Source organism: Lepisma saccharinum, chromosome 6 (assembly GCF_977018435.1).
Source record: "Lepisma saccharinum chromosome 6, izLepSacc3.1, whole genome shotgun sequence".
Classification (NCBI taxonomy): Eukaryota; Metazoa; Arthropoda; class Insecta; order Zygentoma; family Lepismatidae; genus Lepisma; species Lepisma saccharinum.
Genome location: NC_139234.1, coordinates 13,331,944 through 13,476,122, shown reverse-complemented (window position 1 = coordinate 13,476,122; position 144,179 = coordinate 13,331,944). Strand labels below are relative to the sequence as shown.

Below are 144,179 nucleotides of genomic sequence, written 5' to 3'. Positions count from 1 at the left end.
AGTAAAAAAAGGTTGCGGAACACTGAACTAGGGCATTCCTACTGAAAATCCAGATCCTTGTGATTCAGACTTTAGACTTGGTCAGGGGACACAATCATTGTCTAGAGTAGAAGAGTCTGCATTCGAGTAGGCATGTTTCGGTAGCAGGAAACACGAGGGAATGAATTGAATTCATTTTCAATAGAAAACCTTAACCGAAAGTACCATATAAGCGAAGTTACTCTTGGAAGATCACTCTACTGAAGTCTGTGGCCCTGATTAAGAATCAATTAAAGACTTAAATTAATAAATGCTGTAAGTGCCACAATAATTCAAACACCGTTTTCCACGTTAAACTGTGTAATGTGCAATGCTTTATAATGTGGTAAACGTGAAATGTGACTGGTAGCCCTCTAAGTAGTTCATGGGTGTGTAAAGAGGTCACTAGTGTGAACGTTCTTACGGGCTGATGTGCGGAACAATGCCATTTCCCAACACTTTTGCTTCTGGCACTTACAACGTTTACCACTTTTAGTCCTCAATTCATTGGTAAATTTTACTTATTTATCTCCTTTTTATTTACGATTTTATCTGTGTTAAATGGACATATTCAAATTTTCTTTATTAAAGGGCGAGGTTCAGCCTGTGGCTGTTCTCCCATCTAAACCCGTTTGACATTTACCTAGTGTACATAACAAAATCATAAAACAGAGGGAGAAAATACAGTAGAAACTTTAAAAAATTGGTTACGATGAAGGAACAAAGACAAGATTTTAAAAAATCAAGACAACACATAAAAAAAGAAAGAGAAAAACACATTCACACACACATACTAAACATTTCTGAGTAGGACATTCATGCATGGATGTTGAAATTGATGTACATAATTATGCTAGTATTGTGAGGTACGATACAACAATGCATACGTAAATATTACAATATAGTTGATGATTTGTCAAGGATTGGATTGGATTGGCGAGGCTCGTATGTAGTCTATACTGTATTGTGTAGTGTTACTCGTGGGAGCTTCGTGTTTTGAGGCTAGTGGCTTAGTAATGAATTCTCGAGGGAAGAGAGGGTCTATTTAGTTCCTTAATTTTTGATTGAAGATGTCAAGAGGGAGGTGTCGGCATCTATTCTTATGTCCATAGAGATTTATTGTTAGTTGGGAAAGATCGTTGAAAAATATGTAAAGTTGGGAGGTGTTGCAGCTTCTGGGGCAACATAGTTTTTTTCCCGCATCAAACTTTGTGTTTCAGTTTCATGAACCAAAATATCGTTAGTGTTACCATGGGTAAAAATTGTGTAAATTCTTGCTCAATAACAAGGAGAGATAAATGTGTTCGGGAATGTGAATAAGCGTAGCAAGTGCCTACCACGAAAAAATAAACATAATAACAAACAAATATACCAGTCCTCCATGGCGGAGATGTTAGCACAGAGTGCTACGACTCCAGGAACACCGAGTTATAATGGGTCTTGTTTGTAAGCATTCCTTCATCAGTTTCATTATATCATCACTCATCCTCATTGTAGCGATTAGTAAAAAGTGGCAGAAAAGTGACGTAAAAAATAATTCAATCAATCATGTTTTGTCTTCTTAAAAGGGAAAAGGCACATGTGGTTCACAACAAATATTGTGGGACCCCGAATCATTGTTGAATCCAGCAACTTTCCCTTCGGGAGAGGGGAATATCAAACTTCCCGGGGTGGATGTTATAGGCACCAAATTATAACACTATTTAAAAAATACTAACATTATTAAATTTCCGTGTATCTGCTATATGTAATTAAATGTTTTTGTCCCTTCATTCATCTTATCTTACAACCTTTCATCCCCATCTTCACAATTATACAAAGGGGAAGAAAGGTGAAGTAAAATAAAATAAATCAAGAAGTGATTGTGATAGCAATAAATTACGGTAAGACTGCACAAGCATGTCATCACTATTCCACACCAGGAGAAGATTACATAATTTAGAACTACATAATTTGTATTCATGTCCAGATATTATTAGAATGATTAAATCAAGAAGACTTAGGTTGGCAGGCCATATGGCACGAATGGGAGAGGAAAGAAGCGTTTACAGGATTCTTGTTGGGAAGAGACCGGTAGGAAGGCCAAGACAAAGATGGAGGGATAACGTTGAGATGGACCTAAAGGAAATCGGTAGGGATGGAAAGGAGGATATAGATCTTTCTCAGGATAGGGACAGATGGAAGGTTTGTGTTGCTGCAGCCATGAACCTTTGGGTTTAAGAAGGCTAGAGAGTTCGTTAGTTAGTTAGCTGTTGACTGACTAACACGTGTCCATTGTCGAGTTTCAATGACAGACGACAATAATTCCTTCATTATTTTGACTTTTAATTACAAAGACAACTGAATGAGTGCTTAATATTAGTGAAAGGAGTTTAAGGTGCAAAATTATGGTCGGGAAAGGGAAAAAATGTTCCGAAATATTTTCAAAAAGGTGCTGATAAAATGCTTTTATTCAATGCTCTATTTTTCTGCACCTTCTGTATATAATGTGCGCAGACCGCATAGAGAACTGTAGTTCTGTCTAATAGGTTTTGTTGAAGTTTATCTTTTCTCTCGCGGGTTTTGCTACATTATCTTTGGAATTATTGTGACTGCAAAAACATTTCATAGTTCTCGTTCTGCTCTACAAAATGAGACTATATAATTTTATATAGCTGCTCATGAAGAGTGAAAGTCGTTTATTTTTCTATCCAATTTTTTTAACGAAACATGAAAAAAAATCAAGGGAAAATGTGCTGAAGCATCAAAACGAGGGGGCTTAAAAAAAAGGATAAATGAACTAATCTCACGAAGAGGGGCAAACATATGTAACAAAGTGTGTTCATTTTACTTGATTTCATGTCCTAAAATAAATATCTCAAATGATCGGTATGAAAATAGCTGTATGTGTGGAAAACGGCTGCACCTTAAAATCCATTCCCTACTTTTTATTACAAAAAAGGCAGAATAGTACGTTCTATGTTAAATTAAAGTAAATGAAAGAAATGCAAAGTCAAAATGGTTGTCAAATTTCTTAGCCATTGTTCGAATGCTGTACCACGTTATTGAAATTTTCGGGAAGGGTTCTATTTCCAGAGGGGATTACTCTCCTCCCCCTGCCACCTCCTGAATTTATCACTGCCCCGAATTCCCTAGAGCCTCCCGTCCGTTCAGTACTTGAAATATAAATCTCTCCACAGCGCCAAATGTATTTCCCAAAGTCTTGTCCTCCAGTCAAGAAAGTCAGGAAAAAGTAAAGAAATCAACTAGTAGGTCAAGAAGTCATTAAAAAGTAATGATACTTGTGGTCAAGAGTCACAATGACTCCTTGATTTCGTTTATTATTACTTCCCTTTTCCTCACCATTGGATAATCGCGAAGATAGATGAAAGGAGAATCACAAATATATTGGCTCTACCAACACAAGCCTCACGTAAGATTATACTGGCTGTGAGTCAAGATGCCAGAGAGAGCTTCACTAGTCTGCCAAATTCAGTCCAGGATGCTTTAATAGATAAACAAGTCTAATTATCGTGTTAAGACTACGTATCATGGAAAGGCCTTTTCCGAATTCATCTTCCTTCTGCCGGTAGAGCGTGCACAGAGTTGACACCACCAGAAGTTTTGTCCAGTCCAGCTTTGCGAGGTTCCTCAAGAACACTCCTCCTCCGGTACCCAGGCAGTTAGTGATCGACAGGTCGTAAAACCCTTTGTGAATTTCTTTCCTGATACATGTCCTAGGTTTTGCTGTTCGGGTCGATTGGCATCTTCATTGTCAAAAGCTGATCTTACCATTTCGTGTCAAAATTCCAGATGAACGATAATATAGAATCCTGCAGCAACAATATGTGGCTTGTAACATACATAATTGTGAAAGCTTCTCTTCAACGAATAAGGAGTCCCAGTAGTCTAGTATTTGACCTCCAGGTCAAGGCAGTTAGCACAGTGTGCTACAACAGCAGGGGTCCCAGGTTCGAATCCCAAGTAAGACATGGATGTTTATGTTCTGAATGTGAAAAAATATGGAACTGAGTATAAACTGATATATGAGAAAAACAGAGAAAATATGACATCGGATTGCCATGTAGTAAACCTAGGTATGATTCTCAGTGTGAATGATTTCAAGCTGAAATTTTTCCAACATTATCCTTGCATAAAACCAACTCTGGGGTTAATTCAACCTCTGTGAATATATTTGATCTATTTTTATAAAACTTTCACTGATATGCAATATATGCACTAATTTAATTAAACTTGCATATTTTAATTAATATTAGGTCTAAAGCAAAATATGGTTATTTAATACCATGTGGTCCAAAAAGATAATAATTGACAAAATTGTCAACTTTCTTCTATTTATATATATTTTTCTTGTTGTAACCCCTATGCAAGGGTAGTATTTTCCTACACTTGACTTATTTTAAAAATTGAGGCCATGTTTGACTTATGATTTACAGCATTTTTAGCCTTTGGAGACAGTTGCGGTAATTATGATAACTCATCTAAGAAAAATGATAGCTTGGGTAAAAAATATTGTTTTCAGTACATTTCAAGCTACATTGTATGTTTCATGTATTTTTTCAACATATTGATTTTGACCAAAATTCAAAGTTTAGGATATTTTTGTTAGAGAAGTTATGTAATATCAGAGTATTTTGGCTGAATTACTGTTATAGCTCTTTGATAGCTTCTTGATTCTCTTTTTCAAAATTTTGAACCCAGATGTCTCCAAGTGTTTCCTACCAAAATGTGAGGGGCTTAAGAACTAAACTCAAAACATTCTACCTGAGTGTATTAAATAACGATTTTGATGTAATCATGGCTACGGAAACATGGTTAAATCCATCGTTCAGTGACAGCGAAGTAATTGACGATAGATATATTCTGTTTCGGTCGGATCGCGATGCACAATCTTCTAACAAAGGCTTGGGGGAGGGGTACTTCTGGCTGTAAACAGGGCATTTCGAGCTATCGAAATTGAAACTCCGGTAATTGACCCTCTGATAAATTACTTGTTAGTAAAAATTAGCGAAATAAATATGCATATTTGTGTAGCCCATTTCCCCCCAAATACGAATCGATCTGTATACAGTTCCTTCTATCAAACTTTAGAATCACTTTATGAGCAGGGGTCTTCCCTTATTATTGCAGGGGATTTTAATTTCCCTGAGATAAAGGGGGCGGATCACAATCTCTTATTTTCAAATGAAACTTGCGTAGAATTGAGTCATTTCATGTCACTCCACCTACTAAACAGCTTCAATGACATAAAAAATGATAACCAACGAACGTTAGATTTGATTTTAAGTAACGTTAATAGCATAACAGTCACAAGGGAATCCGATCCCCTCGTACCAGAAAACATTCATCACCCAGCTTTAAATATTGACATTTCCCTGACTAAATTAAATCTATCACGAAAAATTCAATTCAAGCAGAATATAACTATAACTTTACGAATGCAGATTTTTTAAAAATGTATAATCTTATGAGAGCTGTAAATTGGAATGATCTGAAGAAATACACTAATATTAATGCCGCTATTGATAAGTTCTATGAAATGGTGTATGACATATTTAAAAAATGCGTACCTTCAACGAAAACTCAACCGAAGAAATTTCCGAGCTGGTTCTCACGGGAAATTATAAAGAATATCAGGAAAAAAGCATATCATAGGCAAAAATGGAAAAATAACGCTCCTCACGCTGAACATCATCATGAGAAATTTAAAGAACTGTTAAATGAGGGATTCAAAAAGCATATACGCATTATATTTCAAGCACAGAGTATAACATACTTCATACCCCTAATCTCATCTTCAGCTTTGCCAAAAATATGAAAAAACAAAAAAGAGCAGAACCTTTTCAATATCAAGGTAAAGTACTTTCTGACACTCTAGAAGTAACAACAGCGTTTGCTAAATATTTTCAATCATGTACCGGCAGAATGATGGAAAAAATAAGACTTTGAATATTCAATCTTACAGTGAAATCGATAAACTAAACCTATCAGATATTAGTCTTAAAGAAATCGAAGATGCCATTAAAAATCTTAAACTGAAAAAATCTATTGGTTCCGATAAAATTCCGCCTTACATACTTAAAGGATGCGGTGAGATACTCAAATACCCCCTGCACACGCTGTTCAATCTTGTACTTTCCACCTCAACATTTCCAGATATTTGGAAATTAGCACAAATTACCCCGATACCAAAAACAAATAAGCAAAATGATGTAGAGAATTACAGGCCGATAGCAGTCCTGGCAGCACCTGCCAAGCTCTTAGAGCAAAGTCTTTACAAGCACATTTCTTATCACATACGATCAGTGTCTCTCCTTATCAACATGGTTTCTTATATAAAAAGTCTGTCTGTACCAACCTATCAGAAATACCTCATTTTATCGCAACCGCGATGGATAGCGGAGCTCAAGTAGATGTGATATATATACAGATTTTTCGAAAGCGTTTGATATCGTAAACCATAGAATCTTAATAGAAAAACTGAAATCTATCGAATCCGATGTTACAATTGTGTCAATCCTACTTAACAAACCGCAAACAGTACGTAACGTTCCAGGAAAATACTTCCGATGAATTTGAAGCTACATCCGGAGTTCCCCAAGGCTCTAACCTTGGTCCCTTATTCTTTCTCATGTACATAAATGATCTTCACGAACATCTGAATCAATCGGGTAAACTACATTTTGTGGACGATTTAAGAATTTGCAGTTACAGTGACTGTACCGAGTTACAAGCGGACATAAACAGTCTTGTGGAATGGTGCGAAAGCAACAAACTAATCTTAAATAGCGAAAAATGCTACCAAATGTCATATACTCGAAACACTACATCAATAAAATACCACTATTGCATAAATAAACAAAAATTAAAATGGGTAGAAACAATCAAAGATCTAGGAGTTCTGTTTGATTCTAAACTTACATTTCACGCACACGTTAACTTTGTAACAAACGAGGCTTACAGACTTCTGGGATTTATAATGCGTACATGCAAAGAGTTCAAAAATGTCGGAAGCTTAATGATGCTTTATAATGCTTACGTTAGAGTGAAAATTGAATACGCAAGCATAGTGTGGCACCCTCAAACCCAGCAAGATGTAAACAAAATAGAACAAATTCAAAGTAAATTCTTAAGACACTTAAAGTACAAACTAGATGGTATATACCCTCAAATGGAATCCCGTGAGAACCTTCTCAGATATTTTAACCTAACAACTCTCAACAACAGACGCATCATGCATCAGCTCATTTTCCTCCACAAAATTTTAAATGATCTCATTGAAGCTCCTTTCGCCCTGTCACAGCTCGACTTCTACGTCCCCTCAAGCAAATTACGACCAAGAAGGCAACTCTTCAGCCTCCCTCGTAATAGAAGCAACGCTCTGACAATATCCCCAATTTGGAATATGTGTAAAACTTTTAATGATACCATCAAAAGTGAAAACAGTGTGGACTTATTTTGCCAGACCGCAATTTTGAAAAGGAATATACTAAAATTACATAAATTACGATAGAACCTAAGATTTATATGTTTGTTAAATGTTTTCTGTCTATATACTACATTCATCTGTGCAATATTTCAATAATGTTATCACAAAATTATTGTATAATGAACGCCATTAATGGGTAATATACCTGTTGCGTTCAATTTCTGAAATAAATAAATAAATAAATAAATGGGGGAACTAAAAATAAATGATATTTACAGCGTAAAGATTACTCTATGAAAGGTACCTGTGAAACAAAATTTCCAGATTGATATTTCATGGATAACAAATCTATATATATATTTACTTTTACATTTTATTTTTACACTAAAAAATTTTCTTCGCTTATTATTGTATCGCAACTGCGATATTTGTCCGAACTGGAAGTTTACCGATTCTGGCCTATGTTAACTTATTCTTTATAGATTTACAACAAAATCGGTTGCTTTGTTATTTTATTGTAATTTTGAAAAATCCCATTCTGTATAAAAAGATGTTTTCTTACTATAATTAGCAGTGATGTGCATTGACGTCAACACTTGGGCTAGTAATCAGTGGCGTGCTCAAGGGAGGGTTGGTGTGGGTCATACCCCTCCCCCCTTCATTGCCCAGTATTCCCTTAAAAAAATGTCAAACACAGGAGAAGATTGCAAAATGATGAATGAGTACTAAAAAAAAGTACACGTAACCCCCACCTCCCTTCGAAAATAAAAGACGATTTGATTTGAGCACTATGCCAGAGATCCTGGGTTCGAATCTCGGCTTGGCAATGGGTATTCTGTGTGTGTCTCTCTTCATCAATTTTATTGTATCATCTTCGCGATTAGCCAAAAGTGGTGGAAAAGCGAAGTAAAATAAGCCAAATCAAGCAATGATTTCATTTCATTTTTGTTACTTTTTTGTGTCTTTTGTCACATTTGGTTAATTGCGAAGATGTTGCAATAAAATTAATGAAGGGACAAACACAAAGAACACCCATGCCCAGGTCGAGGTTCGAACCCGGAACTCTTGTTGTTGTAGCGCTCTGTGATAACCACTCCCCCAAGGTTGGTTGATTTGGTGTTTTAAGTACACTTTATGCACAGAAACAAAACAGGTAACAAAACACATGTTTTTTGTAGTTTCTTCAATAATATTAATTTGGCTTTTTGAGTTCTGAGGTACATTTTTCATTCCAAATTATTTCATTATTCACTGCAGAGTACAACACATAGGAACAAGAATGTACACTCATCACGGGTTTGAATCCTGGCCTGGATTGTTCATACGTCCCTTCATCAATTTCATCATATCATAACTCATCCTCATTTTCACGATAACCAAATGTGGCAGAAAATCGAAGAAAAATAAACCAAACCAACAACAATATCAAGGTGAATTCTCTTGCCCAAATAAATATGTCCGTATTTATGACTGTTAGGGGCTAAGAGATTAGTATGTTTAAATAAAACACTACTAAAACGAGAGTGAGAGAGAGAGCACATATTTACAATTTAATCATTATATATTCCATGTTTAAAAAAAAAGAAAAGAAAGAGAGCATAACATTATTGTCTGCACATAACACGTTCAATTTCATAAATAATAAAACTACATCCCATATTATACATACATATTGTACATACAACATGTAAAAGGTTAGCTAAATACAGACTACATAAGTACTACATAACTTTTTCATCTGAGTTCCTTAGAGGATTTACAAAGGAATCAAAGGGAAACCAATCCCTTATCTGTCCTATAGGAGATAGACTAGGGGACCTGATAGGACGTGCTTTCAACCATTGCAGCAGGGGGCAAGGGAGGTAGAGGCAGAAATCTACCCTTCTCCTTCAGGTGGCCGTTTCTATACCTGGAACTGGTGATGCAGAGGATGAGCGAGCTAGGCCAGCTTTGCACGTGGATCGCACCGAGGGACGAGAAGCGCGTGAAAAAAAAAGTGTTGCATATGAATTGTGGCTTTAACAAGACAATAAATATTGTGATTTTAAAATAATTAGAGATGCGAGATTGATTGACCCATCTCTGATAGACTAGCTACTCCTCAGTGTACTACTTGTATTTGAAAGAAATTGGTAAAGCCACCCACCTGCAATGTGTTTTGAAGGCATTTTGGTGGGTGGGTGGGTGGTGGCTCTTTACATATTCATAGTCTCGGTTATTTATAGAGGCGATGCAAATCGTCTCCATGTTCCCACGTAGTTATATAGTAGAGTCCCTTGTACGTAGATGCACCCCATGCAGTGGGAGAGCCCACTTTCCTCTCCCTCTTCTCCTGGAATCGAACGGCAGTCAAGCTCTCCTATAGACTGTCTTTATCCTCCCAAAAATAATTTTCGAATTAAATTATGACCGATTTTGAATCAGGTGCAACACAAACAACATTGGAGATAATGAATTTGTTGAATCGGTATACAAAACCCGATTTGCAGGTTGTAAACTTCTATTGGCTCCCAAGCGTTAGTGTGTATAAATACAAATCCTCCACCAATTTTTTATAATTCTCTAGTCATTGAATTAATAATGGAGGTTAGCATATTGAGTCTTTCACCGAAAATTCATTATAAAATTAATTCTTAATGATTTATGGATTTGATGTTTTAAGTCCATTTTATGCACAGTAAGGTTAATCTGGACCAGGGACTGCAGTTGAAACCTACTTTCAGTTTCAGTTTGGTCCGGAATGAATCATTGTGGTTCACTTTCAGTTCTCGGACTGAAACTGGAATGAAACCGGAGCATATCTATCCGAACCGAAACTAGAATGATCTGAAGTTGTACTTCTAGTTTGGCCCACAATGAAACTCTTCTGTTCATTTTGAGTTCTCAAACTAAAATTGGAACGAAACTGGAGTATATCTATCCGAACTGTAATTGGATGGTCTGAACTTGTACTTCCAGTTTGGCCCAGAATGAAAGTTTTCAGTTCAATTTCCAGACCCAAATGTTATGGATCTGGGAGAGTTTTACAATGTTTGAGATCGAGAATAATACTGAGTAACTTTTACATTTTCTTCATTTAAGAAATGTATCTCACATTGTACTGACAATTGTAATTTTTTTTGTAATCACCTGTGAAATGAAAATGAAAAGTTTATATGAATCCGCCTCGTCACTTTTACCCCAGTTGATTCAGTTCAAAATGGCATCAAACAATGGGATGAAAATTAACTGTGAAAAAAGTCACGTATCTCCATTACAGTAACCAAATTGTAGTTAATGAAACAGATACATTTATGATAGTAGCGTATGACAGTACAGCAACCAATTTGTAGTTAATAAAACAGATACAATTCTATGTGGGCTGTGGCTAGCTTCATTAGTTTGTCCATTTTCCCGCAAAACTACAACATCCATGAGATTAATACACATTAGATTTTCCTATGGCAGCAAATTTTCCAATTCATGGAAAATGGCATTTACTCTTTTGTATGTAATTAGCTAATTTTGTTTGGTTTTCTGAATTTCTGAAAATAGAAAATTAAAATAAAAGAGTGTATGAACTGTTAATTTATGAAAAACTCAGTAAGCATCTATCCTCGATGAATATTTTCACACCTACAAATAACCATGGATTAAAGAAAAAGCACTTAAAAATATGCTTCAGAAACTTTGGTTGATTGTAAATGATATATGTACATCATAATTATGTAGTACGGTTTCCTCCTCCTCGTATGTAACATAGTACTTGCACTTTTTAACACTTTAATTATTTAAATTTTTAATAAGAAAAGGAAATTAGGTCATACATAAATCTTACAATGTTAATCTTTTAAAAGTCTTTCCAATCAAACATTGTGAAAAAACAACAGCAAACATGTGAGCATGAAAGACAACAACTATTCACCTTCCTCCTCGATGAACTCGTAAACACTACTTGAGCTAATAAGAGGAACTGAAAGAATTTTCATCTTGGTTTAAGGCTGGCAGGTGCTAATCAGAACGCTTTTGGAATAAAGCATTCATCCACAAGACCACGAGATCATCAAGTGTTGGAGAGGAATGGTTGTACCTCAAATCTGACATTACAAACTTCATACTTGAGAACAACCGCAACACGCTTACCTGGTGGCTTGTGCAGCCAAAACCACCATGGCAACAGAATAAAGTTCTAGCATGGAATGCTTTCTCCTATCCCGGAATTCTAATACGTTGTTGTTTCTTGGCAATCGTGGCATTGTAGCTCGAGAAACCTTCAACAAGGGAAGAATATTCTTCCTCAACTGATCTCCGTCTGAAGTAATTCGACTCGAATCTTTTTTCTTTAAAATTAACTCCAGTTCATCCTCTTCGTCTAGATCTGCCATCACATCTTCAGTGTCTCTAGTATCAGCTTCTAGAGTATTGCATTTACTATTGTAATTATCTAATTGCAGCCACAATTTCATTATTTGTTTTTCTGCAGTAAGACAGGCCGATGCAGAAAGAAAACAGAAGTATCTTGGGTCCATATAAACAGACGCCACAAAATCAGGATTCTGGAACAGATTAACTTCCCTTTCTTCCATGCGCGGCACAAGCTGTTTGGCGATTTGGGAACCAACCCGCTTTGTACAGAGTTTGCATTGAACCCAAGTTCTCAAAAGGTCTCCCATGAGGAGCTGTTCACGTTGTAAGGAAGCCATAGCCACCTTGACTGGTTGTAAAGAGTCAACAAGTGTTTTGGTGGCACAGAAATCATCCTTGGATATGTCTATCTAATGTGGATTCCAGTGGTCCAGACAAAAATTCTGCAGTGGCAGCAAAGACTCTAGCATTGAGATGCATGAGTTCCATCTTGTGGGGCAGTCTAGTGCAGGAATATTGAGTTTGTATGCATGAATCAATTTGAAATATTTTGATGTGTGCAGTCGTTTGCAGAGGGCCATCATTTTTGTACTAGTCCTGACACGTCGGTTGATTTCAAGGTGTCAGCCACAGCAAGATGTAACGTATGTGCAGCACAACGAATGCAACTCAAGACGAAGCCACTTGTAACACATTCCTCCAATCCCGAAATAATGATTTCCTCCTGAGTTTCATTTTCGTCGAGGACTGACCCATTGTTGCCGTTTTCCTCATCTAGGTCTTTGAGTTATTTTATTCTTCCAATTCCATTACTATTTCCCCTCCTTGCAACTGATCATCATGCAGAAGGGTGGCTGCTTTCACCATATTACTGCCATTATCACAGGTGAGGTAGTATATCTGTGACACATCAATGTGATAATCATGTAACACATCATTTATGAGTGTTCTAATATTCTCACCTGTGTGAGATACAAGTATTGCATTATCGGTGAGCATCCTTAGCTGTACTGTCATATCTGTAATAAATTGCACGTTAATTCCAAGAAATCCTCTTCCGAGCCGTGATACTGCATCGACTTTTAAAGAGAGTATCTTCCCCATGAACTCTGATGACAAGTTATTTCTTGTTATTTGTGCTCGCTTCACAACTTCATTCTTCACAATACGAGATGTAATGTGTCATCATTAGTCTCATATCATTGCATTAACAATGGGTTGAATTATTTCCTGCATCCCAGCATAATCAATTATGGAAATGGACGACCATTTTCAGCGACCAGTTTGACCAGTGACGTCAGTAGAGAGTTTACCGTCAATTGTACACCCTTGAGAACACTTGCCTTCCCCAGTTCCCCACTGAAAGATAATGTATTGTGGTTTAAGCCGACAGTGTGTCAATCAAACTTCTTTTCGTGACCACACAACCAATGACCACCACTCGTGGACAATGTCGATATGAGAATTGTTTCTTGAATTGCACTGCAGCTGTGGTGAAAAACACGATTCCAATGTGGATATGATTAATATCTTGTATGAACAGGGGTATTTATAGTACCTGGATTTACATAGTTTGATGGCATGGTAGTCGGATAGGAGGCCAGGTGATTGGTTCGGAACGGGAATGCAATGCGATGTAAGGCACTGTTGAAAATCCAACATCCTTCCTGGAAGTGGTGACGCAACATAAACTGGACGGGACAGGCATAGTGACTAGTGAGTCACCTACTGACTATTTGAATCAACAATGTTACTTTTTTTTGTTGTAACAATATTACATTCATTTTGTTATGATTGAAATCTGGGCTATAAAATATGAAAAATGATACCAAACATGACCAAAATATACAAATTACAAACCTATTGCCACTCAGAAGTAATAACTACGTATTCATATTATTATGTAGCGTATTGGAAGCAATGAGTTTGTGTTTGGTTTCATTTTTCACACTTATTTCATACAATTTTTAGGTATATAAAATATTGAGAATTCATGGGGTACACAGAAGTATTCAGTTATATCAAGGGCGACTCTCAGACAAAAAGTTTATGAAAAACTGTCTTAATGGCATTTCGGATCTTATCTATTTCCAAATTTTTGGATCTGGCACCCCCCCCCCCCCCGAAATACCAAAAGTGTTCAAAATGAGGTTTCATTCCGGAACTGAACTGAAACTGGAAGTACAAGGAGGGTTATGGTGCACCGGATTATAGCGAAACATTATAGTTAATGTTCGGCTGCGAACCAAAAGTGTTCAAAATGAGGTTTCATTCCGGAACTGAAATGAAACTGAAACAACATGGAGGATTATGGTGAACTGGAATGTAGCGAAACATTTCAGTTCAGGTTCGGGTGCGAACCAAAAGTGTTCACAATGAGGTTTCATTCCGGAACTGAACTGAAACTGGAAGTACACGGAGGGTTATGGTTCACCAGAATATAGCGAAGCATTTCAGTTCAGGTTTGGGTGCGAACCAAAAATGTTCACAATGAGGTTTCATTCCAGAACTGAACTGAAAGTACACTGAGCATTCTGGTGCACCAGAATGTAGCGAAACATTTCAGTTCAGGTTCGGGTGCGAACCAAAAGTGTTCACAATGAGGTTTCTTTCCAGAACTGAACTGAAACTGAAAGTACCCGGACGGTTATGGTGCACCGGAATGTAGCGAAACATTTATGTTCAGGTTCGGGTGCGAACTATAAGTGAAACTGGAGCATGTTTCAGTTCAAGTTCAAATTCGGTTCGCAGTCCCTGATCGGGACTGGGACAGATATGGAACATGGGATTTCTTGATTACAAGGCGACGAAGCTACCACTACATCGAGGATGCTCAATTTTTAATGGGGATGTAATTCAAATTATTAATATTACAAAACCCTCCCCGCTATTTACTCCATCCTGTTTAATGATTATGAAAGATTGTTGTTTCAATTTAGGATGTAGAAGGGTGCAAACAGGTGTACCAGCCAGATTAAATCGACGTTAGCTTCCAACGTTTCGAGCTGGTAACCCGAGAACCCCTATTAGATTGACCTCACCAGGAAAGCTACAATTCCTACGTAGAAGGGTGGAAATGCAAACGAGTTGGATGAGATAATTGAGGAAATTAATGAATGACAAGTCTGATGAGATGGAGGCCAAAAAAAATATGTGCATAAGAAGAATAGAGTGCCTACTGGTGAGAGCTAAATAGAGTAAGATATTAGATGGAAAATACAAAAATTGATTTAGTAATAATTAGAGGTAATTAGAGGTAATTGTAAGCGTAAAAAATTGATGAATGAAAAGATGTGTTTAATAAGTTATGATTAGGGTGCAGATTTATAGGCAATTTTTTCTATATATATTTACTTTTACATTTTATTTTTACACTAAAAAAAATTTCTTCCCTTATTATTGTGCTCGCCTTAAATATTCTATGTAATTTCACTCCCATAGTGTATTCTTCCTTTATTTGGATTTCCTTCATGTAGAAGTTCTTCAAATCATTGCTGTAATTCTTGTCTATAATTCTATTAATATTTTATTAGTGTATTTGGATTTCCTTCATGTAGTAGTTCTCAAAATCATTACTGTAATCCTTGTCTAAAATTGTATTAATATTTTATAACTGTATGTATTGTTATATGACGATTTCCATACCTATGGACAGTGCTCGAAAATTTTTCTTCAAAGCTAGGTGCCAGCTCTGAAAATCAGGTGCCAGGAAACTACCTACTAGCAATTGTGCATACTACAGTGTGTTTCAAAAGTCACACAACCCAAACTTTGAGAATGTATATCATGAAAACCATAAGAGGTATTTACACCAGGTTTTTGAAATACAGTAGAGTTCGACGTTGCCTGATTCCTCCCAACTTAGAGATGTTAATTTGAACACACACACACAGGAAATGTACTACGTTGAAATTTTCAGCGAAAAATGCATTAATATATCTACGCTGGGAGGAACCAGGCAATGTTGAAGTCTACTGTGTTTCAAAGGCAACAGATCCCGTTGCAGTAGCACTGGCAGAGATGATTCCACACAGGTAAAACAGCGACAGTGAGAAGTCAGGCAGGCTCAGCAGCTCAGTGGTTAGAGCAATAGCACGGTATGCCAGAGACCCAGGTTCTAGTCCTGGTCAAGCCTGCATTTTTCACTGAAAATTTCTACGTAGTACATATCCTGTGTGTGCCTAATATTCAATAATAATACCAACTCTTAACAATTTGTTGTTGTTTTTTTTTTTAAGTCCACTTTATGCACAGTAAGGCTAATCGGGACTGGACCTACAGTTTAAAGTGGGATCCGAACCACTATGTACCTCCACTGGGAATCAAACCTGGGACCCCTTGATTACAATGCGACAACACTACCACTACGCCATCAGGGAGGCCAGTTAACAATTTGTGAGATCATTTGTTGGTGTTTGACTAGTAGTACCGGGTGTCCGAGAAGTCTTTGTATGAAAACAAAAATTAACTGTATCCGCTACATGCAATATAGACATGAAAAAATGGTACCAAAATGTTCGGAAAGTATTCAAGTTTTATTGGCAATAGAAAATAAATCAATAAATCTCCACGTGAGCACCCTTGATAGCATGGAGTACATCTAGTCGAAATTCAACTTCTCTCCATGCATTAGCCAACATCACAGGAGGGATTGATGTGATGACTTGTGTTATCCGTTATTGCAGGGTTGCAAGATCGGATACAGGAGTTCTGTAGACATTGTCTTTCACATAATCCCATAGAAAAAATCTAAAGGGGTTATGTCTGGAGATCGTGCAGGCCACGCTGTCGGTCCATCTTGACTAATCCATTTTCCAGGAAATGTCTGAGCACGGTAGGAACAAACCTCCAGACTCCAATGTGGCGGTGCACCGTCTTGTTGAAAGATAGCATCTGGGTGGTATTCTAGCAATTGAGGAACATCAAACAATTGCAACATGTCGAGATACACTCCAGATGTTATGGTGTCCTCACAGAAAAAGAATAGTCCGATTATTCTGTCATGCAGCAGTGCGCACCAAGCATTCACCTTCGGGCTGTCCATGGTCGACTCCCTCACCTCATGAGGGGGCTCTTTACCCCAGATACGCACATTGTGTCTATTCACTAAACCACTGACATGAAAGACCGCCACGTTTGAAAAACCAACACGTTCCAGATAGCCATTATCAGCATCGAACATTTTCACCGCAAAGTTATACCGACGTTTGCGGTCATTGGGCAACAAAGCCTGCAATGATTTGCACTTTGTATGCACGAAACAGTAAACGTTTCTGTAACACACAATGAACAGAACTTTTTGGCATCTGTAATTCACGTGAGGCCGTACGCACGGATTTCTTCGGACTACGCACAAAAGCCACTCTGGCATCTTCCACCCTTTCGTTTGAGGTTGATGGTCGGCCACTTTTCGGTGCGTCAGCAACAAACAGATCCTGTGGTCTTGAATTTGTCATACCACGACTTAATGCTCCTACCATAGGGCGGCACCTTTCCGTACGATGTTTGAAACTGTCTCTGCACTGTTTTTTGTGACCTGCTCTCGTGAAAACACAGGACACACTCAGCTTTTTCCTGATTTGTGTACTTTTCTGGTTTGCTGGACACTGGCAATGCTACACTACTGAAACGTTACAGAAACCTGAAACAAAAAAACTTGAATAGTTTCTGAACATTTTGGTACCATTTTTTCATGTCTATGTTGCATATAGCGGATACAGTTAATTTTTGTTTTCATACAAAGACTTCTCGGACACCCAGTAAAACAGTTGTTTTGTAAGCTACAGCAGAAGCAGGGGATTTTTCTTGGAAAACCTCTTGCACATGATTGTAAGAATGAGTAGTAAAATATTCATCAGCAATGCACACATGCTGCTCCAAAGAATACACCATGCTGAATCAATTAAATGAACAGGCATACTATCATCGAAAGTGAGCGAAGAGAATTTAGTGTAACCAGAGACAGACTAGGATTCTCTCAAGAGTTCATTTTCGGCACAAAATCTTGGTTTATGATTTTTCACGTAAATGTATAGCCAATACTTAGGCACATGTGGCGTGCATCTGTTGACAATATTTCGACCTGCTAGCATTGCCATACATGTCCCAAAAATGGCACTTTTTCACTCAACCCATAAAATCGCCAATAAAAATCCATCAAATGTTGCACATGACCAATATTGGTCGCAAATGACAGATTGACATGGCATCAGTCATCAGACATCTAATTATGATCCTTAGGGCCGGTTGCACCATCTCCGCTTAACGTCTTATCCCCCACTTAACACCATTTTGCAGTTGTTCAATGTCTGCCTAACGTTACCTAGCACTTAAAGTTCCGTGTAACGTAAGTGGCGGTTGGGGCTCCGCCTAACGCATTAAGTGCCGGATAAACATGGAAAAGCAGTACACTGTGCAGCCAACAGATACGTGCAGTACCTAGTATAATCTGTGTTTGCACTTTTATAGTTGATAAAATGGCAAAGTCTCGATCAGCTGTTGTAAATTGCGAAAGTTTGCTGCATGTTTTGCATTACCAAATAACAGCAAAAAAAAGGCGGATTTGTTAATTATCCCAGGAACGGCAATAAATAAAGCAACGTTTATAAATATATGTGTAGAAATGAATATTAGGTGGTCATTTTCGTGTGTGTTCCGAAAATGTATATTGATATTAGCATTAGCAGTTTAACTGATTTTCGTAAGTAGGATTTGTGTGCATGCGGGTACAGATATATAAATAAAACCAGGTTAAAGTAATGCGTTTGATGCTTGCAAAATTGTATTAAAATGCCGTTCCAAATAAATGAATGTGTGTTTGCTGTAACAAATTTCTTCAACCAAACACAATACATGAAATATACACCATGCATTAGTTGCTTTTTCGCAATCCTAGTAATTTGTAATCTTTAAGATTAAAACACGTGTAATATTATTCGAGTCACTTACGTTGCCATTGGTGTGAATGTAACATTGCAAATAAACAAATAATGTGTTGTTTCCGAATTACAACTGGCAAAGAATGCACGTATAATATTTAGCAGTAGCTACTCTTATCTCTTACCGTCCAGTTCATACGTACTATGTACAAGGAACAATTTCCGAATGGTGGTGTGTTTTTTAGAAACACACACATTTACAATAATAACCTTGCAAGAAACTACATACCTAGTAGTACATAAGACATAATACCAATCTTTAAAGAAACTTATATTTATATATGTGTGATTTTGTATGTTAACTTCCAAAACTGGCAAAAAAAAGTTTACTGTTAACAAGCATCCTTATGATGTTGACACGCATGTACAAGGAACGATTTCCTACGGATTTTGTACCTGACCTAACCAACCTTACCCTAATATTCATGGGAGAGCATAAGACGTAAATGCCAAAGGTTTTTTTTCCGATATTTACTACTTAGAGGAAACGTTTTATGCAAAGTAACATATTTTTAATTACATTGTGCGAGATTTTGTACTTTAACTTTAAAACTGTCAAATAATAATAATAATAATAATAATAATAATAATAGAGACAGGTACAGCAGTATCTTTACGGCGTTGATATGTATATACAAGGAACAATTTCCGAATGGTGTTACGTTTCGTAGATACAAAGAAAATGCACCATTGTAATAAACCTTGCACGAATCTACATGCCTGACGATGCATAAAACGTGCACTCAAGTTCTTCTGTTGTTTTTTTTAACATTCATATGCAATACACATGGTCTTGTATTTGATTTTTCAAAATAACTGGCCTAAAAAGACGAGCAGCTAGGGGCAGCATTAGCACCTTGGTAAATACATTCTAACAACACCAAATCTGGTCTGCCTAACCTATCCACGTAATCTAATAATAGCATAAATAAGCATGTAAATAGGTTTGGCAAGTTATAATTTGTTTATTTCAGCTATTATATGCATACGTGGATAGGTTAGGCACACCATGTTTGGTGTTGTTCGCATGTATTACCCAAGGTGTTTATACTGTCCCTATCCGCTCGTCTAAAAAGGACCACAGCTTGTACATATGTACAAGGTATATTTTCCGGGTGAATATTACTGTTTTTTGTAAACAAATATATACGTTCTTGCATTGCACTAGCATATAACGTTGCACGAAACTACCTATCTGAAAGTATATACAGCCTGGAGTTTCTTAATCTTCCTTAATAAGAATAAAACATGCGTACATAGAGTACTTTACATTACCATTTGATTATTCCTTTTGTGCTAAGATGATAGTAATTCCCAAAATGTACCTTGTACATGGAACCCTTGATTAATGATTTTTTTTGTGCTATCCGACTTCGTGGAGAAAACTGATAATTTTAAGAATTGAAAAATATCTCAATGGATGAGACTTTATAATGTAGAAAACCCAGTGTAAATATCTCTTACGGTTTTCATGATATACCTTTTCAAAGTTTGGGTTGTGCAACTTTTGAAACACACTGTGCAATAGGCTGAGCATCAAGGTATTCAAAACATCACTAAATCATTTGAGAAAAAAAGAAATGGAGTGTTGGGGCACAAAGAGTAAGAAATTATTACTGACTCTCTGGAATGTTCACAACATTGATTTAAAAAAAAAATAATTTGCTAACTTACGCTGTACTGCAATTTGAACTTAGAATCATCAAACTTCGTACATATTACAGCAAAAGAACACAGTCGCCAGGCTGAAATTTTTAGTCGCCATGGCAACCGGAATTTTTCAAGCCCTGCCTATGGACAGGGGTCAAAAGAAATAATGAATATGAACATGAATGAATTAAATATATATATATAGGGTGACTGGTAATTAGATGTATTCTCTGAAAGAGGTTAAAGTAGAGACAATTTGCAATAAATTTGACCATATGATACCCTGTCCAAAAAATAGTAGTTTTCGAGATAATCAAATTTCAATTGTTTTTTTTTTTAAAAATGGCAAGTTTCCATATAAAAAGATGAATTGAGAAAAAACATCTCATTGTATGGAACTTATTTCAGCGTTTTCTGATAGCTAACAAATAAGTGGTTCGTTGAAAAAAAAAAGTTTTTCCCAAATAACAATCACATGTAAGTAACGGGTGGGTCTAAACTTACAAGTGATGATAAAAAAATGCACTCTTAGTTTACTTGCCAACATATTAATAACAAAAATGGTATGACATGAAGCATACAATTTACTTCAATTACTTCCTTGTGCCATCTGCTATCCAACAAGGTATAAATGTTGCTAACATTCACATTTGTGTACAAGAAATAATACTTCATTCATCTTCATGGGAATGGAATCAATGAACAATATAATTAAAGAACATTACACGTCTTGCTCAAAGTGGGCACCTCCATTACGAATGCACCACGCAGGTTTTTACGGACATTTGGTCTTGTAACTCGTGATGTGATGGTGTCCTTGATGTGTTGACCAGCTGTTAAGATCCTCTCCCTGAGCTCTTCTTGCGAGTTTACCGGTATCTTGTGATGTGGCTCCAAATGTAAAAGTCGTAAGGCGTCAAATCAAAAACTACTAATTTTCGGACAGGGTATCATATGGTGAAATTTATTGCTAATTGTCTCTACTTTAACCCCTTTCATGGAATACATCTAATTACCAGTCACCCTGTGTGTGTGTCTATATATATGTCCCTCAGACTGAGTTCTCTTTCATACCGTGCATCTAGTATTGCCCACGGAACGAGACGAGACAAGAATTTGGCTTGTCTCGTCTCAAAAATATTTGTCTGTCTCATCCCGTGTCTCATCTCGAAGAGCTTTGTCCCATCTCGTCTCGTCTCATAAAATTAATGTAGGATATCATGCCAACAAAAGTTAAGTGGGTAGTAAAACTGTAGTAAAACATGGTCAGAGTCATCTATCGGCACATGGCTGAACTTCTAGGACTTGAACATAACCCTGCCAGAGCCCGCTATCGCTTGAATAAAGCCATTCTTAAAGGACATAATATGGTGTTTGAAAATGAATATCAATGTTTGCAATGACGTATTGTCAGAATGGGCCTCTCAATTTGAAAAAAAAAATCAGTGCACTGAAGGATACAAGAAAGCCTTGCAAGGTTAACTTTTTACAGTAACTTAGAATCGGGCTCTATACGCCGATCCAAAAACTGAGATATTTGACAGCTAATATCTTTTAAAATATATCAGGTGTGCCGGTTAATAATTCTTAAAATTTCGTCTCTGGAAGCAAGGGTTGGTGCACAGTCTCAACTGTTACGTCAGTGTGTTGCAAGGACAGTACCTGTCAAAATGCCATGGATGTGCAACCGAGTGCGAGTGATCATGATATTTGGTTTGTGTGGGAAACATGTTGACCATCAAACCAAATTAGGAGCACATGCGACATGTCCTGCTTTTCTTGTTCAATCAAAAGAAAAATGCGAGTGAAAGCCATCGTATCCTTGTGAAAACGTACCGTGACAATGTCCTAATCCGAGATTCGTGTGTGCGTTGGATTCGACGATTCAAAACTGGTGATTTCAACTTGAAAGACAAAGATCGCATGGCCCAGCCGAAAAAATTCCAAGATGCCGAATTGCAAGCACTGTTGGATGAAAATGATACGCAAACGCAACAACAACTGGTAGAGAAGTTAGCCATGGGAAAGATCCAGAAGGCAGGAAAATGGGTCCCACATCATCTGAACGACAGACAAATGGAAAAGCAAAAAACAGTGTGTGAAGTGTTGCTTTCTCGGCATGAAAGTCTTTCTTGCATCGGATAGTGACTGGGGACGAAAAATGGATCTACCTCGAGAACCCAAAATGCAAAAAGTCAAGGGTTGATCCAGGACAACCTTCAACATCGACTGTTAAACAGAATCGCTTCGGAAGGAAGACAATGCTGTGAATTTGGTGGGATCAGAAGGGTGTGGTGTACCATGAGCTTCTGAAACGAGGTGAAACAGTGAATGCTGTTCGCTACCGTCAACAACTCATCAATTTGAACCATGCACTGATCGTGAAGCACCCAGATTGAGCAACAAGACACGTAAAAGTGATTTTCCAGCATGACAACGCCTCATCACACACAGCGAAAGGTGTCAGACACACCATTTCTGCACTTGGCTGGGAATTCTTGCCCCACCTGCCAGACGCACCAGACTTAGCCCCTTCGGACTACCACTTGTTCTCATCGATGTCTCATTTACTTTCCCAGCAACACTTCAACAATTACGAAGATGTCGAACAATGGCTTGCTGACTGAATCACCTCAAAATGTGAACGATTTTTCTGGAAGGGCATCCACAATTTGACTGACAAATGGGCACAATGTATAGCTAGCGATGGCGCATACTTTGAGTAAAACATTTGTTACTTTTCTCCCCAGATACACTTGTTTTCTTTTGGATCAATTAAGAATTATTAACCGGCACACATAGTAGAAGTGATAAAAATTTTCAATATTCGCTGTTATGATTCATCCTTTCTAATCAATTCACCACAAAGCTCATTCAAATGTCTCAAAGAGTTTTCGAGTAAAAGTGTACTGAATGAAGGTCTGTTTTTCCGCTGCCCATGATATGGCCTCTTCAATACAGCTTCTGTGTTCATCTTAACTGACCTTTTGGTAGGGTTTTTCCATCAAATAAATATTTATTTTCCTAATTGCTAATTTTCAACTTTACCTAAGTAGGGGTCGAAAAAATAAAGGTTAAGAAAAACAAAAAAGTCATGAAAATGTCAAGAATTTTGATAGACACCCTAAAGTGCCTTGGCTGATTTCGTTCAAGTGCAATGCCAGGGACTTGAATGCTGTGAAAATTACAAATAAAAAATAATATAACTTTAAGACAGTTGGAGTAACCAAATCAGATGACTTGTCCCATGTTTGTCCACCTACCAAGCCAGTTGGAGTAACCAAATCAGTTGACTTGTCAGATATTTGTCCACCTGAACCTAGCCAACTACGCACTACATTTCCAAGTCTTAATGTACGAACTGTAGACTACGCGATAGCCTGAAATTTAGTGCGAGTTCGTTTCTTAATCTCAATCTGTGAATTGTCAGAAGAAATTGGAGTTTTCGCTCAGAACATAGACCATTTACAATTATTATTTACACAGAGAGAGCTATAGTTAAGGCAGAAAACCGATACCACGGTAAAAAAAAGCCACCAAAGAAGAAAAAAATGTAAAGGATGAACATCCTGAGATCTGTGAAATAAAAAAAAAGTGCCCTGTTTAATTAATAATATGTATTTTCAGTTCGCAAAGAAATAATTCTAAAAATATACTTGCCCACTTCGCTCGCACTACACACATTTATTTAAGTGTCACGTCATTCTGTGCTTAATATTGCTAATTCAAAACAATTCTTTGTAAGTCATGTATTACCAAATCTCTGTATTCTGCAAGAATTGTACTCAATATGCGGAATAGTAACACACTGTAAACTACTCAATAAACAAAGAATAAATGCGTATTTGGAAATCAAAGGACGATGTTGTATCAATAAGTCTTCCTTGCTGCAGCTGAGAAACAACAGATATTACTGTAGAGGAACGAGAGGTAGTTGAGACAACATTCATAATATTTTATGGATAACTTACGAAACTAGAGTTATTATTTGCATGCAAATATTAAGAAGAAGTGTAAGTTAAGAACATAATATTTTTCTCAAACATGGGGTGGGGTGCCAAAATCTATTTTCGGTAGGGATCTGAATATACGTATGTCAATTTCACAACTTACCTAACAGATGAAGACATCTTAAAAATTTCGATACAGAGCAATGCTACACACGAACACATTTACACACACACACACACACACACACACACACACACACACATACAATGCATGTAAAGGGTGATCCATAAAGAACGCCGGATTTGAAGTTGCTATAAATGAAATTTATTTTTGGAAAGAAAGCACAAAACACATACCATTCTCTTCAGGAGATATTAAGGTTTAAACATGGAAAACAATATCAGGCATATGACCCCCCCCCCTAATAGCCCTACACGCAATCACTCGGTCCATGAAATTCACCATGAGCCGATCACACTTTTCCCCACCAAGTGTTGAGGACACGTCGAATTTCATGCTTAAGTTTCAACAAATTTCGGGGTTTGTTTTGGTAAACTTGTGACTTGGTGTACCCCAACAAGAAAAAGTCACATGGTGTCAAATCACAAGATCGAGGTGGGAAGGTTTGGTCTCCTCGCAACGAGATTATTCTGTCCGGGAACTTCTTACGCAGCAGATTGATTGTCTCTTCTGAAGTGTGGCAAGTTGCGCCGTCTTGTTGGAACCATACATTTTCGATGTTCATTTGATCCAAACGAGGCCAAAGAAAATCAGTTAGCATTGCACGGTAACGAATTCGATTGACTGTCAGAGCATTTCCTTCTTCGTCTTCAAAAAAGTAAGGACCGACCAAACACCCACTCCAAATCCCACACCAAACCGTAACTCTCTGAGGATGCATTTCCTTTTCTTGAATCACTCTTGGGTTCTCAGATCCCCATATTCGGCAATTCTGCTTGTTTACGAACCCGTTTAAATGAAAATGAGCTTCATCGCTGAAAATGATGCGCTTTGCGAAACCCTCGTTCTCTCGTTACCTTTCAAGGATCCAGTCAACAAATTGCCGTCGTTTTCCATGATCCGCTGGTTTCAGTTCCTGAGTTAACTGCACTCGGTATGCGTGCAAGTGCAGATCTTTCGTCAAGATTATTTGCATTGTTGTTGGCGCCATATGCAGTTCTTGAGCACGATGGCGATATGATTTTGCAGGACTCACAGCAACAGAATCACGCACAACAGCAAAGTTTGCTTCACTCCGGCGACTTCGAGGGCGTCCAGGGCTTTTGATGTCTTCTGTTGATCCAGTTTCTTCAAATTTCTTGATCAACCTACGAACAGTTGATTCGTTCGGTGCATGAAGATGACCAAGTATCGTACGGAGTTTCCGAACAGTCACCGCGAAACTTTCACCATTCTTGTAGTGCGTATTGACAATCAAAACTCGCTGTTTCTTACTGTACCTTTCCATGGCGTTAGCAACACACACAAACAGGAGAACAACTGAAATGCTTCTCAACACAAAACCTCAATGATAACTTATAACAACAATCGCACCAACAATGCTGCCAACCAAACAAAAAAAATATGGCATCCTTTTCAAATCTGGCGTTCTTTATGGATCACCCTTTATACACAGGGTGATTCTAAAGGTATAGTACAAACAAAAACCACAGATACCTCCCATGAAATAGAGACGAAAGTTCCCCTTCCACTTTGCCGAGAGATGCCTCCGTGAGGAGCTAGACAACGCCAAAAACATGTGAAAATGAACTTCACACCTCTGTACAGCCAGTACCAGTGAAGATAGAAAGGCAGAACAAACGAAGTCAAAAGGAACACCAAAGTCGCCCATCCAAAAAACACTAGGTGGCAGCTGCGCAACGCATGCGCATGGGGTTCCACAAAGGAAATAGGAGTGTCCCGCAAGACAAGTGAAGGGAAAGGGTAGCGATCGACAACGGTAGGGAGAAAAGAAGCTATGAAGCATGAAGTAACAATTGCACAGCGGGAAACAAACACCATGACTGAAGCAGTGCAGTCGAGAAAAGTAGTGCGGGGTTGCAGAACTACGGGAGGACGACGTAGGATGTAAAAACACACCGAGAATGCAAGCAAAGTGGTCCGTGACACTCGACAGGCAACAGACGCGTACATGGTTCGGCGGCAGAAATGGCGGCGCTGGCGGTGCAGCGCAAGGGGAGTCCCCAAAACACAGTGGGGAGACACCGCAGCAAGAACAAAGCACGGTGCAACAAAAGAGAAAGAGGACCGGGCGGGGAATGGTACCTGCCAAGGAGACAACAAATGCGGGACGAGGGATTCCCCGTAGCAGCACCGAGGGGATGTCACACAGAGGTCGTGCGCCAGCAGGACAAACACAGCAACTACGGGCACAGGAGGTTATTGCTAATGAAAGGTGCACGTACAGATAGGACCACGTACCCCGTACTGACGTTGTAACAAACGTCGTTATGGGGCCCAATCAGCCTCTTAGAAATGAAGCCGGAGGCACATCGCTGGGTGGGAGCGGTGCGAAAGGCTGCTGGAGTGTCGTACGGACCCCACCACTCCATACGGTGGACGACACTAATGGACGAGGTCGGAATGTTTCCATCCCGATCACCAGGTCCACCGTTCCCAGACATTACGCGGCTGCTTGCTTGCGAGCGCAACCCCAGCCGAACAACTCGAGTCCCTCCTCGGCCGCAGCCGAAACCAAGTGTGGCCTCACACCACCGCAGCCGCACACTGCCGCGTGGGTGTGAGACCGGGCCGAGCAAGGCTGGACAGATAAACTGCGTGGGACAATCGTGTAATGAAGCTACGTGGGGGTATGCACGTCTGTTCAACTGCTGGGTTACCCCACATTGGTGTACACAAACACCACACGATCGTACATAGTGCTCTCCGTCGGCTCGAGCAAGACGGATGAAGTACGTGTTGTGGGTGAATGGGGCAAGAATGAGGGACGCTACATGTGTTCCACGATGACAAGGCCCCAGAGTACATGGCCCCACCTGACGGCAGTGGTCAGGTAGTGAAGAGCACAGGCACAGGTGGCTCAGTAATGTCAGCTGATTGTACCACAGCGCCGTGTGGACGTGTGGGCTGATTGGAAGTGCAGCATCAGGGAGCGTGTCAGTGAAAGAGCCAGTGCGGTGGTGGTGTGCTTGACGTACAACAATTGAGTATGTTGTTTCGAAGCCGTTGTGACCAGTGTGTGTGTGTGTGTGTGTCACCTGTGCACTGCAGTACAGTATTCCATAATTGGCACTATCCTCACCGTACCATGGAACGCTACACATTTGTAGAACTGAGGGACATGCATTTTGTCTACGGCCTTGCAGATGGCAATGGCCGAGCAGCTGCACACCTTTATCGCGGACGGTATCCGGAGAGGCAACAACCTGACAGCAGGTTGTTTTCGAACGTACACCGTACCCTTGGTGAATCGGGTATGTTACGTGCAGGCCATCATGTCGGTCACCCAAGACATGTGCGCACCGCAGCGGTTGAGGACGTACTTGCTCGCGTGGACGATACACCATCCACTAGCACCCGTAGCATTGCATGTGCAGTGGGAGTATCACAGTCGACAGTGTGGCGTGTCCTTCATGATGATCTGCTGTATCCCTATCATCCACAGCGAGTCCACGCGTTGCAGGCTGGGGATTACCCACGACGTGTGGAATTCTGTCAACGACTGTTGCAGTTTTGTACCAACGATCCCCGTTTTTTGCGCCATGTGCTTTTCACGGACGAGGCAACATTCACCCATGAGGGCATCTTCAATTGCCGAAACAGCCATGTGTGGGATTATGAAAATCCACATGCAGCAGTCGAGGTGCATCATCAGACCCAGTTTGCAGTGAATATCTGGGCAGGTACCATCGATGAACAGATTATCGGTCCATACCTGCTGCCACCACGTTTAAATGGCCGCCTCTATCGCACCTTTCTTGCATCAGTCCTTCCAGAGCTGTTAGAAGATGTACCCCTCAACGTGCAACATCGTATGTGGTTTCAATTCGATGGAGCGCCTGCACATTTTGATGGCACAGTGCGAACCCTTTTGCACCATACCTACCCACAGCGCTGGATCGGCAGAGAGGGCCCCGTCCCCTGGCCTGCCCGTTCGCCTGACCTCACACCAATGGATTTCTTCTTGTGGGGCCATGTGAAAACACTCGTCTACGAGACCCCGGTGCCTGACAAGGAAACATTGGTAGCACGGATACTTGCAGCATCGGCCGAGGTGTGTACCATGCCAGGGATTTTTGATAGGGTTCGCCAGAATTTCCTGCGATGCTGCAATGCCTGCATTGAATGTGGTGGTCGTCAATTTGAGCAACTTTTGTAACAACGTCAGTCCGGGGTACGACTACGTACTACGTACTATTCCTATCTGTAAGTGCACCTTTGCGTGGCAATAAACCTTATGTGCCCGTAGTTGCTGTGTTTGTCCTGCTGGCGCACGACCTCTGTGTGACATCCCCTCGGTGCTGCTACGGGGAATCCCTCGTCCCGCATTTGTTGTCTCCTTGACAGGTACCATTCCCCGTCCAGTCCTCTTTCTCTTTTGTTGAACCATGCTTTGTTTCCCGCTGTGCAATTGTTACTTCATGCTTCATTGCTTCTTTTCTCCCTACCGTTGTCGATCGCTACTCTTTCCCTTCACTTGTCTTGCGGGACACTCCTATTTCCTTTGTGGAACCCCATGCGCATGCGTTGCGCAGCTGCCGCCTAGTGTTTTTCGGATGGGCGACTTTGGTGTTCCTTTTGACTTCGTTTGTTCCGCCTTTCTATCTTCACTGGTACTGGCTGTACAGAGGTGTGAAGTTCATTTTCACACGTTTTCGGCGTTGTCTAGCTCCTCACGGAGGCATCTCTCGGCAAAGTGGAAGGGGAACTTTCGTCTCTATTTCATGGGAGGTATCTGTGGTTTTCGTTTGTACTATACCTTTAGAATCACCCTGTATGTATGTTTGTCTAGACATATACATACAATGCATGCTTTTCATCGAAAGTGCAGATGCTGATTCTTCACCTTGTTTGGTATAAGATTGCTTAGCACTACCTCTTAAGCATGTTGAAGAAGTGAAAATCTACCTGACCCTGTCAAATATAAATGCTAACCAGTAAAAGGTGTGTCGAAGATAAATTCATAAAATGAATATTCAAAGCTAAGATCGCATAAGGCAATCAATAGAAATAAGTATTGTGATTGAACTTTCAATAATTTATTTTGAACATTACCTAAAATTGAGCTACAATAATATTATTCATGGATCTGCACCATGATGTGCGGTCTAAGACCTCATTTTTTGGGGTCGAGTGGGGGAAGCGTAACAACATTTCCAGATGGGCACAATGCTATTCATTTCTATTCTGTGCTGAAAGAAAATTATACATGGTGTGTGAACACTTGCCTATGACTCACAAGAAAGGAAGGAAGGGAGAAGCTGTGAAATATTTTCATGTATTTATTTCATTGCAATTATACAAAAAAAAAATAATCATGACAATTTCTACACAAATTACAATCAACCATAATATCTAATAATTTTGTGCTGATTTCCAAAAAAATTTAGATAAGTGAAATTAAATTAAACTAGCAACATATCTGTGAAACTTGTTAAATTAATTTAAATTTTTCTCATGACACAGAATTCCTGGTCTCTCATTTATAATACAGAGATCACATATTTATTTTGAATTACTGACAGATATACTCTGTACCAGCTAACTGTGGAGCAGGAAAACGAAAACAAGTCTCTGCGCAAGTAGTGACACGAGACGACTCCACCAATGGAGATGTGAGAGAGATGGAATTGCATGGAGTGGGGGGAAAGCGGCTGCAGTTACTAGCGAGTATTGCTTTCCTCTGGGAACTCAATTTCCTTTGCTTCTCTGACGCTATGTGCAGACTTGCTCTACAGTTAGCTGGGACATTGTATAGATTGGGAAAGAAAATAATAACCCTTTTATTTTTTTTATTTTTCAATACAAACTGCCACCTTTAAATAAGAAATGAAATCAATATCAATTTCTCTATTTTTTTAACAGTGATTTGTAATAACAAGAATCTTTAATGACTTTCACGGATTTTGCTTCATTGGAGATATGTTGGATTCAATGGTGGTTAACTTAAGTCGAAAATCTGAATGCATGTCAAGTCTATTTTTGCACTTGCTTTTCACTTGAATTCGAGTTGAAAATCCCTTTTCACACAAATATGAGGTGCAGAATGGCCTGAGCAACTCTAATGCCTCATTAGAATGGCGGTCGCAAATATCAAGTGACACCTTAATTGATTGATTTCTTGTTATAAGTTCACTTTATGCACAGGAAGGCTAATCGGGACTGGACCTACAGTTTAAAGTGGGATCCGAACCACTGTGCCATGTGCCTCCACCGGGTATCGAACCTGGGACCCGTTGATTACAAGGCAACGACATTACCTCTATGCCATCGGGGAGGCCGTAAGTGACACCTTAAGTCGACAGGCATGTGACACTCTGATAATTAAGAACTCATTGTTAAGACTGAAAGAAAAACGACAGATATCCGTTTCCCTTGAGTTAACATCAGAGACATGCTGGTTAAAAAGCAATGGTAGAGCGTCAATAACAGAAATGTAGAATTTAGACTACAACACGGGATGAATATAAATTGTTAAATCAATGTATTTCAGTAATTTAAATGTAATAGGTTTCTAAGATGCAGTAAATAAATTTTTGAGCCCAACTTCATGAACCACCAGTGGGTCATGCCCCACACGTTGAGAAATGATGGACTGAACATCATGAATTAATAAATGAGAGGTCGAATCACATTTTTCGTGAGAATACTTTGTTGCAGTGAGTTCACATGAAAGGACGAATACCATCATGAATCCATAAATGTCAGGTCAATTGACCTTTCTATGCAAATGATTTTTTGCAGTGTATACAGTAAAAGGTCGGATACCACCAGGGTAATTCCGTTTGGCAAAAACACAGATGTGTCCTCAGTTCCTGGAACTGTCAAACAAGTGGATAGGGTTGAAGATGAATGTAAAAATTAGAAATAAGCTGTCACATGACTCAAACTTGTCACCATGTCTGTATTTGTATGGGTGGAACAATAGTACACAAAGATCCTACATGGAGTTTTTGACGCGAGCATTATAGTCCATTACAAAGTCATTTTCTTAACAGTGCGATTTTTTTTAGAATAATAAGTTAAGCTAGATTTCTTTGTGAAGCTAGAATGTTTGAAAAAGTAAGCATTATCAGTTCCAGACTCTGCAATATAGGGAATCCACCTTCAAAATTAATGAAATCTGAGAAATCTGGTGACAGTGAAGACTGTTGATCAAAGGACTTAGCATTTTCTTTCTGTCAATATACAAATTTATTTCATGTTGAGGGGAATGTTGTTGATTTAGTGTTTTAAGTCCACTTTATGCACAGTAAGGCTAATCGGGACTGGACCTACAGTTTAAAGTGGAATCCGAACCACTTGTGCCTCCACCAGGTATCGAACATAGTTGAGGGGAATAAACAATGCGGTTGATAATATAAGACATAATGGAGTTACTAAAAGTTACATTAGTTTCTTCAAAGCATGCAAAACATGTGACGTATTCCCAAAGTTCATTCAGTGGAAAGTGTGGGTGAACAGCTACAAAATAAAAAATGTCGTGTACAATGTACAACAGCGAGCGCTTACAGCCGTTATTGGGGACAAACACACAGAAATTCGACAACTGGCACACGTGTGCGATAAACTAAGAACCTACCTCATATCAGTGCTACACTCCGTGAGATGGTAACACGCCAACAAAATATAGATTACATGCTACACACTGTAAAAAATGAAAAAAAAGAGGACCCTCACCAGCAAACTACACCACATCGGGGGAAAGTGGCAGAGTGAAAGTGTGAACGACCCAAATGACAGACAAGTAAAAACAATGTCAACTTGATGAACCTCAACGTTCCACAATCCTTCGAAAATCTCATAGTTTTCGGCGAAAAATTCAATGTACTAACTAGTGAACCTCCCACCCTACATATCATATGTGCAACAGAAAATGCGGCATGTCTTGCACTCTACCTGCAACATGCGGACAGCATACAGACAGCGACAGCAGGCATTATGCAGCGGGCCTACAGAAGGCATCTATATCTCTCCTGACCCACCAAAATATCACATCAGTGCTAACCGAATTCAAATCTTGGCTGGAAGCCAACAACTGTTGGTGCATGAAATCAGATAAAACAAACCAGTATGTGATCATGTATAAAGGTGACTACTACCATAAAATGCATGAAAAACTTAATAGTGATTCATACAAGACCATACATCGACAGAGACCCAACAGAAAAGTGCAAATGCATAATCAAGTGTGCAGTTGAAAGTTGTGTAATGCTGAACCAAGAAGACTGCAAACTTCTCCTCAACACCCAACCATCTCCTGCCATAGCTTATGGAATTCCAAAAAAGCACAAACCGGGGATTCCAATCCACCTCATCATCACAGGGTTCAACCAACAAACGGTTCACCTCACAAAGTGGCTAAAAAAATAAAATCTCTGAGCACAATCACAAACTGACCTACATTTTCCAAAATAGCACAGATGCCAAAGAACTAATAACATCAATAGTACAAGCCAACCATGCCAAAATTGTCAGCATAGATATAGTTAACATGTATAACTCCATCTCAATCGACCTAGTGGAAAGATGGCTTTCTGCCAATAATAGCAAACATTGTCATGCACCTAGCTGAAAAAGATGTTCTTCAATCACCAGAACTCGGGTACATACAATATGGCAGATATGCAGATGACACCTTGGTCGTTTACAAAAGGGAAGAGGAAATAGATCTACTAATGAAAAAACTTAGCAACATTCACCCCAGGTTGAAATTTACAATAGAGTGGGAAAACAGAGGCATCCTTAACTTCCTAGATCTACCCATCAAAAGGAGGGACAACAAATTCCCCAACACGGTCTATAGAAAACCAGGAGCAGGGAACCAGTATATCCACTCCCTTTCCAACCACCCACCCCAACATAAAGCCAATGTATGGCTTAACTTATACAGAAGAGATTTCTAGCACTGTTCAAGTGAAGAAAATGTGAAGATGATTTGAAGGAAGACGTTACCATATTACCATAGTGATGGACATAGGACTTCAAAATGGATACACAGTACATCAACTCTCTACATGGTGCAGCAAAACAGAAATGCAAGTACGCCAACCTAACCTACTCCACCCAGCCAGCAGTGATAAACCTAAATGAATTGCCTTCCCTTACCACCAGACTACATCCAACCACCTAGCCAAGTTCTTCAAACAATGTGACATAAAACTCGCACACAAACCAATCAACAAAATAGCCAGTGCCCTAAGCAAACACAAGAGATTATAAATTTCCCCACTAGACAACCCAGGTTTATATGATGACCAGTGTGAGTGCAACTCACACTACATTGGCAGATCCATTAGTTCTGTCAAAGAGTGTATACAACAGCACTTAGTGGATGCAAAAAAAAATCTCGACCCACTATCGGACTGGCAAGACACCTCAAGTTCAATAACCACAGGATCTAAAAAGTTTCAGTTAGGCACACATCACACACCCTAATTGACACCAAAATCAAAGAGACACATGCAAATATGCACTTTTGCACGAGCTGAATATCGACAGCGTTCAGGCTTATCATGTTTGGCTCCAGCTATTACAACAGCTCAAACCAGTAGCGTATGTAGGATTTCATCAGGGGGGGGTGTTATTTCTAAACGTTTTTCCAAATTCACATTACCATTGTCTTATTATACTTTAATTAAATAATAATAATCACAATTAATTAATAATACTTATAATTAATTAATTAGCTGAATTAATACTAATAATACTACTAATACCACTACTACTACTATTAAGTACTAGAGATCTACATAAATATAGTATTTATGAAAAGAATAGAACGAAATTTCTTTCTAGTCATTCGATTTCTATCAAATTCTGGGAGCAATTTTTTGTTTCTTTGTTACGAAATAGTTGTCTGGTCAACAAGGTGAGACATTTTAAGTGTGAAGAAAATCCATAAAAACAAAATATATCAAAATAAATTGAAATAATCAAAGTAAGGAACTCATCCAAGGAGCTGCGGTGGTCTGGTTGGTAGATCGTCTGACAATCACGCGGGAGATCCGGATTCGATTCCCGAAATTGGTTGGAATTTTTCCGGCTTCTTCCCCGCATGAATTTCCCCAATAATTCACATCTGGATTGTCTCGCTGTTCTTACCAACAAAACATTTTACAATAGTTAAGCTTATTATCGTTTGAATTGTCTAGTCAACAAGGTGAGACATTTTAAAGACACATTCAAACGTGCTTTGGTAAAGAATGGGAAGGCGGACTGGTGACTGTTCTTGTCCCCCTAGTCTTTGTCTATACATTAGCCCCTTACAATGAACCAAGAACTTTCTTTAGTTAATTCTCATTGTTCACACACAAAAAAAATACATGTTCCTTGAACACTGGCGTACATAGAGGGGTTGGCCGATGGTGTTCCAGCCCCTACAGACATTTTGAGGAATTCTCAAATAAAAATCCGTTAAGAACTTTAAAAAATCAAAATGTGTAAATGTGAAACCTCTTTTCAAGTGAATCCAGATTACCATTTTTGTCTTTGAATACAATTTTAATAGACTGAAAAGCTCCAAAAATACGAAATACGAAAACGATGCCATGTGCTATCCACATTTATTATTCCCGCCCCTCCCGAAAAAAAAATCCTGCGGACGCCAGTGTATTGAACATTGTTGCAACTGAGATACAAAACAACTTTTTTTTCTCTTTTAAATCATAGTTACCCTAACCTAACCTAACCTAAACTCATAGAACTCTTGTTTATTTTCAAGGCATCACTCTGAAAGATGCATGTGTTTGGAATGCTGTGCTTTTCTCCATGCTACATGGAAATAATAATTCAAATTATTATCATTATTAGTAGTAGTAGTAGTAATAGTAATATTATTGTCCCACATCTTTGACTGTGATAAATTGGCCATTGAAATTTTTTTCCACAGCATTATTCATAATATTTCACAAGCTCACGGGAGGGGGTTTAAACCCCGTAACCACCCCCCCCCCTTGCATACGCCACTGGCTCAAACCCATCATGTGCAGCAGACGAAATGGCTACACCAGCACATCTAGCAGTAGTAGAGGAAACAACAACCGAAACCAAAAGTCAACCTAACAGTAAAGCATCGAGTTCCCAAGTGGATGGTGGCAGAGGCCACCGAAATTAATAGAACATTCACAAGTAAGTTTCGTGGCTATATCTTTAGTAACTTACTTCTTATATACAAATTTAAATTGGCATTTTTTCAGCACTTATCCTCCACTGGAAATTTCTTAAATACCACAATGGATACTATCGTGAATCTGAAAATGATAGGTGAAGCTACTTTTGCCTGTGGATGCTTTGTTGCAGCAAGTACACACAAAAGGCCAAATATCATCATGAATTCATAAATTAGAGATCAAGTTACTTTTGTCAATGAATCCATTGTTGCAGTGAGTACACACATAGGCTGAAAACCATCTTGAATCAGAAAATGATGGGTAAAGTTTGGATTACTGTTGAATGTTTTGTGGCAATGAGTACACACAAAAGGCTAAATATTAGCATGAATTCATAAGTGGCAGGTCAAATCACAATTTTTTGTGAATACTTTTTTGCAGAAACTACACACAAAAAGACGAACACCAATATGAATTAGGTCAAATGATTTTTCTGTGTGAATGCATTGTTGCAATGAGTACACACAAAAGACACTAAGTTGCTGACCGAGGCAGTTTATCTAAAGATTTAAAAACACTTTACATGTAATGCTTCAACCCTGTACCAGGATCTTCCTCAGCCTAAGAACTAAACTCAAATGAAGAAATACACAAACAGTAAGTATATACACACATAGCAAAGGTGACAAGCCACACAAAAACACATCGTGTTGACAGTTGACCAATGGGTCTCGATCACTGACAGGTGATTGACAGCTAAACATTGGCAAGAGTCTGGAACTACCTGTTTATCATTCCCCCCACCTCCCCTGCCTTTTTAGATGTGGATGGATACCTCCTCATCAGGTCTTCCTGTCCTTTCTTCTTCTTCTTCTTCTTTCCTCCTTCCTTTTTCTCATCCTTTCAACTATCTCTCTCTCTCTTCCATTCCTTGTTTATCTTGAATCCTCCATTCCAGTTCATGATCTCTTCTCCTCTCTTCTCTATTACTTTGGTTTCCTTCCATTTTCTCACTACTTCTCTCTTCTCTTTTCCTATCTGCCTACTAAATCCCATTATACTTCATGTCCCCTTTCTATAATGTGTTTGAATATGGCATTCCTGTCTCTCTTCAATTTCACATCACACATGTGTTGTTTTAACCTGTCTTTCAGTCTTCTCTTCATTTCTTATATATAGAGTTACCAGATCGCTGTAAGGGAAATGTAGGACACGCTGTCCCAAAATGTAGGACACAAATATTCTCAATAAAACATATTTATACAGAACACGTAGACACTTTTCAGTTTAAAAAAAAAAAAAATTCTAAATGAATATTTAAATGCAAAACTTGCAATCATACTATTCAATGCACTTCTTACTACATGATGTAAGAAATACTTCTCAGAGGAGGCAATTTTTATCAACATTTCAGGTTTAGTCAAATTATATATATGTTAGAGTGGACAGTCAAACTCTTTGAAATTATAGGGACCAGTACCAAACAAACATTTTACAGACTTTATGAAAAAATAATTTCTCTCGTGAGTACTTTCTCAACATTTGAATTATGACCTATAATGGCAAACAAATATTCAGCAATTACTGTAATTTGAAATGGTTCAAGAAGTTTCATCTTTGGAAGTTTTCAGTTCAATAACAGGGTGTCTACCAAAATAACACATCCAGAATTTTTGACTTTTTCTGGACTTTTCTAGACCTTTCATTCGTTCTTCATAACTATTATTTATTCGACCCCTACTTAGGTAAAGTTGGAAATTTGTAATTAAGAAAATAAATATTTATTTAATATTAACCCATACCAAAGGGCCAGTTAAGACAAAAACTGAAGCTGAATTTAAGAAGAGAATTAGATCTGCTTTCTCGTATTAATGCATCCTGAACTGTGTTTGGCAGACAACCGAGGATTTGGTGTCTGGATTCGCAGCCAGTATAATCTTATGTGGGGCTTGTGTCGGTTGTCCCTATATGTTTGTGACTCCCTTCATCTGTCTTATCTTACCACTATTCATCCTCATCTTTGCAATTATCCAAAGGGACAGAAAAAAGTGAAGTAAAATGAACTAAATCAACCAATCAGTCATTCTGATAGCAAAAATTCTTGACCACAAGAATAATTTATTGCCTCTTTATTGACTTCTTGACCTACTTGTTGATTTCTTTACTTTTTCTTGACTATCATGACTTTTTGACTTGCAGACACCCTGAAAAACTAACCCTATATATATATATATACACTTTCACATCCTTTGCACTTCACCTCCTAGATAATCCCTCTTCTTCTTCTTCTCTTTCCTTCCATCTTCTTGCTGGCTATACTTGAAACAGTGCGTCCTCCCTTCCTGTAAGTTCTTATTCACACTTTCCTCAGCACTTCGCATATCATCTCTGTGGACTCTTCCATACCATTTATTTCTTTTTTATCTTCCTTCTCCTCTGATACTTCTTCTCCTATTTCTTTCCTTCTTCTGTTGATGTTGTGTCTGGAAGAGAATGGCTATGTAAAGAAAGACAGACCTGTCAGTGAGAACAATTAGTCAAATGTCAAGAGGCGATATGCATTTAACTTCCTTTAGAGAAATCGTCCAAGATAAGGACTGTCCACATGATATGTTTTTGTATGGCTAGTCACCCTGCTATGTGTATATATACTGTCTGTTTGTGTATTTCATCATTTTAGTTAAGTTCTTAGTGTGAGCAAGACCCTGATGCAGGGTTGAAATGTTACATGTAAAGTGTTTTTAAATCTTAATAAAGTTAGTGTTTTTAATATGGAAACAAGGATTAATTATTTTAACACACATCATGTAGGCGTAAGTGACTAGTTAAGCCACCCTTGCATGTGAATGCTTTGTTGCAGTGAGTGCACACAAAAGGACGAACACCATCATGAATTCGTAAATGCTGAGTAAAACTATATTTTTGTGCGAATGCTTTGTTGCAATGAGTGCACACAAAAGGACGAATACCAGCATGTAGGCGTATGTGACCAGTTAAGTAAGATTTCCGTGTGAATGCTTTGTTGCAGTTAGTACACACAAAAGGACGAATACCATCATGAATTCGTAAATGCAGTGTCAATTTTTTTTTCTGTGTGAATGCTTTGTTGCAGTGACTGCACACAAAAGGCCGAATACGAGTACCATCATGTACGTGTAAGTGAGGAGTTAAGTCACCTTTTAGTGTGAATGCTTTGTTGCAGTGGGTACACACAAAAGGATGAATACCATCATGTATGCGTAAGTGAGCAGTTAAGTTACATCTGTGTGTGAATGCCTTGTTGCAGTGAGTTCACACGAAAGGTTGAATACCATCATGTATGCGTAAGTGATCAGTTAAGCTACGTCTGTGTGTGAATGTTTTGTTGCAGTGAGTGCACATGAAAGGCTGAATACAATCATGTATGCGTAAGTGAACAGTTAAGTCACTTTTGTGTTTGAATGCTTTGTTGCAGTGAGTACACACGAAAGGATGAATACCATCATGTAGGCGTAAGTGACCAATTAAGCTACTTCTGTGTGTGAATGCTTTGTTGCAGCGAGTGCACACGAAAGGCTGAATACCATCATGTATGCGTAAGTGAGCAGTTAAGTTACTTCTGTGTGTGAATGCCTTGTTGCAGTGAGTGCACACGAAAGGCCGAATACCTTCATGTATGCGTAAGTGAGCAGTTAAGTTACTTCTGTGTGTGAATGCCTTGTTGCAGTGAGTGCACACGAAAGGCTGAATACCATCATGTATGCGTAAGTGAGCAGTTAAGTTCCGTCTGTGTGTGAATGCCTTGTTGCAGTGAGTGCACACGAAAGGCTGAATACCATCATGTATGCGTAAGTGAGCAGTTAAGCTACCTCTGTGTGCAAATGCTTTGTTGCAGTGAGTACACTCAAAGGGACGAACACCATCATGAATTCGTAAATGCTCAGTCAAACTATATTTTTGTGTGAATGCTTTGTTGCAGTGAGTGCACACGAAAGGACGAATACCATCATGTAGGCGTAAGTGACTAGTTAAGTCACCCTTGCGTGTGAATGCTTTGTTGCAGTGAGTACACACAAAAGGACGAATACCATCATGTAAGCATAAGTGATCAGTTAAGCTACGTCTGTGTGTGAATGTTTTGTTGCAGTGAGTGCACATGAAAGGCTGAGTACCATCATGTATGCGTAAGTGAACAGTTAAGTCACTTTTGCGTTTGAATGCTTTGTTGCAGTGAGTACACACAAAAGGACGAATAAAATCATGTAGGCGTAAGTGAGAAGTTAAGTTACTTCTGTGTGTGAATGCCTTGTTGCAGTGAGTGCACACAAAAGGCTGAACACCATCATGTAGGCGTAAGTGACTAGTTAAGCTACTTCTGTGTGTGAATGTTTTATTGCAGTGAGTACACACAAAAGGCTGAATACCATCATGTATGCGTAAGTGAACAATTAAGTCACTTTTGCGTGTGAATGTTTTGTTGCAGTGAGTACACACAAAAGGACGAACACCATCATGAATTCGTAAATGCTCAGTCAACCTATATTTTTGTGTGAATGCTTTGTTGCAGTGGGTGCACACGAAAGGACGAATAACATCATGTTGGCGTAAGTGTTCAATTAACTTACATTTCCATGTGAATGCTTTGTTGCAGTGAGTACACGTGAAAGGTTGTCTACCATCATGAATTGGTAAGTGAGAAATCAACAGACCTTTGTTTGCAGAAGACTTCCTGTAATTAGATGAAACATGACCCTTATCACTGTTATTTCTCAAACACCCCTTCCTTTTGCATGCTCTGCTACGTTGATTACGTTGGGGATTGAACACTCCATTGCATGGTTTATTTTTTAAAGGATCAATATCCTCGTGAATTTTGAAATGTTCAATCAAGAGAGTTTTTTGGGGGAAGTATTTATGGCAACTGTTACATTCAAATAAACTAATATCTTCATTGTTTCGAAAATTACTGTTCGAGTGTTTTATCTCCATGAATGGATTGTCAGTATTGGATGCTGAATCATCATTGATTTTTTTCAAATGCATAGAATTTACTATACTTTCCTTTGAATCCATTACTTCATGTTCAATTACTTCCACAGCTCCAGTATAGGCATCTACATCTCCCTCTAGACTCCTCAAATCACCAAGATCTGCTGTAAATTCCTTCTTGTCAAAATTGCTGGAATGTGAAAAATAAATTTCTCTAGCAATTTTCTTAATATTACTGACTTGATAATGTACACTGAATGACATTTTGAAGCATAGTCTCACATTGAAATTAAAGCTTAGCTCGAATATTTATGTGTATAAAATAAACGGAAAAATTTTGTATGTGGAATGCTGAAATTGTTAGTGCAAAAAATATACTTATTCGATACAATAACGATTGTAAGGTGTGTTATTGTCAAAATATGTATTTGCAAAAAGAAAGATACAAGTAATGTGATCCAAAATGAACATGAAATGTGCATTTTTCCACAAAACATGGTAGGAAAATGCACCTCACACCTTTAAAAAACATGAAATATGACCATTAAGCAGCATATTTTTTAAATTTTCGGTTTCTGTCAAAAACGAAGTATACATATGCATGCCTCTCATAATATATGAATTGGTCATGTCTGTATTAGCGCAATCTATGATGGACAATTGAATGGGAAAATATGTTTTACTTTAAATTCTTGCAATCAACTGAATACCATTCAACTTCTGATGAGTGATGAGTATTGGATTAACAATAAAAAACTGTGCAGGAGGAGAATTCCTCAAAGCAAGCCTCATGTTAAATTTTAAATTGTTCCATTAACTTTGTAATTATCAATAGTCTATATTCAGCTTACTAACAGTAAAAAAAATATTAGTTTTTCTTTAAAAAGTGGAGGGAGATAGTGGAATTTGAACCCATGCCCTTTCATCCTTGACGAAAAACAAGAGATAAGGATTCCAGCATCTTACTAATTGCTCTGTAATGACTCACAGGCCAGAAACCTTTAAAAAATATGTCACTGTTTGTGAAAACATCCAGCTGCATGTCTATTCACTATGGACTGTGGAAGAAAATGAATTATTGACAGCTGTTCAATATTTTTGAGGGTTACTGCAAATCAAATAGAACCTAACTTCACGGAAATTTACCTTCTTACCTACCCAATAGGACCAAGTAATGTAAATAGTTTGCCAAAGAGGAATAGAGATGGCAGCACCAGGCGTGCAAGACTAAGAATTAGCATAATATATGTGAATTTCCTTACAAATAAGAACAAAGCAAATTGGAAAGATGAAAAACAAAGAATCTACTATAAGAAGATAAAGAATACATATAAAAGAAAGAAATTAATGTATATACGTGATAAATTAAATCAGTGATCATATGTAAGTTAATATGAAAATGAAAGAAGTCAAAGCACTGAAACAAGTTTGTGTCTTTGAACAGATATTACATCTGTCTGATTGATTTATCATTCCCGTAGCAGAAATTTTGTTTACATGAGTGGCGGCACGTTCCAATCGACGACCAACAGCACTTTTTTGTTGCGCGTTTCAATCGTAGCAACTACTTGGATGCACCTGTCAATCGCTTGGCACCAAGTATACACTCTGTTTTACCCAGTTAGAGTTGGCACGTTCCAATCGCAGCCGCAAGGGAGGAGATTAGTATATTTCCCAAAGCTTAAGGGAAAAAGCTGGAAAAAGGGTATATGAATTCATAAATCGTCAAAAAGCTGAAATAGAAGAAAACCCAGAAGGAAGTCCAGATCCAGACCGTCCATTGAGAAGGGAGTCCAGATAGAAGAATAAACAAATTGAAGAAAATAAATAATAAGAACAATTTCGAGATAAAACTTGACTGTAGATCAGAATTATAGAGAAAAGTAGCTCTTCATGTAAATATTCTATTTCCATGTATCCTTGTTTATATAATATATTCGTTTAAACGTCTCCATTGGAAGGCATCCTGTCTGGTTTCGTTGTCTACAAAAACCTCTTGCACATGATTGTAAGAATGAGTAGTAAAATACTCTTCAGCAATGCACACGTGCTGCTCCAAAGCATACGCCATGCTGAATCAATTAAAAGAACAGGCATACTATCATCGAAAGTGAGCGAAGAAAATTTAGTGTAACCAGAGTCAGACTAGGATTCTCTCAAGAGTTCATTTTCGGCACAAAATCTTGGTTTATGATTTTTCACGTAAATGTATAGCCAATACTTAGGCACATGTGGCGTGCATCTGTTGACAATATTTCGACCTGCTAGCATTGCCATACATGTCCCAAGAATGGCACTTTTTCACTCAACCCATAAAATCGCCAATAAAAATCCATCAAATGTTGCACATGACCAATATTGGTCGCAAATGACAGATTTACATGGCATCAGTCATCTAATTATGATCCTTAGATAATTTGTTACATATTTTTATCATTCAAAAGTGCATTTCTGGAAAATTTTTAGCACTGCCTTCCGCCAGTTATTAATTTATGTAAATTTTCTGTATGGAGAAAACTGATAATTTTAAGAATTGAAAAATATCTCAATGGATGAGACTTTATAATGTAGAAAACCCAGTGTAAATATCTCTTACGGTTTTCATGATATACCTTTTCAAAGTTTGGGTTGTGCAACTTTTGAAACACTCTGTGCAATAGGCTGAGCATCACGGTATTCAAAACATCACTAAATCATTTAAGAAAAAAGGAAATGGGGTGTTGGGGCACAAAGAGTAAGAAATTATTACTGACTCTCTGGAATGTTCACAACATTGATTAAAAAAAAAAATCATTTGCTAACTTACGCTGTACTGCAATTTGAACTTAGAATCATCAAAACTTCGTACATATTACAGCAAAAAAAACACAGTCGCCAGGCTGAAATTTTTAGTCGCCATGGCAACCGGAATTTTTCAAGCCCTGCCTATGGACATGGGTCAATAGAAATAATGAATATGAACATGAATGAATGAAATATATATATACAGGGTGACTGGTAATTAGATGTATTCCCTGAAAGGGGTTAAAGTAGAGACAATTTGCAATAAATTTGACCATATGATACCCTGTCCGAAAATTAGTAGTTTTCGAGATAATCAAATTTCAATGTTTTTTTTTAAAAAAATGGCAAGTTTCCACATAAAAAGATGAATTGAGAAAATACAGCTCATTGCATGGAACTTATTTCAGCATTTTCTAATAGCTAACAAATAAGTGGTTCGTTGAAAAAAAAAGTTTTTCCCAAATAACAATCACATGTAAGTAACGGGTGGGTCTAAACTTACAAGTGATGATAAAAAAATGCACTCTTAGTTTACTTAGCAACATATTAATAACAAAAATGGTATGACACGAAGTGTACAATTTACTTCAATTACTTCCTTGTGCCATCTGCTATCCAACAAGGTATAAATGTTGCTAACATTCACATTTGTGTACAAGAAATAATACTTCATTCATCTTCATGGGAATGGAATCAATGAACAATATAATTAAAGAACATTACACGTCTTGCTCAAAGTGGGCACCTCCATTACGAATGCACCACGCAGGTTTTTACGGACATTTGGTCTTGTAACTCATGATGTGATGGTGTCCTTGATGTGTTGACCAGCTGTTAAGATCCTCTCCCTGATCTCTTCTTGTGAGTTTACCGGTATCTTGTGATGTGGCTCCAAATGTAAAAGTCGCAAGGCGTCAAATCGAAAACTACTAATTTTCAGACGGGGTATCATATTAAATGGTCAAATTTATTGCAAATTGTCTCTACTTTAACGCCTTTCAGGGAATACATCTAATTACCAGTCACCCTGTGTGTGTGTATATATATATGTCCCTCAGACTGAGTTCTCTTTCATACCGTGCATCTAGTATTGCCCACGGAACGAGACGAGACAAGAATTTGGCTTGTCTCGTCTCGTGGAAAGGCTGTCTCGTCTCAAAAATATTCGTTTGTCTCATCCCATGTCTCGTCTCATAAAATTAATGTAGGATATCATGCCAACAAAAGTTAAGTGGGTAGTAAAACTGTAGTAAAACCTGGTCAGAGTCATCTATTGGCAGACGGCTGAACTTGTAGGACTTGAACATAACCCTGCCAGAGCCCGCTATCGCTCGAATAAAGCCATTCTCAAAGGACGTAACATGGTGTTTGAAAATGCATATCAATGTTTGTAATGACGTATTGTCAGAATGGGCCTCTCAATTTGAAAAACAAAAAAAAAAAAAATCAGTTTACTGAAGGATGCAAGAAAGCCTTGCAAGGTTAAATTTTTACAGTAACTTAGAATCGGGCTCTATACGCCGATCCAAAAACTGAGATATTTGCCAGCTAATACCTTTTAAAATATATCAGGTGTGCCGGTTAATAATTCTTAAAATTTCGTCGCTCGAAGCAAGGGTTGGTGCACAGTCTCAACTGTTATGTCAATGTGTTGCAAGGACAGTACCTGTCAAAATGCCATGGATGTGCAACCGAGTGCGAGTGATCATGATATTGTGCTTGTGTGGGAAACATGTTGACCGTCAAACCAAATTAGGAGCACGTGCGACATGACCTGCTTTTCTTTTTCAATCAAAAGAAAAATGTGAGTGAAAGCCATCGTATCCTTGTGAAAACGTACCGTGACAATGTCCTAATGCAAGATTCGTGTGTACGTTGGTTTTGACGATTCAAAACTGGTGATTTAGACTTGAAAGACAAAGATCGCATGGCCCAGCCGAAAAAATTCCAAGATGCCGAATTGCAAGCACTGTTGGATGAAGACACCAAGCAAACGCAACAACAACTCGCAGAGAAGTTAAATGTTGGTCGCCAAACCATATCTGATCGTCTTCATGCCATGGGAAAGATCCAGAAGGCAGGAAAATGGGTCCCACATCATCTGAACGACAGACAAATGGAAAAGCAAAAAACGGTGTGTGAAGTGTTGCTTTCTCGGCATGAAAGTCTTTCTTGCATCGGATAGTGACTGGGGACGAAAAATGGATCTACTTCGAGAACCCAAAATGCAAAAAGTCAAGGGTTGACCCAGGACAACCTTCAACATCGACTGCAAAACATAATCGCTTCGGAAGGAAGACAATGCTGTGAATTTGGTGGGATCAGAAGGGTGTGGTGTACTATGAGCTTCTGAAACGAGGTGAAACAGTGAATGCTGTTCGCTACCTTCAACAACTCATCAATTTGAACCATGCACTGATCGCGAAGCACCCAGATTGAGCAACAAGACACGTACAAGTGATTTTCCAGCATGACAACGCCTGATCACACACAGCGAAAGGTGTCAGACACACCATTTCTGCACTTGGCTGGGAATTCTTATCCCACCCGCCAGACGCACCAGACTTAGCCCCTTCGGACTACCACTTATTCTCATCAATGTCTCATTTACTTTCCCAGCAACACTTCAACAATTACGAAGATGTCGAACAATGGCTTGCTGACTGAATCACCTCAAAATGTGAACGATTTTTCTGGAAGGGCATCCACAATTTGACTGACAAATGGGCACAATGTATAGCTAGCGATGGCGCATACTTTGAGTAAAACATTTGTTACCTTTCTCCCCAGATACACTTGTTTTCTTTGGGATCAATTAAGAATTATTAATTGGCACACACGGTAGAAGTGATAAAAATTTTCAATATTCGCTGTTAAGATTCATCCTTTCTAATCAATTCACCACACAGCTCATTCAAATGTCTCAAAGAGTTTTCAAGTAAAAGTGTACTGAATGAAGGTCTGTTTTTCCGCTGCCCATGATATGGCCTCTTCAATACAGCTTCTGTGTTCATCTTAAATGACCTTTTGGTAGGGTTTTTCCATCAAATAAATATTTATTTTCCTAATTGCTAATTTTCAGCTTTACCTAAGTAGGGGTCGAAAAAATAAAGGTTAAGAAAAACAAACAAGTCATGAAAATGTCAAGAATTTTGATAGACACCCTAAAGCACCTTGGCTGATTTTGTTCAAATGCAATGCCAGGGACTTGAATGCTGTGAAAATTACAAATAAAAAATAATATAATTTTAAGACAGTTGGAGTAACCAAATCAGATGACTTGTCCCATATTTGTTCACCTGGCACCTGGCCTTAGCCAACTACGCACTACATTTCCAAGTCTTAATGTACGAACTGTAGACTACGCGATTGTCTGAAATTTAGTGCGAGTTAGTTTCTTAATCTCAATCTGTAAATTGTCAGAAGAAATTGGAGTTTTCACTCCCAACATACACCATTTAGAATTATTATTTACACAGAGAGAGCTATAGTTAAGGCAGAAAACCGATACCGAGGTAAAAAAAGCCACCGAAGAAGAAAAAAAAATTAAAGGATGAACATCCTGAGATCCGTGAAATAAAAAAAAGTGCCCTGTTTACTTAATAATATGTATTTTCAGTTTGCAAAGAAATAATTCTAAAAATATCCTTGCCCGCTTCGCTCGCACTACACACATTTATTTAAGTGTCACGTCAATCTGTGCTTAATATTGCTAATTCAAAACAATTCTTTGTAAGTCATGTATTACCAAATCTCTGTATTCTGCAAGAATTGTACTCGATATGTGGAATAAGTGACGCACTGTAAACTACTCAATAAACAAAGAATAAATGCGTATTTGGAAATCAAAGGACGATGTTGTATCAATAAGTCTTCCTTGCTGCAGCTGAGAAACAACAGATGTTACTGTAGAGGAACGAGAGGTACTTGATACAAAATTCATAATATTTTATGGATACCTTACGAAACTAGAGTTATTATTTGCATGCAAATAATAAGGAGAAGTGTAAGTTAAGAATATAATATTTTTCTCAAACATGGGGTGGGGTGCCAAAATCTATTTTCGGTAGGGATCTGAATATACGTATGTCAATTTCACAACTTACCTAACAGATGAAGACATCTTAAAAATTTCGATACATAGCAATGCTACACACGAACATATGCATGAATGCATGCACACACACACATACAATGATGTATATATGTATGTTTGTCTAGACATATACATACAATGCATGCTTTTCATCGAAAGTGCACATTCTGATTCTTCACCCTGTTTGGTATAAGATTGCTTAGCACTACCTCTTAAGCATGTTGAAGAAGTGAAAATCTACCTGACCCTGTCAAATATAAATGCTAACCAGTAAAAGGTGTGTCAAAAGATAAATTCATACAATGAATATTCAAAGCTAATATCGCATAAGGCAATCAATAGAAATAAGTATTGTGATTGAACTTTCTATAATTTATTTTGAACATTAGCTAAAATTGAGCCACAATAACATTATTCATGGTTCCGCACCATGATGTGCGGTCTAAGGCCTCATTCTTTGGGGGTCGAGTGGGGGAAGCGTAACAACATTTCCAGATGGGCACAATGCTATTCATTTCCATTCTGTGCTGAAAGAAAATTATGCATGGTGTGTGAACACTTGCCTATGACTCACAAGAAAGGAAGGGAGGAGATGTGAAATATTTTCATGTATTTATTTCATTGCAATTATACAAAAAAAAAAAAAAATCATGACAATTTCTACACAAATTACAATCAACCATAATATCTAATAATTTTGTGCTGATTTCCAAAAAAATTTAGATAAGTGAAATTAAATTAAACTAGCAACATAGCAAAATATCTGTGAAACTTGTTAAATTAATTTAAATTTTTCTCATGACACAGAATTCCTGGTCTCTCATGTTACATTTATAATACAGAGATCACATATTTATTTTGAATTACTGACAGATATACTCTGTACCAGCTAACTGTGGAACAGGAAAAGGAAAACAAGTCTCTGCGCAAGTAGTGACACGAGACGACTCCACCAATGGAGACGTGAGAGAGATGGAATTGCGTGAAGTGGGGGAAAGCAACTGCAGTTACCAGCCTTCCCAGCAGCGTGTACTGCATTGCTCTGGGCACTCGATTTCCCTCGCTTCTCTGATGCTATATGCAGACTTGTTCTACAGTTAGCTGGGACATTGTATAGATTGGGAAAGACAATAATAACCCTTTTATTTTTTTATTTTTCAATACAAACTACCACCTTTAAATAAGAAATGAAATCAATATCAATTTTTCTATTTTTTAACAGTGATTTGTAATAACAAGAATCTTTAATGACTTTCACGGATTTTGCTTCATTGGAGATACATATACAAGGATACAAATATAAACCAGGTTTACTATACTTGTGAATGCTTTCCTTCAATGAGTATGCATGAATGATCTAAACCAATGGTTCTCAACCTTTTTTAGTCCAGGACCCACCTTAAAGGATATTGCACTTCATGGGACACATAAGAATGGGTGCCGGCAGGATTACTTGTAGGGGTGTGCTGCACCCACTTTGTAATACTACGTATTTTTACTAACATAACAAATTACACATACTTCATTCTAGAATTTAAAAACTAATTTACTCAAGTCTGACATCTAACTAAACACACATGCTGAAATTGAAAACATTTTTTCTCTCACCGAACTAATGTAATAGTTGGGACTGCTTTCCTGCATAAGCTGGGGTATGTTGTGTTCAATGGTGGTTAACTTAAGTCGAAAATCTGAATGTGTGTCAAGTCTATTATTGCACTTGCTTTTCACTTGAATCAGAGTTGAAAATTCCTTTTCACACAAACATGAGGTGCAGAATGGCCTGAACAACTCTAATGCCTTATTCGAATGGCGGTCGGAAATATCAAGTGACACCTTAATTGATTGATTTCTTGTTATAAGTCCACTTTATGCACAAGAAGGCTAATCGGGACTGGGCCTGCAGTTTAAAGTGGGATCCGAACCACTGTGCCATGTGCCTCCACCGGGTATCGAACCTGGGACCCGTTGATTACAAGGCAACGACATTACCTCTATGCCATCGGGGAGGCCGTAAGTGACACCTTAAGTCGACAGGCATGTGACACTCTGATAATTAAGAACTCATTGTTAAGACTGAAAGAAAAACGACAGATATCCGTTTCCCTTGAGTTAACATCAGAGACATGCTGTTTAAAAAGCAATGGTAGAGCGTCAATAACAGAAATGTAGAATTTAGACTATAACACGGGTTGAATATAAATTGTTAAATCAATGTATTTCAGTAATTTAAATGTAATAGGTTTCCAAGATGCAGTAAATAAATTTTTCAGCCCAACTTCATGAGCCACCAGTGGGTCATGCCCCACAGCTTGAGAAGTCATGCCCCACAGTTTGAGAAATGATGGACTGAACATCATGAATTAATGAGAGGTCGAATCACATTTTTTGTGAGAATACTTTGTTGCATTGAGTTGTCATGAAAGGCCGAATACCATCATGAATCCATAAATGTCAGGTCAATTGACCTTTCTATGTGAATGATTTTTTGCAGTGTGTACAGTAAAAGGTCGGATACCACCAGGGTAGCCCTTTTGGCAAATACATATGTGGCCTCAAGTGCGGCTGTATTCCTGGAACTGTCAAATAAGTGGCTAGGGTTCAAGCCAAATGTAAAAATTAAAAATAAGCTGCCACATGACTCGAACTTGTATGGGTGGAACAAAAGTACATGAAGATAGCCTACTTGGAATTTTTGACTGAGCATGTTAGTTTATTACAAAGTCATTTCTTTAAGAAGTGTGATTTTCTCTTAGAATAATAACATAAGCTAGATTTCTTTGTGAAGCTAGAATGTTTGAAAAAAGTAAGCATTATGAGTTCCAAACTCTGCAATATAAGGAATCCACCTTCAAAATTAACGAAATCTGAGAAATCTGGTGACAGTGAAGATTGTTCATCAAAGGACTTAGCATTTTCTTTCTGTCAATATACAAATTTATTTCATGTTGAGGGGAATAAACAATGCGGTTGATAATATAAGACGTAATTTAGTTACATTCGTTTCTTCAAAGCATGCAAAACATGTGACGTCTTCCCAAATTTCATTCAGTGGAAAGTGCGGGTCAACAGCTACAAAATAAAAAATGTCGTGTACAATGCACAACAGCGAGCGCTTACAGCGACAAATGGCACACATGTGCGATAAACAAAGAACCTACCTCATATCAGTGCTACACCCTGCGAGATGGTAACACGCCAACAAAATATAGATTACATGCTACACACTGTAAAAAATGAAAAAACAGGACCCTCACCAGCAAACTACACCACATCGGGGGAAAGTGGCAGAGTGAAAGTGTGAACGACCCAAATGAGGACAAGTAAACAACATTGTCAACTTGACGAACGTCAACGTTCCACAATCCTTCAAAAATCTCATAGTTTTTGGCAAAAAATTCAATGTACTAACCAGTGAACCTCCCACCCTACATATCATACGTGCAACAGAAAAAGCGGCATGTTTTGCACCCAACCTGCAACATGCGGACAGCATACAGACAGGGACAGCAGGCATTTTGCAGCGGCCCTACAGAAGGTATCTATATCCCTCCTGACCCACCAAAAAATCAGGTCTGTGCTAACCGAATTCAAATCTTGGCTGGAAGCAACAACTGTTTGTGCATCAAAGCAGATAAAACAAACCAGTATGTGATCATGTATAAAGGTGACTACTACCATAAAATGCATGAAAAACTAAATAGTGATTCATACAAGACCATCCATCGACAGAGACAAAACCGAAAAGTGCAAATGCATAATCAAGTGTGCAGTTGAAAGTTGTGTAATGCTGAACCAGGAAGACCGTAAACTTCTCAAGAAAATGAAGATGGCGGCAAGTTGTAGTAGTGGTGCTGATCGTCGTCCTGCGTTTTGAGATTTTTCTGTGGTTTTTCTTGGCCTGTGTTTAATCATGGTGTACTCGTGGCTTCAGTGTAGCATTCCTTCCGCTGTGTCAAAGGATGCTGATGAACTATTGCGGTGGAGATGTGCTCAGAGGAGATTTTCTTTTTTGGCACTCGCGGCGACACGTGTGCGTGTCTCCGCCATGGCTTCGCCCAGCAGCAGGGAACAATGCTCGGCAGGTAAGGGGACCCCGGTCCGGTACTTTTACCTCCTGTGCATGGCCTTGATCTGCGGGGACATACATGTGAATCCTGGGCCTGTGAAAAGTGGCAAATTTCTCTGTGTATTACCAAAATACACAGAGCATTAAGAATAAGCTTGGCGACTGTGCAACTTTCGCGTGTGAACTCATGGCATATGACTGCCTAATTTTTACTGAAACATGGTTGACAAAAATGTTTGTGACAGTGAGCTGCCATTCGCAAGCCATTTCACCATATATCAGAACAATCGTGCGACTCGTGGTGGGGGCGTTATGATCTGTGTTAACTCAAAATGGCCAAGCAAAGTACGCCACAACTTAAAACGGAATTGTGAAATACTGTGGGTGGAAGTTTCAGTGACCGGTGCCAAGAATCTTCTCCTTGGCTCTTACTATAGGCCACATAAAAACAGTCCTTTGTTCCTCCTCGAAGAATGTCGAGATTCTTTACTTGCGGCAGTTGGCCTGGGAGACGTTGCACTTTTCAGCGACTTCAACCTCTCTATTGTCTGCAAGACCCTGTGAATGGAACAGCAAAGTGTACGAACGACGCATGGTTTATTGAAACTTTCATTTGTGGTTTAAACCCGAAACAACATAATTTGTTCAACACCAGGAAGGACAGCAACCTGGATTATGTTCTGTCCACCCTAAATGATATTGGTATCACGCCACGTAAGCACCTCCTGACCTCCGACCACGACAGTTTGGATGTTTCTATTCTCATCCCCCCACCCCCTAGAAAAGGTCATCGCCCCTCCATCCGGAACAAACGCTACCTGTGGAACCAAGCTAAGACTTTCCCTCGACTCCTTCCCCTGGGGCTTTTTGGAAGACCGGACAGTCAACGAGGCAGCTGACCTATTTACAGGTGTCATTCAAGCAGCAGTGACAGACCACGTGCCTACAGGGAAAATATCTTCTCGTAGATTTCAGTGTTGGTTTGACTCCGAAGTGAGGGATGTACTGGGCAACAAGACACGGGCATGGCAACTTTGGAAGGACTTCCCGAGTGAACACACGCACAATACCTTTGCTGCTCTGCAATGACACTAAAAGTATCTCCTTCGAAAAAAGTATAAGGAACATATAGACAATATCACTGCAACAATCCCGGAAAACCCAAAAAACTTTTTTAATCTAATAAACTCAAGGAAAAATAACAGTAGGATTCCAGCTGAAATTACACATGATAGTGAAAGTGCGACAGGCGACCGAAGGGCAGAACTCTTCAAAGCATATTTTCATGGTAACTTCTGCCCCCCGTCTTCCCTTGCAGCGTTGCCAAACGTAACACCAGTCTGTTCCTCCTCTCTGACAACACTTGTCACTACACCCGATGAGGTGAAGAATCTATTGTCGTCTCTTTCAGCTCACCGTGCCCTAGAACTGGATGATATCAACACCATGTTCCTCAGGAAAACTTTGCAATCCCTGTGCTATCCCCTCTCCATTCTCTTGAACAGACGTTTTTCGGAAGGCATCATTCCTCACGCTTGGAAACAAGCTAACATCTCACCGATTCACAAAAGTGGTAACAAAAATTTTGTTTCATCTTACAGACCAATCTCCTTACTCTCTCCTCTGTCCATCATCTGTGAAAAAGTAATCAAAGACAGACTGTACAAATTTGTTTCTCCGTAATTAAGCTATAAGCAACATGGTTTTCTTCCTGGTAGCTCCTGTCTTACAAACCTGTCTGTTTTACTCTCACATGCTATGAAATGCATTTCAAATAATTCACAATTAGATGTAATATACTTTGATCTGGCCAAAGCCTTTGATACTGTTAGTCATCGTCTTCTGATTCACAAATTATGCAATAGATTCATTCATGGCAAATTTCTCACAGATTACCTTAGCGATCGCCAACAACGTGTTGTTCTTCCAGGAACTGTTTCTAACTTTCTTCCTGTCCTCTCTGGAGTTCCACAGGGTAGTGTTCTAGGACCTCTCTTGTTCATATTATTCGCCGATGACCTTGCCGACCATCTCACAGCTCCCTCTAGCAATTACCTTCTTTTCGCAGATGACTGTAAAATTTTCAGGGAAATCTCCACTTCCGATGATACTCATCTTCTTCAGAATGACATAGCAACATTTACTTCCTGGTGCCTGACATGGGACCTTACATTACATCCTGACAAGTGTACTACTCTGACTACCTCTCTCAAGAAGAATCTGTTAAAGTCATCTTACTCCATCTCTGGCAATAACATCAAAGCAGTATCCTCTCACAAAGACCTAGGCATTGTTTTCGACCAAAAACTCACATTTGAGGAACATATTATATGCACCACAAAAAAGGCCATGCGTCTCTTAGGTTTACTCTACAGTTTCACTGAAATTAGTGACATCTCAGCCCTAACCTTGTACTTCAAATCATTCATCTCCCCAATAATAGAATACTGCTCTCCTGTCTGGTCCATGGCATGTCCCACTCATCTCTCCAGAATAGATTCAGTCTTTCACTTCTTCCTAGCTATAGTCCGTCACAGGGTACCCCTCATTACGCAATTTTTCATCTCTGCATCTCTTATCTTTTCTAAACTTATAAACTGCTTATCAGCGACGTTTGCAAAATGATTTCAGTTATTTATACAAAATTGTGAAAGGCAAAATCCGCTGCAACACACTTCTTGGGGAATTCCACTTTCGAGTACCTATGCGCACAACATGCAACACAAGATTATTTTATACAAAAAAACCTAGACTAGAAATTCAAAAAAGATTTCTCTTTTACAGATTTGCAGCACAATACAATGATCTCTCCTCAAATATTGATATATTTTCCTCCGAGTTTGCCTTTCGGTCTTCCATCAGAAGAAATGCTTGTAATTAATATCACATAGTGCCATCTTTTACTTATTTTTTTTGTTCATTTGCTATTTTATTTCTTTATGCTTATTATAATTATTGCTTTCTCATTGTTGATAATTTCAGTGTAAAATGGCCACCTGTGCTGAAATTTTCCCAATAAATAAATAAGACCCAACCATCTCTTGCCATAGCTTATGACATTCCAAAAAAGCACAAACCGGGGATTTCAATGCACCTCATCGTCACAGGGTTCAACCAACCAACGGTTCACCTCACAAAGTGGATAAAAAAATAAAATCTCTGAGCATAATCACAAATTGAACTATATTTTCCGAAACAGCACAGATGCCAAAGAACTAATAACATCAATAGTACAAGCCAACCATGCCAAATTGTCAGCATAGATATAGTTAACATGTATAACTCCATCTCAATCGACCTAGTGGAAAGATGGCTTTCTGCCAATAATAGCAAACATTGTCATGCACCTAGCTGAAGAAGATATTCTTCACTCACCAGAACTCGGATACATACAATATGGCAGATATGCAGATGACACCTTGGTCGTTTACAAAAGGGAAGAGGAAATAGATCTACTAATGAAAAAAATTAGCAACATTCACCTGAGGTTGAAATTTACAATAGAACGGGAAAACAGAGGCATCCTTAACTTCCTAGATCTAACCATCAAAAGGAGGGACAACAAATTCACCACCACGGTCTATAGAAAACCAGGGGCAGGGAACCAGTATATCCACTCCCTTTCCAACCACCCACCCCAACATAAAGCCAATGTATGGCTTAACTTATACAGAAGAGATTTCTAGCACTGTTCAAGTGAAGAAAATGTGAAGAAGATTTGAAGGAAGACGTTACCATATTACCATAGTGATTGACATAGGACTTCAAAATGGATATACAGTACATCAACTCTCTACATGGTGCAGCAAAATAGAAATTCAAGTACGCCAACCTAACCTAACCTCCACCCAGCCAGCAGTGATAAAGCTAAATGAATTGCCTTCCCTTACCACCAGACTACATCCAACCACCTAGCCAAGACCTTCAAACAATATGACATAAAACTCGCATACTAACCAATGAACAAAATAGGCAGTGTCCTAAGCAAACACAAGATATCATTAATTTCCCCACTAGACAACCCAGGTGTACATGATGCCCAGTGTGAGTACAACTCACACTACATTGGCAGATCCATCAGTTCTGTCAACGAATGTATACAACAGCACTTACTGGATGCAAAAAAATCTCAACCCACTACCGGACTAGCAAGACACCTCAAGTTCAATAAACACAGGATACAAAAAATTTCAGTCAGGCACACATCACACACCCTAATTGACACAAAAATCAAAGTGACACATGCAATTATGCACTTTTGCACGAGCTGAATATCGATAGCGTTCAGGCTTATCATGTTTGGCTCCCGCTATTACAACAGCTCAAACCCATCATGTGCAGCACACGAAATGGTTACACCAGCACATCTAGCAGTAGTAGAGGAAACAACAACTGAAACCGAAAGTCAACCTAACAGTAAAGCATCGAGTTCCCAAGTGGATGGTGGCAGAGGCCACCGAAATTAATAGAATATTTACAAGTAAGTTTCTCAGATATATCTTTAGTAACTCGCTTACTTCTTATATACAAATTTAAATTGGCATTTTTTCAGCACTTATCCTCCACTGGAAATTTCTTAAATACCACAGTGGATACTAACATGAATCTGTAAATGATAGGTGAAGCTACTTTTGCCTGTGGATGCTTTGTTGCAGCAAGTACACACAAAAGGCCAAATATCATCATGAATTCATAAATTAGAGGTCAAGTTACTTTTGTCTATGAATCCATTGTTGCAGTGAGTACACACATAGGCTGAAAACCATCATGAATCAGAAAATGACGGTAAAGTTTGAATTACTGTTGAATGTTTTGTGGCAATGAGTACACACAAAAGGCTAAATATTAGCATGAATTCATAAGTGGCAGGTCAAATCACATTTCTTTGTGAATACTTTTTTTGCAGAAACTACACACGAAAAGACAAACACCAATATGAATTAGGTCAAATGATTTTTCTGTGTGAATGCATTGTTGCAATGAGTACACACAAAACACACTAAGTTGCTGACCGAGGCAGTTTATCTAAAGATTTAAAAACACTTTACATGTAATGCTACAACCCTGTACCAGGGTCTTCCTCAGACTAAGAACTAAACTCAAATGATGAAATACACAAACAGTAAGTACACTGCTCCACAAAACTTAAGCAACTCTGTACAACATGGGATAGGTGAAATGTGGTGCCCATTCAACACTTGTATGAGACATGTACAAACATAAGGAAGCACAGGCAGTGCGAGTGCCCTCTATAATGCATGAGCAGCACCTTATAAACCAAGATTAACAGCTTGTGCCTTCGAGCGCAAACCACAGCCTAGTATTGTCCCAGTCCTCAAGCAGTGAAGTGGTGCTTCGTGAGTGGGATATCAAGTGTAGACACCTTGAAATGAATCGTAGACATCATTTGAGTGACGTTGATCGAGGTCGAATAATTGGACGACTGGAAATGGGTCGGTCCCAAGTGGAAGTGGCACTTGAATTCAACATGAATAAAAGTGTTGTGTCAGGTTGTGGCTTTGCTTCCAAAATGGTCCTATTCTCAGTAGACGTCATGAAGGAGGCCATCCGAGGACAACATCAGCATCTGATGACCGATTTCTCACAATCACTGCCAGACGTAACCTCCAAGAGTCCTGCTCTCAACTGGCAAATGATTTGTTTCAAGCTACGGGACGACGTGTTAGTCGTCAAACTGTTTGTAGGCGGCTGAATAAAGCAGGACTGTATGCCAGGAGGCCTGTGCTGTGTGTGCCATTGAAACGGGAGCACAAACGTGTGCAATACACATGGTGTCAGGAACATGTCAAATGGGGAGAAGACCAGTGGGCACGACTAATGTTCTCTCATAAGTCTCGATACAGCCTATCGTCTGATTCTGTCCGATATTCATGTGGAGAGAGCCAGGAACACGATATCACCCTAAGTTCATTGTTGAAAGGCCGTCCATTGGAGGTGGTTCCATCGTGGTGTGGTGTGGCATCATGCTGGATATGAAAACTGACCTCCATATTGTAGAACATGGAACTTGGACGGCACAACGTTATCGGGATGTAATTCTCCATTCACGTGTTCGCAACATCAATGGAGCATTTGGTCCGAACTTACTTTTTATGGATGACAATGCACGCCCACACCGTGCATATATTGTGTCCGATTATCTGGAGACATAAGACATTGCCCGTATTGAATGTCCTGCATACTCGCTGGACCTTAATCCAATCGAGTCTGTTTGGGATGCTCTTAGGCGAAGAATAGTGCAGTGCAATCCACCACCAGAACAATTCCTGAACTGCAGACAGCCCGCTTAGAGGAATGGCCCTGTCTTCCTCAAGACTTGATAACCACTCTGATCCACATCATGGAGGCCAGATGTCATGCCTGTGTGTCTGTTCGAGGTGGTTACGCACCGTATTGACAGCCTGTGCCCTCTCAGATGCAAGCTTTTCATGTAGGGCTATAGTGGTGTTGAACTTTCTGGCCACCCTGTACACCATATCTGCATTGTTGGTGTTCATTTGTGTTGCATTGTGCATCTGTACCTTCCTTATGTTCATTAAACTTGGTGAATTGACATTTCCTTTTCATTTAGTCCTACTTTGTTCGAGTTGCTTAAGTTTTGTGGAGCAGTGTATATACAAACATAGCAAGGGTGACTAGCCACACAAAAACACATCCTGTTGACAGTTGACCAATGGGTCTCCATGACTGACAGGTGATTGACAGCTCAACATTGGCAAGAGTCTGGAACTACCTGTTTATCATTCCCCCCCCCCACCTCTCCTGCCTTTTTGGATGTGGATGGATACCTCCTCATTTGGTCTTCTTCTTCCTTGTTCATTCTTCTTCTTTCCTCCTTCCTTTTTCTCATCCTTTCAACTTTCTCTCTCTCTCTCTTCCATTCCTTGTTTATCTTGAATCCTCCATTACAGTTCATGATCTCTTCTCTCTTCTCTATTTCTTTGGCTTCCTTCCATTTTCTCACTACTTCTCTCTTCGCTTTTACTATCTGCCTACCCAAATCCCATTATACTTCATGTCCCGTTTCTATAATGTGTTTGAATATGGCGCATTCTTGTCTGTCTTCAATTTCACATCACACATGTGTTGCTTTAACCTGTCTTTCAGTCTCCTCTTCATTTCTTCTATATAGAGTTACCATATCGCTGTAAGGGAAAAGTAGGACATGCTGTCCCAAAATGAAGGACACAAATATTCTCAATAAAACATGTTTCTATAGAACACGTTAGGAAGTAGTTGAAAAATGACACTTTTCAGTTTAAAAAAAAATAATTCTTAATGAATATTTAAATGCAAAACTTGCAATCATACTAATCAATGCACCTCTTACTACATGATGTAAGCAGTACTTCTCAGAGGAGGCAATTTTTATCACAATTTCAGGTTTAGTCAAATTATATTTATGTTAGAGTGGACAGTCAAACTCTTTGAAATTATAGGGACCAGTATCAAACAAACATTTTACAGACTTTATGAAAAAATAATTTCTCTCGTGAATCTGTTGTGCAGATGGTAATGAAAGTACTCTCTCAACATTTGAAATATGACCTGTAATGGAAAACAAATATTCAGCAATTACTGTAATTTGAAATGGTTCGAGAAGTTTCATCTTTGGTAGTTTCTAGTTCAATAACAAGGTGTCTACCAAAATAACACATCCTGAATTCTTGACTTTCTCTGGACTTTTCTAGACCTTTCATCCGTTCTTTATAACTATTATTTATTCGACCCCTACTTAGGTAAAGTTGGAAATTTGTAATTAAGAAAATAAATATTTATTTAATAGAAACCCCTACCAAAGGGCCAGTTAAGACGAAAACTGAAGCTGAATTTAAGAAGAGAATTAGATCTGCTTTCTCGTATTAATGCATTCTGAACTGTGTTTGGCAGACAACCGAGGATTTGGTGTCTGGACTCACAGCCAGTATAATCTTATTGGGGCTTGTGTCGGTTGTCCCTATATGTTTGTGACTCCCTTCATCTGTCTTATCTTACCACCATTCATCCTCATCTTTGCAATTAGCCAAAGGGACAGAAAAAAGTGAAGTAAAATAAACTAAATCAACCAATCAGTCATTCTGATAGCAAAAATTCTTGACCACAAGAATAATTTATTGCCTCTTTATTAACTTCTTGACCTACTTGTTGATTTCTTTACTTTTTCTTGACTATCATGACTTTCTTGACTGGCAGACACCCTGAAAAACTGTGTTCTCTATACCCCTGGTTTAAAATCAAAATATACTGAATATTGAATAAGAATGGGCTACACCTTGTTCCATCAGTATAAACCCTAAGACAAGAAATTCTGCTAAGGCATTGAACAGTTCTGCTAAAGCATTGACCAGTGATATTATCAGAAAGTGGTCCCAAAACTTTGTACATTAAGTGCTTCCGTGTTCCCATTTGTTTAATAGCAGGACAAACCCTTTTTCTTTTTGGGCAATTACTGAATAAAAAATTAATTTCACTATTGAGTTTGGAAACGCAGTCCATAGACATGTAACTTGCATGATTTTTTTCTGTTAAGCATTTTCCGAAATCAACACAGCACCCAACCTGACCATCTCAGATTTTCATGAAATTTGGGGAGTTGAAACTATGCATGGAACTTAGTAACTATGAAAATTTTTAATCTCGTTTGTCTTGTAATTGTTCAATTATTCAAGGTCAAAGTTAGCAGAAATTGCCCTTTTTGAGCCCACATATCTATACTAAATGTGCTGTAATTCCGCCCCTATTTTGCCTAGAAAGCTCAAATAAAATTGAACAAGCTTTCCAGTGATATATAACAAGCCCACCTTTCAATAAAAATGTAATTTTGTCACGTGACCTTGACCTTTGACCTTGAATATCTCAAAACATGTCATCACCAAAAATCGTGAAAAAAATATATTTGGTCCCTCATGACATACTCTAAAATATATCAAAAACTCATTCTGGGACTGCAATGGGATCAGAAGATACAAAATAATATGTGTAACTATGTGACTGATAAAAGCCTCATTACATGAACTATGACGAGTCAAAAGTCCTTTAACACCCCCTACAAAATGTAAAGTTTTATCCTGGTCATGAAAGAAATAGGTTAGGCACAGGGAGATCTCTAGCAGTGTGGGTCAAGCGCAGGTCCGGCATATTGTTGACCGCCATATTGAATTTAACGCATACATTTCAAAGGAATGGGGGTGATGTGATATATCAAATCAGGCTAGAATTTCACAAGAAATGAAGCTGCGAAGGTTTTTCCAACTTATTTTTAGGCAGCAAAATGTTATACGCATATCTTTCACTTATGATATATGCACATTATAGTGTTGTCAATATTCCTGTGAGTACACTCGTTGACGTCTCTCACACTCACATAGAACATTTGGCAATGTAGCAGGTGTAACATCATCGCAAGCAGCAACTATGCCTTCTCTCAGATGGTCAATATCAGGGACTTTTAGTGCATGCACCATTCTCTTCAAATGTTTCTGAAGGTAAAAGTCCTCCTAAGATGTTAGATCTGGGGAATGTGTAGGCCTTTTCATAGATTCCAGTCTTCCCATCAATCTACCTAGAACTTTACCATGAAGAAATTGCCAAAATGTTCACATACTGTCCTGTTTCAAAACTCTCGAAAAGTGCCATATCACATAAGCAAGGATGAAAAACCTGTTAACTTAACACATCCAAGAAGCCCTCACCATTTAAGGTTCCATTGTTCAATATGGACCAAACATTAAGTTCTCCATTCACTATACCACATCATTAGCTTATCAGTAAGAAACATTCAGCTGGGATCTGTCTACTGTAGATTATCAAATCACAGGTATTGCATATAATTTTTATTAACTTTACCGTAAACATAAAAATTAGCCTCATCACTGAAGAATTTTTCATTCCAAAGGAAGTGTCACCTAATTGTTTAAGGTACTTTTCCCAATATTCTCCACTATTCAAGTATTTGGTGAATGTTGCTGATTAATATCTTATGGAATGGTGCGTATACTTCTCTCCCAAAATGTCAGCGTGATCTCTACGAGTTCCTAACATGTTACGAGCAATCTTAATACTTTGTTTTTAACACCTCGAAAAGGAGAAAATGGTTACAAACATGCAGTAATAATTTTTTGCTGGTTAAAGATACTTTGGAAAAACCTTCACCGTTTCATTTCTCTGAAGTTCTAGCTTGATTTTATATCACTTCACACCCTTTCCTTTGAAATTTTTGCGTTGAATTCAATATGGCGGTCAAGAATGTGCCGGACCTGAGCTTGACACACAGCTAGAGATCTCCCTATGCCTAACCTATTTCTTTCATGACCAGGATAACTCCTTTACATTTTGTAGAGGGTGTTAAGGGACTTTTGACTCGTCATAGTTCATGTAATGGGGCTTTTATCAGTCACATAGTTACACACATTATTTTGTATCTTCTGATCCCATTGCAGTCCCAGAATGATTTTTTGGCATGCTCTATAGTATGGCATGAGGGACCAAATATATTTTTTTTCAAGATTTTTGGTGATGACATGTTTTGAGATATTCAAGGTCATGTGACAAAATTATATCGTTATCCAAGCTTTCTTGGCAAAATAGTGGTGGAGTTACAGCACATTTAGTATAGCTAAGCGGGCAGAAAATAGGCTATTTATGCAAACTTTAACCTTGAATAATTGAACAATTACAAGACGCACAAGACTAAAAATTTTCATAGTTACTAAGTTCCATGCATAGTTTCAACTCCCCAAATTTCATGAAATTTGGAGATGGTCAGGTTGGAAATTGCACATATCTGTGTTTGGCATGGAATGACTCTTATGTCATGCTCAAAATGTAGGACATTTATGATATTTTTCAAATTCCTCCCAGATGCTGGATATAAGGCTAAAATGTAGGACATGTCCGGGAAAAACCAGACGTCTGGTAACTCTACCCTTATGTATACACTTTCACATCGTAGATAATCCCTCTTCTTCATCTCTCTCTCCTTCCATCTTCTTGTTGGCTATACTTGAAACAGTGCGTCCTCCCTTCCTGTAAGTTCTTATTCACACTTTCCTCAGTACTTTGCATATCATCTCTGTGGCCTCTTCCATACCATTTATTTCTTTTTTATCTTCCTTCTCCTCTGATACTTCTTCTTCAATTTCTTTCCTTCTTCTATTGATGTTGTGTCCGGAAGAGAATGGCTATGTAAACAAAGACAGACCTGTAAGTCAGAACAATTAGTCAAATGTCAAGAGGCGATATGCATGTAACATCCTCCAGAGAAATCGTCCAAGATAAGGACTGTCCACATGATATGTTTCTGTGTGGCTAGTCACCCTGCTATGTGTATATATACTGTCTGTTTGTATATTTCATAATTTTAGTTTAGTTCTTCTGAGGAAGACCCTGATGCAGGGTTGAAATGTTATATGTAAAGTATTTTTAAATCTTAATAAACTTAGTGTTTTTAATATGGAAACAAGGATTAGTTATTTTAACACAAAAAAGGCTGAATAACATCATGAATTCATAAATCCAAAGTTAAATTACATTTTTGTGTCAATGCTTTGTTGCAGTGAGTACACATGAAAGGCGAATACCATCATGAATTCGTAAATGCCGAGTCAAACTATATTTGTGTGTGAATGCTTTGTTGCAGTGAGTGCACAGAAAAGGACGAACATCATCATGAACTCGTAAATGCTCAGTAAAACTATATTTTTGTGCGAATGGTTTGTTGCAGTGAGTGCACACAAAAGGACGAATACCAGCATGTAGGCGTAAGTGAGCAGTTAAGTTACTTCTGTGTGTGAATGCTTTGCTGCAGTGAGTACACACAAAAGGACGAATACCATCATGAATTCGTAAATGCAGTCAAAATTTTTTTGTGTGTGAATCCTTTGTTGCAGTGAGTGCACACAAAAGGCCGAATACGAGTACCATCATGTACGTGTAAGTGAGCAGTTAAGTCACCTTTGAGTGTGAATGCTTTGTTGCAGTGGGTACACACAAAAGGTCGAATACCATCATGTAGGCGTAAGTGGCCAATTAAGCTACATCTGTGTGTGAATGCTTTGTTGCAGTGATTGCACACAAAAGGATGAATACCATCATGTAGGTGTAAGTGAGCAGTTAAGTTACTTCTGTATGTGAATGCTTTGTTGCAGTGAGTGCACACGAAAGGCTGAATACCATCATGTATGCGTAAGTGAGCAGTTAAACTACTTCTGTGTGTGAATGCCTTGTTGCAGTGAATGCACACGAAAGGACGAACACCATCATGTATGTGTAAGTGACTAATTAAGTCACCCTTGCATGTGAATGCTTTGTGGCAGTGAGTACACACAAAAGGACGAATACCGTCATGTATTAGTAAGTGAGCAGTTAAGCTACGTCTGTGTGTGAATGTTTTGTTGCAGTGAGTGCACACGAAAGGCTGAATACCATCATGTATCCGTAAGTGAGCAGTTAAGCTACTTCTGTGTGTGAATGTTTTGTTGCAGTGAGTGCACACGAAAGGCTGATTACCATCATGTATGCGTAAGTGAGCAGTTAAGTTACTTCTGTGTGTAAATGCCTTGTTGCAGTGAGTGCACACGAAAGGCTAAACACCATCATGTATGCGTAAGTGACTAGTTAAGTCACCCTTGCATGTGAATGCTTTGTTGCAGTGAGTACACACAAAAGGACGAATACCATCATGTATGCGTAAGTGAGCAGTTAAGTTACCTCTGTGTGTGAATGTTTTGTTGCAGTGAGTGCAAACAAAAGGCTGAATACTATTATGTATGCGTAAGTGAACAGTTAATTCATTTTTGCGTTTGAATGCTTTGTTACAGTGAGTACACAAAAAAGGCTGTCTACCATCATGAATTGGTAAGTGAGAAATCAATAGACCTTTCTTTCCAGAAGACTTCCTGCAATTAGAGGAAACAAGACTCTCGTCACTGTGATTTCTCAAATTCCCCTTCCTTTTGCACAGTTAATTTTTTAAAGGATCAATATCCTCGTGAATTTTTAAATGTTTAATCAGGAGAGGTTTTTGGGGGAAGGATTTACGGCAACTGTTACATTCAAATAAACTAATATCTTCATTGTTTCGTAAATTGCTGTTCGAGTGTTTTATCTCCGTGAAGTCATTGTCAGCATTGGATGCTGAATCATCATTGATTTTTTTCAAATGCATAGAATTTACTATACTTTCCTTTGAATCCATTACTTCATGTTCAATTACTTCCACAGCTCCAGGATAGGCATTTACGTCTCCCTCTAGACTCCTCAAATCACCAAGATCTACTGTAAATTCCTTCTTGTCAAAATTGCTGGAATGTGAAATAAATTTCTCTAGCAATTTTCTTAATATTACTGACTTGATAATGTACACTGAATGATATTTTAAAGCATAGTCTCACATTAAAATTAAAGCTTATGTTAAGTGGAATGCAGAAATTTTTAGTGCCAAAAATATACTTATTTGATTCAATAAAGATTGTAAGGTGTGTTATTGTCAAAATATGTATTTGCAAAAAGAAAGATACAGGTAATGTCATCCAAAATGAACATGAAATGAGCATTTATCCACAAAACATGGTAAGAAAATGCACCTCACACCTTTAAAAAACATGAAATATGACCATTCAGCAGCATAATTTTTTAAATTTTGCGTTTCCATCAAAAACGAAGTATACATATGCATGCCTCTCATAATATATGAATTGGTCATGTCTGTATTAGCGCAATCTATGATGGACAATTGAAGGGGAACAATATGTTTTACTTTAAATTCTTGCAATCAACTGAATACCCTTCAACTTCTGATGGGTGATGAGTATTGCATTATCAATAACTGTGCAGGAGGAGAATTCATCAAAGCAAGCCTCATGTTAAATTTTAATTTTTTCCATTAGCTTTAAAAAGTGGAGGGAGATAGTGGGATTTGAACCCATGCCCTTTCATCCTTGACGAAAAAGAAGAGATAAGGATAGCAGCATCTTACTAATTGCTCTGTAATGACTCACAGGCCAGAAACCTTTAAAAAATATGTCACTGTTTGTGAAAACATCCAGCTGCATGTCTATTCACTATGGACTGTGGAAGAAAATGAATTATTGACAGCTGTTCAATATTTTTGCAGGTTACTGCAAATCAAATAGAACCTAACTTCACGGAAATTTACCTTCTTACCTACCCAATAGGACCAAGTAATGTAAATAGTTTGCCAAAGAGGAATAGAGATGGCAGCACCAGGCGTGCAAGACTAAGAATTAGCATAATATATGTGAATTACCTTACAAATAAGAACAAAGCAAATTGGAAAGATGAAAAACAAAGAATCTACTATAAGAAGATAAAGAATACATATAAAAGAAATAAATTAATGTATATACGTGATAAATTAAATCAGTGATCATATGTAAGTTAATATGAAAATGAAAGAAGTCAAAACACTGATACAAGTTTGTGTCTTTGAACAGATATTACATGTGTCTGATTGATTTATCATTCCCGTAGCAGAAATTTTGTTTACATCAGTGGCGGCACGTTCCAATCGATAACCAACAGCACTTTTTGGTTGCACCATTCAATCGTAGCACCTACTTGGATGCACGTGTCAATCGCTTGGCACCAAGTATACACTCTGTTTTACCCAGTTAGAGTTGGCACGTTCCAATCGCAGCCGCAAGGGAGGAGATTAGTATATTTCCCAAAGCTTAAGGGAAAAAGCTGGAAAAAGGGTATATGAATTCATAAATCGTCAAAAAGCTGAAATAGAAGAAAACCCAGAAGGAAGTCCAGATCCAGACCGTCCATTGAGAAGGGAGTCCAGATAGAAGAATAAACAAATTGAAGAAAATAAATAATAAGAACAATTTCGAGATAAAACTTGACTGTAGATCAGAATTATAGAGAAAAGTAGCTCATGTAAATATTCTCCATGTATCCTTGTTTATATACCTAGTCCTACCTACCATAAATACTGTCACAAAGTTTTAAGTAAATTGACTGAGAAAAATATTACTGAGAAAAGTTGTTTGTTTTTATGTCCTCTATACAAATCTGTGGAGGGGGAGGGGGGAGGGAGGGAGGGAGGGAGGGAGGGAGAGAGAGGGGGGGGAGAGAGAGAGAGAGAGAGAGAGAGAGAGAGAGAGAGAGAGAGAGAGAGAGAGAGAGAGAGAGAGAGAGAGAGGCAGGCAAAACGCCTCTAGCATGTCACTAAGCTGCTCGTCAAGTCAACCTTGCAGCAGGTTTTATGTATCAATCCGCGCGAGAACTGAGCTCAGAATCTTCCGTGCCAGTCTTTCCTCAACCGCCGAGCTGCTTACATCGCAGACACTGAGAAAATCCACAGTATTGCCAACCGCACAACACATCAAAACCCGCATGCATGTCAAGTGGAATGTATTTTTGCTTCTCTTTGTCTCCTGAAACATAAAATTTTAAAAGTACTTTCTGCGCATAGATTATTTAATAAATGTGTCATTACTTAATATAAATGCGAAATATCTTCGAAACATGAGAGCGTGTGTGTATATTTCGAGCACGCAAAAATAAAAATGAACAAAGATAAAAGTAAACAACGATAGGCCCTCTTGAATTTAATGACAATTTTTTTTTTTTGGTTTAGAAAGAAATACATTTATGAAAAACGTGGTTGCTTCGTCCGCAATACATCCGTTCCTGTAAGACACACGCAATTCAAGTTATACCACCAAAAAAGCATGATTTGTTATTGGTGATATATACAATCAGGTGCATTGTCTGTCGCTATTACTCTGGTTTCAATTTATGAATCACTTCACTAAACCAGGATTCAAATCTTGGTCTGTCCATTTCTTGCGGATAATCACCCTTCCCTTTCTTTGCGCGGAACAGTAAATATGCACCTTCAACAAAGCTTTCATTGCAGCCAGTGGGTGAAACAATAAGCCTCCCCCTTCCCCTCATCGTTGGTTTCTTCAGCCCTGGCGTGGTTTTGCATGCTGGTATCCTTCCATGTTTTATTCCCCCTTCCCCCACCCACCGAGTTGAAGGACGTCTCGTCCAAATAATAAACATGTTTCTTCTCACTGCGATATCTTTTAATACCGCGGAGATTCTTTTGTCGTCAAAAAACAAACAATCGTTTCCTCTTGCTAAACTCAAACAGCAAATCATTCAACACCCGTGATACAATTCGTGCGCACATTGACGGCAAATCACCTCACGCCCTGTTTTACTTTGATCTTGTTGCCGCAAGGAGGATTATGCATTCAAAACAACTTGCTTGTCTTTGAAGAAAATTTCCCTTCGGACGAAGTCCAAAAAAACATTCGGGTAAAACCACGCACTGAACAGTAGATTCAGCCATTCTCGCCGCTCTACAATAAACATAGGGTTAAAAGAGTGGGATGTGCAACACTGGTATCGCCGATTCCACGCGTTCTGCAACGCATTCAGTCTCGCTCGACTCGCTCTAAAGTTTCAGTGTCTCTTCAACGCACTACACATTGCAGTTGGCGAATCTACGGTTCTAAGTTCGTCTGCACAGTGATTGCAACCAATTAAGTCCATACCTGCTAATGGATGTACTATTTTGTCTGTATATTACAAATTAAATAACTGTTTTCTTGCAAGTATGCAGTTGTGTCGGAATAGAACCCGTCTCAGTGGAACTATGTTCTTGCGCGCACGTTTGGAACTACATATGCGAAAACCTGCTGCAAGGTTGACTTGACGAGCAGCTTAGTTAACAGGCCTATAAAATCGCTTGAGCAAACAATGAACATTGAAAGTTTGACAGCCTGCTAAATTTTTAGTGAAGCATTAACTATCAGCTCCCTAAAAACATTTTAACGAAGCTTCGACGAACTGGCCACAAGATTCATAATTCTTTTGTTGCAAATAATTGTTCTGCATTATGGTAACAGGAGTAGGTAGTAAAACATTCTAAAAGTCTGTAACAATGACTGAAAACTTAGCATCTATACTGTGTAGCAAGACAACTTTCATTCAAATAAAATGACAGTAGAATGTATGTCTTACCTATTCTCTTGTTTCATTTAATTTCGATGAACACTTTGTTCTTTAACATATTTTCATACTTACAAAATCTACACCAAGAAAAGCACAAATATACATGCCATAAACACGAACACACACAAATATCTTTCTGCAGTTGGTGTTGGTCACCCTGGAGAAAGACCACCGTAATGCTCAAAACTCAGTCTGAGCATGGGTGTTCTTTGCGAGTGTCCCACCATCAATTCCAACATATATTCACTCAACCTCATCATCGCAATTATCCAAAAGTGGCAGAAAAGTGATGCTAAATAGGAAAACGATCAAATCAATCTTAAGAAGGATGAACCACCAAAAACATGTTGCAACCAAGTACATACTTCCACTTATCCTAAGTGAGACTTCCGAGTAGAGACATTGCAACCGGCCCTCAATCAGATCACAGATACTGAACACTGGTTAGTAAAAGATGAAACAAAGTTTAATTATATTGATAATTTATGTATTGCATCTAGTTACAGTAGGCCAAATATAATAAGAGGCGGGTCTTTAATTTTCACTCAGAATGAACTTAAAAGTAACGTAGTTGAAATAAAGCAAGCTGTTGAATTGTCTGTAGAACAAGACTTTGAATGCACCGCAATTGAAATAGCTATTTACAACTTATGTGTAATATCAATACATAGAATGCCTAGTGGTAATATGGATGTATTCTTAAACAAGTTAACATTAGTACTAGATCTCGTAACAAAAAGCTCCAAAAAGAATATTGTTGTTTGTGGAGATTTTAACATTGCTGTATCTAAAGACACAGCAAAAAAAAAAATAGTTTTCTGGATGTAATGAACTCTTTTGGTCTGTTTCGTACAATTACAACTCCAACTAGAATCACCAACAAAACAAAAAGTACAATAGACAATATTTTTACCAATATAAACGTTAATAAATACTCAGTAGAAACTTGCATAGGTTTTTCTGAAGATGATTCACAGCTTATTAAGGTAAATGTAATAGAAGACAAACGAAATCATAAACCACATGTAAAATTCAGAGTTATTAGACCTACAAACAATGATGAGAACATTTTAAAATTCAGAAATGCACTTAAATCAGAAACATGGGATTTTATAAACAATATGGCTGTAAACGTAAACGAGAAATTCGAAAAATTTCTTGATACTGTAAGATACCATTTTAATAAATGTTTTCCCATAAAAAAAGTACGAGTTCACAACAAAACCAATTGCCTATGGATAACAAAGGAAATTAAAAATCTTAGCAAATTAAAACGATTATTGCATAAACAGAGTAAATATGCAAACAGCCCTACCCTTAAAGATCATTACAAACAGTTCAACAAAAATTACAAGAAAACATTAAAACACTGCAAACAGTTGGATGTTGATAAAAAGTTGAATAATTCAGAAAACAAAACTGCAGAACTATGGAAAATAGTTAATCATATAACAGGTAAAAAAAGACCATGAATCAAGATATCATATTAGAAGCAGGTAATGTAATAGAAACAAATCTGCAAAAAATAGCTAATACTTTTAATAATTATTTTGTTAATGTAACACTTAACCTGCAACGTAACATCAGCATAACGGACGCATACAAAGAAAAGTTAAATAACGTGAAAAGATCTTTCACGTATTCTTTTTATATGACCCCTACTACAGACGAAGAAATTTCCAACATAATTCGAAATATGAAAAACAAAAAGTCAACAGGGCTAGATTCAATGCCGATTAACGTGATCAAAGAGATTTGCACGTACATTAAAGAGCCTTTGGCTAAATTAATTAACGAGTGTATGGAAAATGGTAGCCTTCCAGATTGTCTAAAAATATCAAAAGTAATACCCTTATATAAGAAAGGAAATAAAACAAAAATTGAAAACTACAGACCAATTTCCTTATTGTCAATTTTTTCAAAAATTTTCGAAAAATTAATTTATAATAGGATAATGAAGTATGCAGAAGATAAAAAGATACTCATAAAGCAACAAAATGGATTTGTGAAATCAAAAACAACAAAAAATGCCATTTTTGATGTAACTGATAATATTCTTTCTGCCATAAACAAAACGTATTCTGTTGTTGGAATTTTTTGTGATTTATCAAAAGGGTTTGACTGTGTGAATCATCACATACTACTAGAGAAATTAAAATACTACGGAATCCGCGGTCTATCAAATAAATTAATAGAATCCTATTTATCGAATAGAAAACAGAGCGTTGCAATAAATAGCTTATCCAAAAATGGGACGCAAACAACATATTACTCCGAATTGAAAGATGTGGTTTTTGGAATCCCCCAAAGATCAATACTAGGACCCCTATTGTTTTTGTTGTTCATAAATGACCTTCCAGCAAATGTTGAAACTGCCCAAGTTACTCTTTTCACTGATGATACTACGGCTTTAGTAGATTCTGTTAAAGATGTAACTTTAATTCAAAAAATGGAAGAACCTCTTTCTGAACTACAAAGCTGGTTTTCAGCAAACAAACTTTCTATGAACAACGAAAAAACTAATATAAAAAAAATTGTTGTATCTAGAGCCAAAAACTCTTCTATTAAGCAAAATAATTTCACAGTAGGGCATGCCGTTATAACAGCTACTAACAATACAAAATTTCTTGGAATATTTATAGACCAGTGTCTAAACTGGAAAGTTCACATAGATCATTTATGTAACACCGTAAGTTACCAATTAAGAACCTTAAAAAATAGTTTCAATACAGTATGTATGCTAAATATCTATTTCTCAAACTTCGAAAGTATTTTGAGGTATGGTATTGTGACCGATTACTTTGGGTCACGTAAAATAATGCACACGTAGGACGAAAGGGTGATTTCAAGGAACAGGAATATTGCGTAGGAAGAGTGTTGGATTACAGTGAGTGGGTTTTGCATAGTGGTGCAATAGAAGCTGTCGCTAGGCGGGTAAGAGCTTGAATGCTATTGGTCAACATTGCATGGTGTGATTATGCTAACACCAATCACAGTCTTAAAGTTGCAATGGTGCGAGTGATGCTAAAAGGACGAGAACAGTGCGGTTGGTAACAGAAAAGGAGTAACATCAACTTTCTCGGTGCGGAAAGATTTCCTCGGTTAGGAGTAGTGCCTTCGGACGTCGCATTGCGAGTTCCCCGTGATTGATCAAACTTTATCCGGGCGTCGCGAAAATACTTTTTATAATCCCACATCACATTCTCTGGCATTAAGAACAGCATAAGAAGAAAAGTTGATACCACTGTTTATAGTGTAAATTGTAGTGAATATTGGAATTTAAGGTTTATTTTCAAATACAAGGTAAAAATTAGGTATTAGTGGTTTATTTCCTTTTGTGTTAATCTTTTTACAGTACACAAATTAGTTAACTTAAGACTTGCGAGTGACTGGTCGGTCTGGTGCCATAAACCCAGAGCTCATAAGCCGAATCAGGTAATACAATCAAAGCAAGAGCAAAATCAGAAAACAAAGTAAGAAATCAGAAAAATGAAAACGGTTGAAATTGGTGCCTTTTAAACCCGGGATAGTTAGTTTTAATCTCACTAAATTTCTAAATTCTAAATTATCCAAAATGTACTTTTAAATTTCCTAAATTCATCGGGGAAGAGCCTTACATTTCCTAGTGAGTTGGATAAACTGTCAGTGTTTGAGAGGAGGTAAATAGTTTTGGTTGTTTATATCTGTGTTGACCTTGTTGTGCTCGATCACAGCTGGAGGAAAAGTGACGTCGTGCATCGACTAGCCAGGAGAGCGATTAGCCAGGAGAGCGATATGTTTTTTGTCCTGCGTGTTGTGGTGCTGTGTTTCAATTAAAAAGAAATGGCTAGAAGAAAGTCTGTTGCCCCTAAATTAAGAGACGACGCCCCTGAAGTTAACTGGGACATTACTTTAGAGTGTTGTGGCAAGATGCTGAGCGAAGATGGAAGCATAGAATGTAGCGAGTGTAAACTTTGGAAGCATAAATCATGTGAAAGTATGACTGATGTTGAGTTCGAGTCTTTTGTGAATGAGAAGGGAAAGGTGTTTAGATGTGCAAAGTGCAGTGGCGCGGAGAAAAATGAATCCGTGGGGGAGGATGTAGTGTCGGAAGATCAGAAAAGGGATGATATGACTAATGCAAATGTGATGGAAATGCTCCGACGGTTGTTAGTGAACTCAGAGAAAATGGATGCGAAAATTGAAAAACCAAACGAGAAGTTGGAATGTATGGTGAAACAAAGTGAAGAAAATAGGAGTGAAATGATCGAGCGTTTTCAAGTGTTAGAAAGTAAAATAGTTAATGTGGAATATGTTAGGGAAGAGTTGCGGTTGCATCGTGAATGGTGTAACAAGGCGCATGAAGAGATGAAGAAAGAAATGGGAATTGCAGTGGCACAGTCAGAAGGAAAATTAGAGATACAAGTGGAAGAATTTAGTTATGTTAAGAATAAGTGTAAAATAAATCGAGGTGACCTTGAATTAAAATGTGATACTCTGCGAAGTGAAAATGAATTGTTGAAAGTGCAACAAAGAGAGATAGAGAAAGAGGTTCAAGTTATTTTAAGAAGAATACTTTTGTTAAAAAGGAATAACGAAGAAAGTGTTGAAGTGTTTGAAAAGAAATTGGAAGAAAGTGAGAGAGAAATAAAGTAAAAAAGTAAAGTGTTCCCCTGTGCTTAGCACCACGTCATGAAGGCGTATAGGGGGTGTGGGGGTAACGCCCCACACTTTCTTGATCCGGTCATGAGTGAGGGTGATGTGATCAGCATCATGCCCCTGACCGCCTTTACCCCACAGGGTTTCCCCCAGGTACCCATGTTATTCGATGCTGGGTGGGCGCCAGGGTCGCTTCCATCGTTAGAAAAGTTCCCGGATTTGAACCGGCCGGGGATCGAACCTGGGACCTTGAGCATGGTAGTCAGACGCGTTACCGACTGAGCCACCGTGGCCACAAGTGAGAGAGAAATACATAACAGAATCGATGCTCTTGAGGAAGAAGTGAAGCGTTTTAAAGGGTTAGTTTTTGAGGGAAATGAAGAAATGATGGGTGAAAGTGTAGAGAAAGTTTTGAAATTTGCCGGTGAAAGTAGTGAAAGTAGGGGTCGTAGAGATAGACGTAGTGTAGAAAAGTCTAAGGGAAGTGTTGTTAAGCTACCAGTACGAAGGGTGATTAAGAAAGAAAGAGTAAGTGATAGTGACGAAGAAAGCGAGTCGTCTCGTAGTGATGAAAGTGATGAAGAAAGTTTGAAGAAAGGTGCTAGGAGTAAGATACATATTTCCACGAGTGCCAGCTCAGAGGACTCCGATTCCTATAATAAGACGTATCGAAGGAAGGAACAAAGAAATAGAAGAAAGGAAAAGAGAAAGCAAGAAAAAGTAAAGGAAAGCCCTATCAAGTATAGTGATATAACAAAGTTGAAAAAGTTCTCAGGTGAAATGGACGACTTGCTACCGTCTGAATTCTTGCAAGATCTTGAAGAAAGTTTAACTTTAATGGGAGTGAAGGAATATCAGTATTTACATGTACTTCCTTTTGTGTTAACTAAGACAGCAAAGTTATGGTTCTTAGAAACTAAGTCTAAGTACAGCGATTATGAGCACTTCAAAAAGAAATTCTTAAGGAAGTTTGAATCTGAAGATGTGAAATCTACAAAATTGACAGAGATATTAACGCAGAAATTTATACGTGGACGCGGAAAAGCGATGGAAGAATTCTACTGGGATAATGTGAGACAGTTGAAATTGCTACAATCTTCACTTTCAGAAGACAAGTGTGTTAGTTTGGTCGCTAATCAGTTACCTTTTAGACTAAGAGAAATGTTGCTGGCAGCAAAATGCAAAACTTTGAATTCGGCTGCAGACATTATAAGAAGGCATGAAATTTTGTGGGCTGGACAGAAAAACTCAGGACAAAGAATGACAGAAGAAAGAAGAGGTGAAGTGAGAGGAGCCAGGCAGAATGAAGGGAGATATGCTGTGAGGAATGTAGAAGTCAAAAGAAACACTAGAAATTTTTATGGGCAAAATAGAATAACTCCACTGGGAAATAATGGAAGTGTTAACTACTAATGTTGGAACAGCGCCATTTCCTTACCAAGGGCGATTTCCACAGCAAGCTCGTTTCTCCCCGACACCTAGAAGAAATGAATACTTTGAGAGAAGACAGGAAGATCAGACTAGAAATAGTTTAGCAAATAGGGAAGGAAATGAAATTACCAGAAATGTACCGGTTAATGGCCAAGGTTTTAATAACTCTACCGCAAACCGTACTAGTTCAAAAAACTAGTAATGAGAGAGTCACGTGATTTTTCTCGGATAGTGGCTGATAAAATAAGAACCGAAAATAGAACTGATAACGGACAGGCGATAGTAAATCAAACGTTTCTTTACAGTGATGTAGTGAAAAATAGTAAAAATAATCCCGAGAAAGAAATTAATGATATATTAGTTGTGAAAGCTGAAGTTCATGAGCCTCCATTGAGGGAGAAGTTAGTAACTAAAGTAGGCGAGTTGAAAACATTTTTGGAGGAAGTTAACAAAAAGGAATTGTCTCCTAGTGATTTGTGTAGTGAATGTGTTACTAATTTTGAGAAAGTCGGGAATAGTCTTCGTATTTTACTAAATAAACTGGAAAATGGAAGTAAAAGAAAAAGTTGCACCTCACCAACTATAGTTGACTTCGAATCAAAGAAATCAGTGGAAGATGAAACACTGAATAAGTTTAAGAAAGAAGATAATAAAGAGGGTTTTAGTGCTAATCAGTGCAAGAATAGTATACAAAGAACAGCAGTGGAGAAAGTTGAGAAAAAATGTGTACTTGAAGATTATGAATTGATGGGAGACAGTCAATTAGTGAGATTTGCGAAACGTTGTGTTAAACAGATCAGTGAAATTTAACGAAGAAGGAAGAAGATATGTCGGTTTGTGTGAGAGTGGTTGTAAAGTTGATGACTTGTTACAAAAATTAAGGAAAATAGAACATAGCATCAAGTTCGATAAAGTGTTAGTTTTAATAGGTACAAATGATGTCTTAAAAAGAGGAAAAAATGAAGATTTTAAGAAATCCTACGTAGAGTTAGTAGACTTATTGGAGAATAAGAGTGAAGAGATTGTTTTGTGTACGGTTCCTCCTGTGCCTGCAGTGGCGGATGATAGCAGTTATGATCATTGGAAAAAACTTACATTCTTTAACAGAGTGATTAAAGAGTTGGGAAAAAGAGAAAAAGTTCAAGTGCTCAGCCTAGATAGTTTGTTTTTGAAGGATAACGGAGAAATTAACTTAGATAAATATGAGAAGACGATGGGAAATGGTTATAATTATCGACAAGGCTTGGTGCATTGGAATGAAGTAGCAATGAGAGAATTTCTAATGCTTTTTGAAAAGAGTTTATTACAAGTGTGTGAAATTGACGTGAGGTGGTATGAAGATTTAGTGGATGAAGATAGTGCATTTAATGAAGAAATTTTGAATAGTTCGGCTAACAGAAGAAAGATTAAACATTCAGTCTGCGTGAAAGCTGAGGTCACTAAACTTCAGGTGACATGCTTAGTAGACACCGGAAGTATGATTTCGATAATGTCCGAGAAGACATGGAAAAAGGTCACATCTGAGGTGACAAGACCTTCATTAACAAAAGTAGATAATTTAATTTTGATTGACTACACAGGAAAAAATAAATCTAGAGTGCTAGGAAAAACAGTGACTATACTTAACCTGAAAGGAGCTGAATTATTGATGGAGTTTGTAGTGGTTAAAGATCTTAATCTACCAGTGATATTAGGAAGCGATTTTTTGTTTACGATAGAAGGGGTGTTAGACTTTCAAGAAAAGAAGATGTTTTTTAATACGGAAGTTGGAAGAAACGTTATTAAGTTTTTACCCACACAATATGAAGAGGAAGAATGTGAAAAGGAAGCCAATGTGAGTCGCGTACAAGTGGAGAGAGATGATTGTTTGAAATATACTGAGAGAGCTGAAGTGTTGCCAACTGCGAAAGTTAAAAGACCAAAGAGATGCTACAGTGAATGATTTGCGGGAACGAATACAACTTTCTGAAGAATTAACTAGTAAACAAAAAATGGAGTTGTTGGATGCATTGTCTCCTCTAATAGTTGTTTTTTCTGATAGACCGGGGACTTGTAATAAGTTTACATATGACATCAAGTTAATAGACGATGAACCACTTGTGGGAAAATTCTATTCTGTACCTTTTGCATTGAAAAATGAAGTGAGAGGACAAATTGAGCAGTGGGAGAGAGATAATATTGTAGAATTTGGTCACTCACCATATTTAAATCCACTTTTGGTAGTGCCTAAGCCTCGAAGTGATGAAAAAAGAGTTGTGGTAGATTTTCGTGCAACCAATCAAAAGATAAGACTAGAACAAAACAGAGTAGTTAAATTAGATGAGATTTTGTTAAATTTCAATGGAAAGACATATTTTACCTCTCTTGATCTGTGGGCAAGTTATTTTCAGATACCACTTACAGAAAATAGTAAGGCATGTATGGCATTTATTTTTGAGGGGAAAATGTACAAATTTAAGAAATTACCTTTTGGAATTATGACAGGCGTTACTGCCTTTACTAGTGCTTTGAATCATGTTTTGGGAAATGTGTCAGAATTTTGTATAATATATGTTGACGATTTATTAATTTTTGATAGTACTTTTGAAGAGCATGTAAAACATTTGCAAATTGTATTGAAAAAATTGCACGAAGCTGGAATGACAGTTAAGTTAAGAAAAACAGAATTTTGTAAGAAGGAAGTTATGTTCTTAGGACACCTTATCTCTGGTTCTGGTGTGAGGGCCAATCCTGAAAAAGTAAAAAGCATTTTAGAATTGCAAGAACCTAGAAACAAAAAGGAGATACAGAAGTTACTGGGAAGTTTCACGTGGTTGAAGAGATTTGTACCTAATTTTTCCAATATTATAGCTCCTATAGCTGATTTGTTGCATAAAAATAAGAAATGGCAATGGGGAGCCATAGAACAAGCAAGTTTCGATAAAATGAAAGAGGTAATTGCTAATGAAACCATGTTATGTCACCCTAACTTTAACAAAAAATTCTATATTAGTTGTGATGCATCTTCAGTCGCTATTGGTGGTTATTTGTTTCAAATGGAGGGTGAATGTAAGAAGGTGATACACTATGTAAGTAGAAAATTGACTAAAGCTGAACAAAATTACAGCAATACTGAATTAGAATGTCTAGCAGTGTTATTTTGCATAAAGAAATTTGAAATGTATATATCAGGTCTAGAGTTTGAGGTTTTAACTGATCACAAAGCATTACAATGGCTGAATTCAGCTAAACACTGGAATCTGCAATTGTGTAGATGGTCGTTAGAATTAGGAAAACACAAATTTAAAGTAACTTATGTTAGAGGAGTGGAAAATAATTTATCTGATTTATTGTCAAGAAACCACCCGGAATTTGAAATAGAAAAAGTGTTTGTTAACACAATTGGTAACTTGAAACTTGAAAATTTACCTTTTTCTAAGGAACAATTAAAACAGGCGCAACGGGAAGATGAGAGATTCAAGGAAATCATTAGTATTTTGGAAAATGAAGAGGGAAATGTTGTGAGATCAAGAATAATAAATGTAAATAAATTTTATAAACTAGAAGAGGGTGTTCTGTTGACTAGAAATTACCATTTTCTGGAAAATTGGAGATTGTGTTTGCCAAAATTTTTTGTAGCCGATGTGATTAAGGTTTATCATGATCAATGTGGACATTTAGGTGTTGATAAAGTAGTAAATAGGCTGATAAAATCATTTGTTTGGAGAGGGATGAGAAAGGATGTGAGAAATTGGATAAATGACTGTGTTATCTGTGCGAAAACTAAACCAGATAAACACCCTGTTAAAGCCAAATTGGGTATGCATGTCATTAATACCGTAAGGGAGCAAGTATTTGTAGATTTGCAAGGCCAGTTACCTACTGGGCCTCGTAGAGAGAAATTTTTGTTAAGAGTTTTGGATGGGTTTTCTAGGTATTTAGTTGCTTACGCTATACCAAACGCTACTACAGAAAAAGTTCTGGATAAGCTGGTTAATTGTTACTTTGTTCATTTGAGTATACCGAAAAGATTGATTTGCGATAGAGGGTCTTGTTTTATTAGTAAACAGTTCAAACAGAAAATGAAAGAGTTTGGTGTTGAGATATATTACTGTAGCAGTTATCATCCTAAAACCAATTTAGTAGAACGTACTCACCAGGAGATTAACCGACTCATGAGAATATATTGTGAAGACATGCATAAAGATTGGCCGTTGTATGTTAGTACAATTGTTAACTTATTGAATTATTCCATAAATGAAACTTTAGGAGAAGCTCCTGTCTCAGTACATTTAAATGAACAGATTGATGGAAATTTGAAAGCTACATTTGGAATCGGAAATGAAATTAATGTCAACTGGAGTAATAAACTAAAAATGGTGAAAGTCAAAACTTGTGAAAAAAGACGGAAATTTGTAGATAAACATGCTGAAAAAGAAGTAGGTAGAACTGAAATTGTAGAAGGTGATTTAGTATTTTTAAAGACTCATAAGCATAGTTCATTAATTGATAAAGAGATTGCTAAATATTTTGACTTGTTTAGAGGGCCTTATTATTGTATGAAACGAACTAGAAATGGAGTTTTTGATCTATTAGATTCTGATACTGAGGAGTTGGTAAGTGACCAACATGTAGAAAACCTGAAGTTATGGAGATGTTGAAGGGAAAAAAAATTGAGTACTGTAAAAAATTGAATATTACAATGTAATAGGCTAGGTTTTGAAAACCGAAAAATACTTTTCATTTGAATTTAGAAGGTACTAAGTTTTAGAGCTTTCAATGAGAATTCGAAGAATATTTAGTAAGTAGTTGATTAGAAAAGAAAAGTGTAGTGTAGTTGCTTGTATAAATGTTAATATGTTTAAAGGTTAATTTTTAGGATAAGAATGTGAAATGTTTTTTTTAAGTGTAATGAAAGGAAGGGTGTTGTCGACTTATTGTATGTAAAAAAAAAAAGATAATTTTATATTTTAGATAAAAATTGGAATATAGGTTCCTATGTATTTGTTATATTATTGGTGTATTTAGAGAAATGTGTTTCATAAGAACTTGATATATTATTATGTATTAATTATTATTAGGTAAACAGTGTACTACTTCAAAGGATAAAGGATGGTGGAAAATAAGGGATTTACCTAATATTGTATAATCTCTTGTACTTTTATATTTTGTGCTTTATAAAATAAATGTCAAATTTAAATATAAATTTTGCCAACACAATGTGGTGATAGGGAATGATGATGCGTGTGTAGTGATTATGCGAGGAGTGTTCAAAAAGTGAATGACCAACCGAGGAAGTCAAGTGACCAAAGTAAATAGAACTGATCATTTAGGACCAACCTACAGAAATAAAAATTGCTCATTTGACTCGAAATTTTTATTTTTGCCCAGGGAGGGGCAGATTGTGACCGATTACTTTGGGTCACGTAAAATAACGCACACGTAGGACGAAAGGGTGATTTCAAGGAACAGGAATAGTGCGTAGGAAGAGTGTTGAATTACAGTGAGTGGGTTTTGCATAGTGGCACAATGGAAGCTGTCGCTAGGCAGGTAAGAGCTTGAATGCTATTGGTCAACATTGCATGGTGTGATTATGCTAAGACCAATCACAGTCTTAAAGTTGCAATGGTGCGAGTGATGCTAAAAGGACGAGAACAGTGCGGTTGGTAACAGAAAAGGAGTAACATCAACTTTCTCGGTGCGGAAAGATTTCCTCGGTTAGGAGTAGTGCCTTCGGACGTCGCGTTGCGAGTTCCCCGCGATTGATCAAACTTTATCCGGGCGTCGCGAAAATACTTTTTATAATCCCACATCACATTCTCTGGCATTAAGAACAGCATAAGAAGAAAAGTTGATACCACTGTTTATAGTGTAAATTGTAGTGAATATTGGAATTTAAGGTTTATTTTCAAATACAAGGTAAAAATTAGGTATTAGTGGTTTATTTCCTTTTGTGTTAATCTTTTTACAGTACACAAATTAGCTAACTTAAGACTTGCGAGTGACTGGTCGGTCTGGTGCCATAAACCCAGAGCTCGTAAGCCGAATCAGGTAATACAATCAAAGCAAGAGCAAAATCAGAAAGCAAAGTAAGAAATCAGAAAAATGAAAACGGTTGAAGTATCCAATTTTGGGGGAACTCGGCTCAATAGCAGAGGATTTTTAAAATTCAAAAAAGAGCATTGCGTATTTTGGCAAATGCACACAAAACTGATACATGTAAACCTCTTTTCAAAAAATTCCGTATATTAACACTTCCAAGTTTGTACATACTTGAAACACTTACTTTCATACACGAAACAAAATCGAACTATCCAAAGAACATAAGACACTCACAATTACAATACCAGACAAAAAGATAACTTTCACATTCCAAAATAGCGGCTAACTGCATACCAAACGGGACCTTTTTACTCAGGCATCCAGTTATACAATATATTACCAAAAAGTTACAAAAATTTTGGAAGATCCACAATCTTTAAAAGTAAAGTGAAAAAATTATTATTGGAATACACATTATATTCAGTTCAAGAATTTCAAGAATTAAAAACTTATAAAATAAATTTAGATTATATAAAATATGTAATATGTACTTTTACAGCACTAGTTCACTTCAAGAAATAATTTGTCAATGTATGTTTTACTATTATATTATGTTATATTATAAAAAATTCTGCCAAATTGATGTATAGATATATATTATGTGCGATGTCAACATGTTGTATTTTGTAATGTACATGCACCAATGCCCCTCAGGGGTACTTTCGGTGTGAAAATTGCTCAATAAACTCAATATTCCATCCAACACTCTAAGCAATGCAGCAAGGATTCACATATCATTGCCAGTGATATATTAAATTCCTTACAAGCAAAGGTGAAAAAAAAGAACAGGATCTTTGTGCACTTTGCACCATGCCGTGAGGCACATATAAGGGGTTGTGGGTGTATGGCTCCACCTCCGCCATTTTGGAGGTGATGTGTTCAGCACCATGCTCTGGTTGCCTTTACCTCCCAAGGTTGCAGGCACAACCCTGGGTCTCTAACGTGGCACTCACACCCCCTACCGACTAGACCACAATGGCTCCAAATTCCTTACATGAAGAGCATATAAGCACATTAAGCCTAGGTAGATGCAATGGGGTTTGAAAATTCCAAACATTGCAAAAAGGTTTTTATACTGAAACAAAACATAAGCCTTAAATAATAATTATTTGCATGTAGAATGATGCTAGTTTATGCGTATTAGTGACCAAACAAATAAAAACATGGAAGTGCATTCTGAAACTACATATGAAGAAATGTAAATTACGAATTTCTGTGCATCGTTATTTCTTGCAGAAAAACTTTTCATTTATGGAAAAATTCACTTGAAATCTGACAGAAAATATTCAATCATCATATGCAAACCTATTTTCAGCATTACTCAGGGTCATCATATGCTGTGCATGAACCATGTGATGTTCTCATTCCAGAACCCACTGGTATATGCAGATGAGGCTGACGGGGCCACTGTCCCCCCTCAATTTTCAGAAAAGAAAAAATTAAATAAAAGTAGTAAAGAAGAAAGGAAACCCAAAGTGAATAAGTTCAAACCCCTTTAAAATGACCCACGATAACATTTATGTCTCTAAATAAATTTTAAAACGGAGGATGTTCATTGAACAAAGCAAAGATTTAATCTAACTAGAACAGTAAACATCATTGTTACATTGTGTCTAGTATTGGTACAATTTGTGCCTTTCAATAAAACAGTTTTCTTCTTAATATTAAAAGGAGAAGGCGTCATTGTTTTCAATACAATAGCAGCTTTGAAGCTTAAAAGAACGTAAACAGCAACTATCTAGTCAATGGCAGGTATTGAATTATAAACACAATTACTGGTACATATCATTCCTGACAATTATTGTATAATGAGTAGGTTTAGTACTTTATAAACTTTACTCACAATCGCGTATATCAACTACTACATTAAATCCCAACCAATGTTTTAAGAAAAAATAACATCAGCTACCTTATCCTTCATCCTGGAAAGATTTCTAATAAACATTGATACATGTTTTAGTGGAAAAATATACTGCTGCAAAATGTAGCCAATGTAGTGCTTCTCAAATGTCTTTCTGTTTTTAAGGCCACTTTATGCACAGAAAGGGTAATTTAATTAGATCTGAATCAACCTTCAAGGCACTGGCCAGGGAAGTAGTGCTGTTCAAGTTTGCGGAGGGGGCCGAAAGTACCAAAATGCACTGTCAATTGAGCGACCACCACCGCAAATGGACTCAAGGTGGGATATATGGATCGCCTGCCCATGAGGGGTACTCGGATTCAAAGACAGAAACAAGACGTATGCTAAGAACACCGAGAAACCGCTCAATTCAAGCGAGGCGTACAATATCCCTCTCCACTAGCTTGTTAACAATTGCAAATCTTTACCCACTGAGTGGAGACCGGAAGCTAATTACTATCGTACTCTCCTGAAAGCCATTCACTAACTGGAAACAATTACCCTTTCACTAGCAATAAAGCGAAATGACACCCAGTGGTTCACATTATAACAATAACATTTAATAATGGTGAGCTTAACTCGAAGAGTTTAACATTTACAAGGTTCACCTCGTACTGAGATTTCCTGGGCCCCAAGGGAAATCGCCCCGGAAATATTACAAGTTCTGCCAATAATACTTAGAGTGCAATATAACTCAATTAATCAAAACAGGACTGAACTCAGCATTCCATTCCTATTTCCCACACATATATTCCAATCTCGGTCAAAACCCAACTTCGCTCAATGAGGTTTTCAAATACATCGCAACAATTATAGTTCCGCACAGACACTGACAGGAATCACTCCACTTGACGACATACCTGTAATATTGGAACGTTCATCTACTTTGTATCCTTCACGTCATTAAAACTTGTCTCTCTAGGAATATTCTCTCTGTGGGAAGCCTCTGGAACTGGACAACGTCGTGGGCGACGAATCTATTCACCTCATCATAACTGGCCTCTACTACTCTCTTGATTCCGCTCTAAAACCATGGGCATTGATCTGGAACAAGGAGGCTTCTTGCAAACTCTGGAACCATTCTCTCGGAAACACGGCAGGCAGGTGGCAGTCGTCAAAATCTGGACACTAGGACAACAGCTATGGGAGTCCAAATTAAGCACTGTATTCACACGGAGAACTTCAATCTTCTAATACTCCACGCAAAACCTGAAACTGCTCTCAGGGGAGAGATCCAGTTGTTTCCTCTCATACACACCTCAATGCCGAAGTATTAGTTTCGACGAAGCCCAACTCAATGGGGTTGCACTCAACCAAGAGATAGAGTGCCCGGCAAAGAACTTGACTGTTGGAGAATGTCGAACACACACTCTGATGTGTCTCATTACGCTCTTCTTCTGCTTTGCAAAGCACCAGTAGGTGTCGCTGCTGATGCATGATCCAAAGGTCATCATGTCATTAATGAGTAACAGTACAAATCCACAGAATGAAGTCATAGATGTCACATGATTGTGATGGTAGAGTCTCGGGAGAGTGACACCGTCACAACCTGAAGTTAAAATTGGAATCCGAAACACAATGCAGCTCGAGCGGGTATTCAACCCAGAAACTCCTGATTACTAGTGGTGTTGTAAAGTGTTTCAAAAGCTTCTAATTACATTTCCCTAATTTTTGTGACATCCAGATTTCTGTGCTGTACAATCTTACACTCCACATATTTATTTCAGGTTGTGCATGAAACTTACTGTATTCACTTTGATACTAGGGCAAAAGAAAAACCTAACTAGGGAAAGGTAAATGTATATTTATTTGTGCTATATCAAGAACAGAGAAAAGAGCTAAGCACAATTCTTTGATCATTCATATTCTCAATTTTGTCATGATAGAGCAACATAAACATGAATTATATTCTCGCAAAGGGAAAGTCATGGTGTTGTCTCGGACAATAATAATACAAAAACATAATGAAACACTAGAAATTTTTATATTCAGTACATATAGCACACCTAGAAATACAAATTGGTAACATATTTGTGTTTCTAAGTAGCTCGATAGTAAAATATTTCAATTGAAGTGCAATTTTAGAAAGTTTTTTGCTCACTCTTCATCCTTCATCTACCTCACGAAGCTAGAAACAGTACTGCCAGAGAATGCAGCGAGAGCATTCTTACGTGAACTACGATAGCGTGAAGACATACGTGGGGGAAAATTGGGCATTAACTACATTCACAAAACTCGAGTGAGAAGACGATCAAAATGGAAACCCACTAACTGGATTGTCAAGGAACAGAGTCAGGAACTAGTGTTGATTACTGTGCCATTTACAGATTTTGCAAATGAACTCTTATGTTGTGTTACAAATGCTAAAGTGAGAATCATAGAACTTAAGACCTTCTGTAAACAAAAGCACGTGTACCCTAACAGTGTTGCAAACTTATGGAAAAATAATAATCCACATAGCCTACAAAGTGTAAAAACATTTCATTTGTCAACAGATGCGCAATAAGCAGTGTACATCTTGCCTGGTGGCCGATTTTCAGACTCATCACCGAAGTTCCCTGCCTCGAATCCTGGCATGGGTGTTATTTGTGAGTGTCCGTTCATCAATTTCATCTGACGATCCCTCATTCTCATCATCGGGATTAGCCAAAAGTGGAAGAAAAGCAACGCTAAATTAAAAAATGAAATACAAATTGTACATCTTATCCCCCAGAAGTAAGACGGTTCCGTACCAAAGGATTAATTTTCTCTTATATTTTACTGAAAAAACCTTGCTAGAAGAATGTGGCACATGAGATAAATTACGTTTTGAAACCGGGGTTTCTTCATTAAATTTATTTGATGTTGGAAAATATAATTATTTATTATTATAGATAATGAAAATAAGCTAATACATATGATTTGATTGACTAAATTAATAATTATGCAGCAAAGACACCAAGGGAAACTAAAACGGCAACTTAGAGAAGCATAAAAGTGCGGAAAGAAGACTGTAGAATACAGAAATATTTTGAGGCAGTCACATTTTATTGTACACTACATATAAAATAAAATGCATATTTGGGGGTGAATTTTTAAATATTGTCACATTTTTCTTCTCTCTTGTTGTGAGGTGTTCATTTTAAATCAACCTCCCTCACCCTATGGCCTGCCCTCCTTCACCCTCAAAAGTATTCCGGAGTGTGAGGATGTCACCATCCGGATGGTGAACACCTCTGGATTATAGATCGACTCCTGCATCCCACCCCCTTCCCTATCCCCGGAGGATCGTCACTGAAAATGTGAAATCACACTATCATATGCCGACAATCGACATACCACTTCCGTTTCTGTACTTGACTTAGTGAGAAGTATTGTGGTTGGCAACAGCCTAATAACGGATTTCTTCCACATCATGTAGTCCGTTCTATGAAAGTACGCTAATGGAAGAAAAACGTGTAAATTACATTGGATTATACATTTTAAAATATATTTTCATTAAAGGTTTCTGTTTATAATAATAATACGTGATTATTGTATAAATTACAATCGATCACGTGAACAGCAAGAAAATAGCGCCAGTTTCGAACATGGCGACTTCCATGCGTGCAGTAAGGTCTCCCGTGTTTTCAGAGTAGTCTTTCGGAAATACAACCGTTTGAAAAGTGGCAAGAAGCAGGTTGTTCTTAACGTTTATGCTTCCTGAGCAGGCAGTGAAGTTGGTGTCCAAGTGTAATCATGCGTCTGCGTCTTTGTGTTTTCGGTGTGGTGAAAGAAAGAAAAAAAGACCGGTCAAGTAGTGAGTCCCGCGAAAAAAACACGTTGTTGCTCGTATAAACAAATACACCGATTTTGAGATAAGCGCAATACAATGCGAGGTGCTTTCGTATTCTTTCAATCAAAGAGCCATCCTGTCCACTGTGGAGAAGATGTTGATAGTGATGATTGATGACGATCTCCCCAATTTTAGCAGTCGACGTTATATCGCCTCTTGTGCCACGTTGAGTTCCTTTTTGGCAAGCAAATTTGACATACCGTACCCTGACAGGATGTAGTCTAGCGCCGAAAATGCCTCAAGTTCAAAAAGGAAGTACTGAATCAAGGTAAGAAAATACATTACTTGCATGAGACGTGCGTAACGTGCTTATTATCGTCTTCCTGTTTTCTAGTGCACGAGAAACCGAGAGAAAGATAAACAATCTATTTTTATTACCCGGCTTATCTTTGTTTAGCTTCTGCTAAAACTGGCGGTATATTTGTTACACAAAGGAGAAAACAATACTCCACATGTCAACAATGTTGGCAATAATTTGGTGGAAATAAAACCAAAAGGCTTGAATTACTGAAACGAATCTCTCTCTCTTGTATAACTTTGGCGGTGTCATACTGAGAGAGGAGGGGGGAAGGGGGATCTGTTAACCCAGTGTCAGATAAATTGAACTTTTGGCGTAGAAAAATATGTTCATTCTTGAACAAGAACACGTATTTAATCACTTGTAGAAAAGTTATTATACTTCAATGGGTAGATTATCAGTTAAAATAAGAATATGTTTTTCCATGTCACGTAAAATTAAAGGTTGCGAGTGAGCAGCATATGATGGCCGCACCATTCACGAACAGCTGGCGCGGAGTGATACGTTACTCGAAGTGAGACGGTTGTTTACAGAAGGTCGGAAGGCTCGTGATTCTTACTTTAGACATGAATTATCTTGTCTTTTTTGAGGGGAATACGCCAGTACAAATTGCGAACAGACTTGATCGTTCCCAGGGACCTTTTCATGTTAGACAGTTAGTCAGGTAGTCAGATCGTAGTAAAAGTGGCATTAGTTACTATGCAATTATTGGGAAACTGTCCATGAAAAAGAATGCATTATGAGAAGCGTACTTGTGTTTTTTGAGAGTTTGATGAGGTATTAAGGTTCTGTGCACATTCGACGTGATTTCACCAGACCAATTGGACACTCGACGAGGAGACCAGTTGCTGTGAAATCAAGTATCATATTTACGCATGTATAATACGCACCCTCGTTTATGATGGGTAAAAGCAACAAAAAAATATATCTCTTATAGAATGTACAGTACAATTCAGGTCCCAGAAATGGCTTTGTTAGTGTCGGACGAACATTTACGTATTTCATTTCAAATTCATTAGTAGATCATAAAAATGAGATTTTCCTTGCTTTCATAGCTGCTGCATTTACCATGCAACCTTGAACTTCCAGATGTTAGGCTTTTCATAGGATAGGAGAGAGCAAAGTTATCAACCGTCCATTCAAGGTCGCAGTGCATGATGCTTACAATAGATGGATGACATCAACGCAGCATGAACTCTCACCAAGCGGGATGGTGAAACATGCGTCGCTGCCGATTGTTTGTGAATGGGGTTCGTGAGGGATGGAACTCCATCTCTCTAGAAATGGTGATCAAAAGTTTTAAGGTAATGGGAATATCGAACAAGATGGATGGAAGTGAGGACATTTCAGACAGCTTGTATTAGTAACTGGGAGTGAATGACAAAATTAAGTGTAAACATTATTTACGTGAGTCAAGCTGCAATAGTGCAGTAAATATAGTAGTTATTTGTATTTGCTAAGTGTTGACGTAATTTTACCTTCATATTTGTTACAGTCAACTCTCGATACAACGACCTTTCACAGTTCCCGGGAAAAAGGTAATTATTTCGAAGGGTTTGTTATTGCAATTTGCACCAATAATGATTATCGGGAGATAATCGAGCACAATGAATGTAGGATTTAATAAGGTTCTACTAGAGCATTGTCTGTTACAAGATGAACTGGTAAGATAAGATCTCTCGGAAAATCTTACCTTTCTAGGCACGCGCACGCACACACACACACGCGCACACAAAAAGAAAAAATAAGTGGGGCTGTAAATTTTGTTTTGGTTCGGCTGTGTAAAATACATCGTAAAAATGTAGTTTTCCTTCCTCCGACCAACTTCTAATTCACACCCTCCCCATTCCAGGGAGCAGTCCATACTCTTCCTCGACTTGAATTGTAAGCCAGCCTGAAAAAGGAAACACGCAACTTGCGATCTGTTTGCACCCAATGCATATTCTAAGACACATTGAACAGAGTAGTTGTATCATGGTCTATAAAAGTTGTTTACCTTGAAATTATGCAAATGAGGGTAGATATTTAACTTTGAACGATGGGGGAGGGTGTAGGCGAGTATGACGCAATCGTACGTGAGGTTACGTAAGTATCCGAAAGCGTAGGAGTTTGTAGATGAGCATAAGAAGCGATGACGACGTTGTTTGAAAAAAAGCTTTCGCCCGAACAGGGATTCGAACTCTGGACCATTAAGTTAAAAGCCTAATGCTCTACCGCCTGAGCTATCCGGGCGACAGAGGTTCTAGAAGGTATGAGTAAAACATATGTGTGTGTGTGTGTGTGTGTGTGTGTGTGTGTGTGTGTGTGTGTGTGTGTGTGTGTGTGTGTGTGTGTGTGTGCGTGTGTGTGTGTGTGTGTGTGTCGTTGACGTAGGTGTTGTGAAAAAAAAATACAAAGCTGTAGATGTTATAGTTTATTGGTGATGAATAGGTGGTACATCGGTTTCCCTGGCGGTGCTGATTCGTGTAGATCATGGTAAGGTCCGTGCTGATGGCAGGCGGTATCTGAAACGAGTGATAGAGAAGAATAAATAAGACGTAGTTATAAATCTGGAATGTGTTTTCGTTATTGAGGAGAAGGAAAGGCGAGTAAAATGTGAACTGAATAGGTAATGAGTGTTAGAGTATATACAGCCGGGAATGTGGTTGTTTAAGAGTGGGGGAACATGTACAAGGTGAGTGAGATGTTTGTTTCGCAAGGCCGGCGAGTCTGGAGCCGGAGGCGTTTGTCGGTACAGCTTTGTAGTGCGTTGCGCGACGCTCGGGAATGTGGGTTAGTAAAAGTGGTTTGAATTGTCGTCGTCGTCGGAGGGATAATGTCAAGGTGAGTGCGAGGTGCGGCAAGGTTGTCCGGTCCGTGGTATGTTGTCAAGGTTGTGAGCATAAGATGTAGATGGGAGTGCGTTCCGTGAATACGTAAGTGGTGTTGTCGGTATTTGTTTGGGTAATGTGTCCTTGGCGTAAGTGTATATATTGAGAGTACAGAGTCGATGTGTGGTGTGATTTTGTTTGCATCCGCAGCAGGTTCTAGCAGTAACGACGAGTAGGTAAATATGTGGTATTGGGGGGAGAATGTGTTTGGTTCGAGTGGTACGTTAGAGTATGGTAATAATATAAATGTTTTGTATCGTTACAGGTTGGATTGAAGGTTTGTTTGTTTCGATTGATTGTGTTAGGTCAAACAAAATGCCGAACAACATGTTATATTGGCGTTTCTGTGTGGACGTGGAGATTGGTGGTAAAGGGGAGATGTTAATAACAATGGGTAAACACGATGACGCCGATCCGTTTTCGATGGCGAAATGGTTTTACGGACCAAGCGAGAAATGTAGGTTCGAAACGAATGTGGAAAATGAAAAAGTTCGTATGTGCGAGTCGTTCATGCTCCACAATAGATTACCTGCGTATAATCATTTTAGTTTCGTGACTGATGATGAGTCTGTGATTCGCGAGATGTTACGGACCGGGGAATTAAGTGGTCCGTACTACATTCATGCTGCGGAAGACAATTTCAGGCAAAAGTGTGTTTGTATGGAGAGGGAGAGGGTGAATTTTGGGAAGGAAGTGTGGTCGTTAAAAAAATGTACGACGCAATATGAAATTAGAAAAGGTAATCCGTTGAAATTAGATCTAGAGCATATAAGTATGCCGAAAGGTACTCTATATGCTACTTTGGAGGAGTTTGTTAGATGTAAAGTGGGTGAGCATACGATAGGAAGAGTGGGTGGTTTCCAAAATTGTTTTATTTTGGATACGGGTAAAATGTCGCGCTTAAAGGAAGCTATGGATGCTGCGCACGACGAATTTCTGTATGGGTGGAATGCGGTGTGGGGTTATTTAAGTCTGTTTCATGGTCGTCTGACACCGAGAGACACAATAGGGGATATGTTCATGGGGGACATGCCGGATGATATGAATTTAGTTGAGTGTCATTATGTGGAAAAAGATAAATATTTACCGATATATAGTGTGTTCGGCAGTTTTTTTGACCAACATGCTCAATCGAAAGAGGGTTTGTACTCCTCATTTTTTCCTGGCAGTGAGAATAAACGTGTGAAATTAACATCTATGTTATCCTCATTGACAGAAAGAAAAGAGGAGACAGAAGAAGAAGAAGTGGTGTCGACGAAAAGTTCAGAGAATACGAAAGAAGACGGAGAAGACGAAAAAAAGGAAGATTCAATTGTGACCGTGGAAGATTCGTCGAGCACCTCGTCCCCGTCACTGTTAGCATCAGATTTATTCGCCAAAGAATAAACAAAGTACGGAATATAGTATGGTGAGTGTGTGTCTAAACAGTTTGTTACTTACCTTATGGAGAGGTTGGTGATCGTTTGCACACCAATGGTAAAGGGTCCTCTTGTTTGATCGCCGCTGTATGCGCTGCTATTCCCGTTGGATATAATGCCATTACTGGTGATCGAGATATAGTAGAGGTTGCGGCGGGGATGCTGGTCCGCGGGACGAATGTGGAGGTGCGTGCTAGATGAGGAGGAGGAGGAGGATGTTGTGATTCAGGTTGTGGAGGGCAAAGTGGGGGCGCTGAAGGTTGTAAATGGGGAGGTAGTGGTGGTGGCAGATTCAGAGGAACCCCGTCATTAGGAGTCGCTGCAAATGGTAAATAAATGATGTCAGCGCGACGTTCCAATACGCATGACGACTGCCAGATGACACGTCCGTCCACCTCAATAGTATCTCTCTGTAAGGTGTCCACGGTTCGAACCTGGACAGAAAACAAAATCACCATAAGTATGTGTGTGTGAGATGGATGAAGTAGTGTGATTTGTTTTGTATTCACAGGGCCCATCACCAAGAGGAGGAGGATCACAAAATTTCCCAGGGGAGTATTGCCTACCCTGCAAGAAAACACACCGAGGCGAGCCTTGCGAGCAAGACAGCAAGGATAGTAACGAGACGTCGTACTATCTGCAATACATTGTGCAGAGGGAGCACACGAACGAATTTCTTCAGATACTAGAAGCGAACGCCATGCGCATAGAGAAGGAGATACAAGGCTTGATCGCCCTGTATACAACAATGCAGCAGATGCGGAAGGAAAGTCCGGAGATCGATGTTTTTTTTCAAAATGTGCTACAAGATCCTGTAAAATCCCATTGGACCCTACGAAGCAGCTATGATTTGTACAAATTTTTTCGTAAAGAAAATTTTGTAGGTGTCGATAAAAATCTTGCGGCTAAGTACGATATGAAATAAGAATAATGGTGATGGTGTCGAGTACTATGATGATGATGTGTTTGTACACAACAATAGGTGAATAAAAAATCACTGACCGAGATTTTGTTGTTGTTGTTGTTGTTCGGGGGTTCTCCTATGAAATTAAGTTGTGTGATAGAAAAAGAATACTTACACCAGCGATAGTGTTTGGTAGCTGCGACGACGACGACGACGACAACGACGAAGAGTAGCGTGTATCCATGATGGTTCTGTAGTATGATTGTGCTAACAAGAAAATATTTTGCAGAATAAATAGTGGTGATTGTGGGTCAGCTGTAGAGTGGAATCGGGTAGAGAAAGTACCTAAAAGGAGAATTACTGAAAGTTGTCTTGATGTAGGTTTCGAGTATGTGTAGGTAATATATTATGCGGTCGATTACATATGGTAACGTAATATGTTATGGGGTCAGATTAAAATGTCAGAGTAGAGAGTAGCGGCGGCGGCGGTGAGCGAAAAAGAAAGAGAGAGAGGAAAAGTGGAACAAACATGTAGTAATGGTTGTGAAAATACAGAACAAGTTAGGTGTGTGGTTGTCGGGATGAGGATTCGAACCTACGACCTTTGAATTCGAAGTCTGTCACGTAAACCACTCACCTAACTTGTCCGGTATGCATCCTTACATGTAATGTTTTGTATTTATCGTCGACCGTGGGAGACAGAATAGCGGCGGTGGATAAGATATAGTGTTGTTGCCTAGAGGTTCCACCGACGGTGGTGGTGGGTTCGATACTGTGTGGAGACATAAGAAGAAAATGGTTCGATTTCCGATTAACCTAGAGGGTTCGAATCCCGCCGTTTGGATTTGGTTGACCGAGAAGCACACTATAGCGTAAGGTGGATCCAGATGACGCATTGTGTTGCCTAAAAGAGGTCCCGCCGGCGGCGACGGGTTCGATACTCTGTGGAGACATAAAAAGAATATGGTTCGATTCCCGATTAGCCTAGAGGAGGGTTCGAATCCCGCCGCCGCCGTCGCTTGGATTCGAGAAGCACACTATAGCGTAAGGTGGATCCAGATGACGCATTGCTGGCTAAAAGAGGTCCCGTCGGCGGCGGGTTCGATACTCTGTGGAGACAAAATGGTTCGATTCCCGATTAGCCTAGAGGAGGAGGAGGAGGAGGAGGTTTCGAATCCCGTCGCCGCCGCTCGGACTTGGTGACCGAGAAGTACACTATAGCGTAAGGTGGGTCCAGATGACGTGTTGTGAAGGAGATAGTTCGATTCCCGATTAGCCTAGAGGAGGGTTCGAATCCCGCCGCTCGGACTTGGTTGATCAGAGTAGACTGTAGTAGTAACCTATCGGGTAGATAGATATATATGTTTCGTCGACAATAGGACACAAACCCGGTGTGTGTGTGTGTGTGTGTGTGTGACAAGGCCAAGCATGGCCTGCGGCCATGCCTGGCATTGTGCGGGGGGGCCCCTTCGTTTCCAAACGACCGTTTTCGAGGAGGAGGACGTGTTGGGTTAGTATCATCAGCAGCAGTAGTAATAGTAGTAGTGGTAGTGAGTTTCACGAGAGTGTATGGTATGGACGCCGCCGCTGTCACCACGTCTCCGCTGGGTACCGAACTGCAACGTAGGCTCGGAAGTGCCGATCCAAATTCCGTGTGCATCAACAGGAGATACCCGATGTTTCCGACCTACGCCGATTACCAGGGTCGCCTGTCGACATACAGTCCACTTTGGCCCGAGTCGATAACCATTCGACCGGAGGAAATGGCGGACGCCGGATTCTTCTACAGTGGATTCGGGGACGTGGTTCGATGCTACTACTGTGGACTACGTCTGTACCAATGGCAGCGGGGCGAAAATCCATGGATAGAACACAGAAAATGGTATCCTCAGTGCATCTACCTTCGTCTGATGATCGCAGACGGTCTGTCTGCGGCTGCGACGTCCACGGTCGTCGACGGTGCCGACGCGGAGCAACCTCCAGCTACAAAACTCTACAAAGGTATCTCTGGAGCAGCAGCAGCAGCAGCAGCAGCAGTCGATTCCTCGGACGTGGATGGAGAAGAGGAGAAAAAGGCGGACGACGACGACGCCACAACGGTCGTTGTCGCCCCTGCGGTGAATGTGAACATGGAGGACAATCAACACTGTGTCATCTGTTATGTGCATAAGAGACAGATAGCTTACCTACCGTGTGGTCATTTTCTGGTGTGTGCATCTTGTGCTGTGAAGACCACGGATTGTTGCGTTCTGTGCCGTGCACGTATTGCGGTTCTACAAAAAATATACATGTGAAATGAAAAAACGTAATAAATGTGTATTAAACTATTTATTTTTTCTTTGTTTGTAGTGTTAGTACGTACAAGCTTCATATACTAGAGAATACATATAGTGTTGTTAGTAGTAGTAGTAGTAGTAGTAGTTCTGGTAGTTCTGGTAGTCTCCGGTTTCATTGGGCGTGCCAGTGTCGGTAGTAGGTCTTCAATATAGGGTGATACATGTGCATGAAGGTCTCCCATTGTCGGGCGTCCAGCAGCAGGATCTCGCCGCCATCCTGGAGGGTTACCGTGAAGTTGCGAGCACAATCCTGAATGATGATGCTGAAGTCGGGTGTAAGTACACATTTCACGATACGTCGTTTGCTGCAATCTAGGCGACGATCGTGGAAAATGTCTGTAAAAAGTCCCATTGATTTGGTTAATTCTGTATATTTGTCCGTGCCGAGACTGATTCGGGAACCATCCTTCCGGAACACGATCCTAGTGTCATCCCTTTCGCCAACAACGGAAACCTCGAAGGCGTCGTCCACGGTGAAGACAATTGCTCGGGGGTCGACGGCGGCGGCCATTGTTGATGATACTAGTAGTAGTAGTAGTAGTAGTAGTAGTGGGTGACGAGGGTGGTCTTTCGAGCAGTAGGAGCGACGGCCACAGGATCCCAAAAACAACTGGTCGGGTGGGTATTTCACTTTGGGTATTTATGTTTGAAGACAGGAGGCCACGTGCGCACGAATGATGCGCAGTAGCCCAGCACTGAGAAGGTCGATCCGAGGACATACGAGTGGGTGGGACACATCATCACGGACGTTATGTTTTGCGACACAGTATCGCATGTACGCAGCAGCCTGTGGGTGTAACCCCTCGTAGTAACACATGTAGGCTGCCAGCGTGCGTCGTGCTCGTAGAAATCGTTTCAGTTCATCTTGTGTCAAGCAAAGTCGTTGGCCGCCCACTAGAAACACAAGAATGCGTTCTGAAAATAAATAGTCTGTATGGACGACCATCACGTGGTCGTCGCCGTCCCGGAGTACTCTTGTGTAACCGTCACCTGTTTGGAAAAATGTTATTATTTGGTTCCAGTTGATATTGAGCAGCAGGTCCCGGAAGATATTCCAACAGAGGGGCACATCTCGTTCTGAGAAACGTAGCAGCACTGCCGGGAAACACTTCTCTAGTCCATTGGTATCGCCGTCGCCGCCGCCAAGTTCGTACCCTAGAATTATAATTTTAGTTGGTGACAGGTATTCTAGAGATTGCCGTAGGCAAATCAAATGTCCGCTGGTGGAGTTGGTGATCGTGGTGTCAGTCGGGAACGTCGTCGTCGTCGTTTCCATTATCGACGTCCGCGATGCGTTTTCTTCTTCTTCTTCTTCTGCTGCTTTTTGTTCTTTGTCTTCTTCTTCTTCTTATGTCGAATAGTCGCTGTTGTGAGGTGTTTGTCGTCGTCGTCCCTGCCGCTGCCGTCGCCTTTGGTGTCGTCGTCGTCGTCGTCGTCGTCCAGGAAGATGATCTCCAGGTGAGCAGTGAGAGTCACCTCCTTCGCTTTCTTAATGTCTGCAACAACAGGAACAAGAGAAACGATCGATGAGTCTACAACATGATTGCACACATTGTATATTAGGGTTAGTGGTACAGCTAGTCGGGGTGGGAGTAGTGGTAGAAGGAGGATGCGAAAAATACGCACCAAACATTTGAATCGCGATGTGATCGTTTCGGACATGGTCGTTTGTGAAGTGTACGTGAAAGGGTCGTTTGGGAACTCGCATGCATTCGTGGCGTAGGTATATGCAGCAATAGTGACCACAGACGGTACTGAACAAATCTTGATACTGACGTGGATTGTACTCCCACGATATGCAGTTTCGATTCATGAACCGGGCAAAGGCTGGCTGAATAGGAATGTTTCCGTAGGAGTCGAAATATTTGCCGTATCCTTCCTTGTCGATGTACACGGCGACCCAATGTTCTCCGTTTTTGGTGGACGGATGAGTGTTAGCAACGAGGGCTGCTGGTTTTTTTGTAACTACCACGTCGGCGAGAATATCACTCGGGTAAACACCGTGGAAAACGTCTCCGGTCACAGCATCTCCAGAGAGTACGTTGTGGATGTCGTACGTGTTCATCCGGAGTAGTTGTAAATGACGCCCCTCTCTTTTGAGACCTCCACCGAAGTGTTATAGAGGAGGTATATCAAACACGTCATGGACCGTGTCAAGGGTGAATTGAATCTCGCTTCGATGCGTACCTCCCCTTTATCTGGTAAACTTCTGCATGACGGGTCATCGCATTGATCGGGTGTCAACTGGTAACATAACATGAAGTAACCGTTGGTAAACATTTCTCTGGTGATCATGTGCCCTTTGTCTGCATGATAAATATTTGTTCCTGTGAAGAGTGTATCGTATGCTCGTGTGATGCCTCCATAGTTTCCGGATGTAAAGTTCGGTTCCAGGGGCGCCGTCTGTACCAGCTGGTCCTTGAGGTACAATGCAAAGTAGTTCAAGGATTCGGGTGTCAAGTAAAACGGGTTCGTGTCTCCGCTCCCCACGAAGGCGTTGTTTGGAACCATTGTGAATATCAGAAAGGTTGGAATTGTTCCGTTGGTGATGTTGTTTAGTGTCAGGGATTTTCCTCCGGCCGGAACGGTGAAGGTTTTCAACTCGGATCGTTTGAAAAAATATTTTGCGTTACTCTTCTCTAGCGCTCTACTGTGTGCCAGCAGGTAGGTTGGGTGTAGTTTGAAATGTGGGATGTGTAGCATTGCTCGCTTGATCTTTATTGTCACCGGTGCGTTTGGGGTGTCTCCCCACATGATGAATTCGTTTTTCGCCTTGGTGAGCACAACCTTCAACTCGACGTTGTTCAGAAGGTACTTTTCTTGCTTGAAAAAATCCGCATGCAGGTTGGTGCTAAGTTCCACATGGTTCTGGAGTTCCGTGCTCTCCGTGGCGGAGGAATCTGCCCACTGAAACAACTCTCGTCTTTTTGCAAAACCCTCGTTTGTAGCAGCATTCGCTTCATTTCTTGTGTCCTTGTAGAAACATCTGGATGTGAGGTGAGTTTTCGCCGCATCCTCGCCGTAGCCGATTACCGTCTCCAGAAAAGCCTTGTAGTGGTAGTTGGTGCTCGAAAAGGTAACCAGTTTGTCGTTCAGATAAACGGAGCACTGACAGAAGAGCGAATGTGCCAGATTGTTCACAACTCCCCACTGTTTTGTCGTAAGGTCGTTGTATTTCAATAGGGTACCGTCCAGTTTTGTCATTATCAGGTCTAAGTATAGTTTGGTCGTAGCCAGATCTCTGTAGGACTCGTCCGTTCCTTGACTCACAAATTCTACAACATTTTGATTTTCTATCGAGGCTATAGGGTGACAAATCTCTATGTAATTATCCACAATGCCTGTTTGAATACACGGCTCCTCGAAAATATCCAGTGACGATGCAACACCTTCCATTCTGTCTCTAGGTGATTACGGCGAAAATATATCCTTATGTCCGTGTTGGCGACGACGACGACGCTGGGTTACTGTGGTGACCTTCTTCTTCTTCTTTTTGGTGCTACGGGTGGTTGTCTTCTTTTTCTTTTTTATTACTTTGGGTGCCTTACGCCGACGACGACGCTCGTTACCTGCTGTACTGACACGCACACGTTTGCACCCGACTTTCGACTGACCAACACGTTTTCGTTTCCGAGCATTTATACCGGAACCGGTCATGTTTTTTAATTTAGCTTCGGCTTTTGTCAGCAGGTTTGTCTTGCTTTCGTGTAGACGTTTCCGCACAATGTCTCGTACAGCTGCTCCGTCCGACGTAGCCACATCCGCTAATATATTCGCTCCGGTACGTAACGCCTCACGTCCTATTGTCTTGGCTCCGGACATCACAAGTGGTTTCACGGCGCGAAACAACCAAGGAAAAAACGACCCTAGGATCCCATGTCCGCGTTGATATCTCCGCCCCTGGTAATACGGTCCGATTCCACGACCTGTTTGCGCCTGCCGAATGTAGTAATCGACGATGGTATTGGTCATGATCGGGGTTCGTATCCAACTGTCTGGGGATCGATTGATGCACGTCTATTTATTTATCAATCGTATAGTCGACGACGTGGACGTTTACGGAATTCCAGTAACACCATCGACGGCGAGCTGTTCCCGTGAAACGGTATAATCTCGTTCTTATCGTTTCGAAATTCTATTTCGATAGTTTCGAACGAATATCTGGTGAGTGGGTAATAGTGCACATTTCGAAAGTCATGCTGACCGGTGTTACCTGCGCCGGCGGCAAAATCATGACATATGGTTCGAAGGAGTCGTGCTGTAGCATCCCCCACGATTTGATATGGGATCAAATCACAGTATACACATATCAGTTGCGTGTTGAATGGTGTGACCGTTGACGGCGTCGATGTGTCCTCCTTCTTTTCCTCCTCTACGTTTTTCTTTTCTTCCATCGTGTACAGGACTTGTCGTAACGTGTTTGCCGTGTCGATCATCACGTCTTTCACTTCGTCCGTACTCAGGCTGTCGGGAATCAGGTTGTGGATGTTGGCTAGTAGTTCCTTCGTCGAGGTGTACAGCTGCGGTGGTAGGTTCATGATCACGTCTCGGCCCACTTTAATTCTGTTCGCTGTGGATAAAATTTTCACACTGTTGACGTTATGAGGAAAATCGTACGATTTTGGTCTCGAATACAAAATGCTGTTTTCGTTCGCCGCCGCAGCGACCGTGGCCACCAAGGTTTCTTTGGCAATAGGTAACACCGTAAATGTTCTACCGTCGTCGTCGTCGTCGCCGCCGCCGCCGTCGCCCTCTGCTCTTTTATGTCTTTTTACCGAAGGTTCCTCTTCTCCGTATACTCCTCCTCCAAAGATAGACTCGATATCGTTTATAAAACCATCCACGTATTTTCGTTTGTTTGGTTCCTTTTTCATATCTCCGAACATAACCTGAGCAAATTCACCGACATTCGCGTACTGCATAACCGGAAACGTCAACGACCTCGTCTCATCCAACCGTACTACGTTGTCAAAATACAGAGGATATGTCACCTCCACCAATCCCACTTCCCAGTTTTCGTCCAATTCTATTGTTTCCGGTAATTTTGTTGTAAAATGGGATATTGTGTTTCGAGGGAAAATATCCATCGAACTGTTCGAGAAGAGACGCACGTAAAATCTCTCTATCTTTTCCATTTTCTCCCTTCCTACTACGGCGACACACGATGAACGTTTTCTGCAGGTACCCACGACGAAAATGTCGTAGGATACCCCAGCCACTTCACTTTATATTCCATTCGCCCGTTTCGTTTCCGACGTTGCAATATTTTTTCGATCCTGTACTCTTTCTCTTCGGGAACGATGATTTTCTGTAGTTCTTCCGTGTAAAACGAACCGTCCAACACGTTACCTCGGAGATCTTCGACGAGATAAACTGGAACAGGTTTACGCTGAATTCTTCTGTGTATTTTGAAATGTTCACGACTCCAATTCGGTACGTACCCCTTTTCGAAAGGTAATTTCACCTTACTCACTCGTACCGTATCTCCTGTACGAAACACTTTTTTGTATTTTGCGTCGGCGACAAGCGGCACTGGTTTCCTCGACGACGAACCTTTTTGTAAATTTTTCCACACCACATACACATTATGTTCGTTGACGTCGACAGGTTTCATACCTATACTTCTATGATACGATTTGTTGTAACCTCGAACTAATTTTCCCAGAACATCGATATACCTGTACGTCCCACGTGTGGTAAAATATTTCCACATACGTGTTTTTAATGTCCTGTTGAAACGTTTCACCACGCTTGCTTTGACGTCTGCGTTTTTAGGAATACGATGCTCGATACCCTCTCGTTTCAGCAGTTTCTGGAATTGAACGTTGGTGAATTCTGTTCCCGCATCTGTCTGTAACACCGTTGGTTTCCGTTTACACTCTCGGAGAAGTTTACCTAATGATCGCGTTACCTCTACACCAGTTTTGTTTCTGAGGGGTACTGCAAACGCTTGCTTGGAAAACACATCAATTACAGTAAGTAAATATTTGTAACCTCGATTGTACCTTTTCAGATTTTGAAGATCGTTCAGGTCTGCTTCCCACAACTCATCAATGTTGGTCACGTTGTAGTTTACTCTCGGGTACTTTACACGTTTGGGTCTATGCAACGTGTACGTGTCCTGCTCCATCAACCATTCCTGGACCTGCTTCTTCGGTATCCTCTTGTCTACGGCCTTCCACAACTTGTCTGCAGTGGTGAACGATTCTCCCTTCTCCGGTGAATAATACGCTGCACCCAGGATCTTGTTTACATCCGTAACGGTTCCCATGCTACGTGTCTCGACCGTTTTCTGCTCGCTGTGCCACGTGCACTTCGTAGTCGGGATTTGATAGGAGTACGTCTCGGTGATTTCTTCTTCTTTTTACTCTCCTCGCCTCCGTCATGTCGTCGTCGTCGTCGTCCTCGTCGTCGTCGTCGTCCTCTTCCCCCGCTGTTGTCACACCTTCCTCTTTCACCAGACGACGTTCTACCCACGGCAATCCGCTAAATATTGTAGCACCTTCTTTATTTACGTTTCCAACCTTCTCGGGCGGCGTCGTCGACGTCGTCGTCGTGAGTACCGGTATGGTCAAAGGCTCCTGCTTCCTACGTACCACACGTAGGTACTTGTCCAGTGTCTGACGATACAATGACCATTTTTCGTGATCGTCCAAGTTTTTGGAATATAATATACGATGCATTTCCTGATCTAAACCCGTTAATTCAACGTTGGCTGCGTTCCCTTTGATTTTTTCAAACTGCTCCGGGGACATCAGAATCAATTTTTTGTAATGCATTTTTTATATACCGCTCCTCACCGATTCAACAATGTACCCAGTAAACCACTAATGACGCTACCTAAAAGAACGGGAAGAAACCCACCCTTCTGTACGAGAAGACGTTTTCTCTGTTGTAACGGTACGCTCTTTGTTGCTAATTTTCGTAACACGTTTTTGTACTTTGCAAGTTTACGTTTTGTCGCCTTTGTGATTGGAACGTTGTTGTTCAATACGTTCAGACAGCACTCGGATAACGTATTCACCAGTTTTGGATCGGCTTCCTTTAAAATAGCTCTTCGAAGTCTAGGTGGCGCCGAACGAAGTGTTTGGAACAGGCTTCTATTTGAGCGAATAAATTTGCTCATCGTGGTCGAAGGTCAGGCATCGATCAGGATCTGGAACGTGCACCACACAGTAACTAATACCGTTTTTCTTGTCGTCCTCGGACTGTGTAAACAATTCCGATCGTACACGGAGCGGTTCGGGTGTGTCCTGAGTGAAGTCCAGCAAACAATAACTGTACGGCACTCGCGTACATTCCTTAAATAGTTTTTCAAAGTTTCTCCACATCCCCGGGTAGATTTGACGTGCCAACGTTGATATTTGCAAGTGGTCTCTGGGATTCTTAAATATAACCATGTAGTTAGCGTTCAAGGCTATATCACGTGCTTTTGAACCTTTGGGGAATATATTTTGCGTTAGAAGTAACACACTCACGCAATTGTGATGCGACATTTTCGTAAACAAATCTGACACCCCGTTATCGTTGTACGCTTCAGTCATCATATCATCCAGGATCACCAGACACGGACTATGACTTGTGATCACAATGTAGTCAGGTATTCCGTTATAGTGTTCCACACCCTTTATATCCGGCGGATGAAAATTTGACCCTGTACACCAAAGAATGTTTGTAAAATCTCCTTCGATGGTGTCCTTGCGGTTACGCAGCAAATTGGTTACAAATGTTGATTTTCCGCAACCACTCGGTCCGGCAACGATACAACGAAACGGTTGTTTCCATCTCAGTGCCATCGCATCTACTAATCTGGTTGTCCCACACGCGTCTTCATTTATGTTCTCAATCTTGGAACCCATATGGTAGTGTGTCGAAAGTGTCATTTTTCAAGCGCCTTTTTGTGTTCACAACCCGGTACGTTTTCTCCTGCGGTTCGCTTACCAGAATAAACGGACGTTTTCTGGCGATTTTTTTCGGATATCGTACTGTAATCTGTCTTTTTTCCTCAAGTGTCATAACAAATTCCTTGATAACATCGAAATCAATTGTCATACTTGTACCATAGTCCAATGTTATTCCTTTCACTTTAACCACTCGACATTCCTTTTGTTTCTCCGGCGACCATACACTTAATGCGTAATTCTTCGGTCCACCAGCTACAAATTCACGAATGTAGGATCCCTCACCAAATTCCGCCAACTCGTCTGTCAAATCACCGAGATAATCTCCCAAACGTAATTTACCTCGGTTCGTGTCTGTCTCCCTGAATATCACACTATCCGTGTCGCAATACAAAATATCCTCCTGTAAAGCGTCCAACAACTTATATAGACGCAGTCTGGCAAATGTGGTCGTGTACGCTCCTATGGCCACGTTACCCTTTTTGTTGGTGGGTGTACATTCATCCAGGTACGTCCAGTTTACGAAAACTGTATCGTCGTTCACAAACAACAGCTGTTTTACTTCGATACCCGGTTCACTTAATTTTTCAAACAAATCTCGTGGTTGTTTGATTATGGTCGTTTGGGGTTTGTTTGGATTTTCACAAAATTTAACCCACAGTGAATTCAAACATAGTTTCGCCACTGCACGTAAACCAGGATTTTTTTCCACTTTTTCCTTTCGAAGTTCGATCCCTTCGTGTTCACGATAACGTAGAAGATACTCGTCTTTCTTTTTCTCATCCGTACACCATGTAGGCCAACCGCTACTCTCCTGTTTGATCTGAAGGAACGTGTCCACGTATTGAGCGAACAAACCGCCAGTCTGGGTTCGAGGATCGTAAACACTTACTTTGTACTTCCACACCTCGTACACGTTCAGAATCTTGTACCCTTTTTCCACAGCAACACGAACTTCATCCAACACCCACGTTCCCACAATAGCTCGCTCCTCATCCGTATGCTGACACCCATCTTTTTTTTCTTCTAACTGATCGCACAATACTGCACATGTACGACACAAAGGAAACAACAGTTTTCCACCGGTCCGCAACGGTAACACAGGAATGTACAATCGTTTCGGTGGTAGTACCCGTACTTTCACAATCCCATCCATCTCCAACATATCCTCCGTAGTGGGTATATTCTCACCGAATAACACCTCCGGATGACCTACCGGGGCCTTGGCGAATTTATTTACCGTAGGATACAAGGATGTAATGTCGAAATATTTTATCTTCTCCTCGGAACCTGACGTCGATGAGTACATTTTGAACACTTCCACACGACCTCCATATAGAGCATCCCGCACTCTCAACGGTAGACATTGGAACGTGGGGTGTTCTTCCAACTCGCTACTCAGTGTAGGACGATCTTTTAATATCTGGAGAAACTCACACTCCCACATTTCGACTACTGTATAGCCCAACTTACGAAATAGATCCGATATTCTCTGGGTTCGCTCATATCGTGCTCCCATCGTGTCCGCTGGATCGGTCTGTATCTTCTTCGATACCGGACTGTTTCTTTCCTTGAAACAATTAGGACAACCGTGAAAGTAACACCCATGATACTGATAGATGGTCTTGGAGTCTGCGTCGTATCCATCCACAGGAATACCGTTCACAACTTTGTGCTCCCTTTCTTTCCCTGCATACTGTAATTCCACGTGTTCTGTTTTCTCCACAAACATAAGCCATTTTATAGCATTTTTCGATTGGTTACCGAGCTGTCTGTAACCATCGTTGGGAATTATTCCCACTGTACTCGGAGGAAGAAAATGACGTCTGTACGTCAAGGAACAGGCAGATGCAATCGTGAAACATTCTACCAGAATATCCACTCCCGCTATGTCCAGAAAATGTTGTCTGAATTTCAACACACCAAGACGTAACACGGTCACATCCTGAATACAATATTTTCGACACTCGTATGCGTTGTCGTACAGTACACACCTATCGGCTTCTTGCTCATACCACTGGTAAAATTTCTCCCGTTGTTTCGAGGACATATGGTCTGGATCGAAATAACGATGGTGTGGAAATGGACCTCTGTAATTCCGATTTGCTTTTGTGTTGAAAAAGTGTGGGTAGAATCCTTTTGTCTCTTGTAGTCCAAAGGTTTTCGAAAAATTTGACAACGGCATTTGCAAATAGTTTAGCGAATCCAGAAAACACACCTTTTTGCCTATACTCATGTACATTATCTTTGTCCCATCCATTATAACCTCCGGTGGTTCCACGTCGCGTTTCAACAACTCACCCAACACAAACATCCCATCATATGCTTTAAAATTGTGGGCGACTAAAACAATATTTTTGAAATATGGCCGTTCGATACACACGTAATCCATAAACTCCTTTACTGGATCCTCCTCGAAACAATGCTGTCTTATTCCACACACGTTACAATTTTTTTGCATGTCACCGTCGTCCATACAAAACCTACACACCTGCTGGACCACACACAAACACGGTTCATGGATATACGTTGATGGACGACCAACAAACGGCGTACATTGTGTAGCTTCGAAATCGTAAAATACAAACAGGTACCGTTTCAACGCGTTTCCTTCTCCCCGTCCTTGATGTCTTTCCATGTAACACAAGTGGTTGAATTCTTTTTGTTCCTTACACGTTTTACAATATCTGTAGCCACATCTGTGTTTTCCCGTGTACGGATGCGTTTCGTCTAATAGTTGGAAACATCCAACACAACTTCTGATCTGACTACAAACCGTTCCCTTACCGTAACGTGTCGTCAAGTGTTTTGCATAACAAATGTCACTGTTAAAGTTTCTGTTACATCTAGCACAACTCACGGTACGTTCCTTTTCGCACACAGGTTCTGACCGACACTGAGGACACATACTCTTACAAACATGCCTTTCGTTCCGTGCGAATAGATAGCATTTTTCGCAAAAATACGGAATCGTAAATGCACCCACAGGATTTACAATCACATCGTAATGGTTTGTGTCCTGATTCAAAAGAAGGTAAATTGACTTTTTGGCATCGGGAACATTTTGTGCAAACACCACTTCCGGTTGTTCCAAACTGTTAAACACAAATATTTTGTATTCGGTACAAAAATAACGCTGGAACGCAGCCAACTGAATAAGACCCCCTCCTGTTTCCTCCAGATCCACATCTGCTTGTCGACATAAATCCAATGCACATTCCGTCAATCGACCATCGCCATTGATGAACATCTGTTTATGTTGACGAAAATATTCAGGATCGCTTTCTTTATTTGCATACATTATGCCGATCACCAACGCCTTTGCAAGACATATTTTCGCATCCTTGGAACCACTCGCCTTTGTACTCTTCACCGTCACCACACTCCTTTTCAACTGTACATAACGTTCCTTCGATAACACACCCCTACTTGTATATTTTCTTCCATATCCTACAGGCATATCGATCACCGACACCTCCATCTCCAACAGATCCGTAGATAGAAACGTCGTATTTGATTGGAGAACTCGAGCAACCACATCCCATAATATATCAGGATGCATTTGACTCATTCGACGTAACGATAAACCAACAGGTTTGATACTTTCGTCTGTTACATTTCGCAACACAATACCAATCTTATCTGTTGCTTTATACTGTCCGACGGTATGTGACACCACATGGTCCAAACCTTGGTGCACCCATTGTAACGCATCTGTTCCATCCGGTCCATTAAAACTAAACGTCATTGTTGTACATTCCGCATTGTATTTTTTTATACGACGAACGCCCACCTCTTTCAAATTCACATATTTATTGTACGGAACCTCAACACGACGGTTTGTTTCCTCTTCTCCCGCACCTTCTTCGTCTTCTCCATCTTCCACCTGCCTCAACCTCGATCGCGATGATGTACCTGCACCATCTTGATTTCCACCGGCAACGTCCACTCTCAGACGTTCCAATACACCCAATTTGCTACAAGGTTCCCCTTCACCCATTAATCGAATCACCTCCTGCAGTATCAAACGCTTCCTAGCCACACTTCCAGTCGTTCCTAGTCTCTCGTACTGGTCGAGTAAATAATCACACGCACTCAAATAACTACCGTGTGGTGCAACCATTGTCGTCACCAATCAAACCACCTTACCAACACAACAGTCGAACAAATATAAACGTTTCCCCAACACAACTGTACTTATATTCTCTACCCATCCATGACGTCAACTCACCTTCACACAACCCCAACCGACGCAACAACAAAGGACTCAACTCCTTCTCCAAACTCAAAACACGATCACGGAAACGACAACGATCCGACGCTAACATTACTCTTGGCACCTCGTAGTACTTGGCGACCTCGGAAAAACACACACGTTTCTGCATTCCATACACACTAAGCTTCTCCCATCACATCCTTCCTTTTTGTACCTGTTCACCTTGAGACAAGGACGACTACCTCCACCCTAACATTCCGTACCACACCCAGTTCACCTCGATCGATCACGTACTTGCATTTTGAAACTGCCTCACTTTGTTTGAACAAGGACACCCACATTTCACCACAACGACATTTTATACATACTCACCTTGAAACATCTCTAATATTCCGTACCACACCCAGTTCACTTTGATCGATCATGTACTTACATTTTGAAACTACCTCACATTGAACAAGGACACCCACAACGACATTTTATACTTACTCACCTTGAAACACACACATACTTCCCTTTTCCTTATTATACTTACTCACCTCGAGAAACCACGGACCCATTCGTTTACACGGATACAATCTCCCAACTCCCGCATCACGTCACTTTTCACGCAGATATTCTGCAGAACAACGTAAAATTTATGTTTGCCCTCTTGCCCTACAATCTCCGGATGGGTGCGCTGATAGTAATCAAATAGATGAGGCGTATTATCACGATCGCGAAAATAACTTCCAAGACGTTCCATCGTATGCTTCAAACATCTCGGACAATTTTCTTTCTCATACTCTCCCGAACAAAAATCGGAATGATACGTCAAGCATTCATGACCCAATTGATTTGCATACCCTTGGAAACAACCGCCACACATTACCCTATACATCGGTGTATAACCCTTCAGCGTATTCACCACGCACGTCTCATCCAAAACATCCGGAAAACAACCGCAACTAGCCAGCATACAGCCCGCCACCTCCGCACCACACGATGTCCCTGCCACGTCGCTCATTTTGCGTAATAACACACTCCCGCTCTTTTACTTTAACTTTTATACCACTCTTACCACATCCCTCCTCTCCACAACCTGCTCACCTTCGATTCGTACCCCTACCATTACACATACTAACATTCCACGACAGCATGACTCAGTCGATACAACATTAGACTCCTCGTACGGGGTTCGAACCCCTACTACACCTCTATATTCACCCCCACCTCTTCCATCTACCTACAATCTCCTACGCTATCATTTACTCCCACACCCTTCACCCATGTTGCGTCATACTCGCCTACAACACTCGGTAACCTTCAATTATTAAATACCTACCCTCATTTGCATAATTTCAAGGTAAACAACTTTTATAGACCATGATACAACTACTAACAGTGTTGCACTCGATAATCATTTTGGTTTGGAATTGGATTTCACTAAAGTGAAACTGTACATTTAGTCCCGATTAGCCCAAAAGCATAAAATGAACACAAAACAAGCTTTATGAAACCTGTGCATTTTCAGATATCAAAATGGGAGATTGTTATTTACTCTCACGTTAACAGACGATAATCGGTGTCAGCTTATACATTGAATACTTTTTTTTAAATCCTTCTCAGCTTACACATTGAGCACTCCCCCCTCACCATGAATGGTTCTAAAGATAAGCGGCAATTATATTGTGTGCATTTAATTGCTCTGAGTTTTCAGGAAGTTTATCCTTGTGTCAGATGCAAAATAAAATTTAGAGTTTTGTTTATCAGAAGGTGCAGAACATGAAGTTATTTTAACTCTTGTTTTTCTTTCTGAAGATCGAATTTCATTATCATCAAATCAAAACAGATTTGCGAGATTCAAAACAATGAATTTTGCCTTCACGCTGGATGAGTCACTGCTGTTATTGGCAAGCGACGACAACTTCGCAGACGCTAGAGTCGTTTTCACGTTCAGAAGAGACAACGGCGCTTATGGAGAAACAGCACAGTGTTGCCAATACAGCGCTAGCTCATGTCGCCGGGAAATGATGACCTTACTTCACAATGAAGGTGTTACATATTTTGTATATATAATGATAATTATATGTAATTATTAACATTAATATTATACTGTGAACGTTACAGTAACCTTTTTTACTATGATCCATTGCGATCACTACACACGCGAGTGTAATGCACGAATATGACACTTCAGAAATCACTTAAAAAAGTAAAAATCACTGAGAGCTCACACAGCTGAAAACACTTTTTCGGGAGAGGGAAAAAGTCTAAACAGACCAAAGCAGATCTCTCACTCAAGTAAGGGGACCCTGGCACATGGGTTAGATTCAAGTTGCAACCCAAACAAACAAATGAGTTATGGCCCACGTGAACTGATAAGACGTGAATGACTCAAGCAAGGCATGTCATATTTCTATCTTGAAGCCCCATATTTTGTCACGTGTTAGAAAGCCTTTCAAAGGTTAATATGGTGTCTATGAATTTATGTGTACGTTGGAAACTGAAAGGTGATCTTCATTTCAGCATTAATGTCGACAGTAATGTAAACGAAAACAACGTGTATTTGCGACAGCACTAATGTTGCTCACAACAGCAGCATTGGAAATAATTGTCAATTATTAAATTTAAGTAATTTCAATTCTATTATAACAAACTGCATGAAGTTCATATTTTTACTGAATGGAAATAAAATAACAACTGGAAAACTTGGTGGTGAGTAGCCGGAATGTTGCGGTGAGTCAGCTCAAGATGGCCAGACAACGTCTCCTTACTTCGCGCGCAGTTCGGGTTAAAAAGAAACTCCAAATGCATGGAAGTAATATTTCTGGGAACCTTTGAGTGGTTATAAAAAATAATTTCATTATTTTCTCCACAACTTTGTCGCTGGAAATTTTTACTTGGAATTACAGAACAAAAAATGGCCAGCGACGACATTTTCTACTGCACGAATATAAAAAATCTCCACATACTTTATTTGAATATTTTTTAATGCGAATATGCTTTAAAGTATTGATAAATTCTGAGTACCACCATCACCTATGACAATTAAAAAACAGTGTCAATTTTTTTAATAATGAATGATTCAATTTTACGGCATGTTTCAACGTTAGGAATGAAAACAATGTAAAAATTGTGTTTTCACGGAAAATTTGCGTTTTTAATTTATCTAAAATTATGTAAGCAAGTTACCAGTTTTTTGTGTTCACTATCGTATTCTCTACAAAATTTCCTGCAAAACTGCAGGTACCGATTTTACTTAAGCTAAATTTGTAAATCCAGAAATTTGACAACAGCGCGCTCGTATTTCCCATAAGAAAAGCATTGCCCATAAGAGCCCATTGTGTCTTCTGAACGTGAAAACGACTCTAGACAAAACACTGGTGCCAGCTGCAGCGTAAAAACAAGGCGACTGGCTGGAAGTTCGAGCAATGGGTGGTCGAAGGGAAAATCCTCCATATTTCAAAGATAACGCAACTGTCGAAGGTGGAACTTCTATCGTCTGTGTGAAGAAGAAAGAAATGACCCTTTCTTTACGTTTTACCTTGCAACAGACAATAATACGGGCAATATTTCAATAGCATTAAGAAAAAAGAGAGAAAAATAGGACCTGAATTCTGCAATTATTACATTGCCGTGCAGACCAGTGGCGGAGAATGAGCTGGGAAGGGGGCACTTTTTACTTTACTTGTCCCATGGTTTTTATTCCTTTTCAAGAATGCATCCAGAACTGGTTGAGCATTTTAGAAGTCAAAGGAAAGGAAGAGCGATCCACTTCCACCCTTGCCTGTAATCAGCCTCTGTGCACACACGAGCAACAAAACAATCGGCATCCCCCCCCTAAAAGTTTGCTGAGAAGAAAAGAGGGAGAAGTCACTCGGCCAATGGAGCACTTTTGGCAAATATTAGAACATTGCCACAGTTATGAAAATGTATAAAGTGGTAAACGGGAGTTATGATGCACGCAAGATCAAAGTGAACTTTTGTGGAAACCTGGATGAAAATGCATGAAGAGGTTTGACGATCTTTAGTTGGCCTATGTGGCTTTCATTATCTCTAACATTTTCACTTCTTTATGAAGTGTTACAGGGAACAAAGAACATGTTTTGAATTAAAGCCGTTACAGGAAGTTGTCCGCTACAAGGTCAATTTAAAATAACATCCAAGCATATTCGGTATCTTCTCGCGTATTCAAGAGCAAACGAAATCACAATGGCAAAACAAGCCTGGCATTTTGGGTAGCAGCCGTCGGCTGCGGTGCGCTTGAGGGAGGGAAGGGCAGAGGTCAAGTGCTATTGAATATCACTGAAGCATGGTCTGGTGTTTATTTTCAGAACAGACCCACTTTCGAGTGGTAGAGTGCTTGTGAAGGGAATGAGTACGAATAAAATGAGTTATTTCTCCCGCGAAAAATACCGCTTGATATGCCTCCCGTGTCACGGGAGGCGCGTGCTTGAATGCCGCCAGAACAGTTCTGCTTTTCTCGATGTTGCAAAACTTTCCAATACTTAGTGAAAACTCATAGAAAACAGCCATTTCGCTTTTAACAGTTATTTTTAAAATTATTATTGCTAAAGAAAGACAATCTGTAGGTATATACATATTATATGCAGTGACATAGTGACAAAAAATGCGTGATTTCATTTTGGCTGTCCAAATTATTCCGTGCATAATACACACCACAGTTTAGGGGGGCAAAAATTTTGGAAAAAAGTGCACATTATACATCCATAAGTACGGTAATTCCTCGAGTCAACATCTGTAACCATAAGGGAAGAGGTTATGAGGATTGATGACCCGTTTTGGTGTTCTAATTAGATGAGGCCTGTTCTTCCAAGCCACCAAGCTAAAAGGATGGTGTCAGTGGCGGTGTCGAGAATGGTAGAAGCCTAAGCCTAGGTTGGAACAAAGGACCACATTCAATTTAACCTGTGCAGTTTACTAAAAGAGGACCAAGGTGGGGTTCTTTCGAAGATTAAAGTGAAAATGAAATGTTAAGACTTAAGTTTTAGGGTGCCCAAGAAGTTAATTCCTTCTCACGTCCTTCCAAAAAAAACTGATAACCGTGAATATACCACAATGTTGTACAGGGTGTTTTAAGAGCATCAGATACCAATATAAGTAATAATCTTTTGGTCAAATTAGTGTTAGGTTTCAACTTGTAAGCTTTCAATTCACAAATGACGCTACTGTAGTAAATTCGATTAGAATGTTGATTCTGCGGATTAACAGTTGTTGTGAATAGTTAAATAAATTAATGACCAGAATTGGTTGCCCTGTAAATTATAAATGTTGAAGGTGGATTTTGAATTAGTAAAGCTGGTCACTCACTTGAATGTGTTTAATGAATGTATTATTGTTGTTATCAATAGCCGAAACTACATTGCACAGGCTATTGAAATAAAAGAAGACAAACAATTAACTTGAAATTGTACCATTTGCTATCCTTCTTAAATACTTCTTGTAGTAATAGATTAGAGCATCTATTGATCTTTACAGGGTTTTGAGGATGAGTGTTTGTTTGCTAAAATGCAGTTGTTTATAGCGCAGGAGGCCTTAGAAAGATTGTTTCGTGGGCTAACAGCAGACGTCGCTTGAACACTATTACCGATACTCTCGTGCCGTTTGCTCCTCAGCCTAACAAACAGGCCGAGGGAGCAAGATGCAGAGGTCACTCACCCTTCCAGAAGGGTGCAGCGAGCTACCTGTGGCAACCGGGCTCACTCATTCGTGGACCTCATTGGTTCTCGCAAACAAACCCCCATATTGTCGTCTGCTGCAAGCCCACGAAACGATCTTTCTAAAGCCTCCTGCACTATAACAGCGATGCAACTTGGTGTGAGATAGTAAAATGTTGTCGCAAGATTGTACGTGGCTACAACATATCTTTGGAGAGCACGCGTTAGTAATGTTTATTGTGAATACTCTCTATTATTTACACCCACTTAAGAATTGCCTTGAATTAGTATTACTTGCGTTGATCACAGGATCTTGTAAAGAGACTGAAGGGATACATAAAAAACGTGTCAAACACTTCAACACTGTATACCAGTTTTGTGATTGTTTGGTTAGTGCCATATTTATCTAGATTCATTCCGTTGGGGTCACCTTCCACTTAGCCATATTTTTATTGCCCACCATCCACATTAGTGCTGCATGGGACCTCTATCGCTCACTCAAACTCCTTTGTGTCTTCCATGCTCCAGCGTACCACACTAGTAGCAGAATGATTGGCAACGTCCCGTATTTCAGAGACTAATAAGCTGCACTGTGAACCTAAAACCCCTACATGGAAGGAAACTACTTCGTGTAATTACAATTCTAAATAATAATTCCGAATATTATTGTGTAAGACTCAAATACAATATGTATGAAAGTATGCAATATCTACAGACCGAAACGTAAAATGGATACATATGCTGACAGACCTGTGTAAGGAATTACAAATATCGTATCACAGTGCAACAAGTATGTGTACATCATTGTTCACTTACCGAAAAGGACAATCATATTGTGCAAATTAATAAATTGAAGTTATAACATTCAATCGAACATCATTTTAATGTCCCAGATTCGATACCGGTGGAGGCACATAGTGGTTCGGATCCCACCTTAAACTGTAAGTGCAGTCCCGATTAGCCTTAATGTGTATAAAGTGGACCTAAAACACCAATTCAATCAATCAATCAATCATTTTAATGTGACAATGATTGTAGAAACATAAAATGTCAGCCTAGGCAGTTTCTGCCCATAATCATCTATTTCATTTTCACATATCTCGGTAAAATATACAAGCTGTATTTTAACATGTCCGTTGACACTAAAAAAATTATTGTAAAGAAACTATTAGTACACCCTGTATAATTTTATGTGTATTATTAGGATAAGTTCTAATGTGTGTTATATAAAATACGTACCTCAGACATGGAGTTTCAAAATCATCTTCACTTTTGAAACCAGAAAGCTCGATAGGTTTATCTGCAATGAAAATTTCTTCACTCTTAATATTATGAGCCTTTTCTACATATTCTCTGTTATTTTCATTCTCCATTACATCTTGCTGAGATTTAACAGTGTGTCCTAAGGATGTCTCAGATGTGAGTTCATGTTCTATCTTGCAAGATGTTGAAAATTCTTGTGCTTCGAATTTGAGTTCCAAATCAGGCTCTTTCAAATAGAGAATTAATACACTTTTTTCTCTATCACATGTCAAGTTCAGGTTGTCTTTTAAAGGATCTTCTACAGCCAAATCACATTCCTCATTATTGAACGACGATTCAATCATGCCCTCGTCTTCTGCACTTCCTGCAGAAATTTCTCTAGTTGTAGTTGACAGTTTGTTGATTGTTTTCACATTTGTGTTTTCTAGCAGCACACAATGTTCACTAGATGCCCCATGTTCAGACTTCAAACTGAAATCTGGTAGTTCATTACTAAAAATAAAAAGACATATTTATATAGAGATGGGCAAGATGACATGAATTATTTTACCAAGTGCAATTAGTATAAATATAATAATAATTACTTGTAAAAGTAACCTATAGAAAGAAGCAAATCATATTGGTTTCCTTTAGTGGATGGAGTCTCTCGTGAATGCACAGCCTCTGAGGATGGAAACTCTTCAAGTGCACCCTTTTCAAACTTTCGATGCAAAGTAAAATAAAAAGTAGCTCGAGAACTAATTGTTGTCTGGAAATGAGCTTTCTCTTAAATGACAGGACTTTTAGTGAAGGTGGCATTTGTGCAATATACCTCCAAATAATGAAAGTTAAAGAAAGAAGTAGAAAATAGAAATTTTACCCCCTGTGACTACCACAATGCACCAAAGTTAATGAGAAATGTATTATGTAGCAGTGGTACATTCCTACAAACATGCAAAGTTGCATTGAGAAAAGTCTTAATATTTCTTGGGGGAAAAAGTAACAACAAAGGACAATATTTTGAATAGCCTTAATAGCTACCCAACATGTGTACAGCACATGAGGCACTAATATCGGGATGACCCTTGTGGCAGCCAATTCTCAATCAGTATCCTGCTTTGCACAGTTCATACAAGAGCACACTACACAGATTGCATCAGACGTTATTTTCCAAATGCCATAAGGATCTTCACAAACTTCATCAGCTTCAAGAAATGTTCAACTGGAAATATATGTCTAACAAGTTAAACTCACATGACTTATGGAACATTGAGTTGTGGAGTTCTGTTTTTATGCACATAATGGCTAATCAGGACTGGAATTACAGTTTAAACTGAGATACAAATCACTATGAGTATCGAATCTGAGACCTCTTGATTACATGGCAACAAAGATGCCCAACTATTGGAACGTTCCCACAGACAAGCACTGGTGCTTTATATCATGATATGTTAACATGTTTCTCTCCACCGAATTGTATATTTCTATCTTTAGTAATTTCTCAGAAATGGAAAAGAACAGATTTCAAACGCACAAAATTTCACACTCATGCTTAAGCTGATATCAAAGCATTAACCCGTAAAATGGGTGTGACATAGCCCCTGGGACCTTCTGACTAGTAACAAAGCTCTTGTTTGCGGAAGCAATAGCATGCACTTCTCTCTCCTTTTCAGTAGCTTCATATTTTGGAATATCACATACCCCACCGGTGCCACTTCGCTCGATGCATTTTAGTTTTGGAGCAATAGGCACTGGTGGGTCCCAAGGACCATGCAACGCCATTTATATACGTCTTTCGGTATGGAACCTGGTGCGAGAATCAGATTTGACAATCCGTGTTTTAGATGGAAATGTCCTTGTCACACTTAAAGAAGTTAGATGGGGAAGTGAATTATCAGATATGGATTCAGATAAAAGTGATAATGAAACACTTATTTCCACTGACTACATTTTCAAACATTGAGCTTTCACCTTCATTTTGACATTGTGCAGAAATTTTTTGTGTGAGACTTCTTCTATGTGATTTTGTTATATTTGGGTAAATGCATGTTTGTTCTGTGATAATTGACCATCAAAAGCATTTCTTGTATTTTACAGTTATATGACAATTTATTTATAGAGACGTTTACAGATATGTCGCTGATCTTTGTAGCCTTAGATAAATTGAGTAATAAACATGGAAAATAACAAATATAGTGGATAAAGGTTTATCATAATTCCATGAAGAAGGATCAAAATACAAGATATAATTTGTGGAAAAAATTAGCTATTATTTCAAATTACTTTTGGAAATGGTAAACTTTTTTTGGTGGTCCGCCCATTGTGTTAGAATCTGGCACCACGCCTGTTAAGATATTAAAAATGTGTCAGTGGTCAACTTTCAATTTCATGACTTCCATGGATAGACAGACATGCAAAACAACATAATTTACATCTTGTTAACATTTTATGTGAAGAAAATGTTGGATCATCATATTTAAGTGTTTCCGAGATAACAAAACGTCACTTTTAATTGATTGTTGCCTCTCTCGGTCAGTGGGACTGGCTGATCAAGCGAATTTTTGTTGCATAACATATTATTTGATAAGTCCATCTGTCTTTATGACAGAGAGTTTTTATCAGATCTTCACAGTAGACATGAATGGATATTATACAGAATGACAGATGCATTTGACCATCATACAAGAGTACTTTCTCACTTTTTCCTAATCAGTACATTCAAGGAAAATTCTGTTGATTTTTATTTAAATGCTAGAAAGTCAAAATTAAAACTCCATTCTACATGTTCAAAATATTTAAAGAATTTTTATTTTATATTTTTGTACACTTCTGTTCACAAAAAGTGGCACACTCATTTGAGTTGAAGTCCAGCTTTGTGGAAGTACAGCCGAATTAAGTGTTCGGAAAGCAGCAGTGTTGCTTACTATGAATCAATTTAAGCATATACAGGGAATTTTAGGTCTCTCAGACTCAAAGAAAAGGGCTAACCGAAAGATTGCAGCATAAGTATTAATGAACTGGAATTTCAATATCTACAATCAAAGTAACATAAATGTGAAGTATTCCTGAAATTTATTTTAAAAAGAAACATGTTTTTGACATTCGTGACGAAGTAGTTACCACAGTTCATTAGAATACGAGGGCCCCGGGTTCAAATTTGGCCTGAGCATGGGTGTAATTTTTGAGTCTCTCTTCATCATCGCAAGTAGCTGAAAATGGAAGAAAAGCAACACTAAATAACAAAAAGGAAAAGACACATCAAGAATAAGCGAGACTGAAATAGTGCTGTTGCAATTCTTGAAAAATGATGCAAAAAAAAATCTTTCAGAAATAGTGTTATAATAGTCAGGAGAAGGCTTGAGGAATAAATAAACTCCTTCACCACACACTTTGGCAAACAGAATCGCAAAGTTGGCACTGAATATGCGATGGGAAATCCTAAAGGAAGAAGATTTTATGTCACAGCCAAGGGGGCACATGAGACGAGGTACCTCCCCTTCCCCCCCACACACACCAGTCATCCAGGCTATTAAAAATAAGTCAGTGGTTGCCCTCTCGTTTAACTTTAACAATAAATGGAATTTTTGTAAAATAAAAATTGTCGGGCTTAACTTTGTTTACAGATGCACGTTGGTCTCGTAATGGAGCACAATAATAGAATTGTGATTCTCGTAAAATTCTTACCGAATGAATGAATGCCTCCGTAGATTCCAGAATAATTACTCTTCATGTTGAAATAAATAGTTTAAAATAATATAAATTATGTGTCGTTGGTTAATGAGATTCGTCGTCACATAGCAGAATCCGCTATATTGACAAGAACTAGAAAACTGTAATCATTTAGGGATGGAAACACTAATCTTCCACAAAAGCACGACTTCCCAACGTCTTGATAAATTTTCATGCGCAAGCTTCACTTGTATTTTGTCAGCAATGTGTACAGTATATGAACCCTATCTGATGAAGTGTATTGCTTTCAAATTAATGTAGTTAGAGAGAAGCGACATCAAAAGTTTTGAGCTGAACAGGAAAAGATGCAATCTTATGGATAAATTACTCAAATAGCTTTGTTTCTTCACCATGTCTTGTGGCCATGTCAGTTAAAGGCCAGCTTTGTAAGCTGAAATACTAGGTTCGAATCCCCTGGTCTCCAAAATATTTTTTTCTTATCAAATGGGTGCTACATAATGTATTATATTCTCGTCCCACCAATTGCAGCCTGAAACTTTGTTATTGTTTAGGTGCAAATAAGAAAATTTGTATTGAAACTATTACTCGTTCAGAGAACATGACTGTTACTCGAGACTACTTGAAATTGAGATTTTTTTTAGTTGCTGCTAAGCCTCGATATTTACAAGTGCTAAAATTGAAAATTGTTGTGTAAAAAAACACACCGTTAATATTCTCAAGAAGAAAAACAATGAAATTAAATGAGTAAGTTGTGAGGAACATCAGCAGATGTATTTTAAGATGTTCCGTCATTCATGTGTCACTCTCCTTGTTTTATACATAGACAGATATTTACAAGTAATCCACTCGATGAATGCTCACATCTTAAGAGTAATTTTCAGATGGGAAAGAAAAGAGCCTGGTCCAAATTGTAAAGTCCAGACGTGCGCAGATTGTAGATGTTATTGTCAGAAACAAACAGAATTATCAGTAACTACAATTATTTACCTAAACATCACTCATAGGGCACTTAGAATAGAGCTGTAAAATATGTCTTTTGGATAATTAGCTGTTTGAATGATTCTTCTTATAAATGTAAAGCAAAAAGTAAAGTGCTCCCCTGTGCTTAGCACCATGCCATGAAGGCATATAGGATCATGAGTGGGGGTGATGTGATCAGCATCACGCCCCTGACTGCCTTTACCCCCCAGGGTTTCATGTTATTCGACGCTGGGTGGGCATCGGGGCTGCTTCCAACGTTAGAAAAGTTCCCAGATTTGAACCGGCCTTGAGCATGGTAGTCAGACGCGTTACCGTTTGCTTATATTATACTTATTATTTCGAGGTGCAATTTGAGCGAAACAGTTGAATGCGGACTGTAATCTAATATTAATAGCAATACAACCATTGCAGTATAGAGAGATGAAAGGGACAAATATGTTGTTTCCATTCACATTATACTACGCAGGTAACGTCTGGGGTAACATCGTATGAATTGGTTTTAAGTAAAATCAACGTTACATTCCATGGAAAGTTTGTTTCTTTGTTACGAACTATCTGAATAAAAGCTTCCTCTTGTCTGTTGGCTTTCGCGGGAGCTGCTTTAGACTGTCAAGGTCAAGTATTCACCATGTTCGAGTAAGGTAAGCGCCAGTGACATAGTCATGTGAATCCAGCTGCTTCTTCTCTGTAACCGAGAAGCAGAAACAATTCATTTTGCTTTGATATAAATTAACAAACCGCAAGGGTCGCGAGTTCGAAACCTGTCAGGACCAGATGTTTTTCTTCTCTTTATTTACGCGGTAAACAGCGAAGTGTATCAAGATTCGAAAGTAGATTTTGATATTTCGATTTATTTTGGCCATCGATGTATAATATGTAATTTCGAAAACCGCCAAAGTTCAATTCAATAGGAAACATTCAGATGTAAAAACATATGGTGCTAACGGGAAACCTATATTTCTGCACTTTTAGAGGTTACGTGGAGAAGGAAAAATTATACATTTATTTCAATTATCTCTTAATTTTCACAGGGGCACGTGGCAAAGTAATTTTTTCAAAACATGTCAAAAGTGTGTGGATACGTCACTCCCACTTAAATTATACTCGGGACAGGACTTACAGTTGCAAGTGAGATCACTATGTGCCTGCATTCTGCTATCCAATCCAGAGCCACACTATTACAAGGGGACTAATTTACAACACAACATACAACAGACTCTCTTATGTCATGAAATTTATCAATTTCTAACTTAGCTCACAATTAAACTGGAGAACTATAAAATTAACTGTCCAAACAAAAATAAATTAAATTAATCATTTTCCAACAACATAAAAATAAAATAATCCACATTCCTAGATAAAAAAGAGACAGGCAAACTTTCCATCATGTTATATAGTCACCGAATATAGTGCTTTCTTTTTATACAAACATTACTAGAAAGCAATTTTGGTTGATAATTTTAGTTAAAAGTAGTTTATTTTAATTCTTAGTAATAACTCCTGCAACCGGATCAAATGATATTCTTTGACATTTACAAAATTACAGATCTAGAAGAGAGGGTTGATCTAAACACTTACTCCTGCACTATGAAATAACTCAAACAATATTTACTTGTAAATATCTGTCTATGTATAAAACAAGGAGAGTGACACATGAATGACGGAACATCTTAAAATACATCTGCTGATGTTCCTCACAACTTACTCATTTCGTTTCAGTGGTTTTCGTCTTGAGAATATTAACTGTGTGTTTTATCACACAACAATTTTCAATTTTAGCATTTGTTGTAAATATCGAAGCTTAGCAGCAACTGAAAAATCTCAATTTCAAGCAGTCTCGAATAACAGTCACGTTCTTTGAACGAGTAACAGTTTCAATACATATTTTCTTATTTGCACGCAAACAATAACAAAGTTTCAGGCTGCAATTGGTGGGATGAGAATAAAATACATTATGTAGCACCATTTGGTAAAAAAAAATATTTTGGAGACATGGGGATTCAAACCTAGTATTTCAGCTTACAAAGCTGGCCTTTAACCGACATGGCCAAAAGCCACGGTGAAGAAACAAAGCTATTTCAGTAATTTGTCCATAAGATTGCATCTTTTCCTGCCAAGCTTGAAAATTTTGATGTAGCTTCCCTCTAACTACATTAATTTGAAAGCAATACGCTTCATCAGATAGGGTTCATATACTGTACACATTGCTGACAAAATACAAGTGAAGCTTGTGCATGAAAATTAATGAAGGTGTTGGCAAGTCATGCTTTTGTCGAAGATTAGCGATTCCAAAACTAAATGATTACCGTTCTCTAGTTCCCAAGTATATAGCGGATTCTGCTATGTGATGAAGAATCTCATTAACCAACGGCACATAAATTATATTATTTTAAACTATTTATTTCAAAATGAAGAGTCATTATTTTGGAATCTACAGTAAGAATTTTACGAGAATCACAATTCTATTATTGTGCTCCATTACGAGACATACGTGCACCTGTAAACAAAGTTAAGCCCGACAATTTTTATTTTACTAAAATTCCATTTACTGTTAAAGTGAAATGAGAGGGCAACCACTGACTTATTTTTAATAGCTTGGATGACTGATATGCCCGTGCCCCCTCGGCTGTGATAAAAACTCTTCTTCCTTTAGGATTTCTATTATTTTTCCCATCGCTTATTCAGTCCCAACTTTGCGATTCTGTTTGCCAAAGTGTATGGGGAAGGAGTTTTATTTATTCTTCAAGCCTTCTCCTGGACTAGAATAACACTATTTTCGAAAGATTTTTTTTGCATCATTTTTAGGAATTGCAACCAGTATTTCTGTCTCACTTATTCTTTTTGCATTTTTTTCCTTTTCGTTATTTAGTGTTGCTTTTCTTCCATTTTCAGCTACTCACGATGATGAAGAGAGACTCAAAAAGAACACCCACGCTCTGGCTAAATTCGAACCCGGGGGCCCCTGTATTCTAACGAATTGTGATCACGAACGTCAAAAATGAGTTTCTTTTTAAAATAAATTTCAGGAATATTTCACATTTACATTACTTTGATTGCAGACGTAGAAATTCCATTAAATTGATATTTATGCTGCAATCTTTCCGTAAGCAATTTCCTTTGAGTTTGATATACACATAATTCCCTGTATATGGTTAAATTGATTGATAGTAAGCAACACTGCTGCTTTCCGAACACTTACTTCAGCTGTACTTTCGGTCACAAGCTGGACTTCAACTCAAATGAGTGTGCCACTTTTTGTGAACAGAAGTGTACAAAATGTTTATCTAAAAGCAAATTAAAAACATTATGTAGCAAAATATGCGAAGTCTTAATGCACTAACTTACCAATCTGAATCAGCTGCCTTGACACAAGAAGTACTCTTTAATATTTCGGTGAACATTTCATTTGACAAAGCTTCAAATTTTTCTACGATTTCAATATTTGGCATCTCTTTTCCTTCATGATTCATTTTAGCAAACTGAAAATAAAAAAGCAGAAATTGGTTATATGGACATTATGTAAGCACACAGAACTAAATGTAACAGAACCAGCACAATACTAATATATATATACCGTATATATATATATATATATGTTGTTAGTTCAAATGGAGGTGCATAGTTACGAGTGACGTGCACTGAGCAGTAGCTGGTCTAGCAGAGATAGATCAATGAATCTCACATCTCTAAATTATTTTCAATCACAATATTCACTGCCTTGTTAAAGCCGCAGATCAATGCAACACTTTTTTTTCATGCAGTTCTGATCCCTTGGTGCGATCCGGGGGTAAAGCTGGCCTAGCTTGCTCTTCCTCCCCCTCACCAGTTCCAGGTACAAACGGCCGCCCGAAGGAAAAGGGAGATTTCTGCCTCTACCTACAGTCCGGCCAAGGGAAACGAAACTAGCTGGAAAGTACGATTCCAAATGCGAGAGGGGGAGCAGGCAGAACACTCACCAAACCACCCTGTGGCATTTTGCTTGCATGGGGTCGCTTGTTGTGTTTATTACTGCTTGTTGTGTTGTGTTCGTGACGTCTCTTACAATTCGTAACAAACCGTTTCGAAGTAGAACAAATAAAACTGTGTCGTTTTAATCCCTGTTGCACATTCTACAAAACGCCCTCGATATAATACACAATGCCACAAACCATTCAGTTACTATATTTTCTTTATTATATTTATAATACTATGTATAATAATACTATTATTAGTGAATACTATCCTGATTACTGTTAATTAGCACATTTGTGGTAATTATAATATTTACTAAGGAGATCAATTTAATTGAATGATCCAAAAAAGAGTTACTGGTTTACAAACTTTACAAACAAGTTATCTACTACTGTGACGTGATTAATACTTTCTTGATATATTCGGTTTGCTTATATAGTATATGAATGGTTATTTTTTTCATTCTGTACCCTTACATAATTCGTAAAGACCTCTGCGTATTTTGGCGGCGATGTTACTACGTTTAAAACTTCATTGTTGTTTCCACAGCAGACCATTTTCACGGAACCCGCTTCCTGACCTAAGTGCCGTCACCCCTATTTTGCCAATGAACACGTCCAGTTGACGCATGCGCACTTCCGTCCATGGTCTCAGCTAAGGCAGCCAAACAGTATCTTGCCCCATCGCCCCCCCCCCCCCCCCCCCGCGCAATGGTTGAAAGTCCATGCTTTCAGGTCCCCCAGTCTATCTCCTATAGGACAGACAGGGGATTGGTTTCCCTTTGATTCCTTTGTAAAAGAACTCAGGTGAAAAATTTCTGAAGTACATATGTTCTCTGTATTTACACAACATTTTACATGTTGTATGAACAATATGTATGTATAATATGGGATGTAATTTTATTATTTATGAAATGGGAACATGTTATGTGCAGACAATAATGTTATGCTCTCTTTCTTCTTTTTTCAAACATGGAATATATAATGATTAAATTACAAATATGTACTCAGGCTCTCCCTCTCACTCTCGTTTTAGTAGTGTTTTATTTAAATATACTAATCTCTTGGCTTCTAACAGTCATAAATACGGATGTATTTATTTGGGCAAGAGAACGCACCTTGATATTGTTGTTGGTTTGGTTTATTTTTCTTCGTTTTTCTGCCACATTTGGTTATCGCGAAAATGAGGATGAGTTATGATATGATGAAATTGATGAAGGGACCTCATATGAACAATCCAGGCCAGGATTCAAACCCGTGGAGTGTACATTCTTGTTCCTATGTGTTGTACTCTGCAGTGAATAATAAAAAAATTTGGAATGAAAAATGTATCTCAGAACTCAAAAAGCCAAATTAATATTATTGAAGAAACTACCAAAAAAGTGTGTTCCGTTACGGTTTTGTTTCTGTGCATAAAGTGGACTTAAAACACCAAATCAACCAACCGTGGGGGAGTGGTTATCACAAAGCGCTACGACACCAGGAGTTCCGGGTTCGAACCCCGAGCTGGGCATGGGTGTTCTTTGTGCATCATCTTCGCAATTAACCAAATGTGACAAAAAAATTGACGCTAAGTAACAAAAATTAAATCAAATCGTTGATTGATTGCTTGATTTGGCTTATCTTACTTCGCTTTTCCACCACACATGGCCAAGCCGAGATTGAACCCAGGATCTTTGGCTTAGTAGTCAAATCAAATCGTTTTTCATTTCTGAATGGGGTAGGGGTTTTGTATACTTTATTTTAGTACTCATTCATCAATTGCAATCTTTTCCTGTTATTGACATTCATTTTTTAGGGAATACTGGGCCCTAGAATTGCTACCCCAGGTGTCAATGTCACTGTACCTTACTAATAGTTACAAAAAAAAATGATGATGAAAATATACACTCTAATAACCTAAAAATTCTGAAGTATTGGAAAAAAATTCAATCTAATAAGAGACAGTACAATAAAACTGGCCGTATCTACTCGGCACAACAGTGGTGCACCTGTTGGGATGCTACCTAACACAATGGATGCATTTGTGGCTCAACTCTCCCAACTCATTTTCCCTTTGCTACTATTCCTCAACTCTGTTGTTTCAAAATTATGGCACTGGAGAAATTATGTGTGCATCGTGCTCCACAGTAGGGGAGGGGTGGAGCAGACTTCACCATGGTCAGAGCTGCAGGGATTGAGGGGAAGGTACATGAAAGTTTCCAGCCAAAGGGTCTTGTGTTTATAGTCCCTTTATATCTGTTGGAAGACGTATTCAGCTATAGGGGCATTCCATGTGAAATCAACAAGTGAAGAGGTACACATTTTTAATGGACAAAAAATCAACAGTTTGGTGTGCTGAGTGGGAACTGGCGATGTCATGGTGAATAATAGTGCGACAATTTAGGTTTGTTTTATGCAATTCATTGATGACCTCTGGCAAACAAATTGTTGTATACCCCTCAGCATTTACAGTACTTCGATCTTCTAAAGCTATTTTTGCCACATGTGTGGTATAGCCCAAGAAACAAACAATCATTTGCTTGGCAGCACTCCTTCAACAAACAAATTTTGTTTCGGGTTCGTATGAATAGATCTAAGTTTCGTCCCCTGTAAGGATGTAGTACATCAAATTTGACTTGCCTCGGTTGAATTTTTTGAACATTTCTTTACACCAATTAACACGAGCCTGTTTTTGAGCTTCAGCCATGTTGTGTGGGATGCAACGGGTTGAAAGTTTCTGTATGTTCAGATGACCATGCAAAATGGTATGTATTGCTTTCATGTGAATGTTCAAAGATGCCTGAATCTCACTGTATGTTACATGCTGATGTCTCTCAATCATTTCATGCACAGCATCAACATTACCGGCAACAACAGATGTGGATGGACGAGCTTCACGAAATTCATCACTGAGAAATGTGAGACCACTCTGGAATTCGGAAAACCAATTGTACACAGTCCTATTGGATGGTGCTTCATCCCCAAAAGCCAAATGAAGTCGCTCGATGCATTGTTTCAGTGTTAAACTACATTTGAAATCATAAAAAATCATTGCCCAAAAGTGTTCACGAGAAATTTCCATTTCTCACACGAAACTACTACGTAATTCAAACTGCTGTGAAAAATAAACGAATATGCTTAAACAAACAATCAAAGATAATTTAAACATAAAAAGGTCTATTCTTCCGATTTTTATAATAGCAGAACACTAGTGCCACTGTTGTTGGTAGTTTGCAAAAACTTTTCCAGCAACCCTCGTAGCATGTTTGGTTACCAGTTAGGGTTGTACCAGTGTACATCCTGAACGGTGCATGCTACGTTGAAATTTCAAGCACTTTGGATTGAAACTCGCCTACTTCCACAAACTCTCCTTTCCTTTCATTTTTCATTATGTGCACTAATAACGGAGTTGGCTATGGAACTGGACTTTTGAGTCACCCTGAATTTTACAATAAACAGGAATTTAAACATCAGATTCATGTGCATTCATTCAAACAATATTGTATTTGATTTACGTTAGACTTAATTTTGAATATTAGGAATTTGACTATAAAAATCTGTTATCATCCACTTTAACATAAATCTAACATAACTCCGGATCCCATTGGCGTCCCATTTTTAAATTTTGTATACTTATTGAGTAATAGTATATGTATGACATGTAATATTTTTAAATAAATTAAAAGACCAGTTTTTGAAAAAATGGATACCAAAATTTTCTGTATATCACCTTTAATTATTTTCTTTAACCTGGCAATAGGCATTCTAGATCTTGTGTGAAAGAGCCTTTCAAGACATTTGCAATGCTGTATGAATCACTTCTATAGGTGCCCTGGTTGCCGAAATATTGTAATTTAAAGTTAACAAGATGTTGGAAAATATGGTCAACATCGCACAGTTTGCAACACTGGAATTTCGGAAATACAAAAGATATGGATTTGCAAAGTTGCATATTTTCCTACCTCACGTGGTTCTTCCAGTATACCAAAATTCAATTGAATCAAAAAATGTAAGGTTGAGGTCCATGCTGATTTGACATGGAATGTCCCTATAAGCAGCAAGTTAATTGGTAAACAAATCTTTCTGAAATTATATCTTTCACTTTAGAAACGGATTTTACAGTGCAGCACCTTTCCAAAAAATATACCTGTTTTTATGCAGATTGTTTGAGAAGTATTTTAGGACATGAAATCAAGTAAAATGAACACACTTTGTTGCACCTTTCTGTGAGATTAGCACATGTATCCCCTTTTGCCCTTCTTTCATGCTTCAGCATCTTCTTCCTTCCTTTTCTTTCATGTGTTGTTAAAAAAACTGGGACAGAAAAATATACGATTTTCACTCTTCTTTAACAGCCACATAAAATCCTATAGTCTCATTTTGTAAAGCAGAATGAGCTATAAAATGATACAATATAAATTATACCATGTTTACCACTGCTACAGTGTTTAATACAGAATGTTCATCTAACTGGATTCGACCTGAATAAACTCATTTTATCAGCACCTTTTGGAGAACATTTTCAGAACCTTTTTTCCCTTTCCTTACCATAATTTTGCACCTTAAAATCCGTCCCCTACTGATCAGTCATGGAAAGTGTCATATTAGCGAGCTTAGCACGGCAAGGTTATGCTAGGTTTTTGAATAGTCCATAAGTTAATTGCATCAAAGAGAATGAATGATGATTAGATGACATCGATGAATGAACACTCACAAAAGAGCTCGTACATGAGATATTTACTTGTTTCACACCCTACAGCAGATGAATAACTTGAAAGTGCACAGAAAAGTTGCATCATGTATCACCCAAATAAGTTGGGAGAGTTGTCGGAGAAGATTTGGCAGTCATATTTATTTAAGAAAGCATGTTTTGTTCTTTTTCGCTGCTTTTATAACCAAATGCAACAAAATGAATTCCTTGCGAGACAATTCAAATGCTTCATCATAATGAGAAATCATAGGAGTAGGTAGTTTGAACTTTGGATTCATACATCACTAATATATAATTTTTTTTTAATTAAAACATTTTGGGTGTGTCAGCACTGAGGTTATTTTGCACCCGTCACACTATATGGGGTCCAGCCCCTTATGATAACAAAAATAAAAGTGTTTCTGAAAACTAAAATTTCCTTACCTTGGATAAAAGCTGAGGCTAAAAAGGGTGCTCAGCACAAATAAGGACAAAACACAGGATGACACAGAATTATACTGGCCATGGGGCCAGTCGCCAGAGCCTCGTTAGTCTGCAGTCCAGGATGTACTATGTGGAAGTGAGGTTGACTATTGGGTGCACTACGTGGAAGGAGCACCCCTTACACACCACATCACTAATATTATCAGTCTCCTAAGCACTTCCCCTAATGTTACGAAACAGACAATAAGAAGATATTTTCCATTAACATTATCAGTGGAGAATCAATGGTTCTTTAGTACATACTTCATGGCACATCAAATATGCATTTGAAAGAGTACAGTAGTTCAATGGTAAATACTATTACAATGGTAACATACTAGTCACATAACAACTGGCACATTTGGTACTACTTTACTATAGGTGAGTCACCTATAAATCACTTCTTTCACACTTTTTACATTGCTAACGTACTAGTCTGCATTGTGGAACATTGCTTTAGGTGAAATAATGAATTTCTAATGAAAATAATGTCTATTTCTTACATTAACGAGTACTTACTGTTCATCCTTATTTCCACCCACAATACGGCGATAGTTTACCCGTTCATCGAACGTTGTGCCAGTGTTTTGTCGATTGGGAGTGTGCGTGCAGTGTTGCAACCTTGTTCACCAAAAAAATGTCTAAATTAAAAAAAAAATTGAAAGCACTTCACGAAATTTTTTTCCCGAAAAAAGTTCAATTTTTGACATAAAGAGTAATTATTAAACCATTGACATTAGCCCCAAAAACCATTGACGTTAGCCCAAAAAGTCACGATAGCATCACGGGGATGAGGTATGTCTGTTAGGTTAGGTTCCATTAGCACTCCTTTTCGTTCAATTTAGCATATTCAGACAACATCGGTTTTTCTCGATGAAAGAAAATACACAGAATTCTTTTAATTTTAACTTTCCACATCCTTCCATTTTCACTTCGGTACTTGTTTACTATCCTTCGGACACATTTATTTATTTTTACAGAAGAAACTACTTACCGTAATAAGTTCCTGTAGCATTGTCGAACATCAGGAAGGTGTTTTATGTGATGTGGGAATGTTTCATAGCTGAAATTCATGTTGTTCATTGAAAATTAATTCTCCAACAGAGAATAGCTAGCCCCACAAACCATTGGCACGTGGATAGGTTAGTTCTGTTAGGTTAGGAAACATAGTTAAAATTTGGTGTCGTGTTAGTATCAGGATCTAGAAATTGGAAATAATTGCGAACCATTGGCGCTAGCCCCACGAACCATTGGCACGCGGTTAGGTTAGTTCGTCTCAGGCAAGCAAAAAGGCCTATCAGAAAGACGTACTGGTAATGTGAAAAATTGCAATTAATTTCATCAAAACAACGTTGATACACCTTCAGGAATGTTCTGCGAAGCAGATACGTAAGTACAAATGTCAAAAATTGACGAAACGAAAAAATTAGAGGTGTCCGAAGGATAGTTAACTTTTACCCATTGTGCTCTCGTGCAGAAAGCAAATGGCGGAAGCAACAATAGCACGTCGGAAAGAGATTTTCATAGAAAACCACATGCATTCACATTAAAATGGATCAAAACTACATTCCCGAACTTCAACAATGCTACAGAAAATAATTTGCATACTTTCTCCTGTAAATCTGAAGAAATCCATCTCACCTATAATAAAGAGTTACCGCACATTTTAATAAAAGAGTGGTGGTAATGTTGCCACTTTTTGTCTTCTCCGCTCCAGCTCACCACAATATTTTCCAATGTTAGACTAGGCTTACCCAATAAAGTGTAACAGTTCTAAATGTTTAACGATTGTAAATTAACAACAAAGTATCACAAAACAGTGAAAATGATTGTTACAGTAAATTTCAACCTTGTTGAAAGTAAATATCACTATTTGGAATTTGAAAAAGTGCAATTCATTGGTGAAAAAAAAAAAAAAGATGTAAAAACAATGTTATGCAAGAAAACGTGCCTCATCAAGGAATTCTTCAATCATTTGTAATGAATTCGTGATATACCCAGACGTTACACATTGAAGAAAGAAAAAGTATCAGAATAGTGATAATAATTGTGAAAAGTAAATTTGAAGCCTTGCTGAAAGAAATTAGCACTGATGATAAAATTTTCGTTTCCCCAAAACCAATTTCTTCAATTTTACTGGAGAAAGTACTTACCAAAATGAGGTTATTTATACTTTAGGAAGGTCTTGGAAGTGTATTTTCCCCTCGCCTAAATTTTTTTGCCGGTAAATCATGTAATTTTTGACATTAATGTCACTCCAATGTACGAAAGCTGTTCCCTTGATGTCCGTCTACTACGTGAACCAAATTTTTGCATGCGTTTAAAGACGTAACAACCGGTCAGTGTTTCCAAATACACGGTTTTGAAACTGTGTAACAGTTCTAGAACGTAAATGTTAATGTTCATCATTTCTGATTACGAACTTGCGACAACATGACGTGCACAGGATCAGTGGCGTGCTCAATGTGAGGTTGATGGGGTTATAAACCCCCCCCCCCTTTTTGCCCAGTATCTCTAAGGCTATTTATGAATGGTTTGTGGGGCTATCCATCAATGGTTCGTGGGGCTATCTGTGAATGGTTCGTGGGGCTATCCGTGAATGGTTTGTGGGGCTACCCGTTAATGGTTTGAGGTGCTATTCATGAATGGTTCGTGGGGCTATTCGTGGGGTTTTCGAACCCGAAAAAAAAGTTCTATTTTGAAAAACAAATTTAGCTGTTTGCCTAACCTAACCTTGCCATGCATGGTTCGTGGGGCTATTTATGAATGGTTCATGCGGCTATGTGAATGGTTCGTGGTGCTATTCATGAATAGTTTGTTGGGCTATCCGTGAATGGTTCGTGGGGCTATGCATGAATGGTTCATGGGGCTATCTGTGAATGGTTCGTTGCCCTATCCATGAATGGTTCATGGGGCTATTTATGAATGGTTCATGAGGTTATCCGTGAATGGTTCATGGGGCTTTCCGTGAATGTTTCGTAGGGCTATCCGTGAATGGTTCATGGGGTTATTTATGAATGGTTCGCGGGGTTTTCAAACCCGAAAAAAAAATTTTTTCTAATTTTGAAAAACAAATTTAACTATGTATGCGTAACCTAACCTTGCCCTGCATTGTTCGTGGGGCTTTCCATGCATGGTTCGTGGGGTTTTCGAAACCTGAAAAAAAATATTTTTTCTAATTTTAAAAAACAAATTTAACTATGTTAAACCTAACACAACCTAATGTAACCTTCCCGTGCATGGTTTGTGGGGCTATTTATCAATCGTTCATGGGGTTATCCGTGCATGGTTCATGCATTTTTCGAATCTGGAAAGAAATACACAATCACTAACACCAAATTAGGTATTTTTCTATGAAGAAGGTTGCAACACTGCATAACCACTGATCATCGACAACGCTGGTCAACATTTCTCCTCCATATCGCACGTAACGCAAGCGAAAGCGAACAATATAAAAATACTCGATATTTCTAAAATTGACATTGTTTCCGTGGAAAAAACGAAACGCGAACTTGAAGAATCCTTAGGAATGCAGAATACGTAACTATCGATGTGAAAAATATGAAAATAAGAAAATAAGGGAATTAAAGACGTTTGGTTGTTACTGAAATTTTAATGTTTGGAGTTCCAGAAAGTGCTTTCTATTGTCCCACGCAGACGAAAAATATATAAAAAGTACCTTCCGGACGAATCCCGCCACATGTTACTTGACGTTCCGAGTTTACGCTCCCGCTGTAAACAACACATGTAATCTGTGCAACACATCGTAAACAATCTGTGCATGTTTACAGCGTTGCCAGAGGCATACACACAGAATCCACGAAAGCTGCTGTGAAATTACACACAATTACACACACACTGATTTTGAATTGGGCTGTTCATTGCCAAACTTTTAAATTTTTACACCATGCTTTGCTTTTTTTTCTGGTTGCGAGCATGTGTAATTAAACGGCGGGTAGAAATCGAAGAAACTCGCAAAATTATAAAGAAAAATGTATTAAGTGCGTAAACGCATGATATATATTATTATACTCTATAACTGACATTATGCCCTATCTGATAATAAAGAACACAAAGTTCACTCTTTAGTAACTATTCTATGCTTTAGTTTTCCCTCTTCTATGAAGGGATAATATTTGACACAATTCTTACACGAATCATCGAGAAAATCAGACTTCCTCCAGTCATTTTGCAAGGTCCACTAAATTCAAACACACCAAATGTTCAGTTGCCTCAAATCTCTCTTCGGCTTGATGAATAATTATATCGTAGCACTCAATAGCGCATGCTGTTTTGTTAACACTGCTTTTTCTTTTCTTCGAGATGTTACACAGAACAGAACTATCATCATCTGAAGAGTTAGCCAGTTCATTCCTAATATCACTGATGTCAGCAACAAATTTGCGAAGATGTTCCTTTACGTGTACCCTTCTTGTAATTTTCTTCTGCAAAATATTGCAAAATATTTCGACGAAAGGCATTATCCTGTTAAAGACACCCAAGAAAAAAATGAATTCCTCGTCTTCGAGGAAATGTATTAGTCCAGTTGCTTCCCTAATTGACACAGAATCCCATGAGCCATCTTGCTGAATAATTTCCAAACACTCTATCAGGGCTTCCTTGCAATGGAAAACAGACGACACTACCCTACTCTGGAAATTCCATCTTGTTTGGCATGTTCGAGGTAACCGCCGATGACATACCTCCTGCAGTAAATCTGTTCCCTTACTAGAGTCGTTTTCACGTTCAGAAGACACAATGGGCTCTTATGGGCAATGCTTTTCTTATGGGAAATACGAGCGCGCTGTTGTGAAATTTCTGGATTTACAAATTTAGCTTAAGTAAAATCGGTACCTGCAGTTTTGCAGGAAATTTTGTAGAGAATACGATGGTGAACACAAAAAACTGGTAACTTGCTTACATAATTTTAGATAAATTAAAAACGCAAATTTTCCGTGAAAAAACAATTTTTACATTGTTTTCATTCCTAACGTTGAAACATGCCGTAAAATTGAAGCATTCATTATTAAAAAAATTGACACTGTTTTTTAATTGTCATAGGTGATAGTGGTACTCAGAATTTATCAATACTTTAAAGCATATTCGCATTAAAAAATATTCAAATAAAGTATGTGGAGATTTTTTATATTCGTGCAGTAGAAAATGTCGTTGCTGGCCATTTTTTGTTCTGTAATTCGAAGTAAAAACTTCCAGCGACAAAGTTGTGGAGAAAATAATGATTTTTTTCTTTTATAACCACTCAAAGGTTCCCAGAAATATTACTTCCATGCATTTGGAGTTTCTTTTTAACCCGAACCGCACGCGAAGTAAGGAGACGTTGTCTGGCCATCTTGAGCCGATTCACAGCAGCATTCCAGCTATCACCACCAAGTTTTCGAGTTGTTATTTTATTTCCATTCAGTAAAAATATGAACTTCATGTAGTTTGTTATAATAGAATTGAAATTACTTAAATTTAATAATTGACAATTATTTCCAATGCTGCTGTTGTGAGCAACATTAGTGCTGTCGCAAATACGCGTTGTTTTCGTTTACATTACTGTCGACATTAATACTGAAATGAAGATCACCTTTCAGTTTCCAACGTACACATAAATTCATAGACACCATATTAACCTTTGAAAGGCTTTCCAACACGTGACAAAATATGGGGCTTCAAAATAAAAATATGACATGCCTTGCTTGAGTCATTCACGTCTTATCAGTTCACGTGGGCCATAACTCATTTGTTTGTTTGGGTTGCAACTTGAATTTAACCCATGTGCCAGGTTCCCCTTACTTGAGTGAGAGATCTACTTTGGTCTGTTTAGACTTTTTCCCTCTCCCGAAAAAGTGTTTTCAGTTGTGTGAGCTCTCAGTGATTTTTACATTTTTATGTGATTTCTGAAGTGTCATATTCGTGCATTACACTCGCGTGTGTAGTGATCGCAATGGATCATAGTAAAAAGGGTAACTGTAACGTTCACAGTATAATATTAATATTAATAATTACATATAATTATCATTATATATACAAAATATGTAACACCTTCATTGTGAAGGAAGGTCATCATTTCCCGGCGACATGAGCTAGCGCTGTATTGGCAACACTGTGCGGTTTCTCCATAAGCGCCGTTGTGTCTTCTGAACGTGAAAACGACTCTAGATGAAGAGAAGAACGAAGAAAATTCAGATAAATTGACAAAGAAAATTCTGATAGCTGTGATGGTAGAGCATACTTGTTGCATTATGAGATTGAGTTGGTGTGCATAACAATGCACAAAATAAGCACACGGATAAACATCTGTTACAAGTTTCTGGACTCCAAGCCGTACCCCTTGGAATGCAGATCCACCATCATACGTTTGAGAAACATTGGGATATCACCAGGGGCGACGCCAGAAATTTTCGACCGGGTGGGCAGAAGCTCCATATTGATAGATTAGGGCGGGCAGTATAAATGTAAGAGTATATATGTGTATGTAAGACGTATGCATCCCCCTCTCTCACACACTCCCGATTTTCCTCTTACTTCTTCTCCCTTTCCTTTTCTTGTTTTGCTCTTTGTCTTTTCTAATTTATTGTCTCATCTTGTTCCATTTCCTTTCGCTTTGTCTCTGATGAACACAGTTATTTCAATGAAGTGTTTACCCATGCGCAGCCATACATTCTAGTCACATTCATTCATGCATGTTAATAGAGTAAAATAAATGTGAATTAGGTTTATTTAAGCTTGTGTTGCAAACACAAGGCACATACTTGATTTTATGTATTCGGCGAAAGTGATATAAAGTGCGATGGTAGACAATCGTGAAGTTTCTCGTAATTTAAATGCATGTTCCTGGGCATAGTATTTTCATCGTATGAGTTTTTGACTGAAAGAGTTTTCTTACTCTTTGGGAGTCACATTTTTTAGCTTATAAGGTTTTTACAACTGAGAAATCTATCTGAATATTTGTAGTAGCGGCGATTGGGTGCCAACGTTTGAGGGGCAAGGACAATATACTTTTTCTTGGTAGGAAAGGCTTGGCATAATGAGGTCATAGTGCGGGGGCAAAATGTGGCGGGGGAACTGCATCCCCCACTTCCCGCTCCTCCTAATCGCCGCCACTGAATGTTTGGATTAAAATGAACGTCTTATTATGAATGATTTAAAACACACACGGATAAACAATTCTTTCTTCATGGTCCACGAAGTATTCCTAGGCTAATGAAAGGCTATTTTGACAAAATATCACTCATAAGTAATGAACAAGTAAGATTGAAAAATCTGTTCAGAATTGAAGAGATTATTAGCTCTGAACAGTCATGTTACTAATGCGGGAGAAGCAATACACGTATGGTTACATGAACATATTTTATAAGTGTAACCTGCTGGTTGTGTACATGGAAAAAAGAGCAAAATAGTCTCGTGGAAAGCGTGCGAAGGTCCGGGATCAATTTAATGTACGCGCTTAAGATTAAGCTACAACCAACAGTTACAAATTCGAATTGTTGAGGGTTATGGCCTGCGTTTAGCGCTGCCGCCTCAGTCTCAAAAGAGAACCAATAATTTTTATAGTGCGAACTTAAAGAGAACAAAATGGTTATTGTCCACTATTCACACAATCAAAAAGGGAATTATATGCAAGAATAAGTGGTCACAAAATATCGTGGAAAATTTCACTCAGGCTTGACCAATTCTTAAAAGATCCTGCAATTCAGAAAAATACGCATAATAATCCAATATAAACACATGTATAAAACCTACATCACTCCATATACTTCGTCACTAGTTTTTTTTCTTACCAATAATAATTTTGTTCCTTCTCCTTTTCTTTTACGCGAAGTTTATAAACAAAAAAAGGTGAGGTACAGAATAGTATGCAAATATTTCGAAGATTCTTTTGAGTCACAAATTTATTATATTCAATCTTGAACAAGAACAATTAACTTCTCAAATAACAACAACATGAAGAATATTCTTATCGTATACCAATCTAGTTTTACGTATCATTTAAGAATTCATCTCAATTGCAACATTAACAATTCTTACCGTCGTCCTTTCATTTGTCATTTGGCATGACGGTAATATATACATACATTTATGTATATTACAAAATTCTAACAAGTACTAGAACACGCACGAGTTCCAATTGAACCCTTTCAATTGCCCATTTTAAAACTTAACATGCCAAGAATTCAAACATTTACAATTTATCAATAAATGATCTAGTTTTGCCACATACCGTTCCTTTTGACAATAAGTAATACTATACTCCCTACTCCTATTTGATGCTCCCAGTATTATAATTTAACTTGTGCCAGTCACGCGTGATTATTATTTCAACATTTAAGGAGTCGCAATGGTGCAATTCAAGTGTCTCGCATACGCCTTGGGAAACATTAATAATTCAGGAAAAATGCCGCAAGTTCATTCACGTTATTATTGACACGCAATCAATATGACTACTCGTTGCTATTTTATTAGATAAAGCACGTTAATTGCAATTTAGGATAACTAGTGATTTCCGTCGTTTCCGCTTTTAGTCCTTTTATACTCATTTAACCCCTTTGCGACGGACTCAATAGGATTAGATTAAATTTAATAGTTTAAATCCAGCAGCAACGACTCAATAATTGTATCTCATCAATCTTGCGACGTGCTAATGCCGTTAGTTCGAATTATTTGTTTCGCGGAAATTTGCCTGGTAACGCCGGTGACGCGCGCAGCGCACTGCGAAAGAAATTTTTATACCTTTAGGTTTCAAATGGGAATATTTGTTTTACAACAAACAATAACCACTTTCCATAGTAACAACACTAACCCAATTTACACATGCGAAATTCCCCCCTCTGTGGAAGAATTAATCATTAAGGCATATACACAAACAACAAAATATGAATGAAAGAAATGTTGAAAAACGCAAATAGATACACAAGAAACAATGAACTTATTTATTGAATTGAAAATAACAAATGTTTCCGGTTTATGAGAGCTTTATCAATCAATCCTTATTAAACTATGAGACGTGAAACAACTATCGATACGTGATTGAAAAAATTACCATTTATGGTCATTAGGCCTACACATCTTTATGTTATATAAAATGGGTTACAAAAGTTCATATTATTCACTAAAATTGACGTAAAACCAATCTGGGACCATGCTACTTATTTATTTTAGCATGTTTTGTACGTTTCTCGAACGAGAATAGTTCGTTTTAAGTGTGCACACAACTTTTTTCAGACATGGCGTCGATGGCCATTTTGTAATTAACGCATGGTATGTAGCGAGTACTAGTACTGTGTCAAATAAGTTCAACACACGCGAGATAGCTATCTCTTAAACGAACTTTGCTTATCCATAGGTACCACGATTTGCGAGAATTTTCTTCTTCTCAAAGTCATTAAGGAAATTTAGTTTCCTTACCTTGTGTCTCGGGAACGAAGAATCCAGCATGCACGAGTCCACTCCTTACCTCTCTGGGAACCAAGAGCTCGACTCCCTTCCAACGTTTTATCTGCGTTGTATTTTTACTCCATGCTTTTATCCACCGTTTTATCCTAACAGCAGATGTCAGATTCGTCCAGAAACCACTGAAAACAATTACAATTTCCTCAATCGTCGTGACATAACTTTCATCACTCCATTTTTCTTTTCCGGAAGTCCTTTTTCGATCACCGCGCACCCCTATCGATAACTACCATCCTTTTTCACAGAGCACAATTGTCTTTACCAAACTACAATTTACATGATTTAGAAACCATACGTTAACAAATATGTATGTGTGTTAAAGAACCCATTGTAATGCTTATGGAGATAAACTTATTGCTGCTAATTAACCAATGGCATCTAGACCAAAACGCTGTAAATTTTATTATTTTGCGCCATTATTGCGAATTGCCCATGCGTGCAGTGACCGACACATCAAAATGTCCTTGTGCATAAGGAAACCGCGAGAAAATCGGGTATCAAACAAAGGAATTTACAATTTAAACGCGCACAACGGTCAGAGCCATCTAGCGATTCTTCGCGTAAGTACTAAAGCAATAAAGTTTTTATATTGCATAGGCTTTCCACCTATCGTGAATTCTCTGCACTAGACGAGTTCATCGTCTTAGGACGTAAGTTGGGCTACTTTACCCCAGCAAACACACACGAAACTCAAGTTTCCAGAATACCTTATGACAGTTCGTCATAAATGGCGCCCAACATAGGGCTGAACCCTGACACCATAATTTTGATACAATACTAAGTTTAGACTTACATCAATTAAACATTCATATTCTAAATTTTCTCTAATATACATATTTAATATATACAGACATATTAATTTATAATTTACAATATGAAACATTCCGGATCACCAACTTTGGTGACTCCATCATTCTCCCGAAAGAAGAAACCCCGCATGTGTCTTGGTGTCTTGCAAAACATAGTGGCTTGTATATTCTTGGTTGGAGCAGGAAACAAATAAATGCCTAGGCCCACCGCAACATTATACTTACTTGACTATTAGCCCGCCGCAAGCATAACCTAACTTGACCTTTACCACATCATACCTGCCCTCACCCGCAAACTCAACATAGCCCCTATGGAACTACCTAAACAACTTTTTATTTTGCTTCTGGATTCATTCTATCTGAGCTAATAACTATTGTAAATGTTTCACCTTATTTTGGAGCAATCAGGAAGATTTCAGGCTCATCTCGCATGCTAGTACGCCGCAGAAATTTCACCTACTTGGTCAACTCGCCCGCCGCAGGCTCAATCTCACTTTACCCATACGAGAATATTTAACCTTGCACTTCCCCTACCCCACCTTTATTTACCCTGTCCTTAACTACTACGTCTGATTCACAGCTAAACCCCATCGTCTGTAACATTCCATCCACACCTTCCAAATTCAAATCTAGTAATCTTTTCACCCAATTTTTTACCTTGTCTTCTGAACAATTCCAAACTTTACAATTTTCTATCGACTGGTGATCCATTTTTTCTCCTGTCACACAATCTATTAATGAAAGCGTGGAATCTTTACTGTTCTTAACACAAAGATAAGGGCCGACAAAGAGGTCACAATATTTCCTTATCACCTTATCTCCGGTACCACTTAAGATCTGATTCTTAACGAAGACTAGCTTACCCTCTCCCACTACAGGTTTCACATCCATCTTAGCATTTTGTTGCTTCAATTTATTTTGCCTTTTACTGAGGCTAGACAGATTCGCCATAACTAGCTTGTCATTCCAAGTGACATTGTTAGCATCGACCCCCAGCATCGGTATATCGGTCATACTCTTTGTCATGTTTAATCTCAACTCCATTGGAGAATATCCTGTTTGTGACGAAATGGAACCATTCAGAAGGCGCAGAGCTTCAGGTACTTTTTCCGGCCATTTGTTATGATTGGAATTACAGAGTATTCTCATCAAACGGTTCAATTCCGAATGATAGCGCTCTACCCAATTTGAGCTCGGATGGTACACCGGAGTGTAAACAAGTTGTACCTCCCATGTTTTCATTGCATTCTGAAAAACTTTCGACTTAAATTGTGTCCCATTATCAGAAACTATCCTCTGAGGAATCCCCAAATGAACAAAGTACACTTTTGACAATTTATTCACAATGGTATTAGCATTGCTATTAACCACCGGGTACGCCACCAAATACCTTGTTGTTGCATCTAGGACCGTAAACAAAAATCTTTCTCGCTTAGGCCCCAGCTCAAACGGACCCTGCAGATCAATAAACAAAATCTGCCCTGGCATATCTGTGAAATGAGACCTTGCAACAATTTTAGCCGGATGTTTGTTCGGTTTTGTACGGTGACACAGCTCACAGTTTTTTTACATACGACTTAATATCAGACTTCATCCCTTGCCAATGGAAAACCCGATATAAGTGAGATAAAGTTTTGGCAACACCGAAGTGTCCCATGTCATCATGTCCAGCCACCAAAACTTTATCTATCAATTTGACAGGAATACATATCCTGTGACGCGAAACATCATGGAAGTCTTTAATATAAAGAACCTCCTCATTTAAGCAGTATGTTCGATTCCAAGATCTTGAGCGAGAATTGACCCTTTGACTTACCCCCTTAAGATGATCAATAATTTCTCTCAAACCCACGTCATCACTCTGTAAATCAATCAACTCCTCCTTGGTGAAAATCTTCTGATTTAAATGCGTAACTACAGAAATATTTACCAAAAATTGAGAATCAGGTGTATCTGGAAAGTTTCTACTAAGGGTATCTGCCAAGAGGTTGTCCGAACCCTTGCAATATTGCACGACGAAGGAATACTGTTGGATCTGTATAAACCATCTTGTCAGCCTGGCATTCCATGAATGTGCAGATTCTAACCACGTGAGTGATTTGTGGTCAGTGACAACAACAAATTGTCTACCCTTAAGAAATGTGGAAAATTTTTCGATCGTATATAGTATAGCCAAAACTTCGATCTCAGTTGACGTATATGACTTTTCGTATGTTCTAAGCAACCTGCTGACGAATCCTAAGGGTTTCATTTCCCCATCCGTAATCAGGTAACAAAAGCCCCCTATTCCCACAAGAGACGCATCCGTTTGAATATAGAACGTCTTCTCAAAATCCGGAAAGTTAAGGGTCACTTCATGGACTACCAACGCCTTCAGGTGCATAAAAGCTTGTTCAGCTTGTGTGGTCCAATGCCACTTCGTCTTAAGTTTCAATAGTTCATATAACGGTTGTGCCACCATGGCATAATTAGGAATATACTTCGCTAACCAGTTGAAACATCCCAGAACCCTTTGCAACTGTTTCAAGTTCTCAGGTTTGTGTAGGTTGACAATGCTTTCGACGTAGGAAGGATCTTTCTGGAAACCCTGTGTCGTGATTATATGTCCCAAAAACTTGAACTCTTGCACTGCAAACTTACACTTTTCTAGCTTCAATGTAAAACCCGCGCATTTTAATCTTTCCAAGACCATACTGACGTGCCTTAGATGTGAATCAAAATCCTTAGATTTGATGATGATATCGTCTACGTACACCACAACAAAATCTAAAAATGATCCCAGTACCCTATTGATGACATCCACGAACACAGCCGTACCGTTCACCGAACCAAACACAACTCTTTTAAATTGGTACAGAATACCCTCAAATGTAAATGCCGTGAATTTACGACTGTCAGTATGTAAAGATACTTGCCAATAAGCGTTTCCTAAGTCCAGCGAGGTGAAGAATTTACAGCCTAAAAATGAAGTTAACAGATCATTAATCTTCATAGGCGTAATTTGCATGAGTTTAACGTGTTGATTGACCTTTTTCAAATCCACACATAATCGTATCCCACCATTTGGTTTGGGAACCACCAGTAGAGGCGAACGATATTCGGACTGTGAAAGCTCAATCACATCCCAAGCCAACATTTGGTTCAAATGATTCCTAACCTGATCCCTGTAAGCATAAGGAATGGGGTAATTCCTAGCCACGATTGGTTCAACAATGTCTAATTCCATCCGATGTTCGTACTCCCTACATAGACCAGGTACGTCGGTAAACATTTGTTCAAAGGTGCTTAACATGTATATAAACCGAGAATTTAAATTTTCTTCTAAGTTCAGCGAACCCTTCACTTTGTGCATGAAAGACGATTGTTCATTTGCTGAAAGATCTATATTCATTGAAACGTTCATCAAAGACAAGTCCGGTCCCAAAGACTCTACTTCTCTAAGAGGAGTGAACTTCAAAAGCGCTTTACCATTGGGAGTATGATAAAAGAAAGCATCTACGTCAAAGTTTAGTTCACCGTGAACCCCATATATCACATCTAAACCTAGCAATACGGGTACATTTAATTTTTCACCACTAGAAACTGTACATAATAATCATGCCCCCCCAAAATTGATCATCAACTTCGTGATTCCTTCAACAGATTTAGACCTCGAACCAGTATAATCTACTAATTTAATATTGGATGCTGGTTCCAATCTTGGTCTTGAGATCAAAGACGAAATCGATTTCCAAGTGTTAAATTCGATTAGAGACACCTCACCTCGGCACCACTATCACAGAGAGCATTAAAAACTTTACCTAATATGGCAATTTTAATCATAGCAGACGTATGTCGTTGGTAACCCACATTAACAGGTATGGTTGAATTCATTGCATCAAGAAAATCACTCTCCTCTCCCCACGTATCATTTATATTTACAAACTGTATAGCAGGAAATTTTACCTCACCCTCACCCCCTTCGGATCATCATCTTTTTCCCCAAACCCACACATTTTAGATCTTCTGTGCCTGGTTTTTAGGTAACCCTTTTTACTTATCGCTGAATTAACTCTCCAAGATTTCTCAGCATCAGTCGATGACTCTGCACTAGAAACACAATAGCCCGCAAATGGTTTCCGCATTAAACCTGACTTGACATTCCCTGCATCCGAATTGTCTGTGGAAGTGGCCTTATCCAAACGACCCACCCCAGTGATTTCAGTTACCGAGGGATCAACACTCATACCCTTAACCGGTTTTTCTCCATTATTTTGCATTTCAAATACCTTACGAGGACTCCCCTGCTCCCAGTTGGCCATAACTCTGCTAACCCTATCCATAGAATTTTCGAGAGACTTTAGTGTTACCATAACTTCTGGCGGCAGAGTATTCACAACCGAAGTTTCCGACCCTAGGTGCTGAGAAGAAACCTGCACAACCGGTTGAGAGGATGATTGAGACTCCCTCTTTACCACTACCACTTCACTAATCACTGATCGACTTTCCTAATTGATAATCCTTAGAAACTCGATTGGAGTCCTGACTTCTGCCTGCAATCTTAACCAAAACCTTTTCAACAATTTGCCCTTCCAAAGATCTAATGTGACTTTCGTTATCAGTTTTGATTTGTTCCAACGATTTCTGCACACCCTGTACTTCCGAATCTAACCTACGTGCCAATTCATCATACTTCCTGTTTAACCCTTCAGCTCTACTCATGCATTCTAATCTGTATTGAGATACTGTCAAAGTGAGATCATGAAGACCCTCACTAGTTTTGACCACATCTTGTTGCAAGTCTAAGATACATTTGCTGGTATCACTGATGTCTCACTGAAGTTTTCCCACCAACCTACTAGTGTGAGCGGTAAGTTCAGACTTCAGCAATTTGTTACTGTCATTCAATTCTGACTTCAGCAATTGGTTACTGTCATTCAATTCTGACTTCAGCAATTGGTTACTGTCATTCAATTCTGACTTCAGCAACTCAATACGTTGATCATTCCTTTCATCACTCTGCTTGATAAAGGCGAACAAGGAATCTAACGTAACCGGTTCCTGCTCCGTTGCCATTATTAATATTAGCTTTAACAACAGCAATTAACCAACTAAAGATTAACCTACTTGAAACCCAACAAAAAATTCAATAACGCAGCCCCTCTGCACTTGAGTCTCATAATCTTGCGACGGACTCAATAGGATTAGATTAAATTTAATAGTTTAAATCCAGCAGCAACGACTCAATAATTGTATCTCATCAATCTTGCGACGTGCTAATGCCGTTAGTTCGAATTATTTGTTTCGCGGAAATTTGCCTCGTAACGCCGGTGACGCGCGCAGCGCACTGCGAAAGAAATTTTTATACCTTTAGGTTTCAAATGGGAATATTTGTTTTACAACAAACAATAACCACTTTCCATAGTAACAACACTAACCCAATTTACACATGCGAAATTCCCCCCTCTGTGGAAGAATTAATCATTAAGGCATATACACAAACAACAAAATATGAATGAAAGAAATGTTGAAAAACGCAAATAGATACACAAGAAACAATGAACTTATTTATTGAATTGAAAATAACAAATGTTTCCGGTTTATGAGAGCTTTATCAATCAATCCTTATTAAACTATGAGACGTGAAACAACTATCGATACGTGATTGAAAAAATTACCATTTATGGTCATTAGGCCTACACATCTTTATGTTATATAAAATGGGTTACAAAAGTTCATATTATTCACTAAAATTGACGTAAAACCAATCTGGGACCATGCTACTTATTTATTTTAGCATGTTTTGTACGTTTCTCGAACGAGAATAGTTCGTTTTAAGTGTGCACACAACTTTTTTCAGACATGGCGTCGATGGCCATTTTGTAATTAACGCATGGTATGTAGCGAGTACTAGTACTGTGTCAAATAAGTTCAACACACGCGAGATAGCTATCTCTTAAACGAACTTTGCTTATCCATAGGTACCACGATTTGCGAGAATTTTCTTCTTCTCAAAGTCATTAAGGAAATTTAGTTTCCTTACCTTGTGTCTCGGGAACGAAGAATCCAGCATGCACGAGTCCACTCCTTACCTCTCTGGGAACCAAGAGCTCGACTCCCTTCCAACGTTTTATCTGCGTTGTATTTTTACTCCATGCTGTTATCCACCGTTTTATCCTAACAGCAGATGTCAGATTCGTCCAGAAACCACTGAAAACAATTACAATTTCCTCAATCGTCGTGACATAACTTTCATCACTCCATTTTTCTTTTCCGGAAGTCCTTTTTCGATCACCGCGCACCCCTATCGATAACTACCATCCTTTTTCACAGAGCACAATTGTCTTTACCAAACTACAATTTACATGATTTAGAAACCATACGTTAACAAATATGTATGTGTGTTAAAGAACCCATTGTAATGCTTATGGAGATAAACTTATTGCTGCTAATTAACCAATGGCATCTAGACCAAAACGCTGTAAATTTTATTATTTTGCGCCATTATTGCGAATTGCCCATGCGTGCAGTGACCGACACATCAAAATGTCCTTGTGCATAAGGAAACCGCGAGAAAATCGGGTATCAAACAAAGGAATTTACAATTTAAACGCGCACAACGGTCAGAGCCATCTAGCGATTCTTCGCGTAAGTACTAAAGCAATAAAGTTTTTATATTGCATAGGCTTTCCACCTATCGTGAATTCTCTGCACTAGACGAGTTCATCGTCTTAGGGCGTAAGTTGGGCTACTTTACCCCAGCAAACACACACGAAACTCAAGTTTCCAGAATACCTTATGACAGTTCGTCATACCTTGACTCAATTAAGTTAAAGATATGCCAATCTATCACAGTTCACGATCTTTGGATTTTTGCA

General features: G+C 38.7%; 1 protein-coding gene across 5 annotated transcripts; it reads right to left on the bottom strand.

The window, feature by feature from the left end:
- Nucleotides 1-35,437: 35,437 nt before the first annotated feature.
- On the bottom strand, nt 35,438-130,815 carry LOC145988574 (uncharacterized). Of its 5 annotated transcripts, none has more exons than XM_083123529.1 (4): nt 130,737-130,815; nt 121,298-121,431; nt 113,279-113,794; nt 35,438-38,125 (listed from the first exon to the last, which is right to left on the bottom strand). In XM_083123529.1, the coding sequence occupies exons 2-4, from the start codon at nt 121,420-121,422 to the stop codon at nt 37,999-38,001; spliced, it is 768 nt and encodes a 255-aa protein (XP_082979655.1). In that variant the 5' UTR covers nt 121,423-121,431; nt 130,737-130,815; the 3' UTR covers nt 35,438-37,998. The 5 variants fall into 5 exon arrangements, with proteins under 5 accessions (XP_082979655.1, XP_082979653.1, XP_082979654.1 ...); XM_083123527.1 differs by lacking the exon at nt 35,438-38,125 and adding an exon at nt 38,676-40,800; XM_083123528.1 differs by lacking the exon at nt 35,438-38,125 and adding an exon at nt 64,462-64,881.
- Nucleotides 130,816-144,179: the final 13,364 nt, after the last annotated feature.

Excerpts from the sequence above, each read along its gene's own strand:
- LOC145988574 (XM_083123527.1), bottom strand. The coding sequence starts at position 121,422 with ATGAATCATGAAGGAAAAGAGATGCCAAATATTGAAATCGTAGAAAAA. Across the intron at positions 113,795-121,297 it reads AAGGCAGCTGATTCAGATTG|TAATGAACTACCAGATTTCA; the intron begins GTAAGTTAGTGC and ends TTTTATTTTTAG. Across the intron at positions 40,801-113,278 it reads TTTGAAACTCCATGTCTGAG|CAATTTTGACAAGAAGGAAT; the intron begins GTACGTATTTTA and ends TTCACATTCCAG.